Consider the following 124,992-nt stretch of genomic DNA (forward strand, 5'->3'; position numbering starts at 1 on the left):
AAGGATTTGATAGAAGTTTCCGTTTAAATGCATTTACGTTTCTCATTCTTAATAAACAGTTTGTGGATAAGCCTCCTACCAAGGTGAAGTGGATATCCTAGGACTGAGGGTATGTGAGGATATTGCATTGATGGAGTAAGCTTGAGATTCAGTGCCAGTGTTTAATTTTTAACAGTTTTCATTAACATAATTTGTTGCACATCAGTTTTAAAGTAATTAATTACTTTTGCTTCAACACAGTATTTCGTGTTTTTGTTTGGAAGATCTCTTATTTTGCCTATTCTATGAGCAAATTTTTTATGCGATTGAACTTCATGGAGCTTGTTTCAAATATGTCATATCATTAGGTTTCCAAGTTATGCTCTATATACCTTATGTTAGTGATTTCCCTCATCTTTTATCCACCTCCGATAACAAATATTTGCTCAATGACAGTTTGTTTATAAAAAAGTGTTTGGCAATGTCTGAATATCGCCAACTCCAAATTATGGTTTCTTCATGATGTAGCAAGAACCGTTACAAAAGCATCATTCCAAATTGAAAACCTGAAATTGGTTCCAAGAATCACTCATTTACTGTCTCTTACCTTATAAATAATCTTGGGTTATCCCCACAAGTTGCTATCTCGAACTCGAAGAGAGTAAAGTTTGAATCTTTGATAAACCTGATTCTTTTGTAGCCCCGTTCAGAGACCATGGATTCAGTGATAGTCATATATCTAAAATAATTTCCAAATGCCTGCAATCTCTGACATATAATCCTAATGTGACCTTTTTGCCTAAACTCAACTTTTTATGTTCTATTGGCGCGTCAAATGATGATGTTGCCTCACACCCTTATATGTTGAAAGACTGCTTGGATAAGCGATTTGTCCTGTTTTATGACTCTTGCAAGTTACAAGAATATGTTTCTTTCCTGCTAACAGATTATTAACATTTTAAGGAATCATTCTGTATTTTATTATATCAGCTTTAAGACAGAATCCAGTCTGAATGAGTTTATCCTAGGAATATATCATGAGTGGTATGAGTTTCTTTGTGAATAAGATAGGCTTCCGGTCTATGGCTATTGCCGGAAGACCAGTCGTGCTAAGTTACTCGTTAAATTTGAGATTGATTCGTTATCAAGGTTTCGCAGATGAAAGGTTTGATAAACCAGGATTTAAGCTTACTTTCACTAAATTTTCTGATTATTAGGGAGAAACGGTTTGTTGGTAGGTTTATTATCATGTATGAGGAAAAGCTTTTGGGTCCTTTTTTGGGTGTTGTTTTATTAGAATTTTAATTATTATTTCTTTTAACTTTTGAGTTTTAAATTTTTCCGCTATCCTTCGTAATCCATTTTCCACCCCGGCTTTACTTTGAGCATCTCCAACCATAAAGATCCCTTAGCAAAAAATTTAATTGTCATACAAAAATAAAAAAAAAAAAATTATAGATAATGGCTTCAAAAATTCACGCTCCAATCATCCCACTTGTTATCTATAATTATAACCAACCTCTAATGGATGACTATATTTGTCGATCCACTACAGATATGTAAGAAATCTGTAGGAAAATTAAACATCACTTATTATCATATTAAAATGATATAGTCTATTTATAACAATCCAAAATATTAATAACATACTATTTTTAAATTATAGCCAATACCATCGAAGCAAAATGTCTTACAAGTTCAGCAAATTTTACATAATGTCTTACATGTCCAATTTAGCTAACGATTATAGCCAACGCCGTTGGAGATGCTCTTACTCTTTCATAATCTTTTTCTTTTCATTTATAATTTATGTTTCAAATCATTAAAAAATAAAAATAATGTGTAAATTATTTTTTAAAATAAAAAATTATTTTAGTTTCTATAAACTAAAAAAATGATATAATTTGTACATTAATTTATAAAAAATAATGAAAATTCTAAATAAAAATTGACTCTTTTGAAATTATATAACCTAAAAAAGTTCAGATATAAAAATAATTACATAAATTTTTATTCTTTTTCCGGATCAAAACCAATCAGATAAAATAATTCATCATCAGTCATTTTCTGTATCTTTTTCTGAATTACATTTCCTTTGTATGTTTGTTTAGAGCCTAGTTTTACCCGATCTTCAGAGTTTAAGACCGCAGCTCTGGGGCAGCAACAATATATGACAAGCAAGGTCCTGGTTATGTTTTACTTCTTCTTATATTACTTAAGATTTCATTTCTCTTGTATGTTATTCTTAAATCTTACCTTGTAAAATAATTTTGGTTATCCCCTCAAGTTGCAATCTCAATCTATGTTCCTTCGTTGCAAGAAAGCCTGGACTTGATTACATGCTTTATCACGGGGAAGTGGCTGAGCATAGCATAACAGACAACCATGCTTCTCATTGTATATCTCTTTTCATCGATATGGATTATTTTGTAATTTGCTCCCTAATCATTTGTTCTTGGTCTCTAACAGAATAATATTGACTTGACTTGACTAGTACACATATCATTGTACATTTCTCGACATCGACTTGGATTTATTTTATTATTTTCTCATCACTTGTTTTAGGCGTTTAGCCCATCTTTAACGGGATAACATTGACTTGACTACTATACATCTCATTACATATTTAGTAGATCTTATTACAGATATATTAATATTACATAATATACAAGGAGGATTATTTTCACAAATCGACCAACACAAAAATACACGTATTCAACAAATATGAGTCAATATTTATATATAAATTAAAAAATATTATTAACCTAATAAATAAATAATATATTTAATAATAAAATATAAATAAAATATGAGCTGCTCTGACCGGAACACAGTTGTAGTTTCAGTTTAGAAGGATTTTAGGGAGAACCCCTGGTCATCTGACCCAACTGACTTAGTATTATTAATTTCTTCAATGTAATATGATATATCATATATAAGTGACTGATCATATAAAATTAAATAACTTTTGACCGTAAATCTAAATTAGTATACAGTCGCTAGTTATTTTATCATGATAATAATATTATGGTTTATGACTACCTTACAGAGTATTTCGATAATCAAAAAAAGGGACCAGGTCCCTGGCAGCCGTATGCCAGGGACCGGTTAACCAACATCCACCTCCTCGGCCGTTGGATGCATATCCAGCGGCCAGGATCATATTAAAAATTTAATATGTCCAGCGCTTTTTTAGCGCTGGACGGGGATTCCCATGTCCAGCGCTTTTTCGCTGGACATATTAAAATTTTAATATGATCCTGGCCGCTGGATATGCATCCAACGGTCCAGAAACTGATTGTTATATAATTCGTCCACAGCATCCGGCTGCTGTGGACCGCTACCCATCAAAAAATAGCGCGTATTTTATTATGTTTATTTTTATATATGATAAAAAATTATCAAATATATAGCCTGTCGCGCTTAGGTGCGGTTTACCTTGGTTCACGTAGTTTGCAGGCTATTGCGTGAGCTCGTGGGTTTACCCAGTGCGCATCCGAAGGGTAGCGGCTGCGGGTTCCTACGTTAAATATATATATATATATATATATATATATATATATATATATATATATATATATATATAGGCCAACATTCAAAAGAGGGACTCCTTATATGGAGTTACATAGTGCGCCACTATAAATCATCAATTTTATTATAAATTCTGTTATAGAATACATATAAAATGTGATTCTAATATAAAATACTATAAAATAAATCTATTTTAAGTAATTTAACACTTAAAATTTGATTAAAAAAAATATATTTTCGAAACTGATTCTACAACAGAATAATTCTGGATGATTATTATTCTGTTATAGAATCATGTTGAGATATTGCATAATTTTAGATGATCTTTGGAATAAAAATTTGTATAACTTCATTTTCGGTTTAATAATCAAAATTTGCAATTATATTTCATAAAAAATATAATAGAATATATATTATGTATATATTTATAATGGTGTGCTACGTAACTCCATATAAGAGGGTATGCTATGGAGTGCTACCCTATATATATATATATATATATATATATATATATATATATATATATATATATATACTAGCTTAAAACCCGTGCAATGCACGGGCGGTTATAATATTTTTTATTTGATCGTATATATTTTAGATTTAACTAATTTTATTGAAAGTAAAATTATAATAGAATAATATGATTATATAAAACTTTTATTTAACAGCTGAATAAATTCTTAAAAGTTAAATCCGTCAAATAGTTAATTTAAAATTAAGTCAAATATATATTTAATGAGAATGTTAAAATATATTATATTTTCTTATATATTATAATTTAAGGAGACCCAAGAACCCAGATATAAACAACCCAATCAACTTTTTAATATTTAGTTATTAATAATTAATAATGGAACCATGAAACAAAACTCATATAGTATAAAACATATTATAGGTTAAAGGCAATCGTAAACTCAAATAGTGATCCATAACACTAACCTAATTTTTAGTTTTTTGGTTTAATAGACAATAAAAAAAATATTATAATATGTTATAAATTAAGGAGGTTCATGGATCGAATATGAACCGGGTTTTCAAACTCGACCAACCAACTAAACTTTTCATATTTCTGTTTTAATAGTACAATAATATATAGTATATTATAGATTTGTAATATTACTTTCAAATTTAAATCAGTAGAGTATTTAAAAATAACGTTAATATATTTTGGTCGACAAATATCACCATTTATTTATTAATAATATTATATTTTTATATATATATGTCGTTCGTGTTAATTGTAGAAGATCGGGTTTTTTTAGTTAGTAAATCTTAAAAAAGATAACGTGTTTTAGTTAAAAATGTGATTACTATATTACCCGATGTTATTTTAGAAGATTGAGTTTTTTTAGTTAGAAAATATATAAAAGATAATATATTTTAGTTAAAAAGAATAATTAGTTATATAGATAGGCTTGTATTTCAGTCCAAAGTTAAAAAATATAATTAGTTATATAGATATACCTATCGGCCTAACTACCGACTGAGCAAATTTTCAACGTTTCGGTTTTAATAGTCTAGTAAATCTTAAAAAAGATAACATGTTTTAGTTAAAAAGATAATAACTATATTGCTCGATTTTATTTCAAAAGATTGAGTTTTTTAGTTAGAAAATATAAGAAAATAATATATTTTAGTTAAAAAGAATAATTAGTTATATAGATAAGCCTGTATTTCGGTTCAAAGTTAAAAAGAATAATTAATTATATAGATAGGCTTTCGGCCCAAATATCGACATACCAAACTTTTAATATTTCGATTTTAATAGTATCTTTCAATATTTCGATTTTAATAGTATTATAGATTTGAGCCCAAAGTTTATGTTTTAACTGTATAGTATAGATCTGGGCCCAAAGTTATAAAGAATTATTAGTTATATGGACATGCCCGTATGCCCAAATATCGACCGACCAAACTTTTAATATTTCGGCTTTAATGGTATAGTAAAGATATATACATAAACTCGAATCGGGTTGACCCGGCAAAGTCCTAGGTTAGGTGAAGTCTTGCAGTTGCAACTGAATCACAGTCTTGCTGTTCTTGCGCTCAAATCCTGTAAGATTTCAATTCATTCATTCTATTCTGTCCTTTTAGTTTGTTTCATATGCACAATGTTTGCTTTATACAACAAACCTAGAAGCATTATTTCATGTCTGAATATCATCAACTCCAAATTAAGGTTTCTTGATAATGTATCAAGAACCATTACAAATGCATCACCCCAACTTGAAAAACCTGAAATTGGTTCCAAGAATCACTCATTTACTGTGTCTTACGTTATGAATAATCTTGGGTTATCCCCACAAGGTGCTATCTCGAACTCGAAGAGGGTAAAGTTTGAATCTTTAGATAAACCTGAGTCTGTTGTAGCCCTGTTCAGAGACCATGGTTTTAGTGATATTCAGATATCTAATATAATTTCTAAACGCCCGAAATTTCTAAATTGGAATCCTAATGGGACCCTTTTGCCGAAACTTAAGTTCTTATGCTCTATCGGCGCGTCAAGTGATGATGTTGCCTCAAACCCTTATATTTTGGAACACAGCTTGGATAAGCGAATTGTCCCGTTTTATAACTCTTGCAAGCGTATGTTTCTTTCCGACAAACAGATTCTTAAGATTTTAAGGCAACACTGTTCTTATATTTTAGGCAACGCACGAGTGAGTGATAATTCTAATATTAAATTACTAAATGAAGTTGGAGTTGGAATGAGATATATTGGTCTTATCATATATAGAAGACCTAGGCTCATGAACATACACTATGACAAATTTAGGACGGTTGTTTACGAGCTTCTGGAAATGAAATTCGATCCTTCCAAAGGTCATTTTGTTCGGGCACTCTCTGTAAGATTAGATATGAGTGACCTGACATGGGCACACAAAATCGAAGTTTATAAGAGGTGGGGTTGGACTGAGCATGAGATAATATCAGCTTTTAGACAGAATCCACCCTGTATGGCTTTATCCGAGGAAAATATCATGAGTGGGATGGATTTCCTTGTAAATGAGATGGGCTGCCAGTCTATGACTATTGCTAAAAGACCAGCCGTTTTAACTTACTCGTTAAAATCGAGATTGATTCCAAGGTGTTCAGTTATCAAGGTTCTGCAGATGAAAGGTTTAATAAGCGAGGAGGATTTAAGCTTACTTTCACTTCTGATGATTACTGAGCAAAGCTTTGTGGATAGGTTTATAATCAAGTATGAGGAACAGCTTCCTCAACTATTAAATGCATATCAAAGTAGGCTGGGCATTCTGGAATTAGGTGAAAGTTAAGATTTTTACGTTCGGCATTTCAGGTTCATGTTCATTTACAAATAGTGTTTACTGGGTAGTTACTAAAACCTCTGCATCTGTTAGCCATCCCCGGAATGGGTTAAGTATTCCAATGTGTTTTGCAAAAGCACTGAAAGCCAAAAAGCTCTGTAACTGCCTCCCACATGGTGAGGATACTTGAATCTTGAATATTTATGTCTCCGGTTTTTCATTTTATTGTTTATTGAATTTGTGTTAATTTTTATTTGTTCACGCACTGATGCATATATACACATGATGCTTTAATCTATATACATAAATAGAACATTTATCCTATGTCCCTAGATAATCAAACCCCATTATTTTGGTTATCTTCCATTCTTGATATTATCATTCCTCCATTGCTCCCAAACACCATCCGTGTACTAAACCTTATGTGATAAATGTAATAAAAGGCTTTGAAGTTTGAATCTTTGAATCTTTACATATGCCGGATTCACTTCTTGCTCATTTAAAAAACCATGGATTTGATTATAACCCTGAAAGGACCAAATTTGTTAGCGTGCAACTCCAATGACATCAGTGTGCCCAAGTTCAATTATATTGCTTGTGTTGGCACTTCATGCACTTCACGTTATGCCATCTAATAAAAACTATATACGTTGTATCAGAGGTTGGACAATAAGAAAATGCTAGGCTATGATAAGTTCACTACAAAAAATTGGGGTTCCTTACAGACACATTGTGTACCAGTTACTCCAACCTAGTAAAATTTCGAAGAAGCCGATGGATGAAATTGTTGAAATCAATTGCAGTCCACATAGAAACATAAATTTGACAAAGGATCGGAGTATCCTGCGGGCTGTGTGTTTGTTGAGAGCATAGTTTCACCCGATCTTTAAACAGGAGCTTTGGGGCAGCAACATTAAGTGACAAACAAGGTCCTGGTTTGATTTTACTTATTATTTCTTATATTACTTGAGCTTTCAGTTCTTCTTTACTGTATGTTATTCTTACGTAATAAAATAAATTTGGTTTTCCTGCAAGGTGCAATCATCTATGTTCCTTCCTTAGAAGAAAGCCTGGAGTTTTGTACATGGTTAATGTTATTGGTGGTTTGACAATGTACTCGACAATCTTAACCCTTCAAGAAAAGGAAATTGTGTCCTTATCATGTGTTAACCATTAAAACTTTTTACGTAGTTTATCCTGTTCAATTTCTTTTAGGTAACTTGCTTGTGCCGATTTTTTATTAGAACATACCATTGAATCAATTTTTGTCATGCATTCAATTTAATTAAAGATATATAGTTTATCATTGGGGAAGCAGCTCAGTTGGTGGAGAATAATTGACTTTCACAAGTAAATATCTATTTTTTAAGTCATCTTTTCTCGCAGAAAATAGGTTGATTCCTCGCTTCCCCAGGATTTTTTTGAACTTTTTCTTAAACTTTAATGAATGGCCAAAAAATCGTCCTCCAAGGTATAAGGTACTATATATAAAACAAAGGGAAGGATTTCATGTTAAATTTTAGGGCTGTTTTTCACTTTCTTGAAGCTGTCCTCATTAAGTCCATTTCGTTTATTAAATTTTGATGCACATTCTGGTTTGCTGTTTAATTGTTGTTTTCAATCTTTAGAAACCTATCTAGTATATAGCTAATCTACATAACATCACAGGGAAGCTTCTTCTTTTGGCTTGTGCTGGCAAATTCTGTTGATTCTCTCGTGATCAGGTCCGTAAAGAAGGCATTGTCATTCTCAAGCTTAATCAGTGCGTAATTAAACTTGTACTTGAATTTGTTTTCTTCAGTCACGAATACTGCTATACAAATCTACGGATAATACATTTAAGGTTCTGTTTGACAAAGGTTCAGAGTATCACCGGGGTTTCGTGTATGTTTGTTGAGAGCCTTGTTTCACCTTCCACCAGAAAATCGAGAAAATTGCCCTTATGTTGTCCTATAATGGCATCACATTATTTTTGCTATGATGAATCGCGCAATGATTTTGCGGTTATTTATGTGAAATGGTGGTTTATAGCTTGAAATCTGATTGTTGGAGTAAGATACAGAGATTTTAAATTTTTTATTGAGTATGGATCGGTGTATGCAAACAGAGCTTTTTGGCTGTTGATCTCATTGGCAGTTCGAATGGTAATTTTCTAAAATGTTGTATTATTATTTCTGTTTTTCTGTCAAAGAAACCGGGGCTGATCTCTGGGTAATGAATAATTGCGGTGTGGAAGATAGTCTAAAATGTTGTTTGGAAGATCTCTTATTTTGCCTATTCTATGAGCAAATTTTTTATGCGATTGAACTTCACAGTTCACGGAGCTTGTTTCAAATATGTCATATCATTAGGTTTCCAAGTTATGCTCTACATACCTTATGTTAGTGATTTCCCTTATCTTCTATCCACCTCCGATAACAAATATTTGCTCAATGACAGTTTGTTTATAAAAAAGTGTTTGGCAATGTCTGAATATCGCCAACTCCAAATTATGGTTTCTTCATGATGTAGCAAGAACCGTTAGAAAAGCATCATTCCAAATTGAAAACCTGAAATTGGTTCCAAGAATCACTCATTTACTCTCTTACCTTATAAATAATCTTGGGTTATCCCCACAAGTTGCTATCTCGAACTCGAAGAGAGTAAAGTATGAATCTTTGATAAACCTGATTCTTTTGTAGCCCCGTTCAGAGACCATGGATTTAGTGATAGTCATATATCTAAAATAATTTCCAAATGCCTGCAATCTCTGACATATAATCCTAATGTGACCTTTTTGCCTAAACTCAACTTTTTATGTTCTATTGGCGCGTCAAATGATGATGTTGCCTCACACCCTTATATGTTGAAAGACTGCTTGGATAAGCGATTTGTCCTGTTTTATGACTCTTGCAAGTTACAAGAATATGTTTCTTTCCTGCTAACAGATTATTAACATTTTAAGGAATCATTCTGTATTTTATTATATCAGCTTTAAGACAGAATCCAGTCTGAATGAGTTTAACCTAGGAATATATCATGAGTAGTATGAGTTTCTTTGTGAATAAGATAGGCTTCCGGTCTATGGCTATTGCCAGAAGACCAGTCGTGCTAAGTTACTCGTTAAATTTGAGATTGATTCGTTATCAAGGTTTCGCAGGTGAAAGGTTTGATAAACCAGGATTTAAGCTTACTTTCACTAAATTTTCTGATTATTAGGGAGAAACGGTTTGTTGGTAGGTTTATTATCATGTATGAGGAAATGCTTCCTCTACTATTAACTGTATCTCAACATAAGCTGGGCGTTCTGGAATCAGGTATGAGCAAAGTTAGGTTAACTAATGATCCTAACTCTACATAAACAAATTGCCCTTATGTTGTCCTGCAATGGTGACGAATAATTTTTTCTATGATGGATCGGACGATGATTTTAAAGTATCTGGGACGCGATTTTGTGGTTATGTACTTGTGTATGTGAAATAGTGGTTTTGTAGCTAAAATTTGATTGTTGGAGAAAGATCGGAGATTATAATTATTATACATGGAGTGGTGTTTTGAAATGGAGCTTTTTATTGGGATGATGTTCTCATTGACAGTTTGAATGGTAATTTTTTTAAACCTTGTATTGTTATTTCTCTTCGATATAAAAAGGGGAACGTATCGAGAAGTTTACTGCTATACAAATCTAAGGATGATACGTTCAGGGGCCGTTTGGTCGGGGTAGCAGAAAGGGAATGGGTCCTTTTTTGGGTGTTGTTTTATTAAAATTAAAATTATTATTTCTTTTAACTTTTGAGTTTTAAATTTTTCCGCTATCCTTCGTAATCCATTTTCCACCCTAGTTATTACTTAGAGCATCTCCAACCATAAAAACCCCTTCGCTAAAATCTTAATTTTCATACCAAAAATTAAAATTATAGCTAATGGCTTCAAAAATTCACACTCCAATCATCCCACCTGTTATCTATAATTATAGCCAACCTGCTATGAATGACTATATTTGTCGATCCACTACAGGTTTGTAAGAAATCTGTAGGAAGATTACACATCACTCATTATCATATTAAAATGATATATTCTATTTATAACAATCCAAAATATTAATAACATACTAGTTTTAAATTATAGCCAACCAATATAGTCAATACCATCGAAGCAAAATCTTACAGGTTGAGCAAATTTTACATATGTTTTACAGGTCCAATTTAGCTAACGATTATAGCCACCGCCGTTGGAGATACTCTAACTCTTTCATAATCTTTTTCTTTTTCATTTATAATTTATGTTTCAAATCATTAAAAAATAAAAATAATGTGTAAATTATTTTTTTAAATAAAAAATTATTTTAGTTTCTATAAACTAAAAAAATGATATGATTTGTACATTAATTTATAAAAAATAATGAAAATTTTAAATAAAAATTGACTCTTTTGAAATTATATAACCTAGAAAAAGTTCAGATATAAAAATAATTATATAAATTTTTATTTTTTTTCCGGATCAAAACCAATCAGATAAAATAATTCATTATCAAATCATTTGTCTGTATCTTTTTCTGAATTACATTTCCTTTGTATGTTTGTTTAGAGCCTAGTTTTACCCGATCTTCAGAGTTTAGACCGCAGCTCTGGGGCAGCAACAATATACGACAAGCAAGGTCCTGGTTATGTTTTACTTAAATTTCATTTCTCTTGTATGTTATTCTTACCTAATAAAATAATTTTGGTTATCCCAGCAAGTTGCAATCTCAATCTATGTTCCTTCGTTGCAAGAAAGCCTGGACTTAATTACATGCTTTATCACGGGGAAGTGGCTGAGCATAGCATAACAGACAACCATGCTTCTCATTGTATATCTCTTTTCATCGATATGGATTATTTTGTAATTTGCTCCCTAATCATTTGTTCTTGGTCTCTAACAGAATAATATTGAGTTGACTTGACTAGTACACATGTCATTGTATATTTCTTGACATCGATTTGGATTTATTTTATTACTTTCTCATCACTTGTTTTAGGCGTTTAGCCCATCTTTAACGGGATAACATTGACTTGACTACTATACATCTCATTACATATTTAGTAGATATTTCAAAAATTACAGATATATTGAGGATTATTTTCACAAATCGATCAACACAAAAATATACATATTCAACAAATATGAGTTAATATTTATATATAAATTAAAAATATTATTAACCTAATAAATAAATAATATATTTAATAATAAAATATAAATAAAAGAATGAAAGCAGTTGATATAATAGCTAGAGGAGCTGCTCTGACCGGAACACAGTTGTAGTTCAGTTTAGAAGGATTTTAGGGAGAACCCCTGGTCATTTAACCCAACTGACTTAGTATTATTAATTTCTTCAATGTAATATGATATATCATATAAGTGACTGATCATATAAAATTAATAATTTTTGACCGTAAATCTAAATTAAGTATACCGTCGCTAGTTATTTTATCATGATAATAATATTGTGGTTTATGACTACCTTATACTAGCTTATAACCCGTGCAATGCACGGGCGGTTAACATATTTATTATTTTATTGTATATATTTTAAATTTATCTAATTTTATTGTAAAAATAAAATTATGATAAAATAATGTGATTAAATAGATATTTTATTTAACAATGGGATAAATTCTTCACAGTTAAGTCTGTCAAATGGCTAATTAAAAAATTAGGTCGAACATATATATATTTTAATGAAAATGTTAAAATTTACCTTTTAACATGTTAGAGCATCTCCAAGAGCCTTTTTGTTGGCTCCTAAATATAATATAAAAAATGTGGCTCTTAGTACAAAGTTAAGAGTGTAAACTCCAACAATACTCTCTACATCTCTTATCTATTTCATATTTTATTCATATATTGGGCTCCACTATAACAAAAGAGAGGGAAAGATGGAGGTTGATTGGAGGGAAGGATTTTTTTATTGTGAAAAAATAAGTTAGGAGCCATGTGGTGGCTCTTAACTTTGAGGAGAGAGGAGAGAGAAACAAGAGGCTCTTAATATTTAAGAGCCACTTAAGAGTCTCTTGGAGCAACATTTTGGTTCTCCCTCCTCAAATCTCAAGTTAGGAGCCTAAATGAATAGCCCTCTTGGAGATCTCCAAGAGGCTATTCATTTAGGCTCCTAACTTGAGATTTGAGGAGGGAGAGGAAAAATGTTGCTCCAAGAGACTCTTAAGTGGCTCTTAAATCACTAAGAGGCTCTTGTTTCTCTCTCCTCTCTCCTCAAAGTTAAGAGCCACCACATGGCTCCTAACTTATTTTTTCACAATAAAAAAATCCTTTCCTCCAATTCACCTCCATCTTTTCCTCTCTTTTGTTATAGTGGAGCCCAATATATGAATAAAATATGAAATAGAGAAGAGATGTAGAGAGTATTGTTGGAGTTTACACTCTTAACTTTGTCCTAAATTACTAAGAGCCACATTTTTTGTATTATATTTAGGAGCCAACAAGGAGGCTCTTGGAGATGCTCTTATAATTTAAGGAGGCCTGTAAACTCAGATATAAACTAACCAATCAACCTTTTAATATTTCGTTATTAATAATTAATAATATGATGTAAAACATATTATAATTTAAAGAGACGCATGAAACCAAATACCGACCCATCATACTAAACTAAATTTAATGTTTTAGTTTAATTGATAATACAAAGTAAACTATAAGAGCAACTCCAACGGAACATCTCCCTTACCTATAATGAGCCTACGTGGACAAAAATAGGGGTTTGAGTAAAATTTCTTCACTCCAACCATCCTCTCCTTACCTAAAATTTTTAGGTGAGAGAAAACAAAACCCCATATTTAGGGGATAGAAAAGCAAGCCCCTATTTTTTTTTCCACCTCATCTCCCTCTCTCATTTTCTTTCATTTTTCATTTTCCCTCTTTTTTTTATCTATCTCATCATAGTAAAAATTCTAATAAAATATTATTTTTTCAAATATAGGGATGATTATAGAGAATACCGTTGGAGGAAAACAAGTTTTTGCTTACCTATATTTTAGATAATCATTATTTTATTATATTTTAGGGGTTCAAAATAGGTAACACCATTGGGGTTGCTCTAACATGTTATAAATTTAAGAGCTCCGTGGGTCGAATACCAACCGATTCACCAAACTCAACTAACTGATCAACTGAGTGAACATTTTATTTTCGGTTTTCATGTGTAATAGTAGAGTATATAATATAGACTAGATTTGTAATATTTCTTTTAATGTGAGATCATTAGAGTATTTAAAAATAATGTTATTAATGTATTTTTGTTAAATAATATCACATGTTATATATTAATAATTATATATAATGATATTATATTTTATATATATCTCGCCCGTGTTAATTGTAAAAAATCGGTTTTTTAGTTAAAAATCTAAAAAAGATAATGCGTTTGATTAAAAGACGATTACTATGTTGCTTGATGTTATTTTAGAAGATGGAGTTTTTTAGCTAAAAAATATATAAATGATAATTTATTTTAGTTAAAAAGAATAATTGGTTATATAGATAGGCTCGTATTTCGGCCCAAGTACCGACCGCCAGACCAATATAATAATACTCCCTCTATTTTTTATTATTTGACGTTTAGAATATTGGTACGCATCTTTAGGTATAAATATGTCGCCCATGTCCGTATTAATTGTAAAAGATTGTTTTTTTAGTTAAAAAATTTATAAAAAATTAAAAAAGTAATTATCATGTTTATCAATGTTATTTCAGAGAATGAGTTTTTTAGTCAAAAATATAAAAAGGTAATATATTTCAATTGAAAAGAATAATTGGTTATATAGATAGGTTTGTAATTTGGCTCAAATTAAAAATAATAATTAGTTATATAGATAGATCAGGAATAATTGATTATATAGATAGACCCATATTTAGCCCAAATACCGACCGATCAAATTTTTAATATTTAATAGTATAGTAAGTAGTATAGATTTTGATAATCGAAAATAGCGCGTATTTTATTCTGTTTATTTTTATATATGATAAAAAAATTATAAAATAAATATACATAAACTCGAATTGGGTTGACCCGCCAAAGTCCTAGGTTAGGCGAAGTCTTGCAATTGCAACTGAACAAGTCTTGCTGTTCTTGTGCTCAAATCCTGTAAGATTTCAATTCATTCATTCTATTCTGTCCTTTTAGTTTGTTTCATTTGCACAATGTTTGCTTTATACAACAAACCTAGAAGCATTATTTCATGTCTGAATATCATCAACTCCAAATTAAGGTTTCTTGATAATGTATCAAGAACCATTACAAATGCATCACCCCAACTTGAAAAACCTGAAATTGGTTCCAAGAATCACTCGTTTACTGTGTCTTACGTTATGAGTAATCTTGGGTTATCCCCACAAGGTGCTATCTCGAACTCGAAGAGGGTAAAGTTTGAATCTTTAGATAAACCTGAGTCTGTTGTAGCCCTGTTCAGAGACCATGGTTTTAGTGATATTCAGATATCTAATATAATTTCTAAACGCCCGCAATTTCTAAATTGGAATCCTAATGGGACCCTTTTGCCGAAACTTAAGTTCTTATGCTCTATCGGCGCGTCAAGTGATGATGTTGCCTCAAACCCTTATATTTTGGAACACAGCTTGGATAAGCGAATTGTCCCGTTTTATAACTCTTGCAAGCGTATGTTTCTTTCCGACAAACAGATTCTTAAGATTTTAAGGCAACACTGTTCTTATATTTTAGGCAACGCACGAGTGAGTGATAATTCTAATATTAAATTACTAAATGAAGTTGGAGTTGGAATGAGATATATTGGTCTTATCATATATAGAAGACCTAGGCTCATGAACATACACTATGACAAATTTAGGACGGTTGTTTACGAGCTTCTGGAAATGAAATTCGATCCTTCCAAAGGTCATTTTGTTCGGGCACTCTCTGTAAGATTAGATATGAGTGACCTGACATGGGCACACAAAATCGAAGTTTATAAGAGGTGGGGTTGGACTGAGCATGAGATTATATTAGCTTTTAGACAGAATCCACCCTGTATGACTTTATCCGAGGAAAATATCATGAGTGGGATGGATTTCCTTGTAAATGAGATGGGCTGCCAGTCTATGACTATTGCTAAAAGACCAGCCGTTTTAACTTACTCGTTAAAATCGAGATTGATTCCGAGGTGTTCAGTTATCAAGGTTCTGCAGATTAAAGGTTTAATATGCGAGGATTTAAGCTTACTTTCACTTCTGATGATTACTGAGCAAAGCTTTGTGGATAGGTTTATAATCAAGTATGAGGAACAGCTTCCTCAACTATTAAATGCATATCAAAGTAAGCTGGGCATTCTGGAATTAGGTGAAAGTTAAGATTTTTATGTTCAGCATTTCAGGTTCATGTTCATTTACAAATAGTGTTTACTGGGTAGTTACTAAAACCTCTGCATCTGTTAGCCATCCCCGGAATGGGTTAAGTTTTCCAGTGTGTTTTGCAAAAGCACTGAAAGCCAAAAAGCTCTGTAGTTGCCTCCCACATGGTGAGAATTCTTGAATCTTGAATATATTATGTCTACGGTTTTTCATTTTATTGTTTATTGAATTTGTGTTAATTTTTATTTGTTCAAATGCACTGACGCATATATACACAATGTCTGCTTTATCAATATACATAAATAGAACATTTATCCTATGTCCCTAGATAATCAAACCCCATTATTTTGGTTATCTTGAATTCTTGATATTATTATTCCTCCATTGCTCCCAAACACCATCCGTGTACTAAACCTTATGTGATAAATGTAATAAAAGGCTTTGAAGTTTGAATCTTTGAATCTTTACATATGCCGGATTCACTTCTTGCTCATTTAAAAAACCATGGATTTGATTATAACCCTGAAAGGACCAAATTTGTTAGCGTGTAACTCCAATGACATCAGTGTGCCCAAGCTCAATTATATTGCTTGTGTTGGCACTTCATGCACTTCACGTTATGCCATCTAATAAAAACTTTATATGTTGGATCAGAGGTTGGACAATAAGAAAATGCTAGGCTATGATAAGTTCACTACAAAAAATTAGGGTTCCTTACAGACACATTGTGTACTAGTTACTCCAACCTAGTGAAATTTTGAAGAAGCCGATGGATGAAATTGTTGAAATCAATATCAGTCCACATAGAAACATAAATTTGACAAAGGATCGGAGTATCCTGCGGGCTGTGTGTTTGTTGAGAGCATAGTTTCACCTGATCTTTAAACAGGAGCTTTGGGGCAGCAACATTAAGTGACAAACAAGGTCCTGGTTAGATTTTACTTATTATTTCTTATATTACTTGAGCTTTCAGTTCTCCTTCACTGTATGTTATTCTTACATATTAAAATAAATTTGGTTTTCCTGCAAGGTGCAATCATCTATGTTCCTTCCTTAAAAGAAAGCCTGGAGTTTTGTACATGGTTAATGTTATTGGTGGTTTGACAATGTACTCGACAATCTTAACCCTTCAAGAAAAGCAAATTGTGTCCTTATCATGTGTTAACCATTAAAACTTTTTACGTAGTTTATCCTGTTTAATTTCTTTTAGGTAACTTGCTTGTGCCGATTTTTTATTAGAACATACCATTGAATCAATTTTTGTGATGCGTTCAATTAAATTAAAGATATATAGTTTATCATTGGGGAAGTAGCTCAGTTGGTAGAGAATAATTGACTTTCACAAGTAAATATCTATTCTTTAAGTCATCTTTTCTCGCAGAAAATAGGTTGATTCCTCGCTTCCCCAGGATTTTTTTTAACCTTTCTCAAACTTTAATGAGTGGCCAAAAAATCGTCCTCCAAGGTATAAGGTACTATATATAAAACAAAGGGAAGGATTTCATGCTAAATTTTAGAGCAGTTTTTCACTTTCTTGAAGCTGTGTCCTCATTAAGTCCATTTCTTTTATTGAATTTCGATGCACATTCTGGTTTGCTGTTTAATTGTTGTTTTCAATCTTTAGAAACCTATCTAGTATATAGCTAATCTACATAACATCACAGGGAAGCTGTTTCTTTGGCTTGTGCTGGCAAATTCTGTTGATTCTCCTCATGATCAGGTCTGTAAAGAAGGCATTGCCATTCTCAAGCTTAATCAGTGCGTAATTAAACTTGTACTTGTATTTGTTTTCTTCAGTCACGAATACTTCTATACAAATCTACGGATAATTCATTTAAGGTTCTGTTTGACAAAGGTTCAGAGTATCACCGGGGTTTCGTGTATGTTTGTTGAGAGCCTTGTTTCACCTTCCACCAGAAAATCGAGAAAATTGCCCTTATAATGGCATCACATTATTTTTGCTATGATGAATCGCACAATGATTTTGCGGTTATTTATGTGAAATGGTGGTTTATAGCTTAAAATCTGATTGTTGGAGTAAGATACAGAGATTTTAAATTTTTTATTGAGTATGGATCGGTGTATGCAAACGGAGCTTTTTATTGGGCTGTTGATCTCTTTGGCAGTTCGAATGGTAATTTTCTAAAATGTTGTATTATTATTTCTGTTTTTCTGTCAAAGAAACCGGGGCTGATTTCTGGGTAATGAATAATTGCGGTGTGGAAGATAGTCTTGGATAAAATTGTTCACAATCCCTTACGGGAATGAACTAGCATTAAACTGTTGTGTACAACCCCTTTGCACTTGTGCGAGTGGAGATGTTGTGCTGTCTTCGAAGTCGCAAATACTGCTATACAAATCTAACGAGGGTTAAATATCAAGTAAGTGACTCATTGCAGCCTGATGATTCAAGTTGGCATGGCACCAATGCTACCACCTGATATGCCAAAGAAATTAAGAGGAAGGCCTAAAAGGTTTAGAAGAAGGGAGGACTGGGTAGGAGGGAGCTAGAACAGAAGTCAATCTAAAGAGGGTGTCCAGGTTTTGCAGACGCTAACCAGTGGTAAGAAAAAGCGTTGTAGCAACTGTAGGGGGACAGGGCACAAGAAACCTACTTGCCTAGCAAACGGCCAACTGAAGGCAAGAGGTGCCTGCTGAGGTACCAATTGAAAATGAGCAAGGACCTGCTGAGGTTCAACAAAGGCCACCTCCAGTTCACAAACAATCTGCAGCTACTAAGTTGCCAATTAGGAGGGCAATGCCAGGGGTTGTTATTAGAGAACCAGCTGTTGAAGGCTCTCAAGTTTCAACAAATTCTGGGTCATCTGAAGCCTCAAAAGGGAAGGAAAAGATTGTCTACAAGTTTGAAACAAAAAGAAAGGACAGGCCATTATGGTTACAGAACAAAAGGAAGAAACTGGTTCAAGAGAAGACAGTTGAGAGTTGAGACTGAAAAAATGGTTGAAGAAAAAGTTGCTCAACATGACAAAGCTGATGACATTGATAATTTTGTTATGGAAAAGATTGATCATCCTGATGAAAAGGAAAGAGAAAGGTTGGGAAACTCCTGGAGCAAACTCATTGGCATTGGTTTAAGGAAGTTGTTCATGCCAACACCTGGATTCAAAAAGGTGGATTATCAACATAATGGCACTCCTGTTGCCGATACCCCTCCAGTTCAAGAAGATGCTGATGAAGAAACTGAGAGTAATGAAGAAGGGAACTTAAGTGTGAGGAGGAGCACTAAACTATCAATGAAGACAAAATTCAAATTCAGCAATACTTCAAAGTCTGTAGTTAATTTGGATGCAGATTGAAGAATATTTTATTCCAATTGTATGGCTTATGAATATTAACATGTTTAAGCTTTCGGGAATATTTGCTTTTGAACTCTGTTAGCTTTTGGGAATATTAACTCTGTTAGCTTTTGGGAATGTTAATTTTTGACAGCCTCTGTATGTGGCTTAAGGATATAAGGCTTTGTAATGGATGATAATTTTTTGGGAAATACAATGTGTTAAGCCTTGCAATTTAATAAGTTATTGTTCATAGATTGATATTAACTGCATTACATTGATACTAACTGCAGCTACAATCATGTGCTACTAGCTACATTACATACATCGATACAAACTGCATTTCATTGATACTAAGTGCAGCTTCATTCACTTTTGCAAACCAATCAACAACAAATGCATGAATGTAAAGACTCTTATTCAACCCATTAATTATTATACAACTTTAAGAGTAATTTTGAAATAATATCAATATATTCACATTGAAAAAGCCGCTGCAGCAGATTCTGTCATGCATAGCGAGAAAGAAGAAGAGGATGAGAGAAGAAAGAATGCGACGACACTGCCAGAAGATTTAATCCTTGCAGAAATACTCCCTCGATTACCAGCAAAATACTTGCTTGGGCACCGCCTTGTTTGTAAGTCCTGGAACTCTGTTTTCTCCACACCCGCTTTCGTAAATTCCCAACTCACTCATCAACTCCACAACAACTCTGAAGAACAAGATCGCATTATAGTAAAGCGGGATGGTCTTATCGAGGGAGTGGACATTCTCTCTCACATCGATTCGATTCGTGTCCGCAAAGTGCCTTGCGCTTGTGACACTTTGTGTGGTTCAGTTAATGGTTTAGTTTTAATGGTTTCTAAACCGGAAAAAAGATTTTGTCTATGGAACCCGGCTATTGGGCAAGTTAAGTTGTTTGATTTCCCCGCACCTCATCTTCATCTTAAGAATAATGGTTACTATGATTACAAGGCCTTGATGTTCTGCTATGATTCGATGTCATCTCCCGCTAGACAAATTTGTATTTACTCAACAAATTCCGCTACTTGGACTTCTTTGTGTATCCCTCAAAATCTCATGTTGCCCGGACTACGTGATTATTTTTGGATGTTACTAGGTCACTCTACCATTGTCAAGGGAACCCCTTACTGGAGTTGTTCTAATTCCTTGACTTTGCCCGGAGAGAAGCACGAACGTAAGTTCTTCTGGACGTTCAAGTTTGTGCCTGAAATCAACGAGTTCAGAATCCTTCCTGATTTAGATTCCCTCAAATGTTGTGGAGACACTTTTAGTATAGTCAACATCAAGGATCGTCTTGTTGGGATGACATATAACTCAGTAACACATGGAGGGACGAATATGGTGGATATGTATTCTTTGGACAACGAGGAATACAGTAGTGGTGTTTGGAGTAAGATGTACAGCATAGGACCGGTGTATTTTTGCTCCAACCAAAGGCTGCTGCACGCTTTTAGGAATGGTGGTGAAATATTGATCCGGGGACATTCTGGCACATTTGCTTTCTATGATCCCAAAACCAAAGAAATTAAGAGTATTGCCGGGACGACTAGCACTAGAATTTTCTTTACAGAGTTGGTTGGACATCGTTACAGTTATACGCCTAGTTTGGTCCGTGTTCGAGGAATGAAGTCCATGCAGAACTTTTCTACAAATGGAGAACTTAAGGAATTTACTTTGTAACTATTGCCTACTTATGGTAACCTACTCAACCTTGTTAATGAAATTGCCCAAAACTTTAATTACAATTTATTACGTATTGATTCCAGTTACTTGTTTGCTTCTTCATAGTTCGGCTTAATTTCAGCCATGGATATGTTGATTTTTATCCTGTAAAACTTGAATTCTACTCTTATTGCAACGATTAATTTCAAAATTGCATGAAACTGCACAAATAAACGAAACCAAAAGGTCTCAGTCGAAAGTAGCACTATCACTAAATTTTCTAGTTATTGTGGCTGGGACTTGGGGTGTTACATGAGGCATAACAAGTGGCATCGTGATTTGGTAATTTCATTAACAAGCCTAAGTGGCTTAGTAATTGCGTTTTACAAAGCGATATGCATCCTCTGCAGACAATTTCTTCACAGACTTCATGCCTGGAACAGAGATCAAACTACGGCATTAGTTATGACAAAAAAAAAAAAAAACTACGGCATCAGCAGTTCTATTGGACACATCAAATTCCTTGATTTCTTTTGTTTTGCGGTCATATAAAGAAAATGGCTCTCCAAGTTCACGGATCAACAATTCACCACCATTCTTAAAACAATGTGAAGGCTCACGACATCTCGAGCCTAGGCACACAGGTCCGATAGTGCACATCTTCCTCCAAACCCCAGAATCGCATTCCTCATCATCCAAATAACATATATCTACCAAAGTCTTTCTACGGTTTGGTTGAATCAAACGCCATCCCAACAAGACGATCTTAATATTTTTTTGCGTTTGTTGGCAATTATATATAATTAGCCAAGAACCGAACTGACAGGACTTGTAAAACACTTTGTTAGGATAAAATCATCTGAGATGTGAATTTTCGAAATCAGAAGTCGACAAGAGAATTCCAAGACTTGCAAACGAGGCCATATAGCAGGCCCTAGGAATTGAGAAACAAATGAGGTGGAGTAGTTGCATCACATTCTATTTTGTATCTAAACACACGTTAATAAATTATAGGAGTATAACATTAGTAAGACAAATTACCTTTTTAATTAATAAATAAATAAATAATATCTCGGTTTCATATTACAATTTTGACTTGGATTTCACATTTTATTTTGTATCAAAATTAAATTTGATACCACCTGGGTTTCATATTACGATTTTGACTTGGATTCACATTCTATTTTGAACCTAAACACCTATAGTCAAATCTATAAGACCTGAATTGGATCATAAACTCCAAAACTAGGGTTCTTTCTCAAATCAGCCAAATTGTTTGCAGCAAGGCAGCTGCAGCCAAATCATCAGATCATCAGCCGAGAAAGAAGACGAGGATGGGAGAGCTAAAGAATGCCACGACACTTCCGGAAGATTTAATGTATGCAGAAATACTCCCCCGAATACCAGCAAAATATATTCTTCGATGTCGCCTCGTTTGTAAGTCCTGGAACTCTGTTTTCTCCACACCCGCTTTCGTCAATTCCCACCTCGCTCGTCAACTCCACAACAACTCTGAAGAAAATGATCGAATTATAGTACAGCCTTGTGGTTTTGACGGGGGAGTGGACGTTCTCTCCCACTCTGATTCAATTCTTGTCCGCAAAGTGCCTTGCGCTTGTGACAATTTGTGTGGTTCAATTAATGGTTTAGTTTTAATGGTTTCTAAACCGGAAAAAAGATATTGTTTATGGAACCCGGCTACTGGGCAAGTTAAGTTGTTTGATTTTCCCCCAACTCATATTGAAGGTGATGGTGGCTATGTCGGAGGATTTTGTTGGGATCATGTGCAGAACGATTACAAGGCCTTGATGTTTTGCTATGATTCGATCTTATCACCCCCTAGACAAATTTATATTTACTCAACAAATTCGACTACTTGGACTTGTTTGTGTAACCCTCAAAATCTCATGTTGCCCGGACTACATGATAGTTTTTGGATGTTACTAGGTCACTCTACCATTGTCAAGGGAACCCCTTACTGGAGTTGTTCTAAATTCTTGACTTTGCCAGGAGAGAAGCATGTACGTGAGTTCTTCTGGACGTTCAAGTTTGTGCCTGAAATCAACGAGTTCAGAACCCTTCCTGATTTAGATTCCCTCAAATGTTGTGGAGACACTTTTAGTATAGTCAACATCAAGGATCGTCTTGTTGGGATGACATATAACTCAGTAACACATGGAGGGACGAATATGGTGGATATGTATTCTTTGGACAACGAGGAATCCAGTAGTGGTGTTTGGAGTAAGATGTACAAAATAGGACCCGTGAATTTTGGCTACAATCAAAGGCTGCTGCACGCTTTTAGGAATGGTGGTGAAATATTGATCGGGGGAGATTCTGGCACATTTGCTTGCTATGATCCCAAAACCGAAGAAATTAAGAGTATTGCCGGGACAACTAGCACTAGATTTTCCTTTAGAAAGTTTGTTGGATATCGTTACAATTATACGCCTAGTTTGGTCCGTGTTCGAGGAATGAAGTCCATACAGAACTTTTCTACAAAGGGAGAACTTAAGGAATTCGCTTTGTAACTATTCCCTACTTACGCTAACCTACTCAACCTTGTTATTGAAATTACCCGAAACTTTAATTACATTTTATTACATATTGATTCCAATTAGTTGTTTCCTTCTTCATAGTTCGACTTAATTTCAGCCAGTGATATGCTACACTTCATGCTAATTGTTGTTGAAGTATCAAGTGGTAGAGAAGTGAAGATCATACACTATTTGCAGCTTCTTTCAAATGGCTTTGCTGTTTTTGATCGTGGCAGATAAAATATTGGTTTTAAATATTTTTGTGTTCGAAGTCTAAATTTGAGATGTAGCACGTTCTGAATATATTTGAATTTATTGTTTTTTCTATTTGAAAATTTTTATTTTAAATTATTTGGCATTCTTTTCAATTTTTAAAATATACTTCTTGTCTAATTCAGAATTAAAAAGTGTTTTTCTAGTAAAAAAATACAAAATAAATACTACTAATTCAATTTAAAACATTTGATTCAAAAAAAATTATAAAATTTAATGAAAATCAAATAAATCAAGAAAAGTGTCTTTATCCTATACTAGACTATAAACCATGAGCGGTTATTATATTTGTTATTTGACTGTATATATATTTTAACTTTAACTACTTTTATTATGAAAATATAGTGTTAGGTTCTATGGAGTACATAAAAACATTGGAGTATTAAATTAAATTTGATACTAGCTCGATTTCATATTACGATTTTGACTTGGATTTCATATCTATTTTGTACCTAAACTAAATTTGATACTATCTGGGTTTCATATCACGATTCTGACTTGAATTTCACATTCTATTTTATACCTAAACATCCATAGTCAAATCTATAAGACCTGAAATTTGGGTAGGAAATTTTCTGAGATCGGCACATATGGCATCAACATCAGGGAAACCTTTAACACCTTGGAGCATCTCCAACCATACATAGCCCTTGGCTAAAAAATGAGTTAGACATTCCAAAATTAAAAAATATAGCCAACGTCATGAAAAAATAGCACTCCAACTACGTGAACCTGTTGTCTATAATTTTAGCCAACCTCTTATGGATGGCTAAATTTGTCGAACCTCTACAGGTCTGTAAGAAATCTGTAGGAAGATTGCACATCATTTATTACTATATTAAACTGATATATTCTATTTTAACAATCTAAAATATTAATAACATACTATTTTTAAATTATAGCCAACCAATATAGCCAATACCATTGAAGCAAAATGTATTACAGGTTCAGCAAATTTTACATAATGTCTTAGAGCATCTCCAACGGCATTGGTTATAATCGTTGGCTAAATAGGATCTGTAAGAGCATCTCCAACGGCGTTGGCTATAATCGTTGGCTAAATTGGACCTGTAAGACATTATGTAAAATTTGCTGAACCTGTAGGACATTTTGCTTCAATGGTACTGGCTATATTGGCTGGCTATAATTTAAAAATAGTATGTTATTAATATTTTAAATTATTAAAATAGAATATATTAGTTCAATATGGTAATAAATGATGTACAATCTTCCTACAGATTTTCTTACAGACCTGTAGAGGTTCGACAAATTTAGCCATCCATAGGAGGTTGGCTAAATTTATAGATAACAGCTGATCATGGTTGGAGTTCAGTTTTTGAAGCTGTTGGCTATATCTTTTTATTTTAAGTATGCCAACTCATTTTTTAGCCAAGGGGTTTAGATGGTTGGAGATGCTCTAAGACATTATGTAAAATTTGCTGAACCTGTAAGACATTTTGCTTCAATGGTATTGGCTATATTGGTTGGCTATAATTTAAAAAGAGTATGTTATTAATATTTTAGTTGTTATAAATAGAATATATCAGTTTAATATGGTAATAAATGATGTGTAATCATCCTACAGAATTCTTACATTAGCCATCCATAGGAGGTTGGCTAAATTTATAGACAACAGGTCACTATGGTTGGAGTGTGAAATTTTGAAGTGGTTGGCTAAATTTTTTATTTTTGGTATGATTATTCACTTTTTAGCTAAGGGGTCTCCATGGTTGGAGATGCTCTTACAGGTCCAATTTAGCCAACGATTATAGCCAACACCGTTGGAGATGCTCTTATACGCGACGATCAAAAATCAGCCAAATTGTTCACAACCAGGCGGCTGCAGCAAAATCATCAGATCATCAGCCGAGAAAGAAGACGAGGATGGGAGAGCGAAAGAATGCGACACTGCCGGAAGATTTAATCCAATCAGAAATACTCCCTCGAATACCAGCAAAATACATTCTTCGATGTCGCCTGGTTTGTAAGTCCTGGAACTCTGTTTTCTCCACACCTGCTTTCGTAAATTCCCACCTCACTTATCAACTCCACAACAACTCTGAAGAAAATGATCGGATTATAGTAAAGCGTTATGGGTTTAACGAGGAAGTGGACATTCTCTCCCTCACCGATTCAATTCGTGTTCCTAAAGTGCCTTGCGCTATTGACACCTTGTTCGGTTCAATTAATGGTTTAATTGCAATGGCTTCTACACGGGGAAAAAAATTTTGTTTGTGGAACCCGGCTCTCGGGCAAGTTAAGTTGTTTGATTTCCCCCCACTTGATGGTCACTATGCCGGCGGATTCTGTTGGGATCATGTGCACAACGATTACAAGGTCTTGATGTTCTGCCACAGCATCTCTTCGCGGCTTAGACAAATTTGTATTTACTCAACAAATTCGGCTACTTGGGCTTCGTTGGGCATCCCTCAAAATCTCGTGTTGCCAGGATTTATGCGGTGGACGTCACCAGGTCCATCTACCATTGTGAATGGAACGCCTTACTGGAGTTATCCTAAATCCTTGACTTTGCCCGGAGAGATTCGTAAACGTCAGTTCTTCTCTACGTTCAAGTTTGTGCCTGAAATCATGAGTTCAGGCTCCTTCCTGATTTAGATTCGCTCAATTGTCGTGGAAACAATTTCAACTTAGCCAACATTAAGGATCGTCTTGTTGGGATGACATATAAATTAAAAGAACGTAGAGAAAATAATACTATGGTGGATATGTATTATTTGGACGACGAGGAATCTAGTAGTGGTGTTTGGAGTAAGATGTACAGTATCGGACCCGTATTCTTGGACTCCACTCAATGGCTGTCAAAGGCTTTTAGGAATGGTGGTGAAATACTGATCCTGGGACATTTTGGCCCGTGTGGTTTCTATGATCCCAAAACCAAAGAAATTAAGAGTATTGCCGGGACGGCCGGGACGACTAGCACTTTCTTAAGAGAGTTGGATAGACACTGTTACAGTTATATGCCTAGTTTGGTCCTTGTTAGAGGAATGGAGTCCATGCAGAATTTTTCTACATATGGAGTACTCAAGCAACTCCGGTTTGGCCCACTTACTCCCGGAGTGTCCGGAAAATCGAACTCGTGACCTTAAGACATCAAGCCTTAAGCGTCACTGGGACACCACGCAGGGGTTTTAGGTTCTCTTTCATTCATCTTTTTCACTATTCTGACAATGATGCTCTTGTCCTAGTTTCTTTTGTCCTCTTTTGAGAATATCTAAATTTCTTGCATGTAGCTAGTAAAAATATAAAATAAAAGGCAGCGCTACAGAAAATGCACATTAAATAATCCACTCGCATCAATCACGATCAATATTTACCTCTTCTGCATCTCCCAACGACGTTTCCTTTGCGTGAGCTCGTGAATTTATCGAGGGTAGTGTCTACGGGTTCTTACGATAAAAGAAAGAAAAAGAAAAAGAAAAAAAGACAGTAGTATATCTCGTATCATTTTTGCTTGATGAATGGGACGACGACTTTAAAGTATTTGGGACATGATTTTGCTGTTATTTATGTGAAATGGTGGTTCATAGCGTAAAATCTGATTGTTGGAGGAGGATCGGAGATTTTAATTTTTTATGAGTATGGTGTGGTGTATGCAAACGGAGCTTTTTTATTGGACCGTTGATCTCAATGACAATCTGCATTGTAATTTTCTAAAATCTTGTATTGTTATTTCTCTTGATATAAAAACGGGAACGTATTCATAAAATTTGAGTTTCAGCACGTTAGGCAAAAGCCTTTGTGTCTGTTATTGTGTCAGAAGTTCAGGTTTTAAATCATTTTCAACTTAAAGTTAAAAAATTATTTGATTGTGTAATAAGTCAAAAGTCCGCTTCAAATAAGCAAAATAAGTCAGAAATCAATTTAAAATCGGAAGTTGGTAGGATAATTTAAAATTCCAATTGAATACCTGAAGATTTTAATGGATTTCAAACAATCCCAATCGAATACCCTCGGATTTCATGAATGCAAAAAAATGCTTTAAAATGCTTTAAAATCCCAATCCAATACACCCCTCTAAGCCTTCGCTTTACGGCTTAAGCGCTAGGATCTCCTTCCGCTGCTCAATGAGGCCGGGATGACGTGAGTTGGACGAGTCGTGAGTTTGGCGAGTTGGACGAGTCGTGATTTTTTTTCTCTGCTGTGCAGTTGGCGAGTTGGTCTGCGAGCTGGTCTGCGAGGCTGCGAGCTTGTCTAGTTGTCTGTATGTTTATTTACTTTGTAGTCGTAGACTTGTGAGTTCTGTGACTATATTAATACTCCTGCTGCAAAGCAATGATTGAGCAGAGGACAAAAGTAGCTACACTCCTGCTCGAACGAGACGAGTTCGGACGTCTCGGGCCAGACGAGTCCACGAGCCCAGGCAGTTCCCTTATGCTAGCCCAGTAAACTTTTTTGATTCACAAAGAAACAAGAATTAGCTGCAGTTGTATATTCTATTATTGTTGGTGTCAAAAGACCGTAAGTCTGTAACTATAAATCAGTTTAAACTTTTCCCCTTCTGATTTAGGACGTATTTGTTCTCTAATTTATAATTAGATTATTATATAATTCATTTTACATATATTAATATACACATTTGTTATTAGTTACACATTTGTTACATAAAAATTGATCCCAAATAATTAATTTTACTATTTAGACAAAGTATCTAAAATTGTGTGTCAAAAATCAATTATCAAATAAAAATAATTAAGAAATAAATTTGAAATTGAATAAATAAAAATATTTTTCTAAAAATAGATAATCAGAATATATTATAACTACAAATGAAATATGGAAGTTTTATTTTACAGTTTCTTAAATTAGCACTGGCCAATGGATGATATCACTGAACAGCCAGCCGGGTGTGTTTTGATGTCTGGGTCCGCCCTTGGTCAGACGAGTCGAGACGAGTCCACGAGGCGAGACACTCCGAGACGAGGCGTGCGTGCGTGCCGATACGTCCGAGCCGAGACGAGACGTGCGCGTTTTCTCAAACCCAGACTCGTGATCGTCTCGTATAGATTAACGAGATGTGGCGAGTTATAACTCGTCTCGCGGCGTACCGGTATTCAACGAGTTAAAAGGCGAGCCGAGACGAGTCGAGCCGTTCAAACTCGTTCGTTTGGCCACCTCTAGACGTGACTGGTAAGATCGATCATGCATAAACTTTAAAACTAGGGTTTCAGACTTTTCTGTTAGTAGTATATGCATAAATGGCAGCGACATCAGGCAAAGCTAAAACACCTTATGAGCGACGATCAAAAATCAGCCAAATTGTTTGCAACCAGGCGGCTGCAGCAGAATCATCAGATCATCAGAAGAGGATGAGAGAGCGAAAGAATGCGACGACACTGCCAGAAGATTTAATCCTTGCAGAAATACTCCCTCGAATACCAGCAAAATACATTCTTCGATGTCGCCTGGTTTGTAAGTCCTGGAACTCTGTTTTCTCCACACCCGCTTTCGTAAATTCCCACCTCACTCATCAACTCCACAACTCCGAAGAAAATGATCGTATCATAATAAAGCGTTATGGGTTTAACGAGCAAGTGGACATTCTCTCCCTCACCAATTCAATTCGTGTTCCTAAAGTGCCTTGCGCTTGTGACAAATTGTGTGGGTCAATTAATGGTTTAGTTTTAATCGTTTCTACACCGAGACGAAGATTTTGTTTATGGAACCCGGCTATCGGGCAAGTTAGGTTGTTTGATTTCCCCCCACTTGATGTTCACTATGCCGGATTTTGTTGGGATCATGTGCAGAACGATTACAAGGTCTTGATGTTCTGCCATGCCATCTCTAGACAAATTTTTATTTACTCAACAAATTCTGCCACGTGGACTTCGTTGCCAGGATTTATGCTGTGGATGTCACCAGGTCCCTCTACCATTGTGAAGGGCACGCCTTACTGGAGTTATCCTATATCCTTGACTTTGCCCGGAGAGAAACTTAAACGTAAGTTCTTCTCTACGTTCAAGTTTGTACCTGAAATCAATGAGTTCAGGATCCTTCCTGATTTAGATTCGCTCAAATGCCGTGGAAACAATTTCAATATAGCCAACATCAGGGATCGTCTTGTTGGGATGGCGTATAAATTAGTAAATCGTGGAGAGAGTAATACTATGGTGGATATGTATAGTTTGGACGACGAGGAATCTAGTAGCGGTGTTTGGAGTAAGATGTACAGTATTGGACCCGTATGCTTGGACTCCACTCAATGGCTGTCACAGGCTTTTAGGAATGGTGGTGAGATATTGATCCGGGGAGATTCTGGCCCGTGTGCTTTCTATGATCCCAAAACCAAGGAAATTAAGAGTATTGCTGGGACGACTAGCACTTTCTTAAGAGAGTTTGGTGGACGGTGTTACAGTTATATGCCTAGTTTGGTCCGTGTTCGAGGAATGGAGTCCATGCAGAATTTTTCTACAAATGGTGTTTCATAGCTTAAAATTTGATTGCTGGAGAAAGATTGGAGATTTTCAATTTTTATGAGTATGGTGGTGGTGTATGCAAACGGAACTTTTTATTGGGCTGTTGATCACGATGACAGTGCATTGTAATTTTCTAAAATCTTGTACTCCCTCCATTCCTTTTTAAGTGTCGTTTTTTGACCAGGTTTGAATTTCAAATTAAGTGTCACATTTATATTTACAAGACAATTACTTATGTTTTCAATACAAGTGTATATTCTTTTTACCTCAATACCCTTATCTTTGAACTCTCATTAATGGTAGTTTGATGGACAAAATTGGAAAATAAAACTTACATTAATGATATTATAGCCTAATAAGTGCACATCTTAATAGTTGTGCCAAGTCAAAAAATGACACTTAAAATGAAATGGAGGGAGTATTGTTATTTTCTCTTGATATAAAAAAACGGAAACGTATTCATAAAATTTGAGTTTCAGCACGTTAGCCAAAGCCTTTTGTGTCTGTTATTGTGTCAAAAGTTAGGGTTTTAAATCATTTTCGACTTTAAGTTGAAAATTGTCAATTTGTGTTCAAATGTCGGCTTAAAGTCAGAAAAATAAGTCTGTTTGTGAAATCAATGATCAGTCATAATTTTAAGCACCCAAATTAAACTGTAATGGTTGTGTGCTAAATAATCAAGCAAGAACCCGCACTTCTTGAAGGTTTGTCCTCATCAAGTTCATTTCTTGCATTACATATTCTATGCACAGTCTGGTTTGCTCACTGGCAAATTTCAATAAGATAATTTTTTTTAAGGCCCGGCATAAAAACCAAGATTTGTCTAAATTTGATAAGTTTATAATAAATTGGCTGAGACAGTCGAGATTATTAATTTATAAAAGTTCAAGGGTACATGAAAAGGAAGAACACGGCTGTCCATCCTATGTTACTCATCAGACTCGTCTAGAGTTTTTGGGCTAAAATAAGTGTTCTAGTATAAGTATCCATGTCTGAGTTTTGAGTGTTCGATACTGGTACTTCGATATGAAATAAAGAGTCTGAGGGCCTGTTTGGTTGAGAGAAGCAGAAGCTGCTTCTGGCTTCTGCTTCTCTTGACTCGTTTGTGTAAAGAAGTAGAAGCACTTTTAAGAAGATGAGAATGGTAGCTTCTCTCCTACAGCTTCTGCTTCTTTTCCAAACACTTTATTAACTTATTTACTTTCACTTCTACTCCACTTGTTTATTATAAGCAAGAAGTCACTTCTTTTAAGTTAACCCAAACGGCCTCTGAGTCACATAAAGCATATTAGCTAATTATCTCGGTTAATATATCACCACTACAACGGATAGCCTGTACATTTTATGCACTCAAAACGGATTTATGCAGCTCACGTTTCTACTCGATTGCTTCATACTTTGCACGGGGTACAACATCATATGCATGACTAGTCATTCCATGAGTACCTCTCAAGTATGTTTTTCACTCCCTAGTTAAGTTATTCGAGTTTCACTGTGTTTGCGTATAATGATCCTTGAAGTTTTACGAGAATTGGTTACTTAACATGTTATCAGCTCAGGGTAGCTCAGGACGACGGTAGAGACTCGAGTTCAACTTCTTGTCACCCCAATATTCTCATAATTTATTATGGACACGAAAGACATGTATTTTTAGAATATAATACGACGTTTAAGGAAAACCGGTCACTTAACATAGTACAAAATTTGCATATATGCATGCAGATTTAAATTTGTCGATTTGAGAATTTAAATATGCTAGCAACTTGACTTGGCCAACACAGTAACTACATGTTGTCTGTTTATTTTGTGAGTTTAGACGATAAGCCAGAAAACTTAGGTTTAATTAATACCATAAGTTGGCTACTGTTATCTGTATGATGAGAAAAGACCCCATATGCCATAATTTACACAAGTAATGTCCAAAATAAAAGAGTTAGAAGAAATGAACCAAAATACTATTTATTAACGCCGGGTAATCTGACGTTTTGATTTTTGGGAAAAAAACTCTAGATTGTGTTGCGTTTAGGTATGAAAATCACTACAAAACATAACACGGTCTGATGTTTTAGGAGTAAACTGTTACATGAAATAGCGTTTAGGGCCTCAAAATGCTAAATCCTGTAGCGTTAAGAAGAGAAAGAGGATAAACGATGCACGATCTAGCGTTTTTAATTGCAAAGTGGTAGGTGAGGCCCATTTTGGGGTCTTTCTCTTGAAAATTGTGGCGGTGAGGGCCAACACCTAATTCTACCTTCATGTGTGCAAATCTTGCTGGTTGACAATGGCCTAATTGAAGTAACTTTTTAAGCCAGGGAACGCAGAGCTGTAATAGAACCACAAGTGCCTAATCTTTACTTTAATGATCATTGTTTACACATAATTATATGAATTTTAATGGATTTAATCTTTATGTTGAGTAACTTTGAGTAGGTATCCATGATTACAGACCCCAAAAGCACTGCAACTCATCTCGAATCATGCTATCTAGAGAACAGAAACAGAACACTATTGTGAAAAAGCACCGAAAAGCAGCTCATGGTCCACCTGCATAATAATACTCTTGACTTTATGTGCATACTTGATATAAATTAATTACCCCACTAATTAAAGTTTAATCACCCCCCCTTAATCTTGCATGGTTTATGTGAAATTCTACTTGCTCTTCCTTTTCATTTCCTTTGCTGCACAGAGTTCACACACATAAAACACAGAGAGAAAAGGGAAGTTCCCACACATAAAGTCGGATATTTGGTTTGTTGCTGCACGGTGGGGAGCTGAATCAAATTTTACGTATGTTATGAGATGGAGATTCCAGGTTTCAGAGTTTAAATTTTGTTGGTTTTCTTGCTAGAAGATAATATGGGAGTTGCTACAATTGCTGAATTGAAGCCAAGCATGTCAGGGAGAAGGACTCTTCGTTCTAGTGCAAGCACACGACATTTTGTGGAATGGTATTATTTATCCTGCAAATTGTGTTATGTTTTGTTATTTAAGTTCAAGCTTTGAAATTTAAAATGACTCTACATCTATAAAATTCATATATTTCAAATTTTGAATGTCTGTGCAACTGAAATTTTAGAATTGGAATAGTGTTGTTAAACACGATGTTAGTACATCTTAGCAAGCCGAAAAGTATCTAAAAGACTCACCAGAATGTTCTAAAGGTGTTGTTTTCAGACCAAAGTTTCGGTTGATGCCTAACATTGCAGGCAATTAGTCTATATAATATATATTTGAATTACCAAGGCAACTTTGCATCAAGAAGTTTAGCTCTATCTTCAACAGTGTTTCAAGATTTGTCCGTAATCCCTACAGATTTTGTTGTTGCCTGATGCTTGGTTTTCATCATGGCCCTTTCATCTATTTTAAATTGTGACAAAATGGATTACAGTATCTGTAGGTGTTAATTGCTCTAAATATGAATAATGGGCATGATTTTGCAAAAGAAACATAGTTGTCTTCAGAGATTTTCTGTTTCTGTATAATTGGTTTAAACTTGGAAGAAGAAGCTCCTCAAGTACTATCAATAGTAAATGTATAAAATTAACACGGATGTTGGTCATCAAGCTTACAGTTGTTCTTAATGCAGGCCAATCTCTGATGTTTCCAGCGACCTTACAGTTGAAGTAGGGACATCCAGTTTTGCTCTTCACAAAGTAAGAAGATAAATTTTTCCATATTTCAATGTACAGCCTGGTGATTTTAAGATTTTCCATGTAAACCCGCGTTCAATATTAACATGCTATCATAATATGAACTTGAATCCTTTGCAGTTCCTTTTAATTTCTTGGAGTGGAAGAATCCAGAGGCTTTTACAGGAAGCGAAGGATGCAAAAATCTGTAGATTGATTGTCACAGGAGTTCCAGGTGGAGCAGAGGCGTTTGAGCTGGCTGCTAAATTCTGTTATGGAGTAAACATTGATATAAATCTATCAAACGTTGCTATGCTACGCTGTGCTGCTCATTTCCTTGAAATGACTGAGGATTTTTCAGATAAGAACCTAATACCCCGAACTGAATCATATATAAAGGAGACTGTCCTCCCAAGCATACCAAACTCGATAGCTATTCTTCACTGTTGTGAAACTCTACGACCACTATCAGAAGAGATCAACCTGGTGAGTAGGGTTATCAGTGCAATAGCAAATAATGTATGTAAAGAGCAGCTCACATCTGGCTTGTCCAAATTAGATCACAACTTCTCTACAAAATCAATATCGAGCATGGAAACAGAAAATCCTTCTGACTGGTGGGGAAAATCATTGACAGTCTTAGGTCTTGATTTCTTCCATAGAGTCCTTACTGCAGTAAAAGCAAAGGGTCTAAACCAAGATACAATCAGCCGAATTCTGATAAACTATGCTCAAAGTTCCCTTCAAGGCCTTGTTCTGAGGGATCCACAATCAGTCAGAGGAAGTTTATCTAACATAGAGCTGCAGAAGAAACAAAGGGTTGCTGTCGAGGCAATAGTTGGTTTATTACCAACGCAATCAAGGAAGAGCACAGTTCCAATGGCATTTCTTTCGAGTCTTCTAAAATCTGCAATAACAGCATCAGCAATTATATCTTGCAGAGCAGATCTAGAGAGGAGAATTGGATTGCAACTGGACCAAGCAATTCTTGAAGATATCCTGATTCCTGTAAACTCACATGGAAGCGTTTATAGTCCCATCTACGACACAGAAGTAATCATGAGGATCTTCTCTATTTTCTTAAATTTGGACGAGGATGATGATGAGGACAGTCATATGAGAGACGATACTGAAATGATGTATGATTTTGATATCCCTCGATCTCCAAAACAAAGTGCAATCATCAAAGTGTCAAAATTATTAGACAACTTTCTAGCAGAAGTTGCACTAGATTCAAATTTAAGTCCATCGAAGTTTATAGCATTGGCAGAATTACTCCCTGACCACGCTCGTCTAGCAAGTGATGAATTGTACAGAGCAGTAGATATCTTCCTCAAGGTAAATCAATTGCATCAAGCATTTTAAGCCTTAATAGTATATCAAACAGGAAAGCTTCTAACAGTCTGTTCAGGAGTGCTGTTAAAAGTTGCTCTGCTGTCGGAAAAAGTATGGCTAAAAAAAGTGCTGTTGTAGAAATCAGATAAATGTTTGGTAATTTTTTGATATTTGCATATTTTGAGCTATAATATAAGGAAATAATGTTTTTGGTGAGGTTTGATAGTGAAATCTGTGACAGCTTCCTGCAAAAGCTGAAACGCAGCTTTTTTCAAAAGCACGAGATGACCTGCTCTTTCGAAAAACAGTTTTACAGCTAAAAGCTGCTTTTAGATTTAGGAAACAGTTTTTCGCCAGCTTTTTAACAAAAAGCTACTGTTACTGTCTGCAACAACAATGTCAAACGGTACCTAAGAATTTCTGTTTCCTTGGACAGGTTCATCCAAACATGAAGGACTCTGAGCGCTATCGCCTCTGCAAAACCATAGACTGCCAGAAACTATCTCAAGAAGCCTGCAGCCACGCAGCTCAAAACGAACGACTGCCAGTGCAGACAGCAGTCCAAGTCCTGTACTTTGAACAAATCAGGCTTCGCAATGCTATGACTGGGGGGCACAACCAATTCTTTTTCGGCTCAATGCATGGCCAGTTCCCTCCGCGTTCAGGCAGTGGTGCAGCAAGTGGCTGCATGTCTCCTCGAGACAACTATGCATCAGTGAGAAGGGAAAACAGAGAACTCAAACTCGAAGTAGGCCGAATGAGAATGAGACTAACTGACTTGGAAAAAGACCATGTTTCGATGAAACAGGAACTTGTGAAGCCACATTCTGCAAACAGGCTACTGAGATCAGTTACCAGGAGATTAAGCAAGCTGCATTTCATGTTTAAAGTTAAAAATGTCAAGAATCTGAGTGAAAGGACCAATTCAGAGAGCAGATTTTTCTTTCAGAAAAGGTGTTACTCTGTTTCATAAACCTTAAGCAAGCACATGTATGCTCAATTGCTCAGGTAGGACATGTTTCCATATGTTATCTGTTACATGGAAAATAATATAAAAATATTTATTATAAATTTTGGCTTTTCCATTTTATTGCCTCTCTAGTTCATAATTTTCATGAAATTTTTTTTGGAAAAAAATTCAAGACAAAATTTCAAGGAAATTTCTGTGACAATTTAGCGAGAAAAATTCCCGATAATAGGGAAAATTTTAAAATATGAAAATATGAAAAACATTGATCAAGTTAATTTTGAAAAATATTTGCCATTCAGACATTTTCCTAAAATTTATCATTGAAAAAATATCTTCTCTCGAAAAAAATTTATTTTACAAAAAATTAAATAAACATAAGAAAATTTTAAAATATTTTCAAAAAATTCAAACAAACACATAAAAATTATTCTTATAGAAAATATATTTCAGAGTTTAAACAAACGTCTTCGGAAAATATTATTCTGCAAAAGCAAATAAAGGGGCATGTTTAATAAAATACATGTATACAGTTTCACATTTACAAACTTATATATTAATATTATATTGAAGAATAATTTTACATAATCTAATTTATATTTCTAAATATTTTTCTCAAAATATACAGATAATAATAAAACCAATCACAGATTACTAACTTGAACCTAACCTGACGGGAAGCTTTGTAGTCCACTGTAGGAAGCTATCAGCTATACAAATTTCTTAGAAATTAATTTGAGCTATAATATTTGATTTCATGATTTCTTTTCCCAGCTGTAAAGTAAATTGTGGTTACTAAGAAACATAAAAAGAAGCAAACGAATAAAAACATTCTAACATTTTTTTCTTTCTTTTTTAAATAAAAAGCTCTTCTGACAATTATACAAATCTCTCTGGACGCCATGCAAAAAGTTCACCAGCTCTCTAAATTCTATCCAATAATTAGGAGTTAAAGACTTGAAGTTAATAAATTCCAAGTAACGTGAAAGGATCATGCATGTTTCTGTCAATAGAAAAAGTGGATCATGTTCAAATCTAAGTTGTTCGAGTTAATTAAACTCATTACTGGAGCATAACCTAGCGGTGGGTTTATCCTCTGTTCTCCCCGGACATCCGGTTTGATTCTGACTCACCCCAATAGTAAAGCTTACGGATATTAGAGTATGCTTAAACAAGTAATATCATATTGGTTGCAGGTGACAGGAATAGTAGAAGTAGGTGGGACTTGGGAGGGGAGCAATGCCCCGCGAAAATGGTCGGCAACGAAATTGATTTCCGATATTCCCGATGCCTCGAAATTTTTTATTTATTTTAAAAATTTGTTCTTGAAATCAATGTGCTTCTCGCCTTGAGTTCCGACTAATCTCGAAAAATCAGTAATTAGTTGTTGTTGTTGTTCTTATTATTATTATTATTATTATTATTATTATTATTATTATTATATATTTTTATGAAATAAGTAATTAGTTATTATTTTAGACTTTAGTTCCGATTATTTTGACTCCCCAATAATCCAATATGCTAAGAACCTCACATGTACATGAATTAAAAGGATGATATATTCAATTGTGATTTTGATAGATTATATATAATTTATGAATTTTAATGTATTGATTTCATATGGATTGTAAATAAAATGTCACAGAATTGATAAAAGCATTTAGAATTTAAATATAATATTTCAAAATCTCGTGAATTTCGCTGGGATTTCAAAAAAATTAAAATATATTTAACAATCTTACAAAATCCATCAATTTATAAAGTTCAAAAACTTCATCAATATTTGAATATTATCACACTCTAATATATTTTAAATAATCCTAATTGAATGTCATCAAAATTTCAAGTATAACTTAAAATCTCGATTAAATATCATAAAATATCATAAGATTATATAATATAATTTAAAATTCTAATTATATATTACAAGATTTCTGATATATTTTCTTAAATTCAAAGTAAATATTTTTAAATTTAAAGATGATTTTTTTTTTTGAAATTCCGATTAAATAACGTGGTTCGTATTTTGGATTCTGATCCAAGACCAGGTGTAAAGAAGTGGTAGGTAGCGGGTCAGTGTGCATGGCCACGAGATGTCTTTGGATTATGCATGCTTCTTTGGCACAATTATTTCTTTCACGACACAAATTACCAGCAAAGCATCGTACCGTTGGTCAATATTATACTCCCTCCGTCCTATTTTGTTTGTCACATTTTTATTTTTATTGATCAAATTGACAAAATTTGGATCAAAAATTATGAATCATTCTTTCATTATTTTAAAAAACTGAAAATTACATCTTAAAGTAGATTAAAAATTATTTTTGATATATATTTTTTTAATTTTATCAATTAATAAAATATTAATAAATTTTAGTTAAACTTTAGTCAATTTGATCGGCACAAAACCAAATGTGACAATTAAAATGATACGGTGAGAGTATGTTCATCCAGACTTCCGTATGGGTTTCATTTTTATAACATGAAAAAAACAAAATCAGAAGCATCTATGTTTTAGGTGTATTTTATTGAAAACGCTTTTTTACTTTTGCATAAAATATGAAAATGAAAATACAAGGCTTTGCATTTAGAATTTATCAGTGTTGAGTTGGCTTGAAGAATAAAAAAACTATAGATATATCTATATAAAATATATATTTCCAGCCTGTTATATTCTCTTTCTAAGTTTCTATATTTCTATATCTCGTAATTAGGTACGTAGTTATTGAATATTAAAAATATATGCCATGTGCTTAAATTCTGAGACACACAAATTATTTAATGCAATGAACAAACTTTATAAATGATAATTTAAATGCAATTATGAGTGTCAATTTAAGTGTCAGGTTGAAGTTCAAGTCAGAAAGTCAGAGGTGTTTTTGTTTTATCATCAGTGCTACGAGCAGAGGCGGAGAGCGAATTTAGAATTATTTTTTTATAGAATATTATATATTATTGAAAAATATCGATATATTTTCAGTTTTTATAAAAATATATCTAATATTTTATAAAATTTAAAATAATGAAAATGTTTCAATATTTTTTTAGAAGACAGGTACTTTTTATTCTATACATGTATAAACATTTCTATAATTTTCTAGAAAAGCTGGATAAAGAAGATAGATGAGAACATAACGGGGCCGTTTGAGTGAGTTTAAATAAGTGCTTTTTGCTTAAAATAAAAAAGTGGAGTAGAATTTAGAAGCAAGTTAAGACTTATAAGTGATTAAAGTGTTTGGGAAAGAAGTAGAAGTCGTGAAACAAAAGCTAGCATTTCTAGTTTTTTATAAGTGCTTTTTAACTTTTTACACAAACGATATAAATAAGTGCTTATAACTTATAAACCAAAAGCTGGGCTTTTAAGCTCTAAACAAACACCACCAATATTCACTACTACAATGTTGGAATAGAGATATACCCAAAACGACAATCATCTTCAAGTTCAATAATTTCACATGCATTCGTCATTTTGGGATCAGTGGAGAAAGTTAAAAAACATAGTATACCATACGTGTTTGCGAATTTGACATTGATTGATACATCTTTGTTTTCCTTTTTGTTGAAGACTGTCTATCTTTGTAGAGGTAACCGTAGCCGGAAACTTCAAACAAAATCAAGAGCATTGAGTAAAGAAAATAGCGTAAAAATAAGTTTCTTATCATTTTTAATTCAAGTTACTCGTATAATGTAGACCTGAGCATAATTATCCGAAACCGGCCGATTCAAACCGTTCAAACTGAACCGTACTCACCCCTAATATAGAGTGTAAAATTATAGATACAGATAAAAATTTCATATCTGATATCTACGTTATAAGACGTTGATTTGGATCGGTGATCATTGCTTAAAAAGTTCATAAATTACCAAAATGAACTCGAGCTCGAGCAATTTGAATAATATATCAAAATGAAATTAAGTTCTAGATTATTCACTCGTTACAAGACTTCGATTTGGATCAGTGATGATTGCTCAAATAATTCATAAATTACTCAAATTCAATAATAATGGAGTCGAGCTCGATCTCAAGCCCTTTGGATAATTCAACAAAAAAATTTTAAATTTTAAATTGTTCGCTCTGTGAAACTTGTGAGCCTAATTGAATCAATATATTATATATAATATTAATATTATATTATATATTTTGTAGAGTAAAACTCGAGCCGAATTTGTTACATTAGCCTGTCTCGATTAGTAAAATAGATGTGTACTTTTAAGCTAAACTCAAACATACAGAACTTTAAAGAACTCGAGTTCTATAATATATTTGACCCGATTAATCTCAAACTACTCGTAGAACACAAGCCCAAATCAGTTAATTCAATTCAAACTCGAACTCAAGAAGTGGACTGGTTCGGCTTATTTATATAGCAAAAACAACTTTTTATACATAATATTAGGTAGACCTCGTTTCCTATAAATAACAAGCACAATCATTACACGAACTCATCTCATATTCAAAAATGACCATACCATCTCACATCTTACTTCCCATTCTTTCTCTTCTTTTCTTCTCTAAAATCACCTGGTCAGTTTCATCAGATGATTTCCTCCGCTGCTTCTCACATTCTCACGGAACTTCAAATATTATTTTCACCCCGAAAAACTCCTCCTACTCCTCCATCCTCCTCGCAAGAATCGATAACTTGCGTTTCGCCTCCCCATCTACCCCGAAACCTGTACTCATTGTCACACCACTAGACGAATCCCAAATCCAAACCGTCATTTATTGCGCCAAAAAAACCAACATTCAAATTCGAATCCGTGACGGCGGTCACGACTTCGAGGGCCAATCATATCGAGCAACAGAACGGTTTCTGTTGCTCGATTTGATCAACTTCCGATCCGTAAAAATAAATACCAAAAATAAAGTTGCATGGATCGGAGCGGGCCTAACACTAGGAGAACTTTACTATAAAATTTCGCAAAAAAGTTCTACTCTAGGTTTCCCCGCGGGCCTTTGGTCCACCGTTGGAGTTAGCGGCTTCTTAGGTGGCGGAGGCTACGGCATGATGAAGCGAAAATTCGGCCTCGCTGCTGATAACACCCTCGACGCTCGTTTCATCGATGTTAATGGAAGAATTCTTAATAGAAAATCAATGGGAGAAGATCTTTTCTGGGCCATCAGAGGAGGCGGAATTTCCAGCTATGGAATCGTCACTCTGTGGAAAATCAAACTCGTTCCTGTCCCGAAACTTGTGACAATTTTTGGAGTCGTGAGAACTCTGGAACAGAACGGATCAGAACTTTTTCAAGAATGGCAAACAATCTCCCCCAACTTCGAGAGCAGGGATCTAGATGTTCGAGTCGTCGTAGACACTATCCAGAGCAATTCAAGTCCTCGGACAGATAAAAAGACTGTGAGATTCATTTTCCAGTCTTTATTCCTCGGTAGAATTAATAAACTTCTCCCGATCATGCAAAAAAGCTTCCCTCAATTAGGCCTAACGCGACGAGACTGCACCGAGCTGAGCTGGATTCAATCAGCCCCATTCTTCTCAAACTTCTCAATCAACACTCCCCCTGAAATTCTACTCAACAGGAGTGCCATTCCAAGGTTCCCTTACAAAGGCAAATCCAGCTTCGTCGATCATCCCATTTCGTCAAAAGGCCTAAAGGGTGTCTGGAACAGAATGCTCCAGCTCCCCACACAAGTAGTCTTGATCCAGTACACGCCCTTTGGAGGGATCATGAACGAGTTTTCGGAGTCCTCCCTGCCCTTCCCTCACAGGCCTGGAGTCCTGTACATGATCAACATTGGGATCACTATCGATAATAATGTGAAACAAAGGCTTCGATGGATCGATGAGCTGTTTAGGTACTATGGTCCATTTGTTACCAAGAATCCGAGGACTTCTTATGTGAATTATCTTGATCTTGATCTTGGAACAGGGAACTCCAGCTATGAAGAAGCTAGTGCTTGGGGAAAAATGTACTTTAAGGATAATTTTGACAGGTTGATTAAGGTGAAAACTGCTGTGGATCCTGATAATTTCTTCAGGCATGAGCAGAGCATCCCTGCTCTTTTCATATGATCAGTTCAATCTCCTTTTTTCTGATAATTTATTAATAAGTTGCCTTTGTTTTGTTCAAACTAATACTTCCTCCTTTGTTTAAGTGTACATTTGGGCAAAACTTGAGGAAACTTGTTTAACATTGAATGTAATTCTATAAGTTACTGGTTTATAATTTTCTAAATGATATTTTACTGAAAAGATTATTTTCAAGAAATGACTCTGAGCGGCTGACGAGTGAGTGTTTCCTGGAACGGTAAAGTCGAGGTCATTACCTATAATTCCATTTTAAAATGTAGAAAAGGTTAAATATTCTGAAATTTATTTTCAATTTTTTTTCAAAATTTAATTGTTAATGTCTGAGTAAACCCCATTAAGTTTAATGACTAATTTGATACCAATCCTTCGGCCATTCACATTCACTTCAGTGAGCACATTTAGATTTAACCCTTAATAATAAAAGAATATGTAAGCACATTGACCATCTAATTAAAATTGTTCATCTAATTAAAAATAAAAATTTAACAATATTTGTAATATATTATTATTATTATTATTATTATTATTATTATTATTATTATTTTGTAAGGAGGATTATTTTGTTGTTTATAGGTGAATAATGAAAATTTTACTGGAGGCCCTAAAACTAGGGATGACAACGGGTCGGATCGGGTCGGGTTTCTTAAGATCCATATCCGATTTATTATATTTCGGGTCGGTTCGGGTTCAGGTCCGGGTATCTAAAATGAAGATCCAAATCCGATTCATCGGGTTTTTTCAGGTTTCGGTTCGGGTTCGGGTCTAATTCAGGTTTAATTCAAATACTTAATAAAATAAAATTAAAATTAAAATTTATGTACCTATAAAAAATATGATGATTTTTTTATAAAATTTAGGAATATTAAAAGGGGGTTTCACATGCTTCATTTAGTATAATAAACGTGAAACATGCTAATTTAATTGTTTACAATCATTCAACTTATCGTTCATATTTTTATTATATTTTGATTATTTAATGCATAATAATTAAGAAAAATGCAATATTGGTGAAATGAATATAAATTTTGTTAAATTTAAGTAAAATGTTAATATACATTACTAATAATTCATAATATTTCAATATATATACTATATATTTATCACACACATATATAATATTTTGTATCGGGTTTCAGATTTCGATTGGGTTTGAATTGAGTTTTGGGTCGGGTCTCTGTTTGGAATACTTAAGATTCAAATCCAGAACCAAACTTTTTCGGGTCTAAAAATAAGATCCATATCCAGATCCAGATAAAAAAAGTACGAATGGATCCAATCGGGCTGGAACGGGTCGAGTATCCATCGGTCGAGTAAAACGGTCATCCCTACCTAAAACCTAAATTTATGTGGATCAGGGGTTTGTTACTTTGTTTAACCATTTCTTTTCTCTTGAACGCTGTACTAAAATAAGGGATCCCTTCTCTCAAGCCAACTATTTCCTTCCTCTTCAACACTGTAATGAAACAAGGGATCTGTTGGGCCAAAGCCCGAGTACTAATCTTACCCCAACAGGACCAAGTACAAAGAGAATGTCCAGCAAATCAGCTATAAATACAGAAAGAAAAACAAAGCAAAGGTTGAAAATTGTGAAATTGAGCAACCCTAGAATCTCAAATTCTATTTCAAATTTTTTCTCAAATGATTAATTTTAATGGGATGGTTTATGTATATACATGATTTCATTATTATATTGTCAATTAAATTTGAGAAAAAAATTTGAAAACACCGATTGAGATATGTAACATTTTTCATTTTGAAATAAAACTATTCTTGTAAAATCTGACATAGGTGAGGATATACTGACATACTCTAAATTTTTGATATATATACATACATACAGGGTGTTATATATCACTCCGCGAAAAATTATGCAAATGATTTTTCAAGTTCTTCAATTTTTTCCGCTGGTATGGTACTCGTATGCTGTGGACCAGCGTCTAAATATAGAGATTCCCTTCCTCTCTTTTCCATGTCAGCGACTCAGCGTCCCTCCTCTCTCTCTCATGTCACCGGGTCACTAAATTAATCATCTTTTTAAGTTGATCTGTGTGAATTTGATTCTGTCTTGTGGGCATAGTCCCAACTATCGCACACCTCAATTCTGAAAGAAAAGAAAAATCTCTACTTCTGAATATTTGAAATTGTACACTTCTGATGACTCTTGTATGATTGTTAAGTAAGTGTAAAACATTATGGTACGGTTCATCACGAATCAGTTTGCTTATAGAATGTTATGGTTCGTGCTTCCTCTGTTGCTGACGGTTTGACCTCCTCCTATACAAAAAATGGTCAGTATTTCGTTGGGTAATTGTAACAGGATTGTTTCCGTGGGAAATTTCGTTGGTGATTCTGGGATATTTTGTAGTGTTAAGTTGGTCCTTATCATACGTGTCAACGACACAGTAGTAAGGGCTTACTTCTCTCGTTCTAAGGTTTGGGTTTGATTCCTGTTCATCTCGAGATTTATTAGAAGTTAATCACAGTATACAATTTTATACCAGTTGTTATTACAAATCAAGTTACACAAAGTAGTTTTAAATCAAACATAACTCAGTCACCGAACTACAAAACAGGGGAGCTAGCGCCCTTGTCGTAGAACGGACTGCATTGTATCATATAATTGTTTTTACTACAGCCATATCGCGTTGGCGTTCAACAGAAGTGGGACTAGTTTGCCTTCTACATGGAGTGTCATGACTTCATTAGCTCCGCCGATTAGTTCCTTTCCTATGAACACAGCTGGAGTGCATTTTTTACGGCCTAATGCCTTGAGTTCCCTCTCCAGCTGCTGCCCATTTGGATGCTCATCGAGCTCGTGGACTCTTGGATTTGCCCCGAATGTTTGGATTAGTTTTATGATGCTGTGGGACATGCAGCAAGATGTTTTGCTGAAGATCACTACTGGTGTTTCTGCTCCCAGACTCATGACCATAGCCATCACTGATGTTAATGAGAGAGAGAGAGATCGGGAGAGATGGGAGAGGGGGAGAGAGAGAGATATGAGAGAGAGAGAGAGATGAGAGAGTGTGCGTGTGAGAGAGAGAGAGAGAGAGAGAGAGAGAAAGAGATGAGAGAGTGTGTGAGAGAGAGAGAGAGAGAGATGAGGCTCTGTTAAGGTAGGAAAGTATGCTTTGTTAAGTGAGGAAAGTCTGTGTTTGATTTTGTTTGAGGAATTTGAGATGTCTTGAGAGACTATATATAGGGAGAGGGCATGGTTATGCTAATAAATTGTTGAGGTTGATGTTGATAAATACATGTATGGACCTTATAAGTCTATCTTTGATAATGACAAGTTGACATGGAATCACAAATCAAATATCTATCTGCAAAAGTATCTTCATGGTAAGTTTGCACATCTCAAGTAGTGAAATGGCCCGAATCGCCTCAGGAATTTCCGGCTTTTCCATTAACTTATCAGACGCCTAGGCAAATTCGATGCTACAACGACCTAGATCCAAATTTTCAACCCACGCACTCCACATAAAATTAAGACTTTTCCCACTTACATAAGCCTAAATGATGATTACACCGAGATGAAAAGCAAGCGAGTAGCAAGTTAAGGTCAGTTTGGTAATACGAGTACATAGATTTTTGTAATGGCTCGTGTTGTAGGTATAGCATCAACTGTGGTGGAGAAATGTTTATCCAAATGGTTAGCTTTTTCTTTATGATTAGTACAAGATGCGCATATAGTTGAGTTCAATAAAACACCGAAAGGCTTAATCCCAGTGACGAGGAAAGTGAGAATTTGGATAACAGATAAAGAAGATATAACTTAATCACATGCCACTTGTTGACGCCAAGAATTCAGATGCATCGACAAGCCTGCCCTACCACCACATTCCGCATTCCTATTTTCTACGTGCCACTGCAGCATTAACAATGTGCGCAATCAGTCGTATAATGTTAATATTCCTTTCCTGGGCTGATTCCATATTGTGCGAAATATGCACTTTCTGGCATCATTCTGTCGGTCACCAAGTTGGAAAGCTGCAATTTGTGCGTGGCATTCCTACCTGTTTCGTTTAAATTATAATACGTCTGTCGTGTTTATGCAGCCAGTACTGTTCCAAGTATCTCATTCTGAAACAAACTTTTTCTCGAGTGTAGAAATTTAGATGTTCACACACACGATTCGTCTAAGAGCATCTTGGGTTGACTAAAATTGGTTGGTTGTGCTTCGATGGAGCCTGCCGAGATTCAACAAATATAGTCAATATCAGGAGGTTGGCTGTATTTATAGACAAGAGGAATATATCATTGGAGTTGAATTTTTTTTTTTTTTACATAATCTCTATATTTTTTATTTATAGTATATATTAATGATTTTTAGTTGTGGGTTCTAGATGGTTGGAGATGCTTTGACGATATCCACGTATACTTCCACTGATGACTCCAGGATACCAGAACTACTGCATTACTTTGAAAATAATCTTAAAGCACTAATTCCATTTTAGGTAGTTATGATTGCAAGAATTATGCTGCTAAATTTAATATTTAGACTTTGTTAATATACTCTAGGTAGGGAATCATCTTGCCTATAATCGTTTCGGAACCTAATTTGTTTAAGAAAAGTGACATGTAAAAAATCGAAGTGTTCTTCTTTCCAGATTATCTGCATTTGAAAAGTAGTTCTGCAAAGTTCAGCTGAGTCCTTCCATGTAACTTTCATCCAAATATTCTTTTTGACTTTCGAGTAATCCGAATTTTCCACCTCCTCACTGTGAATCTCTGATGTGATTATCTGCAGTTAACTGATAATTAACTCTTCATTATTCCAATATTTTTTTATCCTAAATGACTAAATCTTTGGAGTATCATTTTCAGGCTTATGAGCTTCTGGTTTACGAGTTCGTAGAATATGTGCATATACCATTGTTCTATCTTGATTTGGAAGCACTGATGAAACTTGAATGTGTCTGGAGCAATATTTTTCGTGTTTGGCTCAAGTACCATGTGTAGAACTATGTGATAGTATAGATTCTTTTGCATTTCATCTTTAGTGCCAAGAAACGTAAATCTTAACAAGAATCGATGACATTGTCATCAAATTTAAGAGAATATTGTGTTGTCTTAAGCAGAAATCAACCACCCATATATCTTTCAGCTGGCAGGGCGGAACCAGAAGGGCTAACCTAGACTGAATCCTCGATTGTTGAGGACAAATTAATTTTTATTTATATTTTTTGTTCATGTTAGCTAAAAATGGGAAGACGTTTTATTTTGAGCCCGGGTTGATTCATCTGAATTATTTTTTTTATAAAATATTTTAGTCCCATGTCATCCTGAATCCTAGTTTCCTCACTTGCTTCATATGACTCCGGCATTGCAATCATTCACAGTGGCGACCGCCCTGAAATTTGAGGGCCATAGTCAAATTTAGTTTTTGGGGCCCTAATCTATGTATACTGGGCCCCTAATATATGTATGCTCCGCATATTTAATACATTTACATATAAAGAATTCAAAAATATTGGACTCTTAAGAGTAGGGGCCTAGACGCAAGTTTTGTCCGTCTATAGTCAGGACCACCCTTGCACATCAATCTACAATACTTGATGCGGATTATACTAATGCGAAGATGCGTTCGACAATGCGTCTTCATTGAGAGGATACCAAGTCACAAGACAACTGTAAGTCTGTAACTCATTTATTAAACAAAAAGAGTTTACATGTCTATATAGCTAGGTTTCTTGCCCGATAGTAGCAGAAAGGATTAAGTATAAAATCTCAGCTCTGAGGTAATCTCGTACTTAACCAAAATTTGTCCTTCATATTACAGGATTGATGCAAATTATTAAAGCCTCATTATCTTCATTGCATTACTATAAGCTATATCCATATAGCTTTAGCCTTTAGGAGCATTGGCACCAGCTTGCCTTTGACATGGAGGCTCATGATCTCATTAGGCCCGCCGATTAGTTCCTTACCTATGTAAACCACAGGCACACTTGGCTTATGTCCTAATGCCTTGAGTTCCTTCTCCATTTGCTGTCCATTTGGAAGTTCATCGAGTTCGTACACCATTGGATTGGCTCCAAAACTGTATATCAGTGTCTTGATGCTGTGGCTCATGCAGCAGGAGTTTTTGCTGAAGATCACCACTGGATATTCTTCGCCCAACTTTGTGACCATGGCCATTGCTTCAAATTAGTAGATTGAGTTAAATGATAGAGAGGTCTGGAGTCGAAACAAATGTAAGATCTTTAGGTCTGTATTGGACTTGTGAATTTGTTGTGATGAACTTAAGGTCCTGCAATGACCTTATATAGAGAGTCTAGCCAGTGTCAAAATCGCACCGCCTACTCGCCTAGTAGATGTGTGCCTAGTGAAAAGGAGAGAAAGTTGATGGTTACAAGATCAGCATATCATTGGATGACAATGATAGATTATATGGAATATAAATCTTTGTTGCAGCAGATCTTTATGCGGAAATTCTACCTTGTTTCATTGTATATTCCCACCGTCAAAGTAACGGGAGTGTCATTACTTGTTACTAAAAATCTAGAATGGTGCATTTGAGACCCGTTTAAACTTTAAATTGATAAAACATTTGATACACTAGCATCACTTCACTTCAGTGATCAAATTGATATTTAACCTTTTTTTCCGACGCATGTTTGTGTTTGGCTTTAAATCGGGACTTAAAACTTTTTATAACTTTAAGCTGAAAAATTTGTTTGTGTAATAACCTAAAAATTGACTTAAAGTCAGGAATAAGTCAGAAACTGACTTTGAGGTATTTTTTTCAGTAATTTAATTTTTTAAAACTTTTTATCTAATAAAATTTGCCCATAAGTGATAAGTTACCCATAAATTAATTTTATTATTATTATTATTATTATATTTTTTTATAACCCATAAGTCATGTCAAAATGTACCAAACATGACTCATAATTTTAAGTTGAGCGAGACGGGCTCACCATTGTAACATCTGTATTAAGAAAATTTAAAAACTTCACATCAGATTTTATAGAAATCAAAGCATATATTGCTCTTGTTTTGCTATTTATGCATGAAGATATATGGTACGTAGAGATTAGCTCTTCATGCAGCCATTTCTTTCGACTTGGATAGATACTTTTGGTGAAGAAGTAAGGTCTGCGTATATTTTACTCTTTGGAAGGATCCGGCCGGTATCCTTCTTCTGAGCGGGGTATGCTTGTTTGGGTGCAAGTGTGCAACCAACCAAGTGGAGAAAGAGATGGGTTCGCCAAATTGTTAGACTTTTCTTGAAAGAGTAAGATTAGAATCTAACCGAAGATCCGAAGATCACCACGCCGAAAGCTGCTTACAAGAAAAGTGAAGGAGGCACAAAAGATAGCACACAGTTTCCTTGCAAACAGAGGAATTCAGATGCCTTGAGGATCTGCAAAATTGTAGAAATTTCCCTGGAAGAGTAGAAATGCCGCGCTGATAATATTTGATGCGCATAAAATCGCACGATTAGTACAGTATTAATGCGAGTGGCACTTTGCTGGTTTGATTTTCTTATCAGCAGGTGATTCTCTGGAAATATGCTGATTGTTTGAGCACAAAAGTTGGCTCATTTGCACGTTTGTCAACCCTTGGCATTCAATAGTAGCAAGAGAGAGGTAACTTCATTTGTGGTACTCCTTGCATATAATTTGAAGAAAGTTAAGATTCTTTTCATTCCAGGACATAAAGAGAAATTACGACAAAAAACGGTGGTGTTTACCCTTATTGTCACAATTTTCAAGAAAATAGTCTCAAATATCACTGTCAGAAAAGATGACTCCGGCCTATCATTCTGTGATCCAAAACGCTAGATCGTGTCTTTTTTTTAATGCTACACGATATCGATCTAGCGTTTTGAAACCCTAAATGCTTTTCATGTGACGTTTTACTCCTAAAACGCCGGATCGTGTTATATATTGTAGTGTTTTCAAGACCTACACGCAACACGATTTAGTGTTTTCTTCCAAAACTCAAAATGCTATTAATAAATGGTATTTTGGGTTATTTCTTTCAACTACGTTGGTTGTTGGCCCCAAATATCACTATTTAACAGAAAAAAGTCTATATTGTCATTTTCTGGAAAAAAAAAATCCAAAATGTCACTTCAAAATGAAACTTCATGTCGTGTTTACAATATTGAACAAAAACGCAACTTGAAGTTGTGGTTTTCATCTGAAACACAATTTCAAGTCGTGTTTTCCTCAGAAAATCAAAACGCAACTTCAAGTCGTGTTTTGAAGTGACAGTTGGGGCTATTTTTCCAATTGGGCCCCATTTGCCTTAAAATAGTGACTTTTGGGACCTTTTCTTCTTTATTTTGGACATTACTTATAAATTTTGTGACGTCCGGGACTAGATAAAAATGACCGGAATTAAATTTGAATATTTGGTTTGAATGAATCCTTGTGATTGAAATTAGCCGCTTTTATTTAGTGGGAGGCTTTTTTTTTGCAGAAGTAATAAAATCAAGTTCTTTTATGAAAATAAAATTAATTTATGCTTTGTGATTTGCGGGGTTTGGATATTTCTGCTCTAGAAACCGTCCTAATTTTACATTGATCTCTCAAAACTGTGCTGTAGTAGGATTTTACTGACATCTGCCTTTCAGGACCTGGAGCTTGCTCAAACCCTTGAGAAAATAGAAGTACTTGTGTTCTGGTAATGACCTGGTTGTTCAAGCCCTTCAGCCAGAAACAGACTCCATAATTTCATAATTTAAATGACAAAATCAGATCAAAATAATGGATTAATAATTAAATCAAGACATTTAATGGTGAATTTATACCTCCTTTAATTCATGTTAGAGTGTAAACAAACTAACATGTTAAGAAGCTGCTCTAGTCCTGAGGTGCTCTACTCTATGATAATTTAGTGTCTGATCAGTTGAGGTAGATGTTCTTATAAGTGTTGAATAATATATATGATCTGTTTAAGACCTCGCGTGTTACGTGACATGTTGTCAGAATCGGCTTAGGGAGGGGTCTCGGGTTTGATTCCTCCAACCCACATTTATATTTTTTTAATTATTTGTCTGTGTGTGGCTATTAACTTGTACAAAAAAATGAGCTAAAACATATTAGGATTCACCATAATATTTGGTAAAAGACAATAGCATTAGCACTTGAATATATAATAAGTACAAGTACATGCATGCAGGAGCTATTCTTCCTGTAGATCAGTGAAAGCCACAAAGTTTCCTACTGAACTGAGTTATATCTGCCAATTGCCTAGTTCAGTTATACCCATATAGCATTAGCACTTTTGAGAAGTGGAACCAGCTTGCCCTTCAAGTGGAGGCTAAACACCTCGTTTGCTCCGCCTATAAGCTCCTGGCCTATGAACACCGCTGGTACATTAGGCTTCCGTCCTAAGGCCTTCAGTTCCTTCTCCATTTGCTGACCATTTGGATGTTCGTCGATCTCATAGACAATTGGATTAGCACCAAAGCTGCTTATAAGTGTCTTGATGGAATGGGACATTGAGCACGAGCTTTTACTGAAGATCACAACCGGATACTCAATTCCCATTCTTGAGACCAATGCCATTGCTGAACTGAAAAATATGCTAGATATAATATCTTAGATATTTAAGAGGTGAGGTATCTGAAACGTACTTGATGAGTTGGTAAGACTTAGTTCTGAGGAATTTTGGTTGAAGAAATGACTATATATAGACAATGGTGAACAAAAAACGTGTTCTTTTACATCTTGCTTTAAGCTAGGTTATACATTGTATTGATTCCATGTGGAGCTGGTTAGGAGATATTGTGTTTATCTATAGATCGGTTGCCTTTTTCCATCAAGATTCTCGATCAGATCAAGAACAACAAAAGAAAACCAATTGAGAAAAGGGCTATGGAGATGTTAATGTGACTGCAGAGGTGCAGAATGCAAGCTAGCAGATGTGATTTGATTAAAGTACTTAAGAACAAACGTGTGCTAAAATTACAAGTCTTAACAAAACCTCCGTACAAAACAAGATTAATACAATTATACCTCAAGGACCTACCACATTATCCACTTATGCTGTAATCACTGTATCTCAGAATACTGAACTTGTACTGATAATTGATATTTATGATTGTATGGGCTTAGATCACTCAGCTTCAAAACCAATTCGAGACCCCTGGAAATTTCCTTTTAGTATAATTCCACAGAGAAAGTTGCACCTGCTAAGTCGTTGCAGATGATCCAGTTTTTTCCTTGCAATATTGTGCATTTGATGGATCTCGTCACTTTACCTATTTTTTTTAATTTCTTTACGTTTTCATATTGCTTGATACACAAATGTAAGCAAATGGGTGGAACGGAAGGAGTAATATTCTTCTCTGTATTACACGTGCAGTTATAAATAATATGATGTCAATGCATCAAGTTGCCTCCTTTGTGAAGATAAAGGAAAAAAAAAATATTCGCATGAAATTTGTAGGGCTGATTATATATGAATGGTCAATTTATATAGGGCCGCACAAAAATATTGTGGCTTCAGGACTGTTTTGGCATGCTATAGCTGTAGATACTCTCTTTGAATGAGCTCAGGTTCATGCAAGGAAGATATCAAAAATTTCTATAGCTGAAAAACGAAAAAATATCTCTAACACCTTTGGAGTCGATCAAGAGGCAAGAAGAAATGATGTATGATAGGATCATGACCTGTGTCTTTATCTGATCATCGATCCCTGTCTAAACATTCATTGGCCGACATGTAAGCTGCAAGCACTTTGGTAGATTCTCAGGTTCTTGTAGGAGGATTCTAGCCTCTTGTAGTAAACCTCATCCATAAGAGAGAAAAGTTAATGCTTTTCCACTGGAGATTCCTTCATAGTGCACAATTACAATTAGAAATATCAAGAAAGAGATCTGTCACTATTAGTCTGAATCATGCTACTGTACATCAGATATGCTAAGGTTCTCTGCATTTAAGTTCCGCGAAACACATAATTTCTCTGAATTAATTCATCTGTATTAAAATGCAGAGATGCTGCCTATTAGGCCTCTGAGAATTTTTAGGCATGATCTGATGAAAGGATTCAAAGCGCAGGGTTATCAGGTTTAGACTTATTTGACTTCTTATTGAATTACTCTCTTGTTTATTGATCTATTTATGATGCCATCAAATTGTAAGGAGGGGACCCCGAACCAGAAATTTTCAATGGTTTGGATAAACTCTGAAATGTATTTCCCCATCCGCTATGGGATCCTACAAAGATAACGACATGGAACATGCAAGAAGGATAATGAAACATACACATCAGGGGGCGGGGGTATCAGAACAACATCAGCATGCAATGGCAACAAAATTAACAAATTATGTTCCCACAGTATTGAATTCATTTACAAACTACTTAAGCAATTAGAACAAATCAAGTTCTGGGCTCTGGTGATCATGCATAGGTGCCACTGGTGCCTGTAGGAGACTTTTAACTTAGGAAATGAATTGTAGAAATTTAAAGAGCCATTATATTCATTCATCAAGAGATAAATCATGTCAGTTTTTGTTAAGTGACCAATTCTCCTAAAATCTCAAGGTGTTGGGAGGAGGGCTTACCAGGATCATATTATATTCTAACATCTTCCTCCGCCGAACCTGAGCTCTGATACCATTCTAAGTGACCAATTCTCATAAAATCTCGAGGTAGTAGGAGGAGGGCTTACCAGGATCATATTATATTATAACAGTTTTTTCACAAAAATTGCGCCTCTTGAAAAAGCATATTCATAGATAGGAAGAATATAGCCCACCTTCCTCCCCTATCACCTCATTATTGCTATTTTATCATACAAGTATGCAGATCTCAATCTACTTTAGTTATGGTCTGATTCCATCACTGTACGGCGTTATAAGAATTTCAATAGAGTTGAGCTGTTAGTTATAACTATAAGAGATACCACATGTCAACTTGTATGCAGCACATATTGTCATTATCTAAAAATCGTCAGGGGGGAATACTTCTTATCAAAAAGAACTTTATCTTTTTGCATTTTATGCAGTTGTTTTATGACTCTTTTTCATTTTTATGAAGATAAACACTCTGGCAATCACCAAAGTGAGCCACTATATATATGGTGCTATGAAAGCTCAGAGTCCAGCACCACACACAAGCTTGCCTCGGGGTTTGAAAGCTACATAACTCTCTGCATACTCTTGCATTTCATCATTCTTATACTTAAAACTCAGAAAGCTTTGTATAATGGATATGGTAAAGGACCTTGCATCAAAGAAAGCTGCAGTTATATTTACCAAGAGCTCATGTTTCATGTGCCATAGCATTAAGGCACTCTTTTACGAACTTGGTGCAAGCCCTGCTATTCATGAACTTGATCAAGATGCAAATGGGAGGGAAATGGAATACGCTCTTCAAAGGCTGGGCTGTAATCCTTCTTTCCCAGCGGTCTTCATAGGTGGAAAGTATATAGGTTCAGCCAAAGATATCATATCTCTACATGTAGATGGATCTCTAAAAGAAAAGCTGATCCAAGCCAAAGCCATTTGGTTCTAATCACCTAAACCAATCTAGCTATCATCGTGATGACATTGTAAACAATAACATTGTACCAAGGGCTTCTCTTTTTGTCAGCCCTGGCGAGGAAGTATAGTTTATGAAAATGTCTCCTTAACCTTTATAACAATTGATAAAGCGTTTTCTGATATAGCTGATTCTTGTCATTTCATTTTCATATTCTGTGTTTTTAGAAACGATGTGCATGATCAGACAACACTTTCAGAAGTCTAATTTCCAAATGCAATTTTAGCTGTCAGAAGGTCGTCTCTTTAATCGATTCCACGTTAATGCAAGGAGGATATCAAGTATATTGTAGGGCTTAAAAAGAGGAGATGCAAAATCAAATGCATGTCGTGTATGATTAGACCATGAGCTGTGTCTTTATCCAATATTACGATCAATGATCCTTGTGTAAACATACATTGGTTAACATGTATGCTGAAGCACTTCAGTGATTCTCACTGGTAGGGTGATTATAGAAAACCTCATCCAGAAGAGAGAAAAGTTGCTGATTTTCTGTAGGAGATTCCTTCAGTGCACAATCACAATAAAAGTTATCAAAGTAAAATAACCTTGGCTATAACCAAAAAGGATAGATTTTAACTGTTTGATATACAAAGTTTATCTGAAGAGAAGGGTAAGGATATACTTCAGCTTTGTACAAAATATTAAATTTTTACTGAGATATGCTACACAGTTCATTATAAGAATCTTTAATTTTGACATGATCTGATATAAGATACTCGGTGAAATTATTTGTTAAGCCTTTTTGTTGTTCGTTTAGTGTTGGTTAAGTGTGTTCTGCTGTATATCTTCCTTCTCTGATGTTTTGTGTTTAAAACATAGTGCCATGACATTTTTCGTGTCTGAAATAGTCCCAGATGGGACTGTACAAAATGTCCAAATGGTTTGGATATACTCTGTTACGTTTTTCCCACGTCTGCTGTAGGATCCTACTAAGATAACAAATGGAACATGCAAGAAGTAATATAACAGTGAATTTAAATGAATTAAAAGATAGGAACAGAACATTAAAACGACATCAGTATGATTGCCAGTGCAACAAAGCATGGCATTGAAAGCCTTTACATGATAGAAATATAGTTCTGGCCTCAGGTGATCATGTACAAGTACCTGATAGCTGCTGATATGATGCCTGAATGTGATTTAGTTAGGCATATGAATTATACTGCCGTTAGTTAACAGAGAGAATTCTGATTAACTTATGAGCTGAATTTGTAACTAAATTACTATTGACACATTCTGTATATACCATAAGAAAACTTAACTATACCACAAACATCAGAGCTACTTTGTTGACATTTGAGAACATTCCCCCCATCCTTTATCAAGAGAATCACACTAAATAATCAATCTCACCAATAGCTTGCTTCTTGAGAAAGCGTTTTTATGCAAACCAGAAGAATATATCCCACCTACCTGCCTCCTATCAGCAAATTATTGTTATTTTATTATGCAAATATGCATGCAGATCTTAAACTTTAATCTATGCTTTGATTCCATTACTGAACTGTCTCGTGGGCATTGCCGTAGAGCTGAGTTTTGGTAAAATCCATTAGGGATACCACATGTCAACTTGTTTTTAGAACACATAGTCATTATCCAAAAATCTTTAGGAGAATTTTTTTATCATAGCAAATATCTTATAGCACTTCCATCTTTTTTGCAATTTGGATTTATAGTTCTCTTTTATTGATTAAAAAAATGTCTATTCACCTAGACAAGCCACTATATATACGGTAGTGATGAAAGCTTAATTTCAGCACCACACATAAGCTTTCCTTAGAGTTCAAAAGCTACATACTACAATCTCCTAGTTCCCGGTTGAGTTACATCACCCTCATATATACAGATTTTTAGCATAATGGATATGGTAAGAGACCTTGCTTCAAAGAAGGCTGCAGTGATCTTTACCAAGAGCTCGTGTTTCATGTGCCATAGCATCAAGGCGCTCTTTTATGAACTTGGTGCAAGCCCTGCAGTTCATGAACTTGATCAAATCACAAATGGGAAGGAAATGGAATATGCTCTTCAGAGGCTAGGCTGTAATCCTTCTGTCCCAGCAGTCTTCATAGGGGGAAAATATATAGGCTCTGCCAAAGACATCATATCTCAACATGTAGATGGATCTCTAAAAGAAAAGCTCATCGAAGCCAAAGCCATATGGTTGTAAACACTTAAAATCATTTATCCTGATGATGGTATAGTACTATCCAGTGTAAACTTTTTGTAATAGGAATGCTAAAAGCAGCTTCTATACCATGTTAAAAAAACATTGTACCAAGGGCTTATCTTTTTGTCAGCTCTGGTGAGAAGGTATAATTTATGAATGTATCTTTCTAATTAAGGCTTCTAAGACCTGATAAAAGCGTCTCCTTGAAACAACCATCAATGTGCATGATCAGAAACCACTTTTATTTGTCTTATTTCCATCTGCAATTTTTATTTGTCACAAGGCCTCTTTGAATAAGTCTGCTTCTATAGTTATCTGCAACAAGGAGAATTTTCCAGTCCTTTAAAAGAAAAATATTTAAACGCTTTTGCTCTTTAGATTATATTTTGAGGCAAGATTAAATGCATGTCATGTCGATAACATCATGAGCTTTGTATTCTCCACACATACATTTCCCCACATGCAAGCTGCAAAAACTTTGGTAGATTGTGAGTTCTTCTAGGAGTATTCTCTTGTAAACCTCGTTCAGAAGAGAGATTACAGTGACGTTTATCTAGATGAGGTTTGTGGACAGTTAAATAAGGTAAGATACCTCAGTTACAACCAAGAAACAGAGTTATAAATGATTTGGATAAACTATGAGATGTTTTTTCACATCGACTATGGAATCCTACCAAGGGAACGACGTGGAACATGCAAGAAGTAATTCTGATATAAACTTCAAAAGGAACAACACAAAACAAGGGGAACAGTAAAACCACTTCAGCTTGAAAGGCTAATGAATATAAAATGGCACCGTATTCATTTACATTATATTCGTCCATTTAACTTTGGCTCTGCCAATGAAATTAATTAAGTTTTGGCCTCTGGCAAACAAGGAAAAATGATGCCTATATGCAGTGTTATTTAGCATATGAATCATACTGCTATTAGAAGTTAGAGAGGCTTCAGAATAACTTAGGAGCTGACAATGTGACCAGGTTATAAAAGAAATATTCAGTAATTACTACAAGAATACTCAACTTTTCTGTGAACAGAACTCCTTCGTTGACATCTGAGATCATTTTTCTCTATATCCCTTATCAAGAGAAAATTATATTATTTTTTTTCACCGAAAGTGTTCCTCTTGACAAATCATTATATATATCAGAAGAATATATCCCACCTTCCTCCCCCCTATCACTCTATCACTATTTTTTGCAGATCTCAAACTACTTTTTCTTTGGTATGATTCCATTACTGTGCTGTGGGCATTTCATTCGAGTTGAGATATTAACTATAAACTGCAGATATGGATACCACACACCAACTGGTTCTTAGCACAATCTGTCATTATTCGAAAAATCTTCAGAGGCATTTTTCTATCCGAAAAGATATCTAATAGAACTTTACCTTTCTGCATTTCATACAGTTACTTTATTGATATATTTTTCTAATATGGATTAAACAATCTGGCAATGATCTTAGTGAGCTACTATAAATATGCAGTGATCATAGCTCAAAGTTCACCACCACACACAGGCTCCCTAGTTTCTAGTTGCATTACACCATTTTCCTACTTGAAAAACTCAAATTTCTTAGCATAATGGATACCATAAGAGGCCTTGCATCAAACAACGCCGCAGTGATATTTACCAAGAGCTCATGTTTCATGTGCCATAGCGTTAAGGCACTCTTTTATGAACTTGGTGCAAGCCCTGCTATTCATGAACTTGATCAATATGCAAATGGGAGGGAGATGGAATATGCTCTTCGAAGGCTAGGTTGTAATCCTTCTGTCCCAGCAGTCTTCATAGGTGGGAAATATGTAGGCTCTTCTAAAGATATCATATCTCTACATGTAGATGGATCTCTAAAAGAAAAGCTCATCGAAGCCAGAGCTATCTGGTTGTAACCACCTAAAATCATAAATCATTTTGAAGATAATGAAGACTAACAAAGATTATTGTTCCTTAATAGGAAAATAATAACTAGCACCTATACCATGTTTAAATAACATTGTCCTAAGGGCTTTTCTTTTTGTTAGCTCTGGCAAGAAGGTATAGTTTATGAAATTGTCATCTTTACTGAAGTACATTACATTTGCTGAAGGCGTCTTCTGAAATTACTCATTCTTCTGTTTTTCAATTCTGTACTAATAATATCAACTCAAAGTTAGCGCTTCCTCCCCTCCCCCCTGTTTTTTTTAGATGTTACTCGATGTGAATGGTAGACAATGCTTTGGTGATTCCGCTTATAAGAATATCCAGAACTGCCTTAATAAAAAAAATTGGCCACTGAATATGGTTCCACGTCCACTAATATGAATAAATCCTATGGTGGTGTATAATTGCGCAAGATGCTGGTTATTGATTCTTTAAATAGACAGTTTGGCGCACTTTTCTGCTTAGTAAATACACTAAGCTTTATGCAATGAAGGGAGTATCAATTATCTGTAGCAGCTGACTTTAGTAACTGATAATTTCTTATGTCAAGCCATTTGCATGTAATGACTGCTTTCACCTTGTACCTATGTCATCCTCTGATCTTCAGGCTCAGAGAACAAACTGTAATTAATTTTACTTGAGAAATAATGGTTAAATTCTGAACTGGTTATGCGGTCTCATTTTCTAAGGTTTAGCACCCATGCAAGTATGGCTACTCCTTATATTTCATTGTTACTGCTAATACGATGATTGCCTCTGTCAACTGAGAAACTACAAGATTGCATAGATGAATAGCTTACTATTCCTCTAGTCTGAAAGAATGAGAGGAAGTTTTTATGATATATGACACAAATATATGCCCTTGCACAGCGTGCCATCATAAATCTAAAAGTTTGAAATCTTAATATCTACAAATCATAATGGTTTAAGTTAAGGTGTTGAGGTTAGTGTTGCAGATGTGCACACTGAAAAGATTCAAGATAAGAATAAACCAAAATTTATACCAAAGAATCAAATAATGAGATGATTTTGGAATCTCTTGGGACTTGACCATCTTTATCGAATTTTTAACAACTTTTTACCCTTTTCTGCAGACTAAATTCCATAATATCTGAAAATATTGAACTTATGGTCACTCAGTTGCACACGTATGTGTCGAACCCAACCATTGATGCCTTGCTCACTGTTTCCGGGGGCATGAGTATTTTCTCCAACTTGTTCATCACATAGTGGAACATAAAATAGTATCTTTCTTGAAAAGGAGCATGAGTATTTTTTTTAGCATCTAGCAAAGGTGGTTTCTTAAATATTCTTCTGCAAATGCTGTAGTTCATCTTAGGTTTTTATAAATAGAGCAGTATGAAGACTCCAAGTTCAAGCAATTTAAAGCTTCAAACTCGATTTCTCCCTTCATCAAATACCTTCTCCAGCCCTTAGTTCCCTCCTGGCAAAAAGCCCTATTTAAAATCCTATAGTCTAAACAACATAAAGCAAAACTTTATTTGCTTAGAAAAATTGTTTTCTAATTTGTCATAGTATATACCAAGTAAAAAATTGTAGGGATGGATAAGATATTGCTAGTGACCTCAGAAAATGGAGTGGTGATCTTTAGCAAGACTACTTGTTGTTTAAGCTATGCTGTGAACATCCTCTTAAATGAACTTAGGGCAGACCCTGTGGTTTATGAGATCGATCAAGATCCCGAGGGTAGGGAGATTGAGAAGGCTTTGTTAAGGATGGGGTGCAAGATTCCCACAGTGCCAGCAGTGTTTATAAATGGAAAGCTTGTAGGTTCTACCAATGAAGTCATGTCCCTCCACCTAAGCGGTTCTCTCACTCCTATGTTGAAGCCATATCAGTCTCAAGTATATCACAACTCGTAAAATTTACTCTATCTAGATGGAGAATAAGCTTGGCTAGGCAATTCAGTAGTTGTCTTGTACCTTGTGTTTGCATGTTTTAATTTAGCAAGGAGTGTGTTTGCCTAGTGAAGAAATGTAAACAGAAGATTGTGTAGCTCATTTGATTTCCTTAATGAATTTGGATTTACGTATGTTAAGTGATCAGTTCTCCTAAAATCAAATAAAAATGAGAAAAATACATTACTGACTATTTTCTCAGTAAAACAAACACATGTTGCTGTTTTAATACCTCATAAAGGTTGAATCAGCTCAAATGTTCGATAGCAGAATAGTTGAAAGCAAAACCAACGGACAGTGCTCGAGTGGTATCACACTCTCTCCCTCTGGAGACTGTACAGGAACATGTCTGTGTGACTAGGGTATCCGTGTAGGGGACCTCTATAGAAACTTAGCTCGCCTTGAATAAAAATGTACTCGTAACAGAAATATGCTCCCCTGTGCCACAGTACGACGTGCCAATGCATCTTTATTCTCCGATAAAGATGAGCTTATATACCTTACCTCTGCATTTCTGTTTCCCTATTTACTGTCAGCTCTGATTTGCATAATCATTTTCATATTATGTTTAAGGCCTGGAATGGCATAATTTTGACACAAAAGTCACACTCTGTGTTTGAGTTGTCGAACAATTTAGTGATGGTAATTACTGTTAAGTGACCAATACTCCTCAAACCTCAAGGTGTAAGGAGGAAAACTTAGTAGGATCATATTGTATTCTAACTTTCCCTCTTCACTCGAAAGGCCTCATATTTTTGTGGGTCGAGAGTGGACTACGGGTGCCATCTTTGGGGCATAACTTTAACTTCATGTCCATGATTAAATATGATACCATGTCAAATGACAGTTCTTCTAAAACCTCAAGGTGTAAAAAGGAGAGCTTACCAGGATTTTATTGTATTCTAACGGTTACAATGCAAGCAAGGAACAACAAAATGGTCCCTGCCATATTGTGAAGTGAATTTTGATGGAATATTTCTGTAAATTCAAAAAGATCTTGCTTGACAAGTTGACACAAGACGACGCTAATCACCAGATTCCAAAGTTACAAATGGAGACGTGCATATCAAAACAGTAGCAAATTCGGAAAGAAGGATTCACTTGGGGAACCATATGCAGGAACGACGAGTTGCTCAAACGTGAGATGAAGAAGATCATGTATGTGCGTGCAACCATACTAGTCATTTAAAACCATCATAATTACGTGGAAAAAGTCAAAACGACTATTATTTTGGAACGGAGTGAGTAATAGTTACAGTTACAATTTCCACAGTGATAATTCCCACAGGTAGAACTACTGCAGAATCTCATCTGACCCAGAAACGCAGGAAATTCACATGCTCGGGGTGCCATCAGGCAGCATCAGGGTTGTTCATGAATCGAGTCGAATTTTGATCGGAACGGAATCGATCTTAATCTTTTCTTGACAAACCAAGCCGACTCGAGATTTTCTATCAAACATAATAAGTGGTCAAACATTTTATCAAACGCTAGCGAACAAAGTCGAGCTCGTTCACAAACAACTTGTTAACTGTACCATTCAACCCGAAACAAAAGATATATACAAGTCCATTTACACCAACTATATTCAATATCGACCCAAAATCAGCCTCAAACATTAACTTAAATCTATGAAAAAAAATCATGAATTGAATATTTGGACTATAATTTTTAACTTAAAGTGAAAATATATAAAAATAAGATATATGCAACTTTTTTTCAAATAAGTCGGGCTCGAGCCGAATGATTTGAGTGCACATGCTAATAGCTCGGCTCGAGCTCATTTTCTTCGTGAACACTTTTCTGTGTCTGTGTCTGAGTTCGAGTTTTAACCAAACCTAGACCGAGCTTATTTACGAACAGCTCCGTTCATGAACAGCCCTGGGCAACATATAATTATAATTGTTCACAATCTTATAATATCAAGATGGTTTTAGGTGTTATTAATGTTCAATTGTTGACGTTTAAATTTCAAATGGGCAATTTCAAAAGATTCATGATACTAATAAACCACTCTTTTACTAAACTATCAAATAACAAGATGGCATTCAGCATCTCTGAGGACTTGACCATCTTAATCGAATTTTTTGACATCTTTTACACTTTCTTGGAGATTATTAGATTCCCTGAGATCTGCATATATTGAACTCGCGGTCTGCGTTGCACAAGTATCTGTCAAACGCAACCATTGATGCCTTTATCATTTTTAGGGGATGCACTAGAAGAAAAGTTCTGAATAGACCTTGGTTTTGTTTGGCATTGTTATTGCATACAGTAATAAGCTAATAGCGTTTTTTTGCTGTTTCACCTGTTTTTCTGCGAAAGGCTGCTTTTCCGAACAGTGCTTTTAGAAAAAGCTGTTTTCCCTCCGGAGCTGTCATAGATTTCACTATCAACTCTCACCAAAAATATTAATTTTTTTATATTATAACTCAAAATATGCATATATATATAAAAAATTTGCCAAACAATCAACTGATTTCAACAACACTTTTTTACCGGCACTTTTTCTAACAACCAGCAGCAGACCCCTTCTATTAGACATTCGAAACTGTCTCATGCAGGCTAGTTCTAGTACGCGAGACCAGCAACTTGTTCATCAATCTGTGGAACATAGTATCAATCTTGAAAGTAACTTTAGTAGTTTTGGCATCTAAGGAAAGCACAGTGGCTTTTCAATGTTCTTTTCTGAGTGCACTAGTCCACCTTAAGCTGTCTATAAATAGAGTAGCATGAGAACTCGAAGTTCAGACAACTTAGAGCTTCAACTCGATCTCCCCCTTGGTGAGATACTTTCTCATTCCCCTGAATATTGCCTAGCAAAAAAAATTGATAGTCAAAACAAAAAATCTTAATAGTTAATACTATATTTCTTTAAAAGTTGTGTTTTGTTTGTGGTAGTAGATACCAAGTCAAGGACTCAAGAACCGTAGAGATGGACAAGATATTGCGAGTCGCCTCAGAGAATGGAGTGGTGATCTTTAGCAAGACTACATGTTGTTTAAGCTATGCTGTCAATGTTCTTTTTCATGAACTTAGGGTAGACCCTGTGGTTTATGAAATTGATCAAGATCCCGAGGGTAGGGAAATGGAGAAGGCTCTATTGAGGATGCGATGCAATAGTCCAGCGGTGCCAGCAGTGTTTATAAGTGGAAAGCTTGTAGGTTCCACCAACGAAGTCATGTCCCTCCACCTAAGTGGCTCTCTCATTCCTCTGTTGAAGCCATATCAGTCACAAGTCTACCACAGCTCTTAAACTCTGTTTAGATCAAAAATAAGCTTTGCTCGGCACTTATAAGAGCTCACTATTAAGAAGTTGCCTTTGTACCTTGTGTCTGCATGTGTTAATTATGCGAGTAGCGTATTTGCCTAGTGAAGAAACAGAAACAGGAGATTGTATTGTTTCTTATTTTATTCCATGTCAAAATATTGTGTAGTCCATTTGAATTCCTTAATCAATTAAGCTTTATATACAAGTTCCGCTTTTTGAGATTTCTTTAATACTTCCAATGCTGTAAGTAAGGATGCTATCATGCAATGGCCATCTGGTGAAAGACTGTTAACTGAAATATCTGTTCATAAATAGGTTCTCTTAATAATCTTATAATCTCCTGTTCCAAATCATCCCTGACAGACTGAAAGATATTGGTAAGATCGCGTGTTAATTGCAGAAATGCAGTTTAATAAAGAACAGAAAATAGGTTCTGTATGTTACCCTCAACAGTAGCCTCTCTGGTGAAGATCTTTTCAGTAAATCTTGTATAGCCAATAAGGTCTCGAGTTCAATCTCAGTAAAACTTGTTGTGTGAGTTCTTAAATATCTGCAATAGACTGTTTATAAAAATAAAATAAAAAGTTGTATGAAGTTATATTACTCCCAATGGTTGCTGCTGCAACATTCATTAGCATAAGAATTAGAAACAAAACTAAAAATTAGTGCAAGAGTGGTATCAGTATCACGCTCTCTAAGCGACTGGGATATTTGTGCGTAGCTAGGGCAGGAGACTTATTTTTCACAAAAATATGCTCCATTTCTCCATAGTAGCAGGAGCCAGTGCACCTTATTCTGAGATAAAGACGAATACTTATACCTTACTTTAGTCTTTCAGTTTCACCATATACTTTTTTTTTCCATTTTCGATGTCTAATTAAATTAACTCTTGCCTGCAAAATCTTGTTATGATCAGTAGTTATATTACAGGTTTAGTTTTAATGATTCTCTTGAAACCTTGGATAGTAAAATTAAGTCACTAATGCCTATTTGTCAGGCAGACTAGTGATGGTAGTTATAATTAAGCAAGGAACAAAAAATGGTCCCTGCTGTTTTCTGATGTGAATCATGAGAGAATAATTTTTTGTAGCTTGAAAAGATTGCACATGACAAGTTGACACCAGACGAGTGAAATCGCCAGATTCCACAGTCACAAATGAAGGCATTCATCTGAGTTCAGTGGCGGATCAAGAATAATATACAACGACGTAGTTAGAAACAGACTAGTTTCTCACACATCGTGCAGCCTTGGGAATCTTGGTAAGCCACTAAAAGTCATTTCCTTCAGTTCTCTTTGTAGTCTTAATCACATTCCTCAGCATAGCCATAGGAAGTCTAAATAATTGTAACAGTGTTGATGTTTAAGTGTTGAAAGATTCATGCTTATAAACCAAAATTAATATGAAAGAATCAAATTACAAGGTAAATTGTAAGAATCTCATAGGATTGGATCATTTTATCGAATTTTTGACTATGTAACCACTTTCTTGAAAATGTTCAAATTCCATGAGATCTGCATTTGAATTCGCGGTCATTAGGTTGCACACGCCTGTGTCGAGCCCAACCACAGATGTCTTCCATCATCCTTGTTTTCAGGAACGCACAGGGAGAAAAGTAAGGAACATAAGATGTTTCCAATTGGTTCATATAGACTAGTCCAAGTACGCCAGAGATACCCGAGAGCAGCATAAATGTATTCTTCCAACTTGTTCATCACTCTGTCAAACATTAATAATAGCATATTGAACAGTAAATTTAGTAGTCTTCAGCATCTCAGAAAAGCACACTGCCTTTTGAATGCCCTTTTCTGAATGCATTAGTCTCCCTTAGGCCGTTTATAAATAGAGCAGCTAGAATTCGAAGTTTAAGCAACTCAAGGCCTTAAACTCAATTTCCCCTTTATCTGACAGATACCATCTCCTTCCCCTCAGATACCTATACCCTTTCAACCGAATAGTAGTATTCGGTTGAACATAGTATAGACAAGGCCAAAAATCATAAAAATGGAAAAGATATCGCGATTGACATCAGAGAACGGTGTGGTGATCTTCAGCAAGACTACATGTTGCTTAAGCTATGCTGTGAACAGGCTGTTTCATGAACTCAGGGTGAACCCTGTGGTTCATGAAATCGATCAGGATCCCGAGGGCAGGGAACTAGAGAAGGCCCTGTTAAGGATGGGATGCAAAAGCCCCGCGGTGCCAGCAGTGTTCATTAAAGGAAAGCTAGTAGGCTCAACCAATGAAGTCATGTCCCTCCACCTGAGTGGCTCTCTCACTCCCTTGCTGAAGCCATATCAGTACTAAAAGTATGTCGCGGCTCCTACGCTGTACTCTGGTCTCTATTCTAGATCGAAAATAAGCTTGGCTCTGCAGTTCTTTGAGCTGATTATTAAGTAGTTGCATTACCTGGTATCTACATGTATTAATTAAGCAAGCAGTGTGCTTGCCTGGTGTAGTATATTCGATTTCCTTAATGAACTTGGCTTATTCACGATGTTACATTGTGCTAGACTTCAATCCATATTTTCTGGTATAAAGGCCCATATATTACAATTTCCACAAGTAATGTCCAAAATACGAGAGCCGGGGAAAAAAGCCTGAAATATCACTTATTAATGTCGGATAATCGAGCATTTTGATTTTTGGAAGAAAACGGTACCTCGTGTAGCGTTTACGTTTAAAAAACCATACAAAACATAACACCATTTGTTTTAGTGTGAAACGCTACATGAAATAGTGTTTAGGGTTTCAAAACACTTAAACAACTGGCGTTAGGAATCAAGAAATGGATGAACGACGCACGATCTAGCATTTTGAATTGCAAAGTGATATTAAGGGTCATCTTCCCAGTAATGATATGCGGCGCCTTTTCCTTGAAAAAAAGTGATAGATTGGGCTAACACCCGATTCTTTGTGATGAGTGAATTTCATTGACACTGTCATTAAGCTTGTTCTTGTCATCTGATTATTGACTGTTAAATGACAAATCTGGCGACGACATTGTAAGTACTAGTCATCGCTGAACTGCTAATCATCGCGTTTTCATCACATAAATGTAATTTTATTGGCACGTAAACATTGCTCTTATTTCTGAAATTTATAAGTTTGTTACATATGATCTGCTGTCTAAATCTGAGAAAAAACCTCATGTACTACAATTTTCACAAGTAAGGTCCAAAATATCAGATTTGGAGGAAATGCCAGAAATATCATTTACAGCCGGAAAATCCAGCGTTACTTCAAAATACTAGACGATCTAGCGTTAAGAAGTGAAAGATAGATAAACGTTGTATGATCTAGCGTTTTGAATCGTAAAATGATATTTGGGTCCATCTTTTCCGATAGTGATATTTGGGATCTTATCCGAATAAAGTGATAGACTGAGTCAATAACCCGTAAATCCTCCTCCTAACATTTGAGGAGCAGGTTCGAGTGCAGCTTTATTCCATTGAAAAAGATGAGTATTAAATACCTTACTTTTGTCTTTCCGTTTCTCTATATACTCTTTTTACTTTTCCATCTCTTATGTCTGCAAATCACACTGGATTTGATTTGTATAATTTTTGTTTGATTGTTAGTTTAATTCCAGGTTTAGTTATCAGATTCTGTTAAAAGCCTCAGATAATGAACTAAACGAAGTTCTAGTGACACAAGGAACAAAATGGTCCCTGCCATACTCATGGAAGAATATTTATGATTTCGAAAAGATCTCAGTTGACAAAAGACGATTGCAATCACTGGATTCGAATGTTATAAATGGAGACATGCATCTGAATCTTCATTCTCCTTTCTCTATGGAACAAGATTCACATGTGTGTGGACTGGGGAGTTAGCAATCGGGTTGCAAATGAGTCGAACTTGAACACAATTTTAACTTTCTGCAAATGAGGCGAACTTGGGCCAGATAATTCGACTCAATAAACAGGCTAATAAACAAGCACAATTAGTAGGCTCGTGATCATAATTAAAGAACAAAAACGATAGTAACCAAGATTATGGTTCCTTTGAATAGGGAAAATGCTCCCAAGTACGTACTTAGGTAACTTGCCTAAGTACGCAGTACAAATTAATGACAATTTTGTAATTATTTGATCTAATTTCTAAATTTAATAAATCTCCCCTGTATATACCTTGTACGCACCTAACTTAGGTGAGTACGTACTTTTCTAAATATCTAATGTCTATTTTACAACAATTACCATCCTAAAACTAATGTATAAAGGCTTTGTCATTTTTCTTCGTTTCTCTTTTCACCTTTGGGAGAGGAGAGGAGAGGAGTAGGGTGAGGTCCGGTGGACATGCTCTCTTTTAACGACTTCAAAACAGCTTTGAAAGCAAGTTTTTTGGCTTCAGCCTTGTTAGAAGCAGTGCATGACTCTGTGTGTATGACTCCATTTGCTTCGACCTCGACTGTAACAGCTGCCACACCATCATTACATGACACAAAAGGCTTTTTCAACAGATAGCGCTCCTTTTGGCACAACTGATGTAATTCTCTTACTGGTTGAAGCTTGAGTGTTTCAGGAGAAACCAAGGGTTCCAAAAGTGGTCGTATGCTCTTGAATACAACATCCTTTCTGTAACCCGAATCAACGAAGATTGCTCCTGCCAGAGATTCTATCACATCTCCAAGAACCTGTACCAAATGCCCAAGAGAATCCCTATCTTAATTGTTTTCATTCACGAGAAGAGTATAAATACAACAATCAGTCAAAAATGAAACACTAACCTTAGGAAGAGAGTTCTCAGACCCCCATCCAAATGTTGAACGCATCAACAAAGGATCTAAAGTCTGAATAGAGGATGCTATTTTCTCTTGAAGTTTTTCCGAGGTGTGGAGAATGTGTTTCTGCAATCCAACCTTAACCGCAGATAGGGAATAACAATCATTGTTCACCGAAGCTGACCTCAGATCAGTTAGCAATCCAGGCGTAATTCCAGGATATTTATTGTATAGATGCAGAGTAATGAGATAATCCAGTACAGAATCTCCAAGAAACTCAAGACGCTGTGGATGCAAAAGAAAGAAAAATAATTATCAAATTCAGATTTAAATATGAGTTCATATATCAAAATGGAAGCACCGCGTCCAATTAATTGCTGTATATTCTTTACGCGACGCATAACACATTTCATTCCCCGGACATATATCATCCTCCATGTGAAAAGTACACTTCATGCCACCCAAAAATAAAAATTCACTTGGCACTGTAGCCTTGTAGGCAGCTTAACTACTCAAAGAAACACGATATATTTCCCCTTCCATCAAACAAAGAAAATTAACGCAGAACTGATAACATAACAATCTTACAGAGTGATTCCAAGGCTAAACAAATCATCACATGGAAAGCATTCTGGATACGTACATTTATGTTGGCTGCTGTAATCATCATAAATCTAACAAGAAATTTAATCATTCATCAATTATCATGTACTTAGACATATACTATACAGCCTGGAACCAGTGAGCATGGAATTATAGTAATCTATGTTTATTTGAGCTAGATTGGAAGCCATATTCAGTATAAGTGATAAAAGTTTAAACTGAAAACAAAAAAAAAAATAATGGAAACAATTGGTACCTGATAACACTGAGGAATTTCAGGGAGCATGAACGAACCATGTGTTAATGCTTCAACAAGTAATGAAGCATCTTTAAAAGAATAATTAAGTATTGACTCAAGATAGCTAACATTAAGGAGCTTTTCTGGATTTGCTGGAAAGCTCCTCTTATATGGTATATTCAATAAATTGACCTCAATACCAAGCCAATTCATGAATGATAATGCTGCACCTTCACCGCCATAGCTGAGGAATACACCAATCAATGCCTCGACAACATCAGCTACAACCTTACTTTTTACTTTTTGTATTCCTTTAGTAAATACTTTAGTCCCGGTAGACAGTTGTACTTCATGAAAAGCCTCTTTTTGGTCACCAGGAATAATCCACATCTTGGGATCAAAGGGTTCATTATGTATTAAACCCTGATACATTTAACAGTAAGTTAATTAGTACAGATAAAACAGTAGCGATATGTTAAAGTTAGAAAAGGGGATAATATACTAAAGCAATTAATGTAATAGTGACTGGTAACAGAACAAGGATAGCTCATCGTAATATACAAAACAAGTCGCCTTGTACCATCCGGAATGAGGAAAGTAAGTGGCACTAATGAAGTGTTTGTCCCGTTGGCTTTCATTACCCCGTGTGTACCAAGAGGGAGCTTCAAACCATGGGATCATAGGAGGGCTTTAGGTGGGATATATTTAGAAATTCATTCAAAAGACTAGCAAAAGAGACAACAATAAGCAATTCATTCTGTGGTGCATGTACCATAGCTTCCATTGTGTGTCACATTGGTTCTAGCACTGAATAGACCTCCTATTAGACATTCGAAACTGTCTCATGCAAACTAGTTCTATGGATTTATAGGAGGGCTTTAGGTGGATTTATTTCAGACGATGGACAGACACTGGCAAGATGTTCATTCCTCCCTTTTGCCAGTACAGAAAAGTAAAAATTGCAGTATATTGTTCTACATGTTAACTATTTTATATAGAGCTATATATGTTGGATATATCGATGATAAGAAAAATCAATAGTTTACCGGTCAAAAAAGAATAAAGGCAAAATATTTTATAAAATGGAAACATCATTCTGATGTGTGTAGTTTTTAGGGTTTAAGAAGTATACCGGGAGTTTACGGCTGCACCCGAGCTTGCATAAGTTAGCATTAGATATGATTCTATTTTTCTTAATACTAAGAATTCCTTCATGTGTATTTTGGTTCATTGTAAACACATGCTGACAGGCAGCATATTTCAGAAATGAATCTCCAAGAGCCTCCAGTGACTCCAAATTAAAGTTTTCACGGCAATTCTTGGTGGTAATAGCTTCCAACACCTGGAACCAAGAGTTGAAAAGAAAAAGAAATCAAAATTTGGATAGTTCATAGCTGATAATTCAAAGTTGCTTCTGCATGATAGGTCGTGATTATGAAACGACACTGATGCTGCCAATTCTCTCTGCAAAAATCATCTGTAATCCTATCTTGCAAATGTAAAGATGCTCTCCGTTTACACCGGACATTTGGTACTTCAATGATGACAGTCTCACTGGGATCTAAAGGCTTATGCATTTTCTGCATATAAAAATCTACCTAGATCCAAATATCAATGGATTTCTAAACATTTACAAAATTCATAAATAATAAAGCATTTTCCAAAATAATCAGAAGAGTGACATTGTCGCTTAGCCAATTATAAGCACTACAAATATTTTTATAATCATATCAGAATCAAAAGCTTCATATTCCTTGGACAATGATTGATGAGGTTAGAGAGTTACCTTGATCGTTGGAATTTTAGTTATAGCAGTAACATTTGGGTAATAGTAATCTCTCAGCATTTTTTTTAAACTGCTAGCAATGAGCAAAGACTCTATTCTATGCATGATCGCTGAGGCAAATGAAAACGAGTATAATGTTGCCGCGGATATTGGTGACATGATAATGGAACAAAGTTCAGGAGGCAATTCCACATACGCTTTGCTTTGTTCCACAGCTGAAAAGAAAGATCGTCAGAAAGAAACAGTTTCATGTATAATATTGAGTAGAATATAATAAGTTTTAGTAGTTAAAAAAAACTTCTCTTTCGTGCAAATACCAATAAATGGAACTACTAGTGTTTAATTCGTAAAATGAACCACTAATATCGATCGCTATTAGGGCTGTGTAACAGCTTGAAAATTAATATATAAACGGGCCAAAATTAAGTATACAAACCCGGCTTTTTTTTTTACTCTGTTTTAGGGCTTTGACACACACACACTTATCAGTACATTAGGCCCCAAAAAAGTAATAAAAGTTTAAACTTTAACCTTGTTCCTTCTGCATTCTATACTTGTGATGGTGATTTTGTACTCTAAATACATGTCTTCCCTTAAGAAAATGTTCCCGCCCATATAGCAAGTCGATGGCATGCCTGTTTTTTTCACGACAAAAGGAATAAATTACTCCATACTGAATTGAGGCTCAAACAATATGTTAATACACAAGGACTTAACAAACCTTTTCTCATAGTATTCTTTGTATGTTATAGATTCTCCGTCGTTCAAGTCCAATACTGAACTTCCGTTCATGCCATATAATGTTCCCACTATGTAGTATACATAACCATTGTGGGGAGTGCAGACCAAAGAATTCTCCAGAACACACCTGCAGACAAGATCGTTTCTTGTTTTCACAATATTATATTCGTCTTTAGGAAAAGGGCACCGTGCACGATCATGGCATATTTTATTGCCTTTATAAAGAACAGAACCAATACATCTCCAATCAATAAGCAGTGAATGCTGTGAGCCAGTAGTTGGGAGTAGGAGATAGTCGTAAACAGTAGAGTCTTTCCATTGGTGAAAAACATCAAAGGTCTCGTTCAACTTTTTATAATTGTTACTAAAGAGAATCCTAAAAGTTTTCACTTGAAACTGCCGGCACATGTGAACCTAGCAACAGAACCATAGGAGATCAACAAAATAGATGACTTGTGATTATAATGAGTAGTTAAACCAATACAACAAGATAAATAATTGTACCTGTTCAGAAGTGAGACTTATAGATCTAGCGTATTTAATGTGAACTGATAAATTTCCTCGATCAACCTCCAATTCAAAAGCCAAGTTGCTGTCTTCATCAATATTAAGCTCATGACTAGCAGCAAGCATTAGATTATTAACTGCAATATCATGGCTAAATTTTCTATCCAACTCTAGCAGATAGCAGTAGTATATTTTTGCACCATTGTTAGGATCTTGACCTACAAGTTCTGATGGAACATAGATATCCTGTTCATCGACATACTCCGGATGACCTGCACATTACGGTTTTAAATCATGAATAAGATCATATGGACATGGAAAGATAAGACACGATTTCAATGAAACAAAAAGAAGTGATTACCAATATCTTCAGCATTTTCTTCTTCCACCATATCTGGTACAAGATTGTTCGTTAGGGCTCCCATTATATGCAACTTTTTGCATGCTTCTAGACATGCAATTTGTTTCAGTGTTTTGAGATTTCCATGAACAGTTACCTCAGGTAATGGGCAACCTTTGGGGAAACATAATGTGCACTTCTGCAACTCATTGTAAATTTTAAATCTCGGCAAGGGCTTGAAGTATCTACATGGTACAAAAAGAAATATCAAGTAGGAAAATATAATAATACTAGGTGAATATGAATTAACTATTTAAGACAAACCCGTCCGAAGGTAGGCGAGAGCAATAGAAGTAAATCAGAGGCACACAGGATGTCAGTGTGACAATAGCTCCTGTAGAGTCAACCTGGTAGAATGCTTCTTGATATATATCAGTATCAGGTGGCTGACAAGGCAGTGAAGCATGTCGCAATGATTCCCGCCTCATTACTTGTCCGCTAGCAAGGTAGGTTTTTACTCTAGAAAGTGTAGCATTGTCGCCACTGCAGTTGTGACAAAAAGTAAATAACATTCAGACAAACCACAAACTTCGTATGGCAAAGTTCACAAACTTGTCACTTTGCATATTATAATATTATAAATATACAATATAAATAAAACAAACTTCACCTTTTCACCAATAACAGAAATTCTGAGTTCTGCATCCTAGCCCGACCTCGAGATTGTATAAAACTGCACACTGTATTTGATAGGTCAAATCGTATAACCAGATTGCAGTTCTGAACATCCAGCCCTTCTTCAAGAACTGATGTCGCAACAATAATGTTTGCCTGCACATATTGTCAGTAGAGCATTAAACGATTAAGTAAGCATATACTGTTCTTCAAAAAGTATGATATCTACATATGCATAGCACATAATTAATACCGCGCCCTTACGAAGTTCTTCAATAATTTCATTTTGGGTCTTCCTACTCTGTAACTGTACAAGAGTATTGCTGCCTGCTATATATTTTGTTTTCCATCCACTCAGGCTAGGAAGCAAAACGTCCAATAGGCGACAAAGTGTGATGGCCGTTATAACCCTTTCTACAAAAACAATACATCTCAAATCTTTTGAGTCCCTGTGTGGATAAACATACAGGAAAGATAGTAAGTACAATTTAACAAATTTAGTGCACACAGATGGAAACTCAGACCACTTTTACCGGAAACTCAGACCTTTCGGTACAACTTTCGTATGATCACCATCGGCAAAGATATTCAAAAAAGTCAAACAATCTTCTTACCAAAAAGAATCATTTTGAAGAACTATCATACAAAAATACCAGATGCTTTAGCAAATTGTTCCTCTTAGACTAATATGTGTACGATTAGACGGTAACTTTTGTAAGCTTAACAGCATAGCATCACAATACATCCTGATTTTTATACTCATGGAATACTGTTTTAGAATTTTAGGTATTTAATGTAGATTGTCAAAAGGTATTTACTTCAGTTACAACCTTAACTGAATTAAATATTAAATTCTGACGAAAAATGTTTTATGTAACAAGCAAGACAGCTAAGTATTTCGAACTAACCTGCGTTCAAGAAGAGATTCGAGGAGACAAATAACTTTTGTTGATAGATACCCCTTCATCACATTTGCTTCAATATTATCCCATACAGACCAGTCAGGTTCTAATAAATAAAAGATACAGGGAAACATTTAGTGACAATTAGTAACAATTAACCAAGGACACGGAGTAGATATAGTGTAGAAAATTGCTAAAGCTTAGTTCTTGGATTCTTGCACAAGGAGCATACCAGAAGGCATATAACCACAGAGAACTTTAAATACTTCTGAGCTAAAATCTGTTATAATCCTCTCCCCAAACTTATCCTGTTTTTCCCATACAAACATCCCGCTTCCATGGGATTTGTAAGAATCTGCCGCCTAGTACAATGATAAAATTGCTGCTTAATATAACATGGACAGTATAATTTTAAAATAAGAAAATGCAGCCAAATACCTTTATTGCCAGCCAAAGTCCGAGTTCCCTCAAACAAAAGAAAAATGTTAAACTTAGTTTAGATAATTTTTGCCTTGTAGTTTCTTTACGGGACTCCTCGATGCTTGCTTTTTCAATGTCACATTCGAACTGGTAGAAGTATATTGCAAGTCAATTCTCATGAAGCGAAGATAAAAATAGTAATAATAAATTTTTAGTATTAACGTAATACTACTACTTACTACTAACAACAACAAAAATAACTACCTTCTCTTGCAAACTCTCTAACTCACTAGCTATTTTTTTGGGTAACAAGCAAAGACTATCCACATCTTTATAAATCTTGAGCTTCGGAGTTGACATTGCCATATACCCTGCCAACACAGACTCACTACTGCAAGTAAAAACCTGTACCAAAAGAGAAACATATATGTCACTTGATCAATGCATATTTTAACGGGGAAAAAAAACCTTAAGGCCTCAAACTTTTATTTAACACATAAAGTGTGCAATCTATCTAATATAACATATCACAGACAAGCCACGGTACAAGAGAAAACAAAAACTCAAAACAACTCTGTCTGCAAATGAGTATAACAAAAGGTTCAAGTAAATGAAGCTTTCTGCACCAGTATTATATGCAATAGCTACTCGAAATTCATGAAGGTCCTAACACACATACACTCACACACACACACACATGAAGACAAACCACAAACAACAAAAGGCAGAAAACAGAAAAATAAATATATATGACCTTTGAATTCATTAGGTTCTCAAGGTCACGGATTTGCTTCCAGTAATCTATTCCGTTTTCTGAACCTGAAGTTGGGAATAAAGTAAAATAAATAAAAAAAGAAGTATATAGTTCAAGTGTTATACCTCTAGAGCTGTCCAAGCTCAGTGACAGTGAATGAAGTTATCTTCAATAGTAATATATATATATATATATATATATATATATATATGCATATAAAGTCAGTGCTTGCGTACCTTTAGTGTAGATAGGCGAAGCAGTCATCCCTAATATCCTAGGAAGCTGCGAGTTAATTGTTTTCCTTTGAGGGTGATAAATATCCTGTGGTGCATTATTGAGAAATCAAAGGTAGATATTATTTTTGTGATGAAAAATAAAAGAGACAAAGATAGATACGAGTTATAATGGAGTTGATATTGGCATAATTTTGGGTATAGGCCACAGAAGCGAGTGCCATGATAGAAAAATCTTCTTATATAAGGAAGTCAGTCACCTGTTTTATAACATGTAACTGCAAATTTAGTCCGATAGTACTGCATTTTTACTTACCTTCATAATGCAAGCATAAGGGTGTTTGCCTCTAGCATGGTGGCATTCATCAAATATTAGGATCCTTATCTTCTCAAGCTTTATAAAACTGTGCCTCAAGGCATCAAGCAATATTTGTGGTGTCATCACAAGAACCTAGTTCGCAACAAAGGAGTAGGTTGAAACTGTTCATTTTTTTCTCAAAAAAATAAAAATAAATAAAACACATTTTATGCTAACCTCGAATTCACCCTGCTCCTTCTTCCAATCGGCAGCATTCCAATAATCCACTCCCATCTCTCCCCAATACTTTCCAGCTTTTAAATCCGTGTGCATTTTCACAACCTCAGCTTGCTTTTCAAAATTTATAGTAAAACTAATTAAATCACACATAACAAAATTCAAGCAAATCAGTCCACAATTTTAACTTACTTGGGAAACCAGAACCACAGTGGGGACCAGAAAGACAGCGATAAAACTCGATGGTTTCCGCAAAAGGTGTGCATAGCTACGCAGAAGCATGATAGCAATCAGGGTTTTCCCAGAACCAGTTTCCAGATACACAATAGTGTTCTGTTCCATTGCCTTTTTTAGTGCATCCAGTTGATAACTATAAACATAAAACAAAAACACATCAATAAACACGATTTATTTATGTTAAAAGCACCATGCCATTTTTACTATACCTTAATAACAAATTTAAAAAAAAAAAACACACACAAGTTACAAAGAAGATAATACATGTATATACCTCCTAGCAAAGGGAAGTTTCTTAGCAGATTCAACCAGAGGCATTTTTACCGTCTCCTTAGAATCACCGACCTTCAAGTGCAAGATACAAACATGTTTATTAATACATACAAATCAATATGAACATTACAATGTTTGTGCATGCTTGTGTGTACAATACTATAATCAATGAAGATTTAATTAACAACAGAATAATCAACCTTGTGGAATGTAAGATACATATATTATCAATTATATAAAAATGAAAACACACACATACACGACCATGAAACAAACTATACATATATGACACATGTTCAAGTATATATAAATACAAACAGGGGCGGATCTAGGAAGAGGCACGGGGGACACGTGTCCCCCCTAAAATTTTTTTTACATTTTTTCACCATTCTAAATTTTACAAAATTATAGAAGTGCCCCCCAAAAATTTAAAAATATATAGGTGTTTTTCGAAAATTTGCTTGGTTCCCCCCTAAGATTTTGTTTCTAGATCCGCCCCTGAATACAAACTTATAAAATTTATCTTGATTATATACATAATTTAAACAAAATGAAAAACATATTGAAATGGTGAGATCAGAAAAACATACAGTTTTGTTCATCAGAATAGCCATGAATTAGAGTCTTTATCAACACAAACAAAACTTCTTGTATGCCTTCTCTTCCGTCTCTTACTCTCTCCTCTTCTCACTGTCAAAATCATACACTAACAGCCATATATATAGCGAAGACAAAAAAAATATTAATAACGATAGATATTATAATATATAAAGATTTTATAAACCTTAATTCTTCAAAGACTTAAGTTAGGCAAGAATATACATCTTGTATGTTGAAGCATTGCACCTTAACGTCGTGCCTTCGAGTTTTATTCAGCCTATTGGACATATGAAGGCCTTTACTAAGATCGTTATCAAGTTTAATTACCCCAAATTAGGGTCAATTATTAAAAGTGAAAATTATCCTAAATAATCGATAATTAACTTAGGTCAAACTTTACACTTATAACAAGATATAAGCTCTGAGTAAAGGCCTTCATATGTCCAATAGGCTATATAAAAGTCGAAAGCACGGTGTTAAGGTGGAATGGTTCAAAATACAAGATGTATAAACTTTTCTTGCCTAACTTAAGTCTTTGAAAAAAAAGGTCTAAAAAAAACTACGCTATGGAATGTGATCGTGTCGATGTAAGTGCATAGTACGTTAAATGAGGAATAGTGTTGTTTAGAACTGCCAATCTCGAATAAGGCCAAAATGCATTCATTAAATGTGTGTCGCAAATCACATTATGTAAAATCCAAGATCGAATGAAGCAACTTCTGCAAAACTTACATATTTTTCTAGAAGTTGGGTGGCCAATACTGTGGCAACAAGTGCGGTGATAAAATGCAATCAATAGAGGTGATAATTAGAAAAGTTTTAGACTCAATAAAGGTGATACTGGATATGACCGAGGTAAAGGTTCTTCACCCGTAAAACATACAACGGCAAAACTAAAGGCACAAGTTAACAAAAAAAAAAATCACATATTCCAACAGATATATCCACCCTAAAGTGTGTCAATTTTTCATGCATGTGTCCCCATTCGCGAATGTTGAGATCAACATTTTAACATTTAACCTTTTTATTCATACATAATACTAAAAAATATAATTGCAAGTATGATTCTATCTGAATTTTATCGCATAAACAAGGACGACTAAAGAAATACTCAATTAATGATTCCCTTATTATAACTGGCACTGGTATACTAATATTACTAAGTAACTACACCGTAAGAACATGTTTTATAAGAATTTTATACAATGTTAGCTTTTCACAAAGAAATATAAAAATGGAAAATATAACAATGAAAAAATAGCAAAGATTTTGTAAACTCGAATGGAAGACAAATTTCTTGAATCGCCAGCATATTTATGGTCTTTATATGACAAGACATTAACAATGAGAATAATAAGGATGGCATAAGTGATTTATAATATTGGTTTTATAGTTCTTGAGAAGTAACAATTGCAGCACATACATTAGTAGTCACAGCTTACCTCGATATATATCATGGCCCGTGTATCGCCATGAACGACCTCAATATCGGTGTGTATGATGCCTGAGCTTATCGACCTGCTTGTAAAGAAAAAAAACAAGTCATATTGAATTTGTCGACGACACTATAGAGCAAATGACTGGGTTACAGGGTTCTCAATGTACTGCGAGACCTGAATATATTACTTCATACTCATTCAACACCGATCCTTCATTTCCTCAAATGCAGAGAAAATAATCATGTAAATACAACTGGTTGGTCAATTACACACATCACATGCATAACTCTTGTCTCTTGGTTATAAAAAAAAATGATGAACTAATTATTAATTATTGTTTATTTCAGTTTTTAGTAGTCGTACTAATTACTTTCTCTTGTAATTTGCATTATTATTGACAATACTGTAAATAAATATCAAGTATCTTCAAGCGATTTAGCAGATGCCAATAGTCCAATCATCAAACTCAATGAAGTGCCACTAGCAAATCAATTACAGAACCACAAACTCTGTTATTTTAACAAACTAATACACTATACTAATCCTTCTATACAGTGTTGTTTAATTAAGGTGCATATTTTAAAAGCGTAAGACTCAGATTTAAGGCGCGACGCGCAAAGCGCCATTAATCACGCGCCTTTTGGTCAAAACAAATACTCAGAGATTTAACAAACAAGTAACAGTTAGGGATGTGCTGCGGTTTGGTGCGGTTTGCACCTAAAACCGCAACCCGAACCACAAAAGGTGGTTTCTAAAATCGAAACCAAACCAAACACTATTGGTGCGGTTCGGTTTATAATAAAAGCGGTTTCGGTTTTATATGGTGCGGTTCGGTTATCAAACCATGAAAGTCCCTTTGATGTTTCCGCGGCACATCACCACTAAATTCTGAGCTAATCATCTGAATTCGAGCAAATTTAAAGTGTTCAAGTGTATATGCACATGGCCAAATATTTATAAAATGTAACTAAATAGAGAATCAAATTTTAGCAATACAGTGAAACAGTTTTGTTGCTCCAGCCTCCAGGATAGTATTATCCACAAACTGTGGGTTTTATTGCTCTTTCTGCAATTTCAGCTATGAGCAAACGAGAAAAGAGACCAGCAATAAGAGCACCCAGGCTCAACATCCCAAAATCAAGAAATAAGAACAACCCAACATGGAAATAAGAACTATAGAATCCATAATGCACTAAAGAATTCAGATTACAATAACTAAACCCAACAATTCAGAATTCATATAGTTTCAGACTATAAAAGAGGCTGTTGCACATGAACCTGTGAAAAATGACTGGCAGTTGGCACTGGCAGCTGTTTGGCATGTATATAAACATAATTATATATTTTATAAAGTTACATATTATATTTAAATATATAAAATAAATAAATAAATATTAAAATTATTGCGGTTCGGTTCGGTTTGTATTCGGTTTTAATATTTTTGAAAACCAAATACAAATTATCAGTGCGGTTTTTATTCGGTTCGGCTTTTATTTGGTGCGGTTTCGTACGGTTTTTGGTTCGATTTCGGTTTCTGCTCATCCTTAGTAACAGTAAACATAACCTTAACATTCAAACATAACAAATATCATAAAGAACATGATAAAAGTGCCAATAAAACCTAAAGTGGGTTTCTTCTCCTTTTAACCATATGAGCGACTTTTTTGCAATTCTTAGCGCCTTTTGAGCAATTTCAGAGTCGTGCTAAAATGCACATTTTTGAGTCACAAATCTTGCGCCTAATCGCGAAGCGTCATTAATCCCGCAATTAAGCGCGCCTTTAACAACACTACTTATATATCCTTCCTACCATAATATGGTAATCATTTTCCGGTGTCCTTCACAGCAATAAGATAGCCAATTGATTCAAGCAAACCCGATCGACAACATTTCAATCAAAAGAAAAAGAAATACATGAAATTCAACAACAGTCAGCCTCCTATATCATTCAAAAACCACACAAAATCTAATTTGACAAATCGCAAAGATATAATAAGAAAGCAAATAACAAAATATATTTATCGCACAAATAGATAAATACCTGATCAGGAAAAACAACACTCGATTCCTCCGACAGCCGCAGCTGAAACAAACGCAGACCACCAGTACGATGTTTTCGCACGTTGTTAGCTAGCTTCAATGTTGTAGTTGCGTTGTGTATCTTACAGAACCATGTTTAACTATATAAAAAAATTAAATTTATTTATCGCATTGCATGCATTGGTTCATCGCGTGCTGTATTATATGCGTTATATGTTTCTCAGAGGTGCAATTTTAGCGTCTTGAAATGGTGAGAGCGACCACGAAAAATCATGTATGAAAATTGTTAGAAATGAAGACTCTAGGGTTTATAAGAGAATGAAATTCAGGAGATGACTAAAGACGGAGTACCAGAGAAATTCGAATTGGGTATGCGACGGGCTGTGAGCCCATGGACTTGTCCTCCTCCACCGGCAGTAGAGTGTTATGCCGAATTTGAAATTTCTGAAAAAAAATATCGTGAATATTTGATATTTCAATTATCAAAAAAAATCATGATATATATATTTTATTATATAGTTATTTAAAATAATTTTGTGGGTCATATAATATGTCATCTTATTCTACTTTCATCTAATATTTTTAGTATTAATTCAAATTAAAGAAAATATTAATCTCCAAACCTTACATATCTTGAATATTTTATCAGTTGTTGACCCGAATTTGATTCTAAGTCAGATTAAAAAATATTAGAACGTAAGACATATAAATTTAAATTATTATAAAAGAATATTTAATAAAATATTCCCAAGGACAAATTTCAGATTCTCCCTTATTTAACACTTCGGTCTTGTTTGATTATCAATATACTGTTCTTAGAAGTTGTATAAGAACTTAAAAATTCATGAAACTAGGATTACAAGCTATTTGGGAACTTAAAATTTCGTGAAACCATATAGAACCTATATTAAATAATAATCATCAAAATAATATTTTTAATAGAATAATATGCTTTATAACTGAAATTTATTAATAACTGAAATTTATTAAGAATGTTCATAATAATTTATAAAATTATTAAGCAAATAATATTCTTAATATTATTATTATTATTATTAATCATCTTATAATATAAAATTATTCAATTCAAAAAAATCTGACGTTACTCAATTAAGATTGTTTAAAATCAATTAAAATCTGATGATATTCAACTGCTGGTAGATTTTTTTGAATTTCATAAAATGATGACTTTTGTGGGATTCTTCGCTGTATTTTAAATTTTTTAAAAATTCCATTAAAATTTATGAGATTTTAAAATATCATGCTTAAATTTCAAAAAAATTTATATAAACTCAACGACATTTTATAAGAATCCGCACAAAATCAAAATCACTTATAATTCATTAAAATCCATAATTTAAGACAATTCATTGAAATCGAATCCAACACCACTCGTCGTGTTAAAACAAAAATGCTGACTGCCTATATTTTGGGCTGACCGTGGCTTGGACAGTTGGACTGAGGGGTTGGGTTAACATAAATATGCATGTTATTTATAAAATACAACTTTATAAATTAATCTAAATGTCTTAATAGAATCTATTTTATTCTTGTTACATTTAATTTTATATATTATTTTATTGCTCGGCATGTATCATAATGTTTTAAGAAAATATAATTCTCCAGTTTATTTAATTTGTTTCCTGAACACAAATTTAAATTTTAATATGTATACAATTTATGAGACGAAGAGAGTAATGTTTAAATATTTTTTATAAAAATAAATAATTTATAAAATTACATTTTATATACACCTTAAAATACATATCGACTATGTTATTAGAGTCTCAAAACGTGTAAACCGAGTGGACACGGACGAATTTTGCTACATGGCGGGAAAGTTGAAACGTTTATACAAAATTCATCTAACATGAACCAACGGAATACAAAGAGTCTGCCCAGCAGGGCTTTATAAAATCTACACATCTTAAACCCTGAAACTTCAAGCACCAAGAAAATGGAAAGAGCCTCATACCAAAGATTTCCCACTGTCAAAATCAGAGACCTTAAAAATGACTATGCAAAATTCGAGCTTCGAGACACTGATGCAAGCATTGCCAATGCTCTGCGGAGAGTAATGATCTCAGAAGTGCCCACCATTGCCATTGACTTAGTTGAAATAGAGGCTAACACAAGTGTGCTCAATGATGAGTTCATCGCTCACCGACTTGGCCTTATTCCTCTGACAAGTGATCGCGCTATGAGCATGCGCTTGTCGCGTGATTGTGATGCGTGTGATGGTGATGGGGAGTGTGAATTTTGCTCTGTGGAGCTGCATTTGAGTGTTAAGTGTGTTGGTGAGCAGCATTTGGAGGTCACGAGTGATGATCTTATTCCTTCGGATCATAATGTTGTCCCTGTTGGCTACTCTGGTCCCGGAGATTCTGAGCCGAAAAGGTCAATCACTTTTTTTTGTGTGTAGTTGTTTGTTGAATTTTTTAAATTTTATATGATCCTCACAAGAACTCATTTTAGCCACTAGAATCCCTATGTTAAATCTTGAAAAATGATTAACACAATCCTGATTGGCGGATGATGTGTGAGCCACATGGATTACAAATAAAACGAGAACTTGAGGAAATATAGAAAGATTGTAGCAAACACATCATCTGTTTGTTAACATTTTCATTAATATTTTTGCAAGACTTAACGGAGTGAAATATGTAGTGATTATAGTTACTTAAACGAATTCTGGTGGAGATGGGGTAGTCACTTGATAGGAGAATTGATGAGAATGGTGGGCACTTTGATATAATACCCGTTTTCTACTGTAAGCCCTTCTTTTGTTAGCATAAGATATGAGTCCAGATCCCCCTGTTAGTCACTTTCTGCTGTAGAACATCGCGGAAGCTGTTAAATCTTAGTTATTCATTCATTAATTCATCTGTGTACGAGCAATTGACACGGATTATAAGACATTTAATTGTGGCTACAGAATTGAAACCTAAGGGAAACACTTGTTATACTGTGTTTTTTCGCGCATCAAATGTAGCAATTTAACCAGTGGCCTGTGTCTAACAGGGGATTGCTTGCAGAACTGTGATTACCTTGTTCTGTGCCTAAGTGTAGATTATTGTCAAATGATTAAAGTTTAATTTATTTTCCAGCAATTGATTATGAATCTGATTTCATTTAATTATAATTTATATAGGATATGCATGTAAAATGATGATAAATTTGATTAAAACACTTGCTGATACCTGCAAGTTTTTGAACTGTTTAGGGGAATAGTAATTGTGAAGCTAAATCGAGGACAAGAACTGAAGTTGAGGGCCATTGCCCGAAAAGGGATTGGGAAGGATCACGCAAAGTGGTCGCCTGCTGCAACCGTTACTTTCATGTATGAACCCGCCATCTATATCAATGAAAATATGATGGATAGCCTAACACTCGAAGAGAAACAAGGTTTCGTTGATAGCAGTCCAACCAAAGTCTTTGAAATTGATGATAAAACCCAACAGGTTGGTTTTTCATTTTTTAACCTCTGATTTTTTGTCTACTTGAATTGATCAGAACATTGTTCTCTACTGCTGTCAGGTGAAAATTGTTGATCCAGAGGCGTACGCTTATGATGACGAGGTGATCAAAAAAGCAGAAGCAATGGGGAAGCCTGGACTGGTGGAAATCTATGCAAAGGAAGACAGCTTTATCTTCACTGTTGAAACCACTGGTGCACTCAAAGCTTCGCAGTTGGTTCTGAATGCTATTGATGTCTTGAAACAAAAGCTTGATTCAGTTCGCGTATCAGATGACACTGCAGAAGCTGATGAACAGTTTGGGGATTTGGGTGCACATATGCGCGGAGAGGATGTTCCTACTTGGTGACGGAATTCTCACATTTATCTATCGTAGGCAATTCTGAGATATTTTATGGATTTCTGATTCTGCTCTTCGTTATTTTAGCCTTTTCTTGATTCTGAACTTCTTAAGTTTTTGGTATGCTGTGACTATCTTGTTTTATGAGTTAACCAATACATTTACCTTGGCAAACTATTTTTCTTTTATTTAAACTTTTATTTAAAGTTTTTTATCTATGTCGCCACTCGCCATCTTGATTAACGGTTTGTAATAAATGTTAAGATCTTCACGAAAATAATTCATCTTCGTACATTTACTGCTCTTTATATCTTATGTCCAGCCGAAAGAAAATAAGTGTACATCTTACCTTCCTCGGACTCTACATCTGAGTTTGATTCGGTTTAACAGCTCATAATCTAGATTTTTTTCAAGAAAAAATTATTGAACATTAAGCCCCCATGTGAGTGTGCTTTTGCTTTCACAGTAATAGACCCAACCTTTTAGGCAAGTAAATCGTGAGCATCACGGTTGCTGGAGAAAAAAATGTATACCGAACAAAATAAGACTACCCTTTTGGCCTTTTATCTCATGAGAATAGATACTTCACAGTTCACACTAGATTTAAGGGACCACAGCATTTATATGTGATAAGATTTTTCTATATCATTCCTTTTCTCCTCCAAAATTAAACCAGAACTTTATTTTGGTTGAAAAAGCTGCATGTTTAGTTGACAAGTTATGATTTTGTAGCCCCTTTTTCTTGAAAAATTCTTTCTTGATTATATTTGGTTCTGAGAAAAAAATGGCTGATTCTGCAGAAATTTCAAATAGTAGCAAAAATTTCGAAGAAAAACCAAGTCTTTGTGATTTTTGTGGAGATTTAAGGGCAGTTTTGTATTGCAGAGCTGATTCTGCTAGGCTTTGTTTGATGTGTGATCATAAAGTGCACTCAACTAATCAGCTTTTCACTAAGCACACACGTTCTGTGTTATGTGATGCTTGTAATTCATCACCTTCTTCGATTTTTTGTTCTACACATGGGTCTGTTCTCTGTCAGAACTGTGATTGGGAAAGTCACAGGGTTTCTCAGTCAACTGTTCATGATAGAAGGCCTATTGAAGGGTTTATCGGGTGCCCTTCTGTGGCGGAGTTGTTGGCTACTTTTGGTTTTGATGAATTGGGGAAGAAGAAGAAGAATGTTTTGAGAAGTGATGGGATTGAGGATTCTGAGAATTTTGAGTTTTCGGATTATTTGATTTGGGAAACTCCTTCTGTTGTTAGTCTTGATGATTTGATTTCTTCTGATGGCTCTGACCATAATTTTCAGGCTACAGGAATCCCTCCTTTGCCTAAGGTTTGACAATATTCTTATGCAGTTTTTGTTATTTTGAACTCGAACTGAAATAAATAATATATCTTTTCGCTCTGTTGAACACCTGTTGCTTTCCTGGTATATGTTAAACAAGTTGTTTTAATTGGTGAGATTAGTTTAATATAAGTGCATTCTTTTGTATTTCCTGTTTGATTGAACATGGCTAGTTTCTCAGAACCGAAACACTGTTTGTGGACAACGAAAAGAAGAGATACTCTGCCAGCTGCGTGAAATGGTAAAGTTAGAACCTGGCTGTGATCAAGATAAGCAAGATGTAGAGCCCTCTTCTGGATACCAGTCCCTGGTGCCTGATCGTGCCTGCAGGCAGCTGTATACAAGCTTTGAAAGCAAGAAAGAGCCGACCTTCTTTCCATACGAGGTTTGTTCCATTGGATTGTTTACCTAATTTATTCTTTTGCATCTTAGTTTGATTTAGTTACCAATTTGCTACCCAGAAACAACACGAACGAAATGGTAATGACTTGGTAAGTCGGAAAAGGAATGACAACTGTGTGAAATTAGACCTAGAATTCAATTCTGGTTAGCCTTTTAATCTTTTGGGTATGATAGGAGAAATATGGTTGAGAAGTCAAATTTGGTGGTCTGTTTCTTTGTTAGAACTTCGGCTTAAGAGTTACTATCAGTGCAACTTTTTTTTGGTTTGGTGCTTCAAGCATAAGTATGTGGTCCAATAACTTGTAGGGTAAGAGAATAGCTAGAGTTGTCTGACATTATAATATCTGCTCAAGGATCTTTAATATATCAAGCTACTTTTTCATTTTGGAGAATTATGACTCTGTCGATTTGCTAAATATCCGATGTTCTGTAATAAGGACAGCCTCTGCAAATTTATACTCTGTAATCAATAACTTGCAAGTGTTTGACCCTTTTGAGATAGATAGTGAACAATGTATGAACATATAAGCCGCCTCATTACAGCTTCTTATTGGCTTTTGCTCAATTTGCAAGGAAGATGTAGGACAATGAACTTCTGGCCCTCTTTTATATCAGAAAGCTGTTTTTTAGGAACTCTGGAGGGTTTAGATGTAATACTGCATTTTCTTTTAGGAACTCTCGTTTATCTTTAGCTTTAGATGTAGGTGAATGGAGAAAAGAAAAGACAATTTATTTGATGTCCTTTTTTACAGGAAAATACTTTTCAGTGGTACAATGATGGTCATGAAGATGCAGATGAAAGCCTGCCTAATACCTCATACCAGAGCTATTTTAACACAGACTGCTTAGTTCCTGATAAAGATCCGGAGGTTGATCCTAGTTTACATTGTGAAGAAAACAAGCATGTAACGCCATCACAGAACCCTGTTGTTGCTGAGGCCTCGCAAATCTTCCCTAAAGTTGCTCCACATGAATTTTCAAGCCAGCATAGAGACTCTGCAATCACACGATACAAGGAGAAGAGGAAATCTAGGAGGTACATATATTTCTAGTTCTGAGCGGATTTCAGAGTTGCTAATGTTCTTTTTGTGTTGATTAACATATATTTCTGGAATCAAGTTTAGACTGATGATCCAGGTTTGTAAATTTCACAGGTACGAGAAGCACATTAGGTATGAATCAAGAAAGGTTCGTGCAGAAAGTAGAGCTAGAATCAAGGGCCGGTTTGCCAAGGTAGATCGCTAAAATCCTGTGCATAAGTGATATGGACAGTTATTCGTCTGATATTTACCAGTTCTTGCTAGGGGTTTGGGACTAGGTTTGCAGCAAACAGTTCAGATCATATTCCTCAGACAATCCTGAGATAGTACTCTTCTTATGCTTTGGTTTGGAAAAGCTTCTTAAAATATAAGTAGTGTATGTGTAATTACTTTTGCATTATAGTTAAATATGAAAATTAAAAATATTTGGTTGGGGATGCAGTATATGAGATTGAGTTTTGATGTGCAACTTTCTGCTTTGTATATTACTTCTTAATTATGTACAGATGCAGTATAAAATGACAATGGAGCAAAACTACTCTGAGAGAACCGAGGCTTAATCATTTATCTTTATACCTTATAATCAGTTGGGTTGCCTAATTGGAGTTGTATGTATAGATCTTGCATCAAAGATCTTTGGAGTGTTTAGAAACTTAGAAGATAAAGAACTCATGGATGGCCGAAATTCAGGGTTGGACTACAAACATGCAAATGCCTGCGTCAAGACTCAAGACCAAGATAATTTCAGCTTCTTGCTGTCTTGTTGGACGTGGGAGGCGTTTGTCCAAAATATCATTCATCGTTCTATTTTGAGCGGATTCCAGAGTTGTCAGCAGGTCCAAAATATTGATAATTGGATAATTTGTTTTGTGACCTATTTTTCACAGAAGTATTAAATTGAGTTGAATTATTAATATGTTTAAACTAATCCAAGATCGAAAAGAACAATTTACAACAATATATTTAATAGATTATTTTAATAATTGTAGGAAGAGGAGCTTGATACATGCAATGTCTTGGTTCTTTTCTTGCTTACATCTGTTTCTTCTATTTTTCTTCCTTCATTACTCCTTCAAGCTCCATCTCCTTCAATTTGGTTTTTCGATTTGACTTTCGAAGTTAAATATTAGTATTCCACAGATAATTTAGTGTTGCAGTGGACCTGAGGCTCTTTACCATCATGATCAGTACTTATAACTACTGATACCACAACTTCTTGATGCTCAGCTGGTTCAGCATTCTGTTCATTCATCTTTGTGCCATCCTCTGGCATTTCTGAATCAATTTTCGCGGTTTTCTTGAGATCATCCTCTGCAAATTCTGAATCAATCTTCGCGGTGGAAGGAACTACATGCTTGTCCACCTGCATCTCCACGTCAATGCTGACAATAGGAAGAATTCCGTGTTTGTTCTTGTCCTTGTAGATCATGTAGAGGACCATCTGAACAATCCCGAAACTAAAGCCTAGCACATTCGGTGTCTGATCATGCAACAACAACATTAACAAGTACTTAACAAAATCTAACTCAAAATTATGTGTAATTTATGAAGAAATTGTCAGTACTCACCGCAACAAAATAATCATCTGCCAGAACACCATAGAAGAACCACATTACCGCGCAGATAGTAAGGAAGAACGACAGTGAAAGTGGCATAAACTCCACACTCTTTGTTCTGATAACCAGCCTCTGCATTTAGCGAATATCATATTTTAGCAAGCTACAAATTAAGAATTGTAATTCGGGTCTTTCTGGCGGGCACACACTAATAACTACTTTTTACTTTGGTGGAAGATTTTGATTGGTGGAGATTTCTATGAATGCAGGGAGCCATCATTATTAATGGGATTGGAACTAATAGAAATCCACCACATAACTAAAAAGTGGTGTTTAGGGTGTCCCTGCTAGAAAATCCGTTGTAAATTTTAAGCCTATGAAATATGTGTAGCCTCTTCAATTAGCTTGACGCGTTTAGCAAATGAAATTCATACCATAATGCTGAGAGGAGCAACAAAAACACAGACAGAAAACACAGCACAAATCCATCCAACAATCGTGATACGATCAGGCCCTTCGAAGAATGTCAAGGTTGTTAATATAATTGTCCCGAATGCTGCTCCGTTCAGCAGAACAAGCAGTTTGGCAGTAAATTTCTGTCAGAAAATTATAAATGATCAAATTTCACAAACATAATCAGCTTCTGACATCGAATATGTAAAGACCATATATATACCTTGGCATCCTTTGGTGCATAAATCATGAAGAGCAGGATATACACAGATTCAATCAAGATTCCGATGGTGTTAATAGTGATTAGCCAGAAACCATCTGGCTTAAGCAAGCCATAGTACAAAGTTAACATGGCACTGAACAGTGCTACAATATATGGTATTGCTTGGAACCCTTCTGTTGATTTTTTCTTGTAAATTCTCCGAAATGTAGGTCTGCACAAATACTTAAATGTATGACACACTAAACAAACTTGAAGCAAAATTCACAATTTATGTGAGAACAAGATCTTACAATGGAGCCAAATACACGAAGAACGACACAATGTTGCCTGCAGACACAAGATGAGTACACAAGATTATCAGAGTAAGTAAATTCACCGAAAGGTAGGAGATCAAAAGGCGAAAGGTACCTAGAATGCCAAAGACGACAACCATCTCAATGTCGAAATGATGGCTGATGAATGCCATTTTGGAGATGCAGGGGTGAAGGGAAGGGATGGAGAAGCTCTCCCTTAAGACCCTCTCAAGTTGAGAGAACTTTAAGTGTTTGTTTGGAAATTGAGCTTGTCAAAATGTGATGCATTTTGCAACGTTTATATAGCAATCCAAAAGGTGATCAAGCTAGCTATGGTTAGAAAGTTTCAGTGGAGACACTTGCTCTGAGTATGAGTTGAACTGCTTATAATAAACTCTGATTAGCAAATCTCTCATCTTTTGTGGAGTCCTTCTTATCTTAAAATTATGCATGTGTGCAAAATTTGTGAACAAAGCACGTTTATGCGAAAATAATAACATTTATTTTAAGGATGCCTGGTTCATTGTGTAGTACCGGATTCATCGAAGAGTGGGTGAAAGTCGAACTCAGTTGTTTCGGGATAATATAAAAAATGAGCGAGAGTCAAATTCAGTTGTTTCGGGACAATATTAAAGAGTGAGCGAGAAACTCAATTGATTGTTTGATTATATCAATAGCAGAGATTATTTAAATTTTAAAATTTATCATGCCAATAAGATATGTAAACTATGGGACTCGATCGGACTAATTATTTAATATTTTTTTCAAAGATTATTGAACTATTTAAATATATACAACTCAACTTTCAATACGACAAAATTAGTTCAAATTATCTCGATTCTATCAAAAACATTGAATTATCTCGATTCGATCCAAACCACGACGGATTCTTAGTGCTTCATTTCTCATGCATGCCACATTGATTTTCCTCACACACACCAGTGAAATCACCTAGAAATTCAAGATTCATTAACAACATTGGTTCATTACAACTAAAACTAGTTCCTTGAAGATTTTAGTATTAGTTGTAGAAAAAACAAAAGTATCGAACAAACTGAAAAAATATAACAGAAAAAATGAATTAAGAAGAGAGTTGAAGAAAAGTAGGTCATTCCTATAACTGAAATACAAAAAGCATGAAATAAAAGACAAAGGAAGGCCATAAACTCTACTAGACACATTTAATTATAACAAAATTCCAAACCCTTTAAAATATATTCAAAGCTTTTGGTTATTGCTTTGTGCCTTTCAAGTGTATGATTGTTGTCATTTTTGTTGTTCATGAACCTCTATTAAAGTCAGATCACATTCATGCATGCAAATCTATATTTTTGTTGTAATTTTTTTTGTTTTTCATATAACTTCCTGTGCAAGAGCTATTCCGGAATCTAGTGTTCATGAATAAAGCACAAATGTGATATTAACATTTACGTAACAACAATTTTTTGATGAAAAACTGGTGAAAAATTACTTGAGAAATTTAAAAACAATTATTTCGAACATTAGTTTTTTTCTCAAAAACTGTTTTTAGAAAGAAACAAAAATCTTCTATGTTTTTGAAAAAGACTATTTTTTTCAATTTTTACGGGAAGTTGTCATAATTTTTAATATCCAACCTCATCAAATAGAGGAAAGTACTACGGAGACCATTTTTATTGGAGACCGTGGAGACCACTTATATTCTGCAATCAAAACACTATAAAACACATTATTTTATGAAATATGTTCATGTACTCATTAAAAATGTTGAAGATCATCTATGTTTAATAAGTAGATAATGTATGTTATGCAAGTTGAACAAAATATCCTGCAAACTAAACATATTTCGCAGAATAAAACATTTTGTAATGTTCTACATGCAAAACTTATATGATATTCAAGATTTTAAATGAAATTATGATTTTGTACAACATGATTTGCAAAATTATACGTTTTGCAATGTTTTTATGCAATATTATACTTGCAGAACATAAGTGGTCTACACGGTCTCCGATAATAATGGTATCCATAGAACTTAACTCACTCAGAATATGCAAATATAAAAAGTTATCAATTAATAATCTAATTTTCAAAACTTTTTTATCAACATTTTATCTGATAGCAAAATAAATTTTGACAGCACACCTCTAACATCTCAAGATTTTGGATGAACTAATTCTGAACATGATATATTGATATGAGAGCTCTGATTTGACAGATCTCTCAAAGTTCGACTTTTCATCACCCCAATGTTCTCACAATTTGATATGAATTGCCCCAAAAATAAGTGTTCGTGATCCACTCTTCAACCCAAGCATCGAATTGACTAGGAAAAGGATCCTGAATTTATGTTTCAAATTCTGATCCACGGACGAGATCCATCGATTATGTTTTTAGTATTTATTTATTTTTTGGTAAACTCTAAGGTACTTTACACACCGTTCATGTTGTCAAATTTTTGATGAAAGTGGAGTTGTCACGCAGCCACATTGTGGGAGATGCTGGTGAGAAACAACATACAGCTGGTAAGTGACGAAGAATCCATGGAAATTACGTACACTAAAATATAAATACAGATGTGCTACTTATAAAATAGCGTTGTCTCCTACGTACAATTTATTCTTTATTTAGAAAATTAGTTTGAGAAAATACACGGATTAGGGTTATAATATGCGCATTTGTAGCCATGAGATGGACGTTAAATGCATTATGAGACTAATCATTAATTATTTCTAACTAATTGAATTTCTAAATTTGTTGAAAAAGGAATTAACATATAAAATACAACGTAAAAACTATCGAATCTATGTTAGCAGGACGTTTCTACCAAGTTCCAATATTATGCAAATTATTTGACACATGGTATGATTTTTATGAAATAGTTTGTTAATTATTAAAATTGATAATTATTTATTATATACTTATTTTTTGTTTTAATTAAAAATAAATAATAAATAAATTTAATAAAATTTAAATATAATGGTAACATTTAAGAATAATGTGTAAAACTCGTTAAATAATATTTTTACAACTTAGAACTGATATTTCGAGGTTTGTTTGATATTTATTGTGATTTTAGTGATGGGTAAACCCGCAAGCTCACGGCCTGTAATCATAAATTCGGCTTCCTTCGACATTCCAACCTATCTTACAAGTCTCATCTTTTAATCAACAGAATCAATCCTTGCGGCTGAAAATAATAAACTTTACGGTCAATCATCTGGAATCAATTATGATTAGTGATTATTAATATATGTCAAATGAGCGGCTGCAATAAGAAGTTACTATTAAATTTAAATCCTTGTTTCTTGCTGATACTATCGGGGCACATGTAAATATACACTCAAAAGTATATATGATGGTAAAGCATTAAGCATGCACACAGGAATATGGACGTGCTGTAGTTTCAAATTATATATATCTATCTTTAAAATGAAAAAATAATTCCTTTACGTTTTGATTTCAAAATATAGTTCAGTTCTATGACAAAAAAAAAAGTATATTTCAGTTCATTATTTGAATTTTTAATTTCTAAAATCAGTTTTATATATAATACATATGAATATGAATAGAAAAAGTCATACAAAATCTAATTTTCTGGACTTTGAAACGGAAGCAAGATGTATATAAAAGGTTGGATTTTTCATTTTCTGGCAAGTTGAATTTTAGTCCTACGAATATGTATAATTCGGTTGAGAGTAACTTGATTCGTTTACATTGATTCTGACATAATGGGGTAGTTATGATTTTTATTAATTCAATTCCTTTGGGTAACTACTCATTATTGTCGCACTAATTTTCTATAACCAATCATTAATCACTCGTTGTCACAACAATTTTCCATTACCTGACTTAATGGGTAGAGAATTTAGATATAGTTTGGCTCCGTTTTTAATTTAAATTCATTATTGTTTTAAATTAAACATGTATGGGCTATATAATGAATCAAACTAATTAAAAATTAGTTAGAAATATTTTTTGTATATCAATTAATTTAAAACTTTATATAATAAAAGTTAGAATCACTGCTCAAAAATATTTTACAATTAAGTTTTATTACTATATTTTAAATAATTTTCATTACAAAGTTATCCAAAAATTTAATTTGCTTTATACTTCCTCTATCTCATTTACTTCTATACATTTTTTCGCATTTTAATGATCTTATAATATATGATTTTATAATTTATCTTAAAAAAATTTCTTTTTCTTAAATATATAAATTAAATTTTGATTTAGAAAATCAAATCTTAGAAATAAATTATAAACTTAAATTATATAAAAATAAAATAAATTATAAAACTATTTTGAAAGTGTTCGCCGAATCTCGTCCTTTCATATATATACAACTCATATATACAGTACAACTCAAGAAGATAAAAAAAATACTTAATATAATACGTCAAATCATAAATTACAGTTTTAGGTCCACTCGAACTATTACTCGAAGTACGGCTTTGACCTAATTCTTTACTCCCTCCGTCCCAGTCATTTGTATACAAATGGCTGGGACACGGAGACCAATAAATTGGGTAAGAAATGAGTAAAGTTGGATGAAAAGTGGTAGGACCCATTAATATTTAATAATAAATTTGAGATAGTGGAGGAAAGTAGTGGGTGTAATAGTGTTTATATTATTCGAATTTTCTATGGTGTGCCCAAAGGCACACAATAGTCACTAACTCCCATGAGAATTCTAGCTTTTGATTGGTGGATGGATAATAAATGTAAATAGCCCCTGCATTCACATCAATTCCACCAATCAAAACAAGTCATTTTCATGAAAGTTAGTGCTTATTGTGTGCCCTTGGGCACACATTAGAAAGACCGTATATTATTATAGAATAGAGATAGTGGAGGAAAGTAGTTGGTGTAATGATACTTTATATTATAAAAGTTTACTATTTTTGGAATGTATACAATTGATGGGAGGTCCCAAAAAGGAAACTGTATACAATTCACTGGGACGGAGGGAGTAGGTATTAACCGTATAATACATAGTACAATATCATGAAATTTTATACACCTCACATTCTCTCATCTTAGAATTTACTGATTTAAAAAAAAAGTTGGAATGGTACAGAATTAAGGAAGTTTCAACAATATTCTTCCTTTCCTTTTAATTTATCAAGATAAGATACAACTATAATATACATAATAGGTATCGCATATATTTTCTAGTTATTGTCACAAATGATTATCTTAATTAAATACTCCCTCCTTCCCATTTTAATAGTCCACTTTGCAAAGAAAAAATTTCCCATATTATTTGTCCTACTTCTTTGTCCAATACAATTTTATACAAGTTTCAATGTTAACATTTATTAGCATGTACAATTTTCATGATTTACAATGCAAACTATGTTGACTTTTAACAAAATGAATGAAAATTTAGTAGTGTTTTTGTATAATTAATGCATAACAATGATAACAACATATCATATAGGGATGGCAATCGGGTCGGATCGGGTTGGGTTTCATGAAATCCATATCCAATCCGTTATATTTCGGATCGGATCGGGTTCGGGTTTGGATAATAAAATGTAAAATCCAAATCCAATCCGTCGGGTTTTTTCGGGTTTCGGATCGGATTCGGATTTCAACCGGATATCTTAAAAAAATTAAAAATTATAAACCTGTCTGAACTATGATAATTAAGTATTTTTTTTCAAAATTAAGATTATTGGATTGGATTCTGTTGGTTTAAATTAGAATAATATAAACTTAAACCATATTAATTTTCATTATTACCAATATACAATATATTTTATACAATATATTATTAATGAAGTATTTGTCTTAAATAGAAACCCTTATTCCTTTAACCTAGTCTATTGATACTGAGAGTATTATATTACATTCATCCAAGTAATTAAATATAAATATGTTATATATATAGACACACACACACATTCATATTAAATTATTAATATATATATATATATATATATATATAAAATATTCGGGTTTTTTTCGGGTTTCGGGTTCAGATCGGGTTCGGATAGGATTTCGGGTTTCGGATCGGGTTTCGGATCGGTAGAGGTCATATCCATATCCAAATCCAAAAAATTTCGGGTACAAAAATCAAATCCATATCCAAATCCAAATCCAAAAATTCGGGTTCGGTATATCCAAAAATTCGGGTTTCGGATCGGGTATCCGTCGGATCGGATTATTTTGCCATCCCTAATATCATATTTAATTTTTCTTAATATGTGTGATTTGAGCAAAGTGGACAATTAAAATGGGAAGGAGGGAGTAATTTATATGTATACATGGTCTATTATTATTAACTTAGTGGACCAATCAAATATTGAAAAAAAACTTGGAAAATTTTTGAAATATTGAAAATTTTAAAGAAAAAGATAGTTCAGAATTAGCTTATAGTTTTGAATAAATTAATCCTCATATGTTAATATTGATATTTACTGGTCAACGGATTGAATAAAACTCAATAAATTAGTTTTAAATGAGTTTGTAAAGGAGTTGTTAAATTAAAAGATAGTCATATTTCTGACTAAAATATAAAAATTAATTCAACAATTATTTATAAATGATTATACTTAAAATAATTAATTTTATTCATTAATCAAAAATTTAATAAATTTTGAGTTATATAAAATAAATAAATAAATGGATGATAGTGACCTCGAATACAAACATTTAAGGAAAAAGGTCATATAAAGCAAAAGCAAGTCGTGTGAGGATGCGTACAAGTGTAGTTCCAAATGCAACTGAAATGGGCTCCACTTCACGTGCCCTACCCCACACTATTCCTCCTCCTGTTTCTTCAGTGTTGTACTCAATTTTCTTAAATAAGCAAAATTCAATTTGTTTGTATATCGTATTTAGCTTAGTGGTGTCTTGCTAATATATGAGATAAGTGCTTTTTGTCTTTTTAGTTTGAATTAATAATTTAATAATTATAGTTCATTTAGCTTTCATCTAGAGTTTCAAATTCAAAATTTCCAGGGTATTTAACATTTTTTATATTTCCTTATGAATTTAATAAATATTATTAGACTCAAATTCGATTTTCAAATCTTTATACACATGTACATTTTCAGTGACAAAAAAATGTAATACACTAATACCAATGAGATTATTTCGTCGTTTAATCTCCTCTCAATCACCATCCTCGGTGATTCTTATATCTCGTTATTCATCCGCTGCTTGGTCCGTGTGAAGAATACTTTTGAGACAAACCGTTCAAGACCTCATCCGTTGCTGCTTTATTTACGAGACATGCCATCTTGACCACCTCGGTCAAGAAGACTTTCCGACACAAACCGTCTAAAGACTCTGATCGTAATTTAGAAAAATATCTTATCTCACAATTGCAATCTGCAATCCCGAAACCAAGTTCTTAATCATCGGTTCTAATGTTACTTGTTTAATCGCGCAACACCCATTAATTTTGCATTAATATAATGTTGTTTGTGTCATGATCAAGCCGTAAAGATTTGTTTTTCACTACTCCCACAGATCCTCATACTAATAAAATTGTTTGGAAACATATCTTTTTTATTTTTATCATGTGATACTGACACTCTACCTTATAATTGTTAATCAACCTTCGATTTTAGTTAATTTCACTAGGATCAATGTTGCAGCATGACAGTTGAAGCCCTAAAAAGAGTCCATAAAATGTTGTTATTATCGCATAAACGTGCTTTGTTCACTAACCTTACACTTATAGGATCAAGATAAGAAGGCCTCCACAAAAGATAAGAGTTCTGCTAATCATAGCTGCTTATAAGCAGCTCAATTCAAACTAAAAGCCAAGTGTCTCCACTGAAACTTGCTAACCACAGACAGCTTGATCACCTTTCAGAATGCTATATAAACTTTGCAAAATGCATCAAATTTTGACAAGCTCAATTTCCAAACCAACACTTAAAATTCTCTCAACTTGAGAGGGTCTAAAGGGAGAGCTTCTCCATCCCTTCCCTTTACCCCTGCATCTCCAAAATGGCCTTCATTAGCCATCATTTCGACGTTGAGATGGTTGTTGTCTTTGGCATTCTAGGTACCTTTCGCCTCTTGATTTCCTCCCTTTCGGTGAATTTACTTAATCTGATAATCTTGTGCACTGATCTTCTGTCTGCAGGCAACATTGTGTCGTTCTTCGTGTATTTGGCTCCATTGTAAGATCTTGTTCTCAGATAAACTGTGAATTTCGACTTCAAGTTTGGTCAGTGTGTCATACATTTAAGTATTTGTGCAGACCTACATTTCGGAGAATTTACAAGAAAAAATCAACAGAAGGGTTCCAAGCAATACCATATGTTGTAGCACTGTTCAGTGCCATGTTAACTCTGTATTATGGCTTGCTTAAGCCAGATGGTGTTTTGCTAATCACTATTAACACAATTGGAATCCTCATTGAATCTGTGTATATCTTGCTCTTCATGATTTATGCACCAAAGGATGCCAAGGTATATATATGGTCTATAATGTCAGAGCCTAATTATGTTTGTGAAATTTGATCATTTATAATTTTCTGGACAGAAATTTACTGCAAAACTCCTTGTTCTGTTGAACGGATTATTATTTGGAACAATCATATTCACAACTCTGACATTCTCCCATGGGGCTGAGCGTATCAGGATTGTTGGATGGACTTGTGCCGCGTTTTCAGTCTGTGTTTTCATTGCTCCCCTCAGCATTATGGTACTATATTTGTCATCAAGCCGTCAAGACTCTAGAGACATATGTAGGTTTTTAATATGATCTGTTCTGGAATGCAGAGGCTGGTTATCAGAACAAAGAGTGTGGAGTTCATGCCACTTTCACTGTCGTTTTTCCTAACTCTCTGCGCGGTAATGTGGTTCTTCTATGGTATTTTTGCACATGACTATTTTGTCGCGGTGAGTACTGATAATTTCTTCATAAATTACACATTATTTTGGTTAGATTTTGTTAAGTACTTAATAATGTTGTTGTTGCATGATCAGACACCCAATGTGCTAGGCTTTAGTTTCGGGATTGTTCAGATGGTACTCTACATGATCTACAAGGACAAGAACAAACACGGGATTCTTCCTATTGTGAGCATTGACATGGAGATGCAGGTGGACAAGCATGTAGTCCCTTCCACCGCGAAGATTGGTTCAGAATTTGCAGAGGATGACCTCAAGAAAACCGCGAAAACTGGTTCAGAAATGCCAGAGGATGGCACAAAGATGAATGAACAGAATGCTGAACCAGCTGAGCATCAAGAAGTTGTGGTATCAGTAGTTATAAGTACTGATCATGATGGTAAAGAGCCTCAGGTCCACTGCAACACTATATTATCTGTGGAATACTAATAATTTTCGAAATCGAATTGAAAAACAAAGAAGAACATGGAATCTAGAGGGCCATTGAAGGAAGAACAGCAGCTGAAGCCCCTTGATTTGTAATGAAATTTAATGAAGTGTTGCTAGAAGGGGAAATAAGATATATGCATTAATATTTCTTATGCCATTTTTAAACTAGTTATTAAATTTACATGCATGTTAAATTGGTAAAAAGAATATTAAGCTATTTTGGTTGTTTAATTAGTTGTTACTAATACTTATCTTTCCAATTAATGAACTTACTTACCATATGCTTTTTCAGAAAAATGGTTGGTTAGTCTTTACTGCTCTATTTAATCTCATTTTTATCTTAAACTAGTGTTTTTGCCCGCGCTCCGCGCACGGGCTTCAAATTTTTATTGAATTTTGTTATTATTATTTCACAAATACATTTAATAAATAATTATATTTGAATTTTCAAATAAAGTATAAAGTAGGAAGAAAAAAATTATATTAGACATAATTCTCTTATACTTAAGTTTATTATATATCAAGAAAATTCAAGTGAAATTATATGTCAAACAATATTAAACTAAAATTATATATCAAACAAAACATTATGTTAATAAGAACATCAAAATTATACGTCAAATCGAATAAATAGATTTGAATGACTATCCACTATAATGATAGTTATACTACATTCTTGTTTCATGAGGTATTGGGCAGTCACAATTCTACCCGACCCGAGTCTAACTCGTACCGAGCGGATTGTGTTTTACCAAACCCAAATTATAGGGTTTCGGATAAAAATTTGTTTTTAAACCCGAATAATTTTCGGACCAGGATCGGGTTTGATTCGAACCCGACCTGAAAACCCGGAACTCATTTCGAACCCGAACCCGAATATATATATATACACATATATGTATACATACATACATACATACATACATACATACATATATACATAATATCTTTTATAATATATTTATTATTTAATATATAATAAAATTAAAACAAAATTAAGATATTTATATTTTATATTTTATATATATTTAATATTATTTGTTGAATAAATAATAATTACTCGTGTAATATCCTTCAAGTTCAGGTTTAAGATTCCTAAATTTTTCATGTTTGGGTTCAATTTTGGTATTTGCGAAATCAATTTCGACCGACCCGATTGCTATCTGTAACATAACAGTGATACATATATACTATGATCAAGGTGACCTACATAAAATGTTTAATACGTACTATTAATGACGTAATATTAAAATTTATAAAAATACTTTTTATAATATCTATATCACTATGTTAGAAACTTTAATATATATTATTCCCAAAATTAAAAATTGATATATTTGTGACCGCTAAATATTAGACGACTCCCAGATATTAAATATTAAATAAAAATATAATTATAAATTTCAATTTTAATTTTTAAACACTTTATTTATATATAAATTAATATAATTAACGCTTAGTTATATGATACATGATAAGCTTAAAAATTGTGACAGTATATTCAATATAATTATCTTCTTCAATTTTCATTAGTTGTGTGCAAATTCAAAATTCAAAAAATGCTGTGATACATGGAATGTAGTTATTGCATTACCATTCAAAATTTAATATAATTGTCAGTCATTGATTACGCCCAATTTTAGGATTTTTAGGACATGTGATTGGTCTAAAATAAATATGGAATATGATATGACACGTCAAAATTTAAAATAGGTGTTTTTGTCGTGGACTTTTTTTTGAAATATGTGGCATTGATGATTTGGCACTATTCAGGATTTATAATATAATTTGGGTTCGATTTTGGTATTTGTGAAACCCGTTTCGACCGACCCATTGATTACGCACAATTTTAGGAATCTTAGGACATCTGATTGGTCTAAAATAAATATGGAATATTATATGACATGGCAAAATTTAAAATAGATTCCATTGACTTGGATTTTTTTATTGAAATATGTGACATTGATGATTTGGCATTGTTCAGGATTTATAATATAGTTTGGTAACTATTTTGGAATTTGCGAAACCCGTTTCGATCGACCCGATTGGTGTCTCTAAGTAATAGTACATATCTATTATGATTAAGTTGACCTACATAAAATGCTTAATACATACTAATTAATGACGTAATATTTTTATAAAAATACTTATATCACTATGTTAGAAAATGTAATATATATTATTCCGAAAATTAAAAAGCAACATATTTGTAACATAGCTAAATTTTAGATGACTTCCGGATATTAAATATTAAATAAAAATATAAGGGCTTTTTTTATTAATAATCACATTTTCAATCTTATTTTCAAAAATACTACCTTATCCAATCTTATTTTCAAAAATACTACCTTCTCTAAAATATTTTCAAAAATACTGTGGTTGCATATGCAACCATATATGCAACTACAAATCAAGATTTCAAGTTTCAAATTTCAAATGTCATTTTCGACCTCATCGTTGGAATCGATATATATATATATATATATATATATATATATATATATATATATATATATATATATATATATATATATATATATATGTATCGATTCCAAATATGGGGTCGAAAATGACATTTGAAAACTGGAACTTGAAATCAGGAATTCAGTTGCATATATGGTTGCATATGGGTTCTATTCAGTTGATTCTATTGTAATCTAATGGCCCCGCCAGGGGCACCCATACATCAGTTGCAACTTACAGTTTTCCGTTGCATATGAGGTTGCACGCAACCTCATATGCAACTAAATGCAACTGAAAACTGTAAGTTCCAACTGAAGTATGGGTGCCCCTGGCGGGGCCATTAGATTGCAATAGAATCAACTGAATGCAACCTCATATGCAACTAAATGCAACCTCATATGCAACTAAATGCAACTGAAAACTGTAAGTTCCAACTGAAGTATGGGTGCCCCTGGCGGGGCCATTAGATTGCAATAGAATCAACTGAATGCAACCTCATATGCAACTAAATGCAACCTCATATGCAACTAAATGCAACTGAAAAATGTAAGTTGCAACGGATGTATGGTGTGCCCCTGGCGGGGCCATTAGATTGCAATAGAATCAACTGAATGCAACCATATGCAACTGAATACAACCATATGCAACTATATATGCAACTGAATTCCTGATTTCGAGTTCCAGTTTTCAAATGTCATTTTCGACCTCATATTTGGAATCCATATATATATATATATATCGAGTCCAAAGATGAGGTCGAAAATGACATTTGAAAACTGAAACTTGAAATCAGGATTTGTAGTTGCATATATGGTTGCATATGCAACCACCGTATTTTTGGAAAATATTTTCAAAAAGGTAGTATTTTTGAAAATATTTTAGAGATTTGAAAATAAGATTGGATAAGGTAGTATTTTTGAAAATAAGATTGAAAAAACAATATACAAGATAATTCCCCAAAATATAATTATAAATTTCAATTTCAATTTTTAAGCACTTCATTTATTTATATATAAGTTAATATAATTAAAGCGTAGTTATATGATACATGATAAGCTTAACAATTGTGGCAGTATGTTCAACATAATTATCTTCTTCAATTTTAATTAGTTCTGTACAAATTTAATATTCAAAAAATGCTATGATTATGGAATGTAGTTATTGCATTACCAATCAAAATTTAATATAATTGTCAGTCATTGATTATGCTCAATTTTAGGAATTCAAAGATATGTGATTGATTATTCTGATACGTTTAAATAAATAAGGGAAATTATAATGACATGGCAAAATCTAAAATATGTGGCATTGAGGTGGACTTTTTTTTGAAATATGTGGCATTGATGACGTAGCACTGTTCAGGATTTATAATATACATAGATGTGTTATTTTCTTTATAATCAAAACAACAAAAGTTTGGGCCTTCACATCCAATAAACTTGGCAAGCCCAGTGTATAATGAAACCTTCAAATGAGAGTGGGCATTCTATAGAAAAATGATGTTCCCTAGGCTTTTGTCACATAGAAAGGCTCCTGCGGATCAGATATCATGGGGCCGTTTGGCCAAGCTTAAAAAAAGTGACTTCTTGCTTAAAGTGAAGAAGTGGAGTAGAAGTGAGAAGTAAATAAGTTAATAAAGTGTTTGGAAAAGAAGCAGAAGCTGTGAGAGAGAAGCTAGCATTCTCAGCTTCTTAAAAGTGCTTCTACTTCTTTACACAAACGGATCAAAAAAAGCAGAAGCCAGAAGCAGAAGATACTTCCTGCTCCCAAACAGGCCCCATATCTAATTCTGTGTTAGCCAGACTCCATTAAAAGTGTCAAACTAAATACATATTTGAGGGTCGGACTCGATGATATTTTTAAAATTTTATATATTTTCAATTTATAATACACAGGTAATCGAATCAAATGTCCGACACGGGTAATCGAGGTAAAATGAAAAATGAGGTAACATAGATCTCGTTTTTTTAAATTTGGATTGCTCGATTTAAATATAACTACATAGACATCTCAACTTCTTAATGTCTATACAAATTTCTTGGGTCAAATTTGAAATATTCCGCCATCCTACTGATTGCTTTTAATAAATTTACGCATGGTAAGAAATTTTAAACCTCCGTTTTTTATAGAAAAGAATTAAAAGATACCAACCACTGACCTAGCATATATATAATTCATTAGAATTATGAATTCTACTAATTAGCCAAAACTTTCTGACAAAAAAAGCTAGCCAAAATCATTCTTCTAAAAATTGGTGATTAATTATAATTAATTCATATTCCATAACTTCCCGAACTGATTAAATTCCTGATTATTTAATTAATCATCTGACTAATCCGTGTTTGGTGTTTTCACCGATTAAATCGGATTCATGCTTTTTACCATACTGGCCAAAACTTGTATCCTCAATCCCTTCATTGGTGGCCTCAGGCTCACCTTTCAAGAACTTGGCCAAAATATTGACCATAATATTCACTACAAAAGGTGGGCCAAAAAGTGAAATAGCAAGCATTACTACTGGGGAGATAACTGAAGAAAGCATGCTGTAAAATCATTAGGGAGATGAAAGTTGAAACCAGAAGAAAAGGAATCCATTCATGAAATCATAAGAAACTGCAGGAGAGTAGGAGAATATAAATGATGATCACCATAAATACAAGTGAATCAAATCTTACATGTAACTAAAGATTTATTACTTACAGCCAAGCTTCTGATGCTCAACACTGTTTCTGCTTTCTTTAAACAAGGAAATGTAGTGCAGCTTTATCATGAGCCATCAAGCCTTTGTGTTTTATTGGGCTAATGTTATGTCCCTGTTGTGCTGCTGTCCTCTGCCATGTATTTCTTATGTTGTGCTCTTCCAGTCTTTTCTTCAACACTCAGCTGTAATCAGGTGTGTGTAAGATAAAGTGAGTGAACAAGTCTTAAAAGGTATGGAAATCTTTTCTGCACTAATCTCTTATAAACATGCACATAATCTATCACATTCACACCAGCATGCTACTATCACCATTGGTAACAGCTCAATCAGTTCAAACTCTGGTGAATGGTGGTAGCAGCCTGCATGGCCTAGTAATCGGATAAATAATCGATCAGAAATTCGACTATATATCAATCAGAAAATTGACTAAATATTAGATAACTAGGACCTGAGAAACCATATATGTGAATACTGAGAATGTGAATGTATAGTGCTAGTATGGCAACAATGTCATATAACCATCTCAGAAAGAGAACATGGGAACATTTAGAAGTGATAGTAACTTGTAACTTGTAAGTTGCAATTATTATCATACATTAATTGAACAAAAACTCAGTAGATTTCAACAATAAAGGTAATGCCATCAGAATCCAGATGATAATTACTACACAAATTCGCAATAATTACTGACCCAGGTAAGAATGAAAGCAGAATCTCATAATTCAGAATAAAAAGTCAAGAGACTAATTGTGAATACATTGCCAGAGTTGTATACATGATGCATAATTCCACAGCAAGAGTTTACATTAGTTTCATACATTTGCAGTTATGCTAGAACATAGCTCAGCCAGGAGAATATGTTGTATACATGAAACATAAATCTATAGCAAGAGTTCGACTATTTATTAAATTATTACTACACTCTCTAGAATATAGCTCGGCCAGGAGGAGATTATATGGTGCACGAGCCCTCGAGCCTCTATGACATAGCCTTCAACAACTTCTGTCCGGTTCAGCTTCCACTGTGACTATACAAGCATTATTACGATGAACATAGAAATGAGTTGAGTTGCGTAAAAATGAGTTGAGTTGCGCAAATTAAGTGTGTACCTGCAGATTCAACTACATCAAGTCATTGACCAGAAAACAGTTCATTGTGGTGTATTCCCCTCTTCATCCATGGTCCATATAAAATCAGGTGTGTCAACTCTTGGCCCTGAGAGAGTCCGGTAGATATAAAGCTTCTCAATATGACAGCTATCGGGCCTCGACTCTGGGGTTCCCCTCTCATCTATTACTTCAACATTGACCCTACGCAACTTCTGTCCTAGCAGCTTGCAAGCTCCATAACTTACTGGGCAAGAAGACATCCAAAGGGATCGCATTGTCTCCAGCTTTGCAGCATTGGCCAACAGAGCCTTATCTCCAAAAGGACAGTCCCTAATCTCAAGCTTCCGAAGGCTATCACAACCAGACAATACATGATGGAGGCCCAAGTCACCCTGTCCAGCAAATGCTATAGAGAGCATCTCTAACTTCTTTGCATGCTTGCCAATGTACTCAAACACACGATCAGTGAGAAACCCAGAAAGTGAAAGCCTGCGCAGTTCTCTGCAATTCTCTACTATGGCCCCAAAACCAGCATCAAGTGGTTCATAAGTCAAGTAATCGGGAGCACGGGCCTCAATAATGCACAAACGGAAACGAATTAGGTTCGGGCTATTCTTAGCAATGGTAAACAGTGCAGCATTTGACATTCGACGGCAGAAGTATAGAACAGACTGGAGCTTGGGGCAGCCTTCAGAAACTGAGACAAGTCCCTGTTCCGTTAAGGACACATTTGGTTCCACGTCGTATGGATCAGATGGAAAAACCCGTAGTTCCTCTAGCTTCTTACAACAAGTGGCAAGAACATCAAGGCCACTGTCTTCAATGTAATCCAACACCTGAAGTGATTACCCACTATAAATCCAAAAGCATATAAAGAGATTTGAATACCTATAGAACATGTCAAGAAAACTCAATAGTCATATATCTAATAATTCAGACATACCCATAACCGCTGCAAATTCTGACACTGGCTAACAAGCTTTATAATATCCGGACTTTGGATATTGGCATAGCTTAAGTTCAAAGATGTGAGTCCACAGCAGACTGGATAAATAGCTGGAATATATGCCGGTACCACATCCCAAAAACCAGACAAGGCCTTTAGTTTCTTGCAACCTGCAAAAGCATTCACTAAGTTCGATAGTAACTCTGGTCGGAGTTCTGCCGAATAAGCGCCTGTGCCGAACTCAACTAGTTCAGGGGCCCTGATTAGAAGGTTAGGTAGCTTTTCAAGAGGTACAGTACGGTTGAGCTGAAGCTTTCTCAGGTTGGGGCACCTAGAAACAAGGCGCTCCAGGGCTGAGAAACACACCTCAGAACCTAAGCAAGCTATGTTTAGTGATTCAAGCGAAGTGCAAGTATCAGGAAAATGGCTTAACCAATGTCCACTCAAGTCTTCCACTTCACTCTCGCGCAAGTCCAATTCCCTCAAGTTCCTGCTCCAACAACCATTGTATTGTCAGTTCAAAGTGAAAAATCAAAAAACAAAAAAGAATTACACATTTAGTATCTGACAGAACATGCAATATCTTAAATATAAGATCATATTGGAGCACCATACGAGCAGCATAATAGTTCCCACCTTAATAAACAGTATGCGATAAATAAAATCCATCAAACAAAGTTTCAACATATTAACTAGTTTAGAAGAAAAAATGCAACACAAAAAATTGTCTAGCTAATATTTTCAGAAAACAGATGCACTAGTCAAATAGTACATAATAAAAGGGACCCAATAAATGTACTAGTCAAATAGTTTTTCATTAAAGAAAATAGAAACTTCGAAGCTATAACCAACAGCCACAAGATTGTAAGCTAATTTTAAAACTAAAAAAAAAAAAAAAGAGGAAGGTTTCCTAATGCTATAAACAGAAGATGACCCATTTCACTTGTGAAAACTCAAATTTCAAACCAAAAAGAGCAACAAGTGAAGGATTCACAGCCACATTTCTCCTGCTTGGCTATTTTTGTTATAGCTTCAAACATTCCAATTTTCTCTACATTGCCCGCATTATAAATTCCCTTTTCCCCTCAATTAACCCAAATTGAACTTATAAGATTCAAACTCAATCCATAACAATGCATCAACAATGACGTCTTGCTTAAGAAAAGATTACGCTAGCACAGAGGGGAAAGAAGTAGTTTAGCAACACTTTTTTCTACTGTAGTAACATCAAGATCATAAGAGATTGAAACTTTCTTTGCTTATTAAACATTTTTCCGGAAATACACTGGCTTACCAAGTATTATGTTGCTATTAATTCTATTTTACCCTCAATTAAGTTCACTTTCAAAGATCCAAACTGTATCCACAATAATACATCCAAAATCCACCAAAACAAGTAAAAAGCACATAAACACACAATCAATAAATGAGATTAACTTTACCTGCAATTAGCAGCAATACAAGCAAGCCCATCTGTCGAAAACCCCTCGCAAGACGACATAACCAAAACCCTAAAATTCTTAAAACTCTTCGCAATCATCTCCAAGCAATCATCACTCACAACCATCCTCTTCAACCTAATCTCCTCCAACATCGGATAAGCCCTAGCCATCGCAACCACCCACGGATGAAAATAACCTCCCCACCCTTCCGGAACCAAATTAAAATCAGCAAAATGCGGCTTCCCCTTAATTTCCACTGACCTAATCTCCGGAAACCTCCTAATCATAATCCTTGGATTCACCGCGTAACAATTCCCTATAAAAACCCTCCTCCTACACCACCTCTCAATCTCATACCAAGATTTACACACCAACGAAACAGCATTTCGATCCTTATCGGTTTTTATAAATGACAGCACATATTCCAACACTTCTTCCGGAAATGAATACGCCATTTCAGTATTACACACACTAATCTAACTAAAATCACAACAAAACCCGAATAATAATTCTATTAATTTATCGAGATTATTAACACATTGCTGGGAACTAAACTAGTACACACACTAGAAACACACAGCAATTCAACCTAATTGAGCAAAATTACTGAAATTACGAAAATACCCCTGAACTCAAACAACAAACTCAACACTGAAAACACCAGTACACACACTAAAAACACACACTGATTTGACCTAACCCTGCCCAATACCACGAGCGAAATTACAAATCTGCCACTGAGAAATGAGCACTGGACTCAACGCATATACTTACAGATCTAACACAGCTTGTAAGCAGTTCGGATTTAGCTTGGATTCAGATCTGATGAGAGAGATGTGTATGGGAGAGAAAGGGAGAAAGATGTGGGAGAGAGAGAGAGATGTATGGGAGAGAGAGAGAGGGAGAGAGATGTGGGAGAGGGGGGGAGAGAGTTGTAGAGAGAGATGAGAAGGGGAGAGAGATGGGGGATAAGATTAATGAGTTGAGTTGTGACTTGTGTGAGGTTAAATTGTTGTAATGAATGTGTATAAAGAGAGTGAGAGGTGGGGCCCATGAGATGGATGGTAGATGATGTGACACGTGGAATGGGACGATGCTGGCCGTTGGATTTGTTTGGGGTTGCTTTAGAGGACGTGGAGTGGAGAGGGGTGGGGGTGGAGTCTTATCCGTTATGACTCGCAACCGCAGAAATCGGGTGGAGCCGACACAGAGGAGGAATTCGGAGGTAGGAGTGTTATTGATTAATCTGTTCGGATGGAAATATGTTTTATATATTTAATAATTTAAATATGTTTCAAATTATAATTTATGAAAAATTTATATTAATATAATATAATATATAATTTATTCAAAATTTATACAGACAAATAATATTTAATTTATACAAAATTTGGTTGAAATTATATTAATGTAATGTAATACTTAATGTAAATTTATATAAGATTTGGTCAGAAATTTTGATCCCAGCCTCACATCTCACATGAGGCTATTATGTGAGCTCTCGGTTTACCTGGTGCGCACCCGAAAAGTAACGGATACGGGTCCTTACGTTTAAAAAAAATGTAAGCTCTATGATAATAAACAATAATTTGTGAAAATATTTTCATATATATTTAATATTTAAAATAAAATAAATAATCTCTCTTATCATTCTCATGAGAAAAAGGGATAACCGGGCAAACACATCAATACGTGAAAATGTCGATTCTAAACTTGTCGAAAGTTGTTGATGTTGAGGGGTCATATTCCTATTCATACATTCTTGTTTTGAGTTATTATCGTATTGCTATGTTCATTTGTGCTCAAGTGTAACAAAAATCAAGATAAAAATATTAAATAACCAACGTTAAATTTCAGATTAAAAGTTTAAAAAACCAACTTTCATCATTTTAACTAAAAGATTTAACGCCAAATTTTTGTAAAATCTAAAGTTTAATTAAGATTTTTAAATTCTGATTAGCCCCGTATTAATATATGGAATAATCTTCTGTTAGTTTTGGAATTTTGTGTGCACCGATGTGAGTACTTTCTTTTAACTAATCAAAAATATATTAACTCTACACGTAATCATTTGAATATTGGGAATTTACAGTTTAGACGCCATTGTTTGAAGTCAAATTCGATTTATTATTGATTAAACCTCTATCATCGAATAAATATATTATAACGGTTCTTATTGATAACCTGAGTTTAGTACTCCCTCTCCCCCTTTTTGATGATTACACCATATTTAGGAAAAGTAATAATACTCCCCCTGAATACAGCAATCTAATATCATTAATCTTAACAGATAAATCAATTCAGCATATAAACCCAATATAACAAATATGACATGCTAGGCAGTAGATATGTCAATCAAATTATGCAACCAAACTTACTAAACCAAATACTTGCATAGATAATTCAAATAAAATCCTAAACCAGGATAAACCACCTGGTATCCAACAATTATCCAAAACAAATTCAACCAAATTCAACAACTTAACAAACTTAGTCTGAAACAAGCAAATAGGGCCAATAAAGTACTTAAACACAGTTAAGCACACACAGAATCAGTACCTGCAGCCTCCTTAAGAACATCCATTGCAGTGCGTGGCCGTGGACTCTCAGTACCATCCTCAGTAGAAGTAAACGTGAACTTGACATCAGAGGACCCGCAAGAACCAAACATCCTCTTGCGTAACTCATACCCAAGACTTCCAGAACTACACTTTTCAGGAGAGTTTCCAGTCTTATCAGCAAAAACAAACTCTTTCCAGAACTGGAACTGAGTAGCAATGTCATCCATCTGTTCTGACAACTGCTTTTGTCCATCCACTAACTGCTTGTGATTTTCACGAAGCTCATTCATAAAATCAAGTATATCCTTGGCAGGAATACCAAGATCAATAGAAACAGCAGAAACAGATTGAACCGGAGGTGGAGGTGGAACTTCGACAACTGATAAAGTCCCATCTTTCTCAAGCTTCAGATTGGACTGAGTGAGACACTTACCATCGAGAAACTCTTTGGCCTGTACACTCTCAACCCCATCCAGACCAACACCAAACCATTCGAAGATTCGAGTTAACAACAATCCATAGGGCAGTCCAGTGTTCGACTTACCCTCAATAGCCCCAATCATATTTTTCAATATCAACTCCCCAATGTCAAAAGACTTTCCAGATAATAACATGGAAACTACAATCACATCCTGAGCAGATAAGTTTGACCTAGTTCCCAATCTAGGACACACATTATCAATAGATACCCTAAACAGAGCATGAGCCAAGGGAAGGATTTGAGTAGTAGAGGGAAATGTTTCAGTAGGTCCATCAGCCCCAAACAGCACATGAAACTGATCCTTAACACTAAAATTATCCAACTGCTTAAAACCTCTTTTAGTGTAAATTGAAACTGGTGAAGGAGGGGTTTTCAGAATAGCATTCAAAAATAGTGGAGACAGAGTGATTTTAGTGTCAGCAACAAAAGACACATACTGACCAGAAGCATTTTCAATTAATTGTGAATAAAATTCACGAACAAGCGATGGGTAACAGAGTTTAGGCATGTCAACCAAGAATGATTCAAAGCCTAAATTACTAAACAACTTAACCACACCACAGTTGAAGAAAGCCTTACCAGACAATGGCTTTCCCAAAATAATTTTCCGATCCTCAAGACCCTGACCCTCGGTCTTCTCTTCCACCGACATGCGAGCTTTCTTTCCAGATTTCTCTACTTTGCGAACACCCGACTGTTCATCACTGCTTTCAACATCAACCAACTCAGCATCCAACTCGGTGTCATCCTCGTCAATGAGTCTCCGCTTAGTGACAGTTGAAGCAGAGGTTGGAGTCTTCATCGAAGCCCTAGTTTTCTTCTTCATTGCAACACGAGCACCGATCGTCGCAATCGTTAATTGAAAGAGGCGATTGTGTAGGAGAGATAAAACCCTAGAGGGTTGTTGAGAGCTTTTAAAGAGGAAACTGTATAGACTCGGAGATATGATAGATTTTAAAAATCTTTTGATAATGATCTCGGGAGAGGATTTAGGGATAATATTTGTAAAACTAATTTTAGTTATAAACGACATGATATATTTAGAGAAAATTATCCTGACACAATCTAGTAACACATCTCAGCAGATTTCCACTTAAATAGCTAACAAAAATTTGAATTTTAAAACTTAGCATAGATTAACACATAGTCACGTAGAAAAATTCAACACATAAATTCATGTAAATCAGCACATAACGGATAGTTAATTTATGAAGTGAAATTAACTACAAACTCTTGAATTGACCAGCATGCAAAAATATTTAACAATATGTAAAGTACAGAGAGTAAGCTGATAGTACCCGGACCAAGCTTATTAGCTTGCTGACTGCACATCACACATGCCCAATTCCCTTCTCAGCACGACATATCGTTCCTCAGGAAGAGGTTTTGTGAAGATGTCAGCTAGCTGATCTGCTGTAGCCACAAAAATCAGCTTGACAGCACCTTTTGCAACATTGTCTCTCAGAAAATGATGTCGAACATCAATATGCTTTGTCCTTGAATGATTGACTGGATTTTCTGAAATGTTGATTGTACTTGTGTTGTCACAAAAGATAGGAGTTTGCTTGCATTTGATTCCAAAGTCCTTCAATTGTTGTCTCATCCATAGCATTTGAGAGCAACAGCTACCAGCTGCTAAATACTCCCCCTCAGCCGTAGATAGAGCAACTGAAGTTTGCTTCTTGCTTAACCAAGAAACTAAGCTTTGACCCAAAAATGCACAAACACCACTTGTACTTTTTCTATCAGTTTGACTACCTGCATAATCTGCATCACTATACCCAACAAGATCAAAAGCATTTGTGATAGGATAGAATAAACCCAAAGTAATGGTTCCACTTAAATATTTAAATATTCTTTTAACAGCTTGTAAGTGAGAATCCTTTGGTTTTGCTTGAAATCTAGCACAAACACAAACACTATACATAATATCAGGTCTAGAGGCTGTAAGATAAAGTAAACTACCAATCATACCTCTATACATTCGAATATCAACATCTTTACCATTTTCATCTGCTGTCAGCTTGCTGACAACGCTCATTGGTGTTGATTTCGCCTTGATATTCTCATATCCAAATCTTTTGAGTAGATTCTTGATATACTTGGATTGATGCACATAAATTCCTTCTGGAGTTTGCTTAATTTGGAGCCCCAAGAAATAATTGAGCTCTCCCATCATACTCATGTCAAACTCACTATGCATGCACTTTGAAAACCACTTACACAAAGAATCATTAGTAGACCCAAATATAATATCATCCACATATATTTGAACAACTAATATATCTTGACCTTTAAAGATAGTAAACAAAGTAGGATCAATTTTACCTCTAATGAAACCATTTTTGATCAAAAATTCACTTAACCTTTCATACCATGATCGAGGTGCTTGCCTTAATCCATATAGTGCCTTCTTGAGCTTGTAGACACGATTAGGATATTTTTCATCCTCGAATCCTGGTGGTTGCTTGACATAGACTTCTTCCTTTAGATATCCATTTAAGAATGCACTTTTGACGTCCATTTGATGTAGCTTGAACTTCTTGTAGCATGCAAATGACAAAAGCATCCTAATAGATTCCAATATTGCAACCGAAGCATAAGTTTGATCAAAATCAATTCCTTCTTGCTGATTGTATCCTTGTGCAACAAGTCTAGCTTTGTTTCGAGTGATAGTACCAAATTCATCAACTTTATTCTTGAATACCCATTTGGTTCCAACAATTGAAGCACCCTCTGGTGGATCTACAAGTTCCCAAACATCACATCTTTCAAATTGGTTGAGTTCTTCTTGCATTGCCATGATCCAATTTTCATCTTGTAAAGCCTCTTGAACATTCTTTGGCTCCTCTTGAGCTATAAAGGCAGCATAAGCACAAATGTTGGCTTGAGCTTTCCTTGTCTTGATTCCAGCTGATTTATCTCCAATGATCAACTGAGGAGGATGATTCTTCACTGTTCTAGTTGACTTTGGTAGATTATGTTGAGCTATGACCTCTTCATTCCTTGTAGTCTGCCTAGGAGGAGTCTGATCAACAACATTTTGGCTTGCTGATGAAATTTGACCTCTGGATTCATCCAATGTGAGTTTTGACATCTTATCCAAAGTTTCTTCAAGAGATGGAGTGGTTTCAGTAGCTTTATTGCCTTCTGAAGTTGTGGCAGTTGACTTGTCAGCTTGCTGATTTCCAGTTTCCAGCACTGTCAGCTTGCTGCTAGTACCTGTACCTGCACATTCTTCCTCATCCCTTGCAAGATCATCAGTAGACTCTTGAAATGAAACATCAATAGACTCTTCAACAGTATGTTTAGCAAGATTATACACTCTATAAGCACGACTTGTTAAAGAATAGCCCAAAAATATAGCTTCATAAGATTTAGAATCGAATTTACCATCCCTATCAATGGTTTTGAGTACGAAGCACTTAGATCCAAAAACCTTGAAATAACTGATATTAGGCTTCTTTTTCCTTAGCAATTCATAAGGAGTCTTGTTGAGAATTGGCCTGATAAGCACTCTGTTAAGAACATAGCTTGCTGTGTTGACAGCTTCTGCCCAAAAGCTTCTTGGCAGCTTGCTCTCCTGCAGCAATGTCCTAGCTGTTTCTTGTAAGGACCTGTTCTTACGCTCTACAACTCCATTTTGCTGAGGTGTACGAGGTGCTGAGAACTCATGTGAGATTCCTCTTTCTTCACAATAAGTAATGAAGTCTTTTTGGAATTCCCCACCATGATCACTTCGAATACCTACAAGTCTTGTATCTAGTTTGTTCTCAAGCAACTTGATTAGTTTCTCAAATTCACTAAAAGCACAATCTTTGGTACGCAAGAATAATACCCAAGTGAATCTAGAATAATCATCAACAATAACAAAGGCATATTGTTTACCTCCAATACTCTTATAAGCTTCAGGACCAAAGAGATCCAAGTGAAGAAGCTCTAAAGGTTTAGAAGTAGATACCATTTTCTTTGCCTTATGTGGAGTCCTTGTTTGCTTTCCCAATTGACAAGCAGAACATGTCTCCATCTTGACATACTTAAGCTTTGGTAATCCTCGAACAAGCTTCTTTGCTGACAGCTTGCTGAGATGATCCATATGAGCATGTCCAAGCCTTCTATGCCAAATTTCTGGATTATTATCCACAGCTGCTAAACAAACACCTGCCTCCTGTTCTTCAAAGTTCAAAACATATATATTTCCTTCTCGTTTTGCAACTAGAGGAGTTTTGTTAGCACCAACAAGTATAGTACATTCATCCTTACCAAAGTTAACAATATGACCATCATCAAATAACTGACTTATACTAAGCAAGTTATAAGTAAGACCTTTAACATATTGTACCTTGTTAATAGAGATGATACTATTACCTATAGTTCCCTTGCCAAGAATAGGAAGAGTTTTGCTATCACCAATTGTGACACGTCCACCCTTCTTCATCTTCAAGCTTAAAAACTGAGATTTGTCTCCACTCATGTGCCTAGTGCATCCACTATCCAATATCCATTGATTTGGCTTTACTTTAGACACGAGACAAACCTACAAAACAAACACAAACAACTCAACGTTTTGGTACCCAAATTTTGTTGGGTCCAGCAGTGTTAGTTGATAAAACATATAGAACATTAAGATCATATTTCTTGATCCACATTTGGACCACTTTAGAACTCTTCTTCCATGTTCTGCTGGTCTTATCAGCATACTGTCTTGGAGCTGTCTTCTGTCTGTTTCTGTTGTCAGCATACTGCCTGGGAGCTGACTTCCTTTTCCAGCTTGCTGATTGAGTATTCTTCATTGGACAGTTATTAGCAAGATGGCCCTTCTTTCCACACTTGTGACAAGTCACCCAAGGCATGGCATAATTATATGGAATGCCATTTTTCCCTTCATATCTCATTGAAGAAGTGGATGTAGAAGCTGCACCAATGCCTCCTTTGTCATGAGAACCTTTAGCTTGTTTCATTATAGATTTGAGACTTTCTTCTCCTTGAACAAACTTTCCCATGGCTTTCTGAAGATCTTTGACTTCTTGCTCCAATGATTTGATCTTTTCAGCTTGAATAGAGATTTCGGCTAAGCTTTGAGATTTGCTTAACTCGAACGCCTCCAAGCTTGCATCCTTAGCTTTAAGATCTGCTCTCAGCGAGCTGAGTTCCTTCATGAGTGTATCATTCCTTCTTTGGATTTGCATGTTGTTCCCTTCAAGTTGTGAGATCTGTTCCTTGAGGGCAGCAATGATTCCACTACTAGCTTTGGCACTCTTTTCATTCAAGAAATCACCTATGACTTTCTTCAAATGAACGTTTTCTTTCTCGAGCTCATAATTCTCATTCTTAAGATCAATGAGTTCCATTATTGATGAACAACTCTTATCCTGCATGGTTAGTTCACAAGTAGTTGTATCAATAGCATGTAATTCAGAATTAATAGAGTTTACCTCGCTGTTAGTGTCCGTATCTGAATCCGTTGTATCAATTGAGCCATCGAGACCAACAAGAGCCAAATTCACCATCTCATCACTAGAATCATCAGAAGCTGACTCATCTTCATCATCACTCCATGTGAGAAGTGCCTTTGATTTCTTTTTGTTCTTGTAATCAGCTTGCTGTTTAGGCGGCTTAGACTTGTTTTTCAGCTTGTAGCAATCCCTTTTGAAATGTCCTTTCTTGCCACATTCGAAACATGCATCATCTTTTGGATCTTTCTTTGCACCAAAAGCTTTGCCCTTTTCTCTTTTCATCTTATTCTTCTTTTCGATCATTCTCTTGATTTTTCTGGACATAAGAGCTAGATCCTCATCTGATTCTGTTTCCTCATCTGATTCCAGCTTGCTGACAGAGGAGTGCAGTGCAAGATTCTTCATTTTCTCTGTTGGCAGCTTGCTGCTTTCTGAGCTGTTAGCTTCAATCTTAGCTTCAAATTGTTCCAACTCAGCAAATATAGCCAGGTGATCCATAGTATCAATATTGAGAGCTGACTCCAATGCTGTGACCTTGGCACCATATTCGAACGGAACTGCATTTAGAATATTCATGTTGATTTCCGATTGTGGAATCTTTTTGCCAAGTCGTTCAAGGCTGTTAAGAGTGACTTGGAATCTAGCTTGGCTTTCACGAATGGATTCTCCCTTCTTGATAGCGAAGCTTCCAAATTCTTTCATAAGCTTTCCGAGCTTGACTTTCTTTAATGCCTTTGAGCCTTCGTGATATGTCTCCAGTGCATCCCAAATTTCTTTTGCAGATTTGAGAGAAGAGACCTTGTCATATTCAGCTTGATTCAGCCCATTGATTAATGTACTCCTTGCTTTTCCATTGGCAGCAACCTTTGAAAGCTCGTCCGCTGTGAGAACATCAACGTCCTTGACTTTGCCATCGCTATCAAGATATTCATAAGGACCTCTTTGCACAACTCTTTGCATTAGGGGATCTCTGGACAGATGAGCTTCCATTTGGCCTTTCCACCAGTTGTAGTTGTCAGAACCCGTGAGGAGGGGAGCTCTAAAATCGGACTTTCCCTGAAAGTTATCAGCCATATCGATCGATACTATTCCTGTTACAGAAGTATTAGTACAAACACAGCTCTGATACCAAATGAAATTACACACCTAGAGGGGGGGTGAATAGGTGTTATGGCTAATATGACCGATTTTTAATGTTACCGAATATTTATACTGTCACAGACAGCTTGCTGTTAATTATCAGAGTAAACAGTCAGCTAGCTAACAATGCAGATGCAATGCAAAACAGATATAATCAGTAAGCTAGCAACACAGAGAATTTTAGCCAGGTTCGACCCCTAACCCTAATGGTCTACGTCCTGGTCCCCTACCAACTGGTAAGAGATTATATTATTAATCAATAATGTCAACGATTACAATGATTCAATAATATAACTCCCTTTATCCCTTGTTCCTGTTATTAGCTTGCTGAAACCCCTGAACCACGAACCAAAAGCTCTCCAAGACCTATACTTCCCAAGTATACTCTTCTAGCTAACTAGTCCCCTTGTTCCCTTGTTTCACAAGCTCGATACACAGCAACAAACCTTTACACTTTGAACAATACAATGTATGAATGTAATACAACTGAAACTATGAACTCAATATAGATATATAATCAAATATAAGCACTAGAGCTCAAAGTAAGATTTTGCAATGAAAGTGTGTTGTATTTCAGAAGCTTGAAGTGTGTTCTTGTTCTCACAAAACGGAAACCACACTCAAGTTTATATACCATCATTCCAAACGGTCATAACTCAACAAACTATCCAACGTTCTTGGTTCAACAACCTCACGTTTAATTTGCTTGAATAATGAACGTTTGAATAATGTTATCTTTACTGAGTAAAAGCATAAAGACGTTTGAAACAACTCAGTAAACGTTTATTTATAAAACCATAATTTGAAATAGGATAGGAGTAGTTTTAGAGATAAGATCGAAAGATATAAAAACTCCTATAAGTTAGGAAATCGTTTTTGTTTGAAATTCTGATTTAAAACTGAGCTCTAATATTTATATAAGTCATATATAAATATTAAAGTCCTTACAAATCGATTCCTAATAAATCTCCTTGCTTTTTGACTTCAATCCTTATCCATTTGTTATTCTGTTCACGCTGTAAGCTTGCTGATAAGCCTGTATGATAACCTGTAAGCTTGCTGACAGTGAACATAATACTGAATCATGTCAAGCTGTTAGCACATTCATATATAACTTTGATAGCTCGCTAACAAGCACCAGTTTTATGCTATTAGCTTGCTGGCAGTGTGATCATCAAAACACTGAGAGTATCACTCCCTCCGTTTTATTAGTTGTTTTGACTTTTTAAACGTATTTTGAGATGGAATAAAAATATATTTTTTGTATGTTGTTTTTTAAATATTTTTTTTGAATAAAAATATAAATGTTAAATTTTTATTCAGAAAAATAAAATTTGAAAAATAATACGTAAAAGTATATTTTTTATACACCTCAAATTACATGCACAAAGTCAAAGCGACTAATATTTATGAACGGACTGAGTATATAGGAACATGGAACCTTATTCAAGTAAATACAAGTCATTAATTTTAATACACATGCGTGATAGCATAAGATATTTTCTACTATCATTTTACGTTATGAAATTCATCTTTTTCATCAAGAAAGAGTTGAGGACTATTAACATCATTTGAGTTAATACAAACATTCCATATACAAATGCTAAAATTTTAATTCAAATCATTTCATATACAAATTCTAAAATTTTGATTTCAATGTAATATTTTACGTAAATACTATTATAAGTGTCGTTGCTCTTGAACTTTCCTCCCAAAATCATGTTCCTTTCTCCAACATATATCGATTCATACCAAAAAATATTAAAATTTTAATGCACGCTTTTTCAATCCAAGGAACCCTAGTTTTTAACCCATGACAAACCGATTCTTATTGTTTAATTGATTAATTGTGCGGAGATTTTATTATCATTGAATTTTGGAATAGAAGGTTTAGTAAACTCACAGGATGAACTACACATGATAAAGAAGGAATCAACTAAATTAAAGAAAGTGTGCCGCGGTCGTTATTTAGTTTGATATCTCCATTTTATATTATTGTAAGATTTCAGAATTTTATACTTCAAATTTGATTTGCTCCAATCTCTCTTCTCCCACGTTTTTAACTTTGCGATTCGTGAAAGTGTTAGGTTTTTTGTTTTTCAATTCGTTTTGTCTGTCGCACTTCAACACATCACTCATCACATCCCTAGTCCAAAATAAACAAAAAAAAAAAGAAGGAAAGTTCGACATAAATAAATTAAATTAGAACATAATTGTTTGATAAATATTAGCTGAACCATGTTCACGAGGCACTGCATGTTCATGCGCCGAGTTGACGAACCATGTTCACGAGCTAGTTCATGAACTCTGCTCACGAGCCATGTTCACGAACTCCTAATTCGAACTTGTTCACGAACTATCGAGTCGATCTCTACTGTACTCAAGTTCAGCTCGTTTATAAAACAAACATTAAAATTGTGCTCAAGATCGACTCGTTTATGAATCGAACCGAGGTTTCTTCAAACCGAACACCGAGCGGTTATCGAACGTATCAACTCATTTACAGCCCTAAATATTGTATCACACGTATTTTATTTATTGTGCACTGAATCGAAGATATTAACAGAAACAGTCTCTCTACTTTAAGGGTTGTGTATATTTTACCTTCCTCAGACTTTGTTATAAGTAGGATATACTGGGTTTATTTGGTTTGTCAGGTTTAGCTGTTAAAAACAAAAGAATAATGAGTTTAACAAAAAAAAATTGTTAAAAATAATTTTTTAGAATGAATCAATATTTTACTAAATAATATATAAAAAATTTCAACATTTTCTTTCACCAATCACCATATGCATGCTATTAAATTACGTATATCTATTAGCATCAAAGAAACACACGTAATTTATTGTGCAAGTAAAGTGTGGTAAGAAGAATCTCATAATTCCAATCCCACGGCTGGATCGGACCGTGGGGTACCACGCGGGGAGGACTATAAAATAAAAAAATGTTGATTATTGAGAAAATGAAACGATGTTAAAATGTTAACTAATTCGGATACCATCGTCCAATCAAGTCGTTGGTACGTGTTTGCATTATCACGGTGCTTGCTTGTAATTATTTACGCCTAATCTCTTGTTTAAGCTTTTCTACTCTCCTATCTCTTTCTCCCTTCTGCATGGATTAATATTTGATTCATATATATTTCAATGAATTATTCTTGTATAAACATGATATCAAGCTAATTATATACCCATTTAACTAATTATCTAACTATTTATAACATGGTTCCGCCTTAATTTCATCTATAACATATTTAAATTTTTTGAGTTATAAAATGACGGTAATACTACGTATTCCAAAAGATTTTATCAAATTTTTTCACCAAATGATGTGGCAGCCAAGTGGAAGATTGTGATTAGGTGATTGATATATATACAAGGCGGTCTCATTATTATTCAAGTGAATGTTAAAATTCAAATTTCAACACATCATTTGAAAAAATAATTTGGGACAAAATTTTGAAGTATCCAGCATTTTTCATATAAAATATGGGTAATATAAAAGGACTCAAATGGAGGATGGAGTATTCAAAATTCTTTTCAAATTAATGTTTTTTAAAACTACGAAAAACGAAAAATTTAATAAATTATTGAAACCCAACCGACACAAATGCTCGAACTGTTAATTATAACATGATTATGAAACAAAAATGATTTAAACAAATAATCATTTTGTTTTCAGATCGCTTAACACATTGATCTTTTGAATTCTTCAATCTAAAAGATATTGCAATTAAATCTCGAACAATCCAACTTAGTCGTGAACATAGTAGTATCGCAATTGACATTCACATAACTTTGTTTTCAAATGATTGTTTCAATCAAAGACATTAATTATTGTGAATGGAGAATGCCTATAATATTAATGAAATTATATCCAATTAAGTCATGAGAAACTATATTTGATATTCATTATGAATACAAATTTGAATGTTTTATCATTTTTTATAAAATATATTTTGTCAAATTTCAAAGAGATGATATGTGATTTGTTGTTGATTTAAACGTAGTCACAGGTAACATGGAGTTAGAAATCTTTCATACTCAATCAAATCTATATCCGGCTGTACAAGGGTAAGGAAATTAACGAAAAGTGTGATTTTGATAGTAATTTGGATCCGATGTGCTGCACTAATCAATGACTTTGTATTACATTCAAACTTGTCATGCGAATTAAGTTTTTAAATTAAAATCACATGTTCTTACTAACATACCGTAAGCTGATGATATAGTTTTTTAAAACATGTTTCATGGGAAAAGTTTCTTAAAATTCACACGTACATAAAATTGTGGAATTAATGTAATCTCAATTCTCAACATTCAATGCGTCAGAAATTAAATCTCAATGTTCCATAGGAGAATTATGAGAGATTTTTAGTGAAATCAGGGGTAAACGATAAATCGGTAATTTTTTAAAATTAATCCAGAATCTAAATAAATCGAATTTTTTTAGAATAGTGCTTTTACGTCACAATATAAATTGTGTTTACTTGAATGGAATTGAATGAGCAGATAATGAATAAAATATTATATAAAAATATCATGGAGAAAAACGAAAGTACGAGTTAATATTAATTAAATATGAACGAGTCTGAATTTCTTGTGAAAAGAATGAAAGTAAACATGATGTATATTTGAAATGAGCATTTTTTTTTTTCTAAGACACGTGCTTCACAATCTTAGTAAAATTAGTAGTGATAGAATGATCGAAGGAAGGATAATTATAATTGAATGAACACGACTTATAAACTTACGATATTGTGTTATATTATGATTTTCTAACATGAAATTATGTCACAGCTCTTCAATAATGATATTCCAGAAAACCTTCGATCACTTATAAACCTGACATGAACCTCACTTAATATAAAACTTCTTAATTTAAAACAAATATGTAATCTACACTTCATACAAAGGAAGTACCCTTCTCCGTATAAGACAACCTTCATATTAATATCTGTTATAAAATAATGTTTTGAGTTGTAATGCACGTAATCTCATATTTATGACAATAAAAAAGTGGTAATAAGTTAGTCCAAGAATCAAATAATTAAGTAGATTGCATAAACACAAGAATAAAAAAAGAATTTGGATTATATTATGAACCCCACGCATGGCTCTCCGGGAATCTCTCTCCCCCTCGAGTGGGATGGGATGGCTTGAACTAGCTGTAAATTTATCAATTTTTTAGCCCTCATTTGCACATTTCAATGTGCCTGGGAAGCAAATTTTAGGGCCAGCTGCAACAAAACCTATACATACATAATTGCATCTCTCTGTGTGCATTTTTGACATTTTTATTGTAATGAGAGCATTTTTTTAAGGCAACAATTGCATTGTGTTCTAAAGTTTTTCGATTTTATTTCAAAAATTTTGATTAATTTTTAAATAATATTTTATTGATTATTGATTATACTCTGATTTGATTAAAACATTTGAATTTATCAGAAAAATTCTCAATAAATCCTAATTTTCATAAGTCAACTGATTAGTTCCGATCTCCTAATTTCATTACATCGTCACTATTTATTTTCTTTTATTTTTTATGACAAGCGTAGGGTAGAGATGTTTCTGCCCATGCTTGGATGTCAATTTTTTTATTATAAAATTTTATATTTACCCATGCAGAAATCTTGATAAATCTTTTCAGGGCTCGTTTGGTTGAGGGGTATTTGGAATTGGATTTCGTCCATTCCAAACTCATACATGATGTTAGGTTGAAAGAAAATAAATTTTCAAACTCATCCCTCAAACCCACAAGATATGGTTTTTGATACCTAAGGGATGAAGTGGGTATGAAATGGGGGTCTGGATATCAGTTTTATATTTTATTTTTTTTGTCTCTATTTAAGCAATTTAATATTAATATTTAATATAAAAATAATCAACAATGCAAAAATATATAACAATAATAATATTATTAATATTTTAATTAATATAAATAACTAATATAATTATTTTTAAAAGTTAAATATATTGATTCCAGCATTCAACCAAACACATGATATCAAATATGATACTTTAAACCCGTACCATCCTAACCCGATTTCACATTTCAAACCCATGTCACTCTACTAACCAAACGACCCCTAGAGGGTTTGGTATTTTATGTAATTGATAAAATCTCAAATATTGTTTAAAATATTTATAAAAACAATATTTCTATCAAAACGCAAATTATGACTATAGTATTGGCAAGATAAAGAGTTGCTAACTTAAAATCTAGGAATATGTTAAATACATGCGGTTTATAATGACAAAGATGTGCAAGAGTGGCAGTTTAGAAGTCCTAATCATAAACTAGTTGATTATTTAAGTGATTAACGTGAATCAAAGAGAATTATAGAATATAACAGGAGCAGCACGTGATTAAGGTAGTAAAGTTTGAATTATTTTAATGTCAATGACTAACTTGATATCTCATAATTGATTAGTGGGTTACATAAGAGCTTAGCTAATCAGATACAGAAGTCGTTTTAAAAATTATTTGGTGGTCTTATCTGTAAAGCTAGTTTAGAAAATGGTTCATTTTCGGGTTTCTTCGGTAGAGCATTTAGCTGTCCACGTGTTGAAGTAGGAGTTGTGGAAATTAGGAAAAAATTGCGCATGAATCATGAAATTACAGTAAAGTTCATGGTAACATGATTCGGGATATTGGCACTGTATATCACAATTTTAATTCATATTTCACATAAATATTTGAAAAATATAATCTTTCCTGTCATCCTGTAGTGTTATATTATTCGGTATTTATAATTATTTGAAAAAATAAATACATTATTCAGTATATATATGAGTTAAGCTTTATGAAGACCTTTTTTTTGGAACTATAAAAATCAAATATGTTCTGCAAGTAAAATATTGTAAAACATATTAATAATGATTATTTTTATTTAAGAAAACAAGCCACTTACATTTTAGAAAACGTATCAACGCGAATTCTTCCCCCTTCTTCCCCCTTGAAAATGTTAAATATTAATTAAATATGTACACCAACAATGTTAAATACAGTATGTCTTTTATCGAATAACTTTCAAACACTCCTTATATATCATCTAACAAAATCAATATTATACAATGTTGATATGTGATTTAAAAGTTA

The 124,992-nt window shown here is 34.4% G+C and overlaps 23 protein-coding genes across 45 annotated transcripts; 17 read left to right on the top strand and 6 right to left on the bottom strand.

Moving 5' to 3' along the window:
* The first annotated feature begins 5,481 nt into the window (after positions 1 to 5,481).
* LOC108214697 (uncharacterized) lies at positions 5,482 to 8,669 on the top strand. 16 transcript variants are annotated; one of them, XM_017386849.2, is made up of 4 exons: positions 5,482 to 6,958; positions 7,442 to 7,997; positions 8,451 to 8,544; positions 8,642 to 8,669. In XM_017386849.2, exon 1 carries the CDS (start codon positions 5,625 to 5,627, stop codon positions 6,789 to 6,791), a length of 1,167 nt encoding a protein of 388 aa, XP_017242338.2. In that variant the 5' UTR covers positions 5,482 to 5,624; the 3' UTR covers positions 6,792 to 6,958; positions 7,442 to 7,997; positions 8,451 to 8,544; positions 8,642 to 8,669. The 16 variants fall into 16 exon arrangements, 14 of the variants coding, with proteins under 14 accessions (XP_017242338.2, XP_017242337.2, XP_063946109.1 ...); XM_017386848.2 differs by having other exon boundaries at positions 8,451 to 8,506; positions 8,584 to 8,669; XM_064090039.1 differs by having other exon boundaries at positions 7,442 to 7,895; positions 8,451 to 8,506; positions 8,584 to 8,669.
* A 6,157-nt stretch (positions 8,670 to 14,826) lies between these two features.
* On the top strand, positions 14,827 to 19,659 carry LOC108215324 (uncharacterized). Of its 5 annotated transcripts, none has more exons than XM_064090044.1 (3): positions 14,827 to 16,288; positions 17,786 to 17,841; positions 17,919 to 19,659. In XM_064090044.1, the coding sequence occupies exon 1, from the start codon at positions 14,958 to 14,960 to the stop codon at positions 16,119 to 16,121; it is 1,164 nt and encodes a 387-aa protein (XP_063946114.1). In that variant the 5' UTR covers positions 14,827 to 14,957; the 3' UTR covers positions 16,122 to 16,288; positions 17,786 to 17,841; positions 17,919 to 19,659. The 5 variants fall into 5 exon arrangements, with proteins under 5 accessions (XP_063946114.1, XP_063946115.1, XP_017243264.2 ...); XM_064090045.1 differs by having other exon boundaries at positions 17,977 to 19,659; XM_017387775.2 differs by having other exon boundaries at positions 16,776 to 19,659.
* Positions 19,660 to 19,928: 269 nt separating this feature from the next.
* LOC108212875 (F-box protein At5g42460-like) lies at positions 19,929 to 21,122 on the top strand. Its single transcript, XM_064090176.1, has one exon. The coding sequence runs from the start codon at positions 19,929 to 19,931 to the stop codon at positions 21,120 to 21,122; it is 1,194 nt and encodes a 397-aa protein (XP_063946246.1).
* A 1,109-nt stretch (positions 21,123 to 22,231) lies between these two features.
* On the top strand, positions 22,232 to 23,726 carry LOC108213681 (putative F-box protein At3g17490). Its single transcript, XM_017385475.2, has one exon. The coding sequence runs from the start codon at positions 22,439 to 22,441 to the stop codon at positions 23,633 to 23,635; it is 1,197 nt and encodes a 398-aa protein (XP_017240964.1). The 5' UTR covers positions 22,232 to 22,438; the 3' UTR covers positions 23,636 to 23,726.
* Positions 23,727 to 25,798: 2,072 nt separating this feature from the next.
* Positions 25,799 to 26,530, top strand: LOC108212876 (probable F-box protein At5g47300). The gene has a single exon (XM_017384589.1). It carries the CDS (start codon positions 25,799 to 25,801, stop codon positions 26,528 to 26,530), a length of 732 nt encoding a protein of 243 aa, XP_017240078.1.
* A 2,600-nt stretch (positions 26,531 to 29,130) lies between these two features.
* LOC108212878 (putative F-box protein At3g17480) lies at positions 29,131 to 30,360 on the top strand. The gene has a single exon (XM_017384592.1). It carries the CDS (start codon positions 29,131 to 29,133, stop codon positions 30,358 to 30,360), a length of 1,230 nt encoding a protein of 409 aa, XP_017240081.1.
* A 2,601-nt stretch (positions 30,361 to 32,961) lies between these two features.
* Positions 32,962 to 36,386, top strand: LOC108210580 (BTB/POZ domain-containing protein At1g03010). The gene is made up of 4 exons (XM_017381924.2): positions 32,962 to 33,299; positions 33,938 to 34,004; positions 34,122 to 35,318; positions 35,752 to 36,386. Exons 1-4 carry the CDS (start codon positions 33,208 to 33,210, stop codon positions 36,286 to 36,288), a joined length of 1,893 nt encoding a protein of 630 aa, XP_017237413.1. The 5' UTR covers positions 32,962 to 33,207; the 3' UTR covers positions 36,289 to 36,386.
* Positions 36,387 to 40,716: 4,330 nt separating this feature from the next.
* Positions 40,717 to 42,445, top strand: LOC108210581 (monolignol oxidoreductase AtBBE-like 15). Its single transcript, XM_017381925.2, has one exon. It carries the CDS (start codon positions 40,743 to 40,745, stop codon positions 42,312 to 42,314), a length of 1,572 nt encoding a protein of 523 aa, XP_017237414.1. The 5' UTR covers positions 40,717 to 40,742; the 3' UTR covers positions 42,315 to 42,445.
* A 2,516-nt stretch (positions 42,446 to 44,961) lies between these two features.
* Positions 44,962 to 45,270, bottom strand: LOC108213572 (monothiol glutaredoxin-S1). Its single transcript, XM_017385373.2, has one exon. The coding sequence runs from the start codon at positions 45,268 to 45,270 to the stop codon at positions 44,962 to 44,964; it is 309 nt and encodes a 102-aa protein (XP_017240862.1).
* A 2,694-nt stretch (positions 45,271 to 47,964) lies between these two features.
* On the bottom strand, positions 47,965 to 48,644 carry LOC108213853 (monothiol glutaredoxin-S2). Its single transcript, XM_017385642.2, has one exon. The coding sequence runs from the start codon at positions 48,471 to 48,473 to the stop codon at positions 48,165 to 48,167; it is 309 nt and encodes a 102-aa protein (XP_017241131.1). The 5' UTR covers positions 48,474 to 48,644; the 3' UTR covers positions 47,965 to 48,164.
* Positions 48,645 to 51,383: 2,739 nt separating this feature from the next.
* On the bottom strand, positions 51,384 to 52,060 carry LOC108213763 (monothiol glutaredoxin-S2). The gene has a single exon (XM_017385554.2). The coding sequence runs from the start codon at positions 51,854 to 51,856 to the stop codon at positions 51,548 to 51,550; it is 309 nt and encodes a 102-aa protein (XP_017241043.1). The 5' UTR covers positions 51,857 to 52,060; the 3' UTR covers positions 51,384 to 51,547.
* A 2,230-nt stretch (positions 52,061 to 54,290) lies between these two features.
* Positions 54,291 to 54,940, top strand: LOC108213711 (glutaredoxin-C11). Its single transcript, XM_017385505.2, has one exon. It carries the CDS (start codon positions 54,502 to 54,504, stop codon positions 54,808 to 54,810), a length of 309 nt encoding a protein of 102 aa, XP_017240994.1. The 5' UTR covers positions 54,291 to 54,501; the 3' UTR covers positions 54,811 to 54,940.
* A 1,619-nt stretch (positions 54,941 to 56,559) lies between these two features.
* Positions 56,560 to 57,202, top strand: LOC108213773 (glutaredoxin-C11). Its single transcript, XM_017385565.2, has one exon. It carries the CDS (start codon positions 56,699 to 56,701, stop codon positions 57,005 to 57,007), a length of 309 nt encoding a protein of 102 aa, XP_017241054.1. The 5' UTR covers positions 56,560 to 56,698; the 3' UTR covers positions 57,008 to 57,202.
* Positions 57,203 to 58,491: 1,289 nt separating this feature from the next.
* LOC108213808 (glutaredoxin-C11) lies at positions 58,492 to 59,114 on the top strand. The gene has a single exon (XM_017385597.2). The coding sequence runs from the start codon at positions 58,593 to 58,595 to the stop codon at positions 58,899 to 58,901; it is 309 nt and encodes a 102-aa protein (XP_017241086.1). The 5' UTR covers positions 58,492 to 58,592; the 3' UTR covers positions 58,902 to 59,114.
* A 1,183-nt stretch (positions 59,115 to 60,297) lies between these two features.
* On the top strand, positions 60,298 to 60,985 carry LOC108213640 (glutaredoxin-C13). The gene has a single exon (XM_017385442.2). It carries the CDS (start codon positions 60,495 to 60,497, stop codon positions 60,813 to 60,815), a length of 321 nt encoding a protein of 106 aa, XP_017240931.1. The 5' UTR covers positions 60,298 to 60,494; the 3' UTR covers positions 60,816 to 60,985.
* A 2,615-nt stretch (positions 60,986 to 63,600) lies between these two features.
* LOC108213558 (glutaredoxin-C13) lies at positions 63,601 to 64,327 on the top strand. The gene is made up of 2 exons (XM_017385362.2): positions 63,601 to 63,635; positions 63,756 to 64,327. Exon 2 carries the CDS (start codon positions 63,787 to 63,789, stop codon positions 64,105 to 64,107), a length of 321 nt encoding a protein of 106 aa, XP_017240851.1. The 5' UTR covers positions 63,601 to 63,635; positions 63,756 to 63,786; the 3' UTR covers positions 64,108 to 64,327.
* Positions 64,328 to 65,969: 1,642 nt separating this feature from the next.
* On the top strand, positions 65,970 to 66,623 carry LOC108213519 (glutaredoxin-C13). The gene has a single exon (XM_017385319.2). The coding sequence runs from the start codon at positions 66,126 to 66,128 to the stop codon at positions 66,426 to 66,428; it is 303 nt and encodes a 100-aa protein (XP_017240808.1). The 5' UTR covers positions 65,970 to 66,125; the 3' UTR covers positions 66,429 to 66,623.
* A 1,508-nt stretch (positions 66,624 to 68,131) lies between these two features.
* Positions 68,132 to 76,971, bottom strand: LOC108212879 (endoribonuclease Dicer homolog 2). The gene is made up of 21 exons (XM_017384593.2): positions 76,774 to 76,971; positions 76,582 to 76,695; positions 76,363 to 76,497; positions 76,050 to 76,134; positions 75,814 to 75,878; positions 75,324 to 75,464; positions 75,078 to 75,206; positions 74,872 to 75,001; positions 74,646 to 74,745; positions 73,991 to 74,186; positions 73,733 to 73,893; positions 73,387 to 73,605; positions 73,084 to 73,307; positions 72,720 to 72,994; positions 72,196 to 72,629; positions 72,006 to 72,109; positions 71,475 to 71,689; positions 70,821 to 71,030; positions 69,707 to 70,111; positions 68,854 to 69,132; positions 68,132 to 68,760 (listed from the first exon to the last, which is right to left on the bottom strand). The coding sequence occupies exons 1-21, from the start codon at positions 76,921 to 76,923 to the stop codon at positions 68,353 to 68,355; spliced, it is 4,179 nt and encodes a 1,392-aa protein (XP_017240082.2). The 5' UTR covers positions 76,924 to 76,971; the 3' UTR covers positions 68,132 to 68,352.
* A 6,140-nt stretch (positions 76,972 to 83,111) lies between these two features.
* LOC108215338 (DNA-directed RNA polymerases II, IV and V subunit 3) lies at positions 83,112 to 85,380 on the top strand. Its single transcript, XM_017387796.2, has 3 exons — positions 83,112 to 83,567; positions 84,394 to 84,631; positions 84,708 to 85,380. The coding sequence occupies exons 1-3, from the start codon at positions 83,128 to 83,130 to the stop codon at positions 84,993 to 84,995; spliced, it is 966 nt and encodes a 321-aa protein (XP_017243285.1). The 5' UTR covers positions 83,112 to 83,127; the 3' UTR covers positions 84,996 to 85,380.
* Positions 85,381 to 85,519: 139 nt separating this feature from the next.
* On the top strand, positions 85,520 to 88,245 carry LOC108215337 (zinc finger protein CONSTANS-LIKE 13). The gene is made up of 4 exons (XM_017387795.2): positions 85,520 to 86,322; positions 86,516 to 86,719; positions 87,489 to 87,772; positions 87,891 to 88,245. The coding sequence occupies exons 1-4, from the start codon at positions 85,771 to 85,773 to the stop codon at positions 87,979 to 87,981; spliced, it is 1,131 nt and encodes a 376-aa protein (XP_017243284.1). The 5' UTR covers positions 85,520 to 85,770; the 3' UTR covers positions 87,982 to 88,245.
* A 479-nt stretch (positions 88,246 to 88,724) lies between these two features.
* LOC108215339 (bidirectional sugar transporter NEC1) lies at positions 88,725 to 90,588 on the bottom strand. The gene is made up of 6 exons (XM_017387797.2): positions 90,417 to 90,588; positions 90,299 to 90,335; positions 90,009 to 90,219; positions 89,767 to 89,928; positions 89,345 to 89,464; positions 88,725 to 89,256 (listed from the first exon to the last, which is right to left on the bottom strand). Exons 1-6 carry the CDS (start codon positions 90,472 to 90,474, stop codon positions 88,903 to 88,905), a joined length of 942 nt encoding a protein of 313 aa, XP_017243286.1. The 5' UTR covers positions 90,475 to 90,588; the 3' UTR covers positions 88,725 to 88,902.
* A 7,409-nt stretch (positions 90,589 to 97,997) lies between these two features.
* LOC108213510 (bidirectional sugar transporter NEC1) lies at positions 97,998 to 99,872 on the top strand. Its single transcript, XM_017385308.2, has 6 exons — positions 97,998 to 98,309; positions 98,391 to 98,427; positions 98,508 to 98,718; positions 98,792 to 98,953; positions 99,031 to 99,150; positions 99,238 to 99,872. The coding sequence occupies exons 1-6, from the start codon at positions 98,252 to 98,254 to the stop codon at positions 99,589 to 99,591; spliced, it is 942 nt and encodes a 313-aa protein (XP_017240797.1). The 5' UTR covers positions 97,998 to 98,251; the 3' UTR covers positions 99,592 to 99,872.
* Positions 99,873 to 104,623: 4,751 nt separating this feature from the next.
* On the bottom strand, positions 104,624 to 109,254 carry LOC108214458 (protein TRANSPORT INHIBITOR RESPONSE 1). 4 transcript variants are annotated; one of them, XM_017386458.2, is made up of 4 exons: positions 108,254 to 109,254; positions 106,809 to 107,301; positions 105,866 to 106,701; positions 104,624 to 104,937 (listed from the first exon to the last, which is right to left on the bottom strand). In XM_017386458.2, the coding sequence occupies exons 1-3, from the start codon at positions 108,706 to 108,708 to the stop codon at positions 105,907 to 105,909; spliced, it is 1,743 nt and encodes a 580-aa protein (XP_017241947.1). In that variant the 5' UTR covers positions 108,709 to 109,254; the 3' UTR covers positions 104,624 to 104,937; positions 105,866 to 105,906. The 4 variants fall into 4 exon arrangements, with proteins under 4 accessions (XP_017241947.1, XP_017241945.1, XP_017241944.1 ...); XM_017386456.2 differs by lacking the exon at positions 104,624 to 104,937 and adding an exon at positions 105,477 to 105,777; XM_017386455.2 differs by lacking the exon at positions 104,624 to 104,937 and adding an exon at positions 105,477 to 105,783.
* Between the last annotated feature and the right edge of the window lie 15,738 nt (positions 109,255 to 124,992).

Source organism: Daucus carota, chromosome 3 (assembly GCF_001625215.2).
Source record: "Daucus carota subsp. sativus chromosome 3, DH1 v3.0, whole genome shotgun sequence".
NCBI lineage: Eukaryota > Viridiplantae > Streptophyta > Magnoliopsida > Apiales > Apiaceae > Daucus > Daucus carota.

Excerpts from the sequence above, each read along its gene's own strand:
- LOC108214697 (XM_064090031.1), top strand. The coding sequence starts at position 5,625 with ATGTTTGCTTTATACAACAAACCTAGAAGCATTATTTCATGTCTGAAT.
- LOC108215324 (XM_017387775.2), top strand. The coding sequence starts at position 14,958 with ATGTTTGCTTTATACAACAAACCTAGAAGCATTATTTCATGTCTGAAT.
- LOC108212875 (XM_064090176.1), top strand. The coding sequence starts at position 19,929 with ATGCATAGCGAGAAAGAAGAAGAGGATGAGAGAAGAAAGAATGCGACG.
- LOC108213681 (XM_017385475.2), top strand. The coding sequence starts at position 22,439 with ATGGGAGAGCTAAAGAATGCCACGACACTTCCGGAAGATTTAATGTAT.
- LOC108212876 (XM_017384589.1), top strand. The coding sequence starts at position 25,799 with ATGGGAGAGCGAAAGAATGCGACACTGCCGGAAGATTTAATCCAATCA.
- LOC108212878 (XM_017384592.1), top strand. The coding sequence starts at position 29,131 with ATGGCAGCGACATCAGGCAAAGCTAAAACACCTTATGAGCGACGATCA.
- LOC108210580 (XM_017381924.2), top strand. The coding sequence starts at position 33,208 with ATGGGAGTTGCTACAATTGCTGAATTGAAGCCAAGCATGTCAGGGAGA. Across the intron at positions 33,300-33,937 it reads ACACGACATTTTGTGGAATG|GCCAATCTCTGATGTTTCCA; the intron begins GTATTATTTATC and ends TTCTTAATGCAG. Across the intron at positions 35,319-35,751 it reads CAGTAGATATCTTCCTCAAG|GTTCATCCAAACATGAAGGA; the intron begins GTAAATCAATTG and ends TTCCTTGGACAG.
- LOC108210581 (XM_017381925.2), top strand. The coding sequence starts at position 40,743 with ATGACCATACCATCTCACATCTTACTTCCCATTCTTTCTCTTCTTTTC.
- LOC108213572 (XM_017385373.2), bottom strand. The coding sequence starts at position 45,270 with ATGGCTATGGTCATGAGTCTGGGAGCAGAAACACCAGTAGTGATCTTC.
- LOC108213853 (XM_017385642.2), bottom strand. The coding sequence starts at position 48,473 with ATGGCCATGGTCACAAAGTTGGGCGAAGAATATCCAGTGGTGATCTTC.
- LOC108213763 (XM_017385554.2), bottom strand. The coding sequence starts at position 51,856 with ATGGCATTGGTCTCAAGAATGGGAATTGAGTATCCGGTTGTGATCTTC.
- LOC108213711 (XM_017385505.2), top strand. The coding sequence starts at position 54,502 with ATGGATATGGTAAAGGACCTTGCATCAAAGAAAGCTGCAGTTATATTT.
- LOC108213773 (XM_017385565.2), top strand. The coding sequence starts at position 56,699 with ATGGATATGGTAAGAGACCTTGCTTCAAAGAAGGCTGCAGTGATCTTT.
- LOC108213808 (XM_017385597.2), top strand. The coding sequence starts at position 58,593 with ATGGATACCATAAGAGGCCTTGCATCAAACAACGCCGCAGTGATATTT.
- LOC108213640 (XM_017385442.2), top strand. The coding sequence starts at position 60,495 with ATGGATAAGATATTGCTAGTGACCTCAGAAAATGGAGTGGTGATCTTT.
- LOC108213558 (XM_017385362.2), top strand. The coding sequence starts at position 63,787 with ATGGACAAGATATTGCGAGTCGCCTCAGAGAATGGAGTGGTGATCTTT.
- LOC108213519 (XM_017385319.2), top strand. The coding sequence starts at position 66,126 with ATGGAAAAGATATCGCGATTGACATCAGAGAACGGTGTGGTGATCTTC.
- LOC108212879 (XM_017384593.2), bottom strand. The coding sequence starts at position 76,923 with ATGGAACAGAACACTATTGTGTATCTGGAAACTGGTTCTGGGAAAACC. Across the intron at positions 76,498-76,581 it reads AGGAGCAGGGTGAATTCGAG|GTTCTTGTGATGACACCACA; the intron begins GTTAGCATAAAA and ends GTTGCGAACTAG. Across the intron at positions 71,031-71,474 it reads CTAAAATTCCAACGATCAAG|GTGTTGGAAGCTATTACCAC; the intron begins GTAACTCTCTAA and ends TCTTGGTTCCAG.
- LOC108215338 (XM_017387796.2), top strand. The coding sequence starts at position 83,128 with ATGGAAAGAGCCTCATACCAAAGATTTCCCACTGTCAAAATCAGAGAC. Across the intron at positions 83,568-84,393 it reads GGAGATTCTGAGCCGAAAAG|GGGAATAGTAATTGTGAAGC; the intron begins GTCAATCACTTT and ends TGAACTGTTTAG. Across the intron at positions 84,632-84,707 it reads TTGATGATAAAACCCAACAG|GTGAAAATTGTTGATCCAGA; the intron begins GTTGGTTTTTCA and ends TACTGCTGTCAG.
- LOC108215337 (XM_017387795.2), top strand. The coding sequence starts at position 85,771 with ATGGCTGATTCTGCAGAAATTTCAAATAGTAGCAAAAATTTCGAAGAA. Across the intron at positions 86,720-87,488 it reads CGACCTTCTTTCCATACGAG|GAAAATACTTTTCAGTGGTA; the intron begins GTTTGTTCCATT and ends CCTTTTTTACAG. Across the intron at positions 87,773-87,890 it reads GAGAAGAGGAAATCTAGGAG|GTACGAGAAGCACATTAGGT; the intron begins GTACATATATTT and ends TAAATTTCACAG.
- LOC108215339 (XM_017387797.2), bottom strand. The coding sequence starts at position 90,474 with ATGGCATTCATCAGCCATCATTTCGACATTGAGATGGTTGTCGTCTTT. Across the intron at positions 89,929-90,008 it reads ATGCACCAAAGGATGCCAAG|AAATTTACTGCCAAACTGCT; the intron begins GTATATATATGG and ends ATTTTCTGACAG. Across the intron at positions 89,465-89,766 it reads TTGCTCCTCTCAGCATTATG|AGGCTGGTTATCAGAACAAA; the intron begins GTATGAATTTCA and ends CGCTAAATGCAG.
- LOC108213510 (XM_017385308.2), top strand. The coding sequence starts at position 98,252 with ATGGCCTTCATTAGCCATCATTTCGACGTTGAGATGGTTGTTGTCTTT. Across the intron at positions 98,719-98,791 it reads ATGCACCAAAGGATGCCAAG|AAATTTACTGCAAAACTCCT; the intron begins GTATATATATGG and ends TTTTCTGGACAG. Across the intron at positions 98,954-99,030 it reads TTGCTCCCCTCAGCATTATG|AGGCTGGTTATCAGAACAAA; the intron begins GTACTATATTTG and ends TCTGGAATGCAG.
- LOC108214458 (XM_017386458.2), bottom strand. The coding sequence starts at position 108,708 with ATGGCGTATTCATTTCCGGAAGAAGTGTTGGAATATGTGCTGTCATTT. Across the intron at positions 107,302-108,253 it reads TGTATTGCTGCTAATTGCAG|GAACTTGAGGGAATTGGACT; the intron begins GTAAAGTTAATC and ends TTGTTGGAGCAG. Across the intron at positions 106,702-106,808 it reads AGAATTTGCAGCGGTTATGG|GTGTTGGATTACATTGAAGA; the intron begins GTATGTCTGAAT and ends TAATCACTTCAG.